Source organism: Triturus cristatus, chromosome 11 (genome assembly GCF_964204655.1).
Source record: "Triturus cristatus chromosome 11, aTriCri1.1, whole genome shotgun sequence".
NCBI lineage: Eukaryota > Metazoa > Chordata > Amphibia > Caudata > Salamandridae > Triturus > Triturus cristatus.
The window spans coordinates 690,610,290-690,754,468 of record NC_140594.1 but is presented as its reverse complement, the minus strand read 5'-3'; positions in this window follow the sequence as shown (position 1 = coordinate 690,754,468).

Below are 144,179 nucleotides of genomic sequence, written 5' to 3'. Positions count from 1 at the left end.
GAACCCAAGGGCTCTTACATCCACTTCCGACCCCGGATAGACCATGGGATAGCATATCACTGGACTTCGTGGTGGGCCTACCGGTAGACCAGGGGATGTCGACAATACTGGTGGTGGTGGATTACTTGACGAAAATGGGGCACTTCATCCCCTGCAAGAGAGTCCCTACGGCCGGGGAATTGGCGTCACTACTCCTAAAGAATGTGGTACGACTGCATGGATTACCTGGGGTGATCGTGTCGGACCGGGGGTCGCAGTTTACTGCGCAATTCTGGAAGACTTGGTGCACTGCGCTGCATGTTAAGACCGCCCTGTCCACCAGCTACCACCCTCAAACGGACGGCCAAACCGAGCGCCTGAACCAAACGCTCAAACAGTATCTGCGATGTTTTGTGGACCAGGGCAGGGAAGAATGGGTCGACTTGCTATGGGTTGCAGAGATAGCCTATAACAACGCCACTCACAGCTCCACACAGTCATCTCCGTTCTATAGCAACTATGGCCAACATCCCAGGTTCTTGCCATTTCTGCATCCGTTCAGAGAGGACAGGATTCCCGCCACAGCGGACAGGGTGGCACACATAAAAGACACGTTGATGCGCTCAAGGGCTGTCCTAATGGAGGCCAAGAGAAGATACAAGGCTGCGGCAGACAGGAAGAGAAGGCCCGGGCCACTGTACCGCACTGGAGACTACGTCTGGATATCCACAAGAAACATGAGGTTTCGAAAGAACAGTGTGTTCCATCCCAAGTACATGGGCCCCTATCGAATTACCAAGTGTATGGGTCCCGTGAACGTGAAGGTGTGCTTGCCCCAGTCATTGCGGATACACCCTGTCTTTCATGTATCATTGCTCAAACCAGCACCCTCCAAGCCGTCTGGGACACCTAGGCGGTATGCGTGGAGTCGGAGGTGGAGTATGAAGTGTCGGGCATACGGGCGTCCAAATGGCGCAGGGGGAAGCTGTGGTACCTGGTTGCGTGGAAAGGCTATGGCCCGGAGGAGCAATCATGGGAACCGGCTGAAGGAGTTCATGCTCCGCGCTTGGTCTCCTTGTTCCATCGGCGTTTTCCTGCCAGCGCTGGACCCGTGGGGAGCCGCTGAGAGGGAGGATGTACTGTCAAGAATTCCTGTCATGCGAGGGGAGGAAAACGGTAACCAGCGAAAACGGACTACATCTCCCAGGATGCTTAGCGGTTGAGAGGTTATGTAAACAGGAGAGCTGTTACATAACTCAAGGAAAACACGCCCTTATGTAAACAGGAGAGCTGTTACATAACTCAAAGAAAACACGCCTTTATGTAAACAGGAGAGCTGTTACATAACTCAAAGAAAACACGCCCTATAAAGGGAGGAACCGGGAGGTACAACGCTGTCGGATATTGTGTTTACACCGACGTACCTGCTTCGTGAAGAGCAGTGTTCCGGAGTGGTGCTCCAGAAAGGCAAGAACGGAGGTAGGTCGAGTCGTTACTCCCTGGGCCGTGTCTTGCCCCATCGTCACCTGTGAAGGACCCGGAAGCTCTACCGGTCAACCATTGAGCTTCGCTTTTTGACTCGGCTGAGTCAAAGCGCAGTGGCGCTTTTGCTGGTTGGAGTCGTAACTCCCAGCCCGACCAGAGATACAGGGACTGCCAGCTGTAACGCACACCAGGAGGTGTTTGCCGCGTTACAGACTCGGAAGTCCACAGGATCGATCGAGCGGCTGCTCTCGGTTCAGTCTTCTTGCTTTTGATTGGGGTATCGGTGACGCATCACCAGGTGGTGACTCCGCGTCCCGGTGCAGTCTGAGGAAGAGGTTGAGCGGCTGCTCCCTTCAGGTAGAGACCCCGGCTGGGTGTTTCCCTGACTCCTCGATTCTCCCCAACACTCTTCGTGCCCCTCACAGCCTACCGATTGGCATTGTTGGCCATTTCATTTCTGCCCTCTGTTGGCATACGCCGGGATCGGCGTATATGCAGAGGACGGTTAGGACCATCCGTGCTGTGGGCTGGTAACGTGCGTCCACTTCACCTTCAAAAGAACGACGACCCACCACCACCAGCAACAGACTGCCCGCAGAAGCTGGAACAAGATCACAGCCGACCAGCTCGCCACCTCCCTGAGCCAGCACCCTCCTGCCAGCTCAGCGAACCCCAGCCAGGCCGCCGACAACCTCACGAAGTGGATCAGCGACTGCGCGGACGAGCTCGCCCCGCTGAGGACCCCGCCCAGCAGACCCGGCAGTAGGAAAGCCCCATGGTTCACCGACGAACTCAAGAGCTCCAAGAAGAACTGCCGAGCCCTCGAGAAAGTCTGGAGAAGGGAACCAACACCAGACAACAGGACCACCCTCAAGCTTGCCACCCGGAAGCACCACCAGCTGATCCGCGCCGCCAAGAAAACTGCATTCAAGGACCGGCTGGACAACAACGCACACAACTGCAAGGAACTCTTCAACATCGTGAAAGAGCTTTCCAACCCCAACGCAGGAAACAACGACATCACCCCATCGCAAGACCTCTGCAACTCCCTCGCATCTTACTTCCACAACAAGATCACGGACATACACAACAGCTTCAACAACCAACCAACGCACACCACGACCGAACAACCACCCCCCACCACCACCCTCCACGCCTGGACTCCGATCAGCACCGAAGACACCATCCGCACGATGAACTCCATCCACTCCGGATCGCCGACCGACCCCTGCCCTCACCACGTCTTCAACAAGGCCGACGCTGTCATCGCACCCCACCTGCGAGACGTCATCAACACATCCTTCGACACCGCCACCTTCCCTGAGAGCTGGAAGCACGCCGAACTCAGCGCTCTTCTCAAGAAACCCACAGCAGACCCCACCGAACTCAAGAATTACCGCCCCATCTCGCTCCTCCCGTTTCCAGCCAAAGTCATCGAGAAGACCGTCAACAAGCAGCTGACCGCCTTCCTTGAGACGAATGGATCCCTCGACCCCTCACAATCTGGCTTCCGAGCCAACCACAGCACCGAGACCGCCCTCATCGCCGCCACCGATGACATCCGAGCCCTGATGGACAAGGGAGAAACAGCGGCCCTCATCCTCCTAGACCTCTCCGCGGCATTCGACACTGTCTGCCACCGCACCCTAATGCATCGCCTCAGCAACGTCGGAATCCAGGAGAAGGCTCTGGAATGGATCATCTCCTTCCTCGACAGAAGAACACAGAGAGTCCGCCTACCACCGTACAAGTCAGAGGCCACCGAAGTCATCTGCGGCGTCCCTCAAGGATCCTCGCTGAGCCCCACCCTCTTCAACGTTTACATGAGCCCCCTCGCGGCCATCGCACGCCAACACAACCTCAGCATAATCTCCTACGCCGACGACACCCAGCTGATCCTCTCCCTGACCGACGACCCCGCCGCCGCCAGAGCCAACCTGCACGAAGGGATGAAAGAGGTAGCCGAATGGATGACGACCAGCCGCCTGAAACTGAACTCAGACAAGACGGAGGTCCTCATCCTGGGCTCCTCACCCTCCGCCTGGGACGACTCCTGGTGGCCTCCCGCCCTGGGCACCGCACCCAAACCGACAGACCACGCACGCAACCTGGGCTTCATCCTGGACTCCTCCCTCTCCATGACCAGGCAAGTCAACAACGTCTCCTCGGCGTGCTTCAACATCCTACGCATGCTACGGAAGATCTTCTGGTGGATCCCCACCGAGACCAGGAAGACCGTCACCCAGGCCCTCGTCACTAGCCGACTGGACTACGGCAACGCCCTCTACGCCGGTACCACCGCCAAGCTCCAAAAGAGACTCCAGCGGATCCAGAACGCCTCAGCCAGACTCATCCTCGACATCCCACGAACCAGCCACATCTCTGGACATCTGAGAGACCTACACTGGCTCCCCGTCAACAAAAGAATCACCTTCCGCCTCCTCACCCACGCACACAAAGCCCTACACGACCAAGGCCCGAGCTACCTCAACAACCGAATCAACTTCTACGCTCCCAAACGCCACCTCCGATCAGCCAACCACGCCCTCGCCGCCGTCCCCCGCATCCGAAGAGCGACTACAGGAGGAAGGTCCTTCTCCTACCTGGCCGCCAAGACCTGGAACTCCCTCCCGACCGACCTACGCCTGACCCAAGACCACCTCTCCTTCAGGAAGAAGCTGAAGACCTGGCTGTTCGAGCAGTAGCGGCACCCCCCTCCCCCCAGCGCCTTGAGACCCTACGGGTGAGTAGTGCGCTCTACAAATGTCTGTGATTGTATTATTTTTGCCTTCATTAAAATAACTAACCCTTCACAAGTGGTTGCGTCCTCATTATCGTGTCTGTTAAACGATCCTGAGACGTTCAGGGCGTTACAAAATGTTTCCTAATGCAATGTGCTCTGACATTTCTGATTGTTTTAATAACTCTGGTAGGCGGAATTATTTTTGGTATTCAATTGATCTTTGCACCTGTTACATCTACAGTATCTCCCCATGTTTCTGTTTCTCCGACTGATGTTTCTTTTCATTCTTTCCATCCTTTTCCTGCACATGAGCAAGCTCGACGCTCAGAGTTTATAAATAACACTTTCATTCAGCTCTTGCACCAACACCAACTAGTGGTAAACACAACGAACTGCTGGGTGTGTGGTTTGATACCACATACCATGGACAAGGGTATCCCTTATCTGGTTCTGCCCTTTAGTTATAATGGATCATTCTGGGCATTTCAGACCATGTTCGTCTATGCTCTAGAGACCTATTCCCCGCGACCTCCGCGTTCCACTAGGTATAACTCCGCTAATAGAGCCTTGGTAAAAGGAATTACTGACATGGTTAGAGATGTCAATAACACTCCGTTTATTCCCAAGGACGAATTGCGAGTTTACATGGGTTGGAATGTTACGGAGTATGGCATTACTTTGGGTGAGAACAAACGTAAGAGCTCGACTCCGATCTGGGTTGTACCCCACCAAGGTCAGGTCTGTTTGCAAGGAAATGGGAGGAATCCGAAAGCTCGACTAGGGAAGAGTGACTGTACCGAAACATACGTTTTCCCGTCACAGTCTTCCCCTGCATTCTTAGCTGCTAAGGGCACCTATTTTGTTTGCAAAGACAGAGCATATACATGGCTGCCTACTGACTTTTCAGGCTCATGTTATATCGCTCAACTGTTGCCTCCGACATACACTGCTGCACCGGATTATCACAAAACTAGAGTTGTGAGAGGTGTTTTCAATAAGGAAGACACTGCTGGCCAAGATGCAGGAGACTTCTTCAAAGGTTTCCTTCCGTTCTGGGGGCCTATGGCCAACAGTAGAAACTTACGTCAACTAACACGGGTAGTTGAATCCACTATTACCGAAACTGCGGTGCCCTTAGTAACCTGACAGCTGAGCTTCAAGCGGATCGCCTCATGACGTTACAAAATCGTATGGTCCTTGATGTATTACTTGCAGATCGAGGTGGGGTATGTAAGATGATCCAATCGAGTTGCTGTGTTTTTATCCCAGATAATGCGCCAACGGTATATAAGGCCATTTCTAAGTTACACAAAATCTCTGACTCTATTCATGTAGAGGAAGGTGACTGGTCACTAATGGGATGGTTCTGGAATCTGTTATCTGCGTGGGGATGGAAGGTTCTGATAGTCACTGGTGTTGCGTTGGTATTTTTATTCTCGTGCTGTCTCATTGTTCAGTGTGGTCCTGCCTTGTGTGGCCTTTGTGTTTCAACATGCGTAAGAAGACCACCTGTTTTTGGAGATACGCCACGAGATAGAATAATGCTCCAGCAACATATCAGTGACCGGATGAACATAGAGATGGACTCTGACATAGAGTAAGTTATTGCCTATGTAAGGGCAAAAGGACGGTCTGAGGTTCTGTAGCGATCCGAACCCGTTTATTCGGTATCGTAGTACCGACGCGATTTTGGTACCAATGAACCGTAAATGATCCATTTTATGCATGACAGTGTTTTCGCTGCGCTACGAGCATGAATTCACTGAGAAATAGGGCATTCTGTTGTAAAGTCATGGCATCCATTTTAGATACGGCACCCATTTTGTTTCTTGCCCTCACATAGTCAATGAACGAGCAATGACCCCGGCAGAATCACCTTGTTAAGGACACGTAAGCTCGAGCCCGAGGAAGCTGACGCTGCGTGACTAGGCAGAATCAAGCTGCCTCCCCTGCCTGAGGCCAGCCCTGCTATACTGGTTCTCGTGTCCATTGTCCTGATTAAGAGGCCGAAGACGGTAGCCATGCCCGTTTATGATCCATAAACACCTCTTATCCTACTTCTCTATCTCTTACACCTGGCTCTGCTCCTCTCCCTCTGGACTTTTACTATGGGGAGGATACGATTTTTATGATGGGGAGGATCGGTCAAAGAATGGAAAACTGACAGAGAGATTTGATCGAATACTGAAAACCTACGACTAATTATTGTTTGGTGTATGTTTATTGTCTGTTTGAGATACCGGGTTGGGCATGAAAGATATTCGTGTAATGTTGCCTGAAGACATATTTTGTGTATTTAAGGAGCAAGCCACTTTTTTCAATTCGAACAGTCTCGTAGATTCTGCCTTTGTGTGGTTCCTATGACTTCTGTATCCCTGCAGTAAATAAATCTTGGTCTCTGACGCCACCATCGAGAAGCCCGCGTCTCTGTTTATTTGTGCACCAAGGCAGGAAGGAACTCAGGGGTCTTTGGGTGTTGTTTCCCTGACACCTCTGGACTCTAAAAAGTCCAGAACCTCAGGACCGTAGCCAGGTTATGGCTCCCCGGCTAAAAGGTTTTAGACCTAGTCAACTGAAGGTCAACTACCAAAACGTATGATTTTGTGAGGTTGACCGTCAGATCCAAACTGTGAATAAAGGAGACAGACCTGTCTATTAAAGGTTGTAAACCCACTGCTGTATGGGCCATAAGCATCACATTGTCTGCATACAGTAAAACTGGCAGTGATTTCGTACCTACTCTATGGCAGTTGGCCTGTACTGATAGAAGAGCATGTTCTAAGCTATTAATGTACAAGGTGAACAGGAAGGTTGCAAGTATGCACCCCTGATGAACGCCCCTGACACATTTAAACTGTTCTGTAAGGCACACCCCATGTGAGTATCTAACCGCTGCTGTGGTGTGAGCATAGATGCTCTACAGTAGAATTACAATATCAGGTCAGCACCCAATGACAGGAGCAAGTCCCAAAACTCCCAATCATCCCTATCAAAAGCGGGCGTAAAGTCCATATATGCTAAAAACAAAGAGCCAAGCTGGACCGCAGTATATTCATTAACTATTAGATAAAGGTTTAGACACTGATCATTCTTTGATTTACCTGGTCGGAAACCTTACTGTGCCTCTGTTAATATTTTGTTAATATCTCCCCATAGCAATAGTCTATCTAATAGAACCCTACCAAGGACCTTAACGACTGCATCAATAGGATATATGGGACAATAACACTGTGGGTTATCATTGTCACCTTTCTTGAAAACCATAACTATAATGGCAGAAGACCAAGCTAACTGAACATCTTCCCTTTCTGCTGCATTTAGAACTAGGATCAAAACTGGACCAGAAACCTCAATGTTGTCTCAAAACATTACGGTGGAATACCATCAGGCCCTGTACCCTTGTTGTGGGGCAGAACCTGGATTCCCCGACCAAGTTACTCAAGGGAAAAAGTAAAATTAGCTCTCCCCAATACCAGGTCTGCCTCCTTCTCCATCCCTTTAGTGAGTCCAAAATTATACACACCCTTAAAATGTTCTATCCATTGCTGCACGGTGATATGGTGACATAAGGCTGGCTCTGAAGGCTCTAAAAAGCAAGGCCTATTTATGACCTGTCAAAAAAGCACGCTATCCCTCGGCTCATTACCTTGGATAAGATTTTCCCAGGCCAGCATCTGTAGAGTGTGCTTCCGTTTCTTAAGTGCCCCCTTAAAATGCGTACAACAACTAGCCACAAGCTCCTTGTCATGAGGAGACAGCTTCAGAGCTGACTTCACAAGGGAAAGGGCAGTTGAGCACTCACTATCAAACCATTTAGGGCTGTGTGAGTGTCCCCTACCCTCGGGGACCGTTAGCAAGGCTGAAACCCTCTGTGAGATTGTTGCAAAACAACTTAGAATCTCTCTCCCCATAACGGAGAGATCCAGGCAGGTAATTATCTCCTGCTGACAAGCTGAAAAAAGTGAATGGTTGAAGGCCTTAGGATCTATCTGCAACCACCTCAACTGCCTCCCCATGTCAGATAGGGTGAGTGGGCCTAGCATTTTATGGGAGGACCCAGGCCCTCACCTCACCCGCTCAACTACAAGGGACCACGAGTTATGGTCATTGATAGGACTGTGGCTAATGTTAAAGGTCACAGTGGACAAATTCAGGAGAGCTGAAACAAAAATAAAATCAATTATAGTCTCACTGCCCCCCCCCCCTTTCAATGTGGGCGGGAAATGCGGGTTTGACAAGTTTTTTCAGCTCATAGACGCTATAAACCAGATTATGGATATGTAAGACTGCACAAGCTGTTCCACTGCCTCCTTCCTGTCCGGGGTCATCGCCTTCTTTTCACGGAGCCCTGGTGGGACAGGAGTCCCAGGGCTTACTTACACCAGCACCGCCAGCACAGTGAGGCGCTCATCTCCGCGAAGGGGACTACCAGTCTCGCATCTTTTGCTCCCACCACAGGTGCCGCGAGTGAGGGGGAGGCGCTGATGATCGGGCTTATAGCGCTGCCTCTCCCCCCGCAGCGCAGGAGACTGCACAAGCTGTTCCACTGCCTCCTTCAAGTCCGGGGTCATTGCCTTCTTTTCACGGAGCCCTGGTGGGACAGGAGTCCCAGGGCTTACTTACACCAGCACCGCCAGCACAGCGAGGTGCTCATCTCCACGCCAGGGGACTACCAGTCCCAGCATCCTTTGCTCCAGCCACAGGTGCCGCAAGTGAGGGGGAGGCACTGGTGATCGCGCTTATAGCGCTGCCTCTACCCCCTTAGCGTGGGACACATGCGGGACATGCCCAGGCAAAGCCCGGGCCAAGGACGGGCTCGTCCTTACCCGGAAGAGGCAGGGCAGGGCCAGACCCCTTTCATCCGACTTTTAGGACAAAATTCTGAAGACACTCAAGGTACTATGTTGATCCAGGGTCGTGTAGTTTATCTGGTCCTGTTGTAATTCATCTGCCCCCGGGAGCTTTGAAGCTGTTTAAACACAGTATACATGTACTAATGTTTTAGGTTCATTCTCCATTTGATATAAGTATTTTATCTTTATTTTTGTTTGTACTCTCCCTTTATGGACCTAAACCTATTAACTTCTGGTTTTATAATGGGCAAAAAAAAAACAATGGAGGGCACTGGGGGGGGGCAAGTGGTTCTACTGGCGGGGCAGGTAAAGGGAAAAAGGTTAGAAAAATAGCAAAGAAAGTAGATGTGACTAACAACTGTGTCATGAACAGAATTGACAATCTCATTACAGAATGTGAGGGGTTATTAGGAGTCGATCTTCCAGCTCCTTCCAATTCTGTTAATCTCTTATCTACAAGAGAACGCTTTCCCTTGCGCCCTACAATCATCCCACCAATGTTCCAGAAAATTCATCGTAATGATACATTGGCCCCCCAAGAGATTACACAACTAGGTCCTGAATCGCATCTGATGATTGACACCTCTTTCCAATTGCCTATTTCTTCTGCTCAGGTTACCACTTGTCACATCGAGCCTTTAATTATTTGCACAAATCGATTTGCAGTACTGGCTGGGGAGCTTGACTCCCACAAGGAGAAGAGTCTAATTGAGATAGATGACACTTGTTCCTCTTCACCACAGACCCTTCTCCAAACTGTTAACTCACTCAGGGAGGAGGTTAGGTCCTTGAAAAGTGATGTTTGAGGAGCTCGTGGCCACTGTTAAACTCCTAGCTTCTAACAACAAATTGCATACATCAGTTACTTGTGTTCCATCTAACTTGCATCACATATCAGCATCAGGACATCCAATAGCCAGTGTCACATCATTAGCCCCTACAGTTCCATCTTGACGAGTCACTAAGGCTCCGCCTGTTAAGCTAGCAGGCCCTCTTCCCCCTAACATCCCACAAAAACAACTCTACTCTAAAGTAACTGCAAACTGTAGAAGGCCAACTGATGTTTTATCTGCTCCACCTTTGGGTAGAAATACATCCTCCCAACAGAGCATAAAACTACCCTGTCCCATTGCACAAGCCCAGACAGTTTTTATGGTCAATGTCCCTAAAATTGGTGCAAGTAATGAGAATGTTGACTCCCTGATGAATAAGTCCATACACTGGCTACGCCATGTCAGGGATTGCCGCTCACTGATAAGGGAAGACATAGTCAGGGCACGGAGATGCGTGTCCACTAACCAGCTAACGGATTGCATCGAACTCACCCTGACTAACTCTGACTTAGCGGAAAACCTCTTGGCACTAGAGTACAGAACCTTCTCTCCTGATTCTTAATCTATACAGGTTAGGCGTTTCCCTACAATTGCCATGGCAAGGGCCCACAATAGTGCAAAGCCACTACACACAATAAGCGGGTCCTCGCTTGAGGCTGTGCATTGACTATGTCAGGTTCACCAGGAATTACAACTCATTCCAACTATTAATACCCAAAGCGCTCCTAGTATTACCCGATCAAGCACCATCTTTGCCAAATTTCCAAAACTTAACAGCCATAGCGGCGACCTAGGTTGCAGCCCAAAGGATCAGGGGGCGGTAGCACACGCTAATATCTTTGTTCCACCTTCTGTCCTACCTCATTCGACAAATCAAATCCCTATTTTTGACGGAATTTTAACATCTCAGCTCAAAATCCTTTCGTGGAATATTGCAGGTCTCCATAGAAAAATGTCATTACCTGACTGGAACGTCTTGATTGAGGAACATCACATCTGCATATTCCAAGAAACATGGAGCTTAACCCCACTATATAAATCTGGTTATACCTGCTTTTTTAAATCTGCTACTTCCATGGGGAGGGGGCGGCCCTCTGGAGGTCCCATTGTTTGGACCAGGATTGATATGGGCTGCCAAATTATTGATAGTGAACTGGTGGTCATGAAAAAATGAGGAAATGAATACAAAGAACAGGTGAAAAATAGAAGAATGCTATAATCAACTATTCTAAGTGTGGTTGATAGAAATAGAACAATGTACTCTTGATACGGATTCCCATCAACTGCCAAGGGAGGCCAGTGTCATCACTTGGTAATCCTTCCTTCCTGTCACTACTCCTTTTAGCCAAGAGGCCGGTGTAGTAGGCAAGATCAGAGCAGAGTACAAGTTCCAAGGAGGAATCGACCAAGAGTGGCCATATGTATTCCTGTTGACAGGTACTATGTGTAGTGAGTGCAGTGCAAGTGAAAAAAACTATTAAAAAGGGAGTTGGACAGGGAAAACTATGTTTATTGAATATCTCTGTTCCAATCCTATTAAAAAGAATTGTAGCGGCAACTTTTAGCAAATAGGTTGCATCATATAGGGGTCAACTAGTTTCAGCCAGTTGGGACTATTTGCCCGGCTTTCTTCAGGACCAATACATAATTGCTACTGCAAGTGAAAAACAAGAAAAAGTGGAAAAAATGGCAAGTTGTTAAGTGATACAACCTGGTACCTATCGACCTCACAGCAAGTAGGGTGTATTTCACTCCTGTTGGAAGAAAATAAAATACAGACGGTAGGTAGTGTTCTATTTCAGTATTCCTCAGTGCATGCAAAGTTAGAGATAGGTTGTCAAGACTGGTAACAACCGAAATATCATATTATGAGACAGAGCACCACAACTCACCTGACTTGTGTGAGCGTCAGACCTCACCTCACCCGGTAACAACTCAGGTAATTGAGACCCCGCCCTGTAAGTGTGAATCAAATTAGGGCGGATTATTCAACATACTAAAAGATAGTGTTGAAAATACAAGAAAAGCGATTAAAGAACAAGTTGCCCAGCACGTGTCCAGTAGGAATAAAACGTCAGAAGACTGCTGTGTATGCTACTAGAGTGTGGAGATGCAGATTCTCAGAATAACAGAGAGCTGCCGAGCACCAGTGAGAATGGCGCCCTTGCATCTTATTCAGCAGAACCCAAGGAGAGTTACAAACAGTTAGTACTGCGGCATTGTGTTACGGTGAAATAACGCCATATTATGGTACCAGAGACAGTATCAAACGAATCAAAGGCTAGCCGGTCATAGTAAAGCTAGACAAAGAGGATTAGTGAGATACTAAGATGTGTCTCTAATAGTGGATAAACAGACAGTTATAACTTATCGCGATGTTTCTCGCGTGAGTTAGTGGAACCCCGTAAGCGTAGCTGAAGGATCGCTAGGGGTGGACAGTTTAGGAGTCACATCTCGAATAGGACATAATCACAGAGGATTCGTGAGATAATAAGATGTGTCTCTTAATGGTGGACAAACAGACTGTTATAACTTATCGCGATGTCTCTCGCGTAAGTTAGTGGAACCCCGTGGGCGTAGCTGAAGGATCGCTAGGGGTGGATAATTTAGCCGTAGTGATTCAGGAGTCACATATCGAATGGGACAAAATCAGAAAAAAGCCAGATATAGACACGCATAAAGACTCACCTCTCCGTCGGTGCCTCGGTCCTTCCTGTGTTTGTGGGAGGTGCCGAGGCAACGTGTGACGGGAGTTTAAGGACGTGAGTAGGTCATGTGACACCACGCTGAGCGCTACAATTAACTCAGGGGAGTGGCGGTGCAGGACTACAGGATGACATCACTATATCCGGAAATAGTAGTTCGTTTAGAGATACATGAATCTGTCGGTGAAAATAAAGGCTGGTCGTTTACGGGACAGATATTATGTGCGAATCGTTAACGGATAAAGTGGATGTAACGATGCGTATTCTTTAAGCCAAGGCAAGAATCTCCAAACTATCTGTATTGTGTAAACATGATAGAGAGTCTAGTTGCTGGATGCAGTGTATAACTAGATATAACTATCGAGGCAGAGTTTTCAGAGTGTGACTCTTTATAAAAGAGTCCATGGAATGGAGTCATTCAGGCCTTTTGTATCACTTTGGAGTTTAAAAACCCAACGTTGCTCTTTAGTGAACAAGAATTTGGCTTTGTCACTCTGGTGGGACTGTATGAATGGTTTTTCCAAGACAGTCCAAGAGAAATCATCTGCCTGGTGGTTCAGTTCCAAGAAATGTCTGGTAAGTCTAGTATTGTCCTTCTTGCACCTGAAGGTACTTTTGTGTTCTAGCATCCTAGTTTTAACCTTACGCGTCGTCATACCAACATATTGCAGATGGCATGGACATTGTATCAGATAGATAAGGTTTTCACTATTGCAGTTAGTGTAGTTCTTCTGTATCCAAGGCCTGGTTAAACCAAGATCTAGAGTTTTGGTATGTTTGGTTTGTGGGCATACTGTGCAGTTACCGCACGGGAAATGACCCTGGACAGGTGGGAGGTTCCAAAGGGTGCCTACTCTCCTAGGTTCTTGTTCCCTGGTGCGTGTATGTACTAGTCTATCCCTCAGGTTGGATCCCCGTTTGAAGGCAAAGAGTGGAAGTGGGATCTTCGTATTCGTGGTGTTTAAAAAGCGCCAGTTTCTCCGGATGCACTTCTGTATACCATTGGACAGAGTACTGAAGGTATTCACAAATGTGAGGCGACCTGATGGTGGTTTTTCTATCTTGTTCTCTAGCAGAGCCTCTCGATGGTTGTTGAGAGCTCGTTTGCGGGCATTCTTTACCAGCCTCTTCGGGTAGAGTCTTGCTGAAAGTTGATCTGTGAGGGCATTGGCATGATGATTGTAAAGATCAATTGATGAACAATTACGTCGCACGCGTAAGAATTGTCCGTATGGCAGATTGTCGCGCAATGCCTTGGGATGCTGACTATCGTAGCGAAGCAGCGAATTACGAGCCATAGGTTTACGGTAAAGCTCGCTGCCCAATCCAGTACATGTTGAAAAAATGGACAGGTCGAGAAAGGCTATCGTAGTAGGATGCATCTCTAGGGTGAACTTCAAAAATGCATTCTGTGTGTTAAGCCACTCTTGAAATTGTTTGACCGATTCTTGATTACCCCGCCAAATCACGAGGATATCATCGATATACCTCTTCCAGAGTCTAATAGACTCATGGAAGGGGTTGGCTTCGTTGAGGACGTGGTTCTGCTCGAATTTGTGCATGTAAAGATTCGCTAGAGATGGAGCAAAAATACTCCCCATGCTCGTACCTGACACTTGTAAGAAGATCTTGTCCTCAAATTTGAAGAAATTCTCCTTCATAGCCAGACGCGCTAGGTCCATGATGAAGTTGACCGGAGTGATAGAATTGAGTTCTGTTTCTCTCAAGATGGAGGCAATTGTATCCAAAGTTTCATCTTGTGGAATCGAGGTGTAGAGTGATTCTACATCGAATGAAACAAGTAGATCTAAACTGGGATTGAAATCTACAGTGGGAAGCAGACGTAGGACGTCTTTGGTGTCCTGGAGGTAAGTAGGCATGAGACGTACCAGTGGTCTCAGGAAGAAATCTACAAAAGTAGAGAGGGGTTCAAGCAGGGAGCCAATGCCCGAAATGATGGGTCTTCCGGGAGGTGGTCGCTGCAACTTGTGGATCTTTGGAAGTATATAAAAGTATGGCATGACCGGATGAGTGGTCTGCAGAAATTCCTTTTCTTTAGATGTGATCCATCCTTCATTGAAGCCTTCCTCTACCTTGTTTGTTATGATCCTACTGATTCTTTCCGTGGGATCTTCCTTCAGTAATCGGTAAAACCTTTTGTCATCAAGTTGTCTCAAGCACTCAGTGCGATAAGCTGTAGTATCTAAAATCACTATGGCACCGCCTTTATCAGCTGGTTTTATAGTGATTTCTCTGTCCTCTGTTAGTGACTGGAGTGCCAGCTGTTCATTTCTTGGTAGGTTGCTGTAGCAACCTCTGTTATTTCGACAGAGGGTATTGATTTCTTCGAGAACTGCTCTTTCAAAAGCAAGGACCTGAGGTGGAATGGCATGTGTCGGTGGATTAAAAGTTGAGCGTTTTTTCAGGCCTGTGTTGATGTTCTCTGTGGAGGGCTCAATAGCTTCTTTATTTTTTGAAAAAATGATGAAGGCGAACCTTCCGGAAAAATTTAGCCAGTTCGCATTGAACCTGGAAGTTGTCGCCTGTGGACGTTGCCACGAAACCAAGCCCTTTATTCAGAACTGTAATTTCAGCCTGTGTGAGAGTCTTGGTACTCAAGTTCTCAATCAAGTCTCCTGTGGATTCTGTTCGGGTGTTGAAAGGTTCTGTTTGGCCCTGCTCCGGGTGTTCATTTGAGGGGCAGTTGGGGTCTTTTGGTCGTTCCAGTGAACTTGAGCTTGTCGGTTTCTCCTCCTGCCTCTTGATCTGCCTGGGCCTACCCCTAAAAAAGACTGGTTGTTAAAGTCTTGGGGGTACATCTGATAGGGCGCATTGGGTGCTTGAAATTGCTGCGGGGGAAAGCCCCAAGGGGTCGGTGGCCACCACTGTTGGAATTGTGGCATCGGGTACCCTCTCCAAGGGCGTCTCATCCCTCTACCTCTGAATTGTTGTTTGTTAGGTAGGGGTGTGTCAGTCTCACTCAAATCATCCTCAGAACTGCTTCCTGAGTAGGTTGACCCATACCTTTTGCCTTTTTTATTAAATTCAACTGGTGTGTAACCCTCACTAGTGTAGGGGTAAACCACTTCCAGTTTGAATTTGGCCAGGTCTTTTTTAAACTTCTCAATCTTTGAAAGAAGGATGCCTTCTTTGAAGTCTTTGTTAGATTTATTAGCTTCGTCCTGTTGTTTCTTAAACAGTGTGCTTGTGATAGTTGTTTTGATTTGTGCCTCATTAATTTGAATTTCAACCAGGATGGCATCCGCTGCACGCTTGGCCGTGCTGATTATAAGAATCAGCCAGTCGCGCGTGCAGCGCCATGCTATCAGTGACCAGTCTTTTAAAAATTTCTTGTCTTGAAGAAATAATCGAGGGGCATTAGTCACGATCAAACCTGGGGGTGCGCAGTTACTGCGTAGATATTCTGCCATAATGGCACCATGGATGACCGTAAGTGAATGGGATTTCTTAAGAATCAGAATCTTGTCCCAATCTTCTATATTAGGTGTGCTTGTAGAGGCAGCAAGGTTACCTAAAATACTAGGTGTGTTATCCAAAATAGACTGATAGTATGAGTCATCATATGTGAGTCCACTAAATTCTGCCATATCGAGGATAGGTCAGAGACATAAAGTGTAGCAACTGTTCTAGTGGAAGAGTTATTCAGACTGGTACACGGCTTGGACAAATAAAAGACCGCTTTATGAGGTTTATCACCGCAAGGTTGATATTTCATTAAAAGAAGACCCGCAGCCAGCAGCTGCTCAAGAACATCAATATAAATCCCCCGAGGGGGAAGAAAGGGTCTAAGGGAAAAGTTTAACGACCAACACAGCAGTTCAAATCCCCTATCCTTACATACAAAACCACCATCAGGTCGCCTCACATTTGTGAATACCTTCAGTACTCTGTCCAATGGTATACAGAAGTGCATCCGGAGAAACTGGCGCTTTTTAAACACCACGAATACGAAGATCCCACTTCCACTCTTTGCCTTCAAACGGGGATCCAACCTGAGGGATAGACTAGTACATACACGCACCAGGGAACAAGAACCTAGGAGAGTAGGCACCCTTTGGAACCTCCCACCTGTCCAGGGTCATTTCCCGTGCGGTAACTGCACAGTATGCCCACAAACCAAACATACCAAAACTCTAGATCTTGGTTTAACCAGGCCTTGGATACAGAAGAACTACACTAACTGCAATAGTGAAAACCTTATCTATCTGATACAATGTCCATGCCATCTGCAATATGTTGGTATGACGACGCGTAAGGTTAAAACTAGGATGCTAGAACACAAAAGTACCTTCAGGTGCAAGAAGGACAATACTAGACTTACCAGACATTTCTTGGAACTGAACCACCAGGCAGATGATTTCTCTTGGACTGTCTTGGAAAAACCATTCATACAGTCCCACCAGAGTGACAAAGCCAAATTCTTGTTCACTAAAGAGCAACGTTGGGTTTTTAAACTCCAAAGTGATACAAAAGGCCTGAATGACTCCATTCCATGGACTCTTTTATAAAGAGTCACACTCTGAAAACTCTGCCTCGATAGTTATATCTAGTTATACACTGCATCCAGCAACTAGACTCTCTATCATGTTTACACAATACAGATAGTTTGGAGATTCTTGCCTTGGCTTAAAGAATACGCATCGTTACATCCACTTTATCCGTTAACGATTCGCACATAATATCTGTCCCGTAAACGACCAGCCTTTATTTTCACCGACAGATTCATGTATCTCTAAACGAACTACTATTTCCGGATATAGTGATGTCATCCTGTAGTCCTGCACCGCCACTCCCCTGAGTTAATTGTAGCGCTCAGCGTGGTGTCACATGACCTACTCACGTCCTTAAACTCCCGTCACACGTTGCCTCGGCACCTCCCACAAACACAGGAAGGACCGAGGCACCGACGGAGAGGTGAGTCTTTATGCGTGTCTATATCTGGCTTTTTTCTGATTTTGTCCCATTCGATATGTGACTCCTGAATCACTACGGCTAAATTATCCACCCCTAGCGATCCTTCAGCTACGCCCACGGGGTTCCACTAACTTACGCGAGAGACATCGCGATAAGTTATAACAGTCTGTTTGTCCACCATTAAGAGACACATCTTATTATCTCACGAATCCTCTGTGATTATGTCCTATTCGAGATGTGACTCCTAAACTGTCCACCCCTAGCGATCCTTCAGCTACGCTTACGGGGTTCCACTAACTCACGCGAGAAACATCGCGATAAGTTATAACTGTCTGTTTATCCACTATTAGAGACACATCTTAGTATCTCACTAATCCTCTTTGTCTAGCTTTACTATGACCGGCTAGCCTTTGATTCGTTTGATACTGTCTCTGGTACCATAATATGGCGTTATTTCACCGTAACACAATGCCGCAGTACTAACTGTTTGTAACTCTCCTTGGGTTCTGCTGAATAAGATGCAAGGGCGCCATTCTCACTGGTGCTCGGCAGCTCTCTGTTATTCTGAGAATCTGCATCTCCACACTCTAGTAGCATACACAGCAGTCTTCTGACGTTTTATTCCTACTGGACACGTGCTGGGCAACTTGTTCTTTAATCGCTTTTCTTGTATTTTCAACACTATCTTTTAGTATGTTGAATAATCCGCCCTAATTTGATTCACACTTACAGGGCGGGGTCTCAATTACCTGAGTTGTTACCGGGTGAGGTGAGGTCTGACGCTCACACAAGTCAGGTGAGTTGTGGTGCTCTGTCTCATAATATGATATTTCGGTTGTTACCAGTCTTGACAACCTATCTCTAACTTTGCATGCACTGAGGAATACTGAAATAGAACACTACCTACCGTCTGTATTTTATTTTCTTCCAACAGGAGTGAAATACACCCTACTTGCTGTGAGGTCGATAGGTACCAGGTTGTATCACTTAACAACTTGCCATTTTTTCCACTTTTTCTTGTTTTTCACTTGCAGTAGCAATTATGTATTGGTCCTGAAGAAAGCCGGGCAAATAGTCCCAACTGGCTGAAACTAGTTGACCCCTATATGATGCAACCTATTTGCTAAAAGTTGCCGCTACAATTCTTTTTAATAGGATTGGAACAGAGATATTCAATAAACATAGTTTTCCCTGTCCAACTCCCTTTTTAATAGTTTTTTTCACTTGCACTGCACTCACTACACATAGTACCTGTCAACAGGAATACATATGGCCACTCTTGGTCGATTCCTCCTTGGAACTTGTACTCTGCTCTGATCTTGCCTACTACACCGGCCTCTTGGCTAAAAGGAGTAGTGACAGGAAGGAAGGATTACCAAGTGATGACACTGGCCTCCCTTGGCAGTTGATGGGAATCCGTATCAAGAGTACATTGTTCTATTTCTATCAACCACACTTAGAATAGTTGATTATAGCATTCTTCTATTTTTCACCTGTTCTTTGTATTCATTTCCTCATTTTTTCATGACCACCAGTTCACTATTTGTATTTTGTATGTAAGGATAGGGGATTTGAACTGCTGTGTTGGTCGTTAAACTTTTCCCTTAGACCCTTTCTTCCCCCTCGGGGGATTTATATTGATGACTGCCAAATTATTGAACATCACTGTGACAGCCCATATATCATGTGGCTCTTGATCAAGGGAAGTAGATGCGGTAAATCCCTGGAGCTGTTTAATGTTGTTATAAGGGGAACACCAGGGGGTAAATTGTCAAACATTGTCCTGTCTTTAGAACAGGGGCTAGCTAATCACCCACCAAACTCATACGTTATGATAGCAGGAGATTTCAACTGTACCTTCGAGCCATTAGACTCTGAGGACTTGATGGGGACAGAGGAAGAAGATGCCAAGTGGGGTGTCCCATTGCTAAACATACCTCCCATTAAGAAATTGTCTCAAATATCAATTCAGATCAGCGCACTCGTCCTAGAAATTGGTCTAAGGGCCGTGAATGGCAGAACCCCCTCTGACGTTATAGGAGCTAATACATTTAACAGAGTTAATTGTCCCTCACACATTGATTATATATTAGCAGACGTGAGACTCTGGAGAATGATAATAGACATGGAAGTGCTCCCTTCTTCTGACAGTGACCATAACACACTAAGTCTGATTATGGCAACCCCTTGGGCCCCTCCCCTCTCTCTAAACCAGATCCTAAGGCCCCTTATGATAACCAAAGAGTTGATACCTTCAAATTGTAGAAGGTCCCTCAAATGGCCTAGAGTCGTTGCCCAAGAATCTTTGATAACTGGCATTAATCATGCCCTGAGTGAAAATACTCTTTTACTAATGGAGGCCCTTGGTGAAACAGATGGCCTGATAAAGATAACAGAATTATACGATGGAATGACACCTCAGATGGGATCATTCTTCCTAGTGAGCAATACAGGTAAACCAAGTGGAGGTGGCAAAAAGCGCCATACCTGGTTCACCGGGGATTGCTGACAGAAAAAAAAGGCTCTGGTCTTAGCAATAAAGAACAGAAATTGCCCCTTAATTAGAGAATCCAGAAAGAACTATAAAACTGCTATCCATCGTTCAAAGTTGGAGTGGAACAAGTCCCACTGGCAGAACTTAAAAGATGCAAGCACAGCGAGAGACCCTAACCTCTTCTGGAATATGCTCGAGCGGTTTGGTAATAAAGACCCAAACATAATTCCTAACCATATTACAAGCCAGGACTGGTTTAATCATTTTGGGAATCTCTACTCTGGGACTAACTTAATTCCCAAGAGGGGTTATATGACCAATCAAGTTCCCATTCCGCTGTGAATTTCACTGACCTCTTCACATTAGAAGAAGTAGAGGTGGCCATAAAGAAAATAGTCCAGGCAAAAGCCCCGGGACCCGATGGCCTCCCATGAGATCTCTTTCTTGCAGACTCCCATAATGGGGCAAATTATTTTATGCTTTTAATTAACTCAATCGCAAGGGGCAGTGCAGTACCAGAGTCATGGAACGGTGCAGAGGTGGTACCCATTTTTAAAAAAGGAGCAAGGGATGACCCTGCCAACTATCGCCCAATCAGTTTGATTGATGCCATGCAGAAAGTAGTTGGCAGGGTGTTACTACAGAGAATCCATCATTGGGTGGATGAAGAGAATATCCTTTCCCAATATCAAGCAGGATTCAGCGCCCGCACAGGGACGGTGGATCAAGCTTTAAGGCTGCTCTTAATTTATTGGAAGGTGGTTCTAATTGGCAAGGGCAGTCTTTATTTGGCATTCATTGACCTAAGGACTGCTTTTGACCTGGTCCCTCGTGACCGGTTGTGGCATCTATTGGGTGAAATGGGGATACCACCGCTGATATTGAACCTCTTGATTCGCTTACACGAGGGCGATTACGCCCAAGTGAGGTGGGGGTCCCAAGGCCAGAAAACAGGTAGGATCCCAGCAAATAGAGGAGTATGCCAGGGCGCGTCCTGGCGACCACCCTGTTCTCCTTATACATGAACGGGGTGGTCAGTTATCTTCAAGGGTTTCCATCTGACGCCCATGCCCTGGCAGGTGATAGGGTCCCTGCTCTTCTCTTCGCTGACGACACACTGCTTATCTCTAAGAAGCCGGCAGGGCTACAAAAGCTCCTGGCCAGATTCCACCTCTTTTGAAAGTCTAGGGGATTGATTGTGAATACCTCCAAGACCAAACTTATGGTGTTTAACCATACATACAGAGGCAATTTCACTTTAGACGGAACCCGCTTGGAAAAAGTTACAACGTTTGATTACCTAGGAATAAGGCTATCCGAGAAACTGCAGTGGAAATACCACCTTGACAAAATGCTTTTAAACCACAAACGTGTAACAGGAACACTAGCCAGAGAACATCGCACCTCGCAGAGCAGACCTGTGGCCCCTGCCCTCACAATCCATGCAGCCAAAGCACTTAGTTCAGTCCTTTATGGTGCTGAATCATGGGGTTTTGAGAACGTGGATAGTATTAGCAGATCAGAACACAAGTTTTTAAGAGATCTAGTGATGGTCCCCTGCAATGTGCCACTGAAACCACTGATGATCGACATGGGTAGGCGTTCTTTTAAAGATGTAGCCAGGTTACGGCCATTGTTATTCTGGGCCCGCTTGTGCCGGACTCCTGAGCTCACCAACTACGCCTCCGCGCTTACAGACGTTATGACCTTAGGTGGTAATCAAAGAATCAGTTGGGTGCTTAACCTTAAAAGAACGCTTTTTGCACTCGGTTTTAAGGAGTCGTGGGATTCGCAAACCCCACCCAGCAAGTTTGAGCTCAAAAGGCGTTACTGGGCCTGGGTTAATGACCAGGAGCTTGGTAATCAAAAACTTGGAAGGCTTACAGAAGAGTTTTATCATCACAAGCAGCATTCCCTTTTAGAACCATACCTAGATTTCATCCAGACACCACGAGATAGAGCACTCTATATACAGTTTAGGGTAGGCTCACTCCCGGTAGGAGAGCTAACTGCAAAATTGAGCACCCCATATCAGACACCAGCAGGGTTCCCCTGTTGCAAGACACCGACTGAGAGTGTAGCCCATCTTATGTTTGCCTGCCCTGTCTCTAAAAGTGCTAGAACGAGATGGCTTAAGCCTATCTGCAGACAATTGGGCACATACGAGCATTGCACTGCTTTACGTATTTTAAAGTCAGATGCACGGACCCTCTTTGCCTGTGCTGTAGCCAAGTACCTAGGCTGTGCTTGGATAGTAAGGTACAACATTTTGCGTGGAGTAGCCCAATGAATTATTATGTTTTTAAAAATATATTTTTAGTCTAATGGTTTGCACAGAACATATTGCACTGTCACTTTATACCATAGCCCTCTCCTTCTATAAAACAAAACAAAAAAAACAAATGCTTTTATTATGTGAAGAAGGGCAGGAATCGAATCTATTTTAACGATGTTTTAAGTTTCTATTTGCTTTTGCTAGCTCCCGTAACCTCACGGGTAATGAGAATTTAAAGAATTTAATGAATCAATGGATTTTTGTACTCTTAATCTATGCTTTATGATAACTTGTACTGTTTTTATAAATTGATGATTGTAAGATTGCTAATGCTTTTAAGATACCTGTTATCGAAATAATGCTATTTTGACTTGACTTGGATAAGTAAGAAACTGTTTAATTCAGAATCTTCAAGAGTGTGTTCCATGTGAAGACCATCCATAATCTTGAATCTTGATTTAATAAGAGTAGATGTTAGAGGGTTTAAACACAGATGGCAGTTAAAGTCCCCTACTAAAAGAAGCTTCTTCTGTTCAAGGCCACCCCCAACAATGAGTCAATAGCTCTATGTAAAGCTATGAGATTAGAGATGCCTCACGTTCCCCATTTTGCATTGTGATAGTTGATCAAGACAAAAGAGATTGATCTCACAACATGCATCTTAAGGCAATGAAAACCATGAGAGTCACACTTAAGATCTTTAATGGAGCCACAAAGCTCTAAAGCAACAAAGATAATTAACCCCCTCTTAGCCCTTCCCGAAGTTGACTCTACTGTGGTTCAGAAAAAGGTTTTCTACCTCTCCGAGAAAAAATGATTCGTAACTTCCCAGGTTTCCTGCACACAGATAATGTTATAGGACTTAAAAAACAAGATCCACCTCTCATCTAAAAATGTTGTGGATAAACATGAGACATTCCAAGACACTAGCTTTAAATCCGTCCATGTGCCAGATACTAACCCCGGAGTAATGAGGGTAGCGGGGCTACGTGGAGGTCCACGGAGTTGAAAACAAACTCTACTCCGCTACGCCACCCGCCTCCACCCCATTATAAAAAGTAAATAAACATTATTAAAAAATATATTTAAAACCACTTACCTGGCATGCGGCGTCCCCCGGCTGCCCTCCTCCTTTTCTGCACCGTCTCGCTAATCCTTGTAAGAACTGCGCATGCGCGCGAGCCCGCTCATGCGCATTTCTTGCGAGAAAATATCTGTTAGCTTCTGTAAAACGGGAGCCAAAAAGTCCTCAGTTTCCTCAGTGCGATTGCAAATGCTTGACCCCAATCGACCCCTCGGTACAACCAGAGATTCGTCAGACCTTTTAGCTTTTCATTTCCGTTTGGGAGTCGGGGAATGTACTATGTTGGTAGTAGGCAAAGAAACCCAATACACCCTACCAGTGGAAGCACCAAAGAGAGATACCACACGAGCGGAGATAGGCACAGTGCCATCTGGAATTGTCAAAGGAATTCCATGTTCAGTTGGGGCAACCGCCTGCAGATCCTCCGAAGCCGATGGAAGAGATGGGCCACAAAGTCCTAAGGATAAGAGCCTCTCAGCCAGATAATTTTTTTTCAAGATGGCCCCCACCGCTTAAGCCAAGAAGAAATCAATGGTAGAGTGACTAGGATCCACAGACTGTGTAGCTGTTGCAGCTTTCCTTTTCCCCATTATATCCAGCAGTACTAAGGGTAGCAACCATTTCTCTTGAGTGAAAACAGTAAAGGTAAGTAAAATAGGAGGCAGCCTCTCACTTCATAAGCTGTCTCCACTGTAAGGATCACACTGCCACCACGAATTACACTAAATTATTTCGAGCTGAAGAACCAAGAGTGGGGGCCAGCCCAGCCACATCCAGCTGTGGACAGGTGCAGGCGGGCCTGGTCTTAGCCCAGACATGACCAGCGCTCGTCGCACACTGCTGGATGCATCTGATCCTTTTCCAGCGCTCTGGCGCCTTCCGCTCCCATCAGGGCATAAGGGGAATGCTGGGGATGTAGTATCCTGTCTCAGCCGTGGTGTGTGCAGCAAGTCCTCGGCGAAAGAGGCTATTTGAAGCAGTCATTAGTGCAACCTTGGAATAGACTGATGCAGAACTAGGGGTGAGGGTAATTTGCTTTTGCTTAACTATGCGAAATATCAAGAAAACAGCCATAATTAAGCAAAACGCAAATATGTTATGTGCTATATTTTAGCGCGAAACTATGCTTGTCGCAATTTTTGAATAAAAAATAGCAAAAAAAAACACTCTTGCCTCCATTCTGGTTGTTCATGATGTTCTCGTAATATTCTTGCAATATTACCATGTCATAATGGGATAGTTTCAAGGATTTCACGTAGCAAGTGTAACGTGAAATTCCTGAAATTGCACCGGTATAATTTATTTAAATCTCGTGTACACTTAGTTATAACACTACTTTTAATACAATAGCATGCAACAATACAACTAAGTTATCTAGCCAAATATGGACACTACTTGTTCACTGGTTCATTACCCTTTTACCTTGTTCCTCCTATTTCAAGGTCAACTGATAGATGCATTTTTATAATAAAAGAAATCAGTGGAGGTCAATGCCACTTTTAATTCTTAACTCCTACCTACATCTGTACCAAGACAACCTTGAAGTGACAGCCTGGTGTGGTAATTTGTATGGTTTATTTTCTGGACTGACACAACAGTTGCAGAGGGTGATCCTGGCTATCCCCCTTGCATATCTTATACATTATTACACCACTGATAGAGCCTAAGGCAAATTTCAGAGTGACGGGTGAGTGTAATGAGAAGTATAAGATATGGAAGCATGAATCAGCGTTAACTATCTGTAATGTGGCATACAGGTGCATGAAGTTATTTATTTTCAATGGTGCTGTTATTTGGGAGAATCCATTTGAAGTGGGAATCTTCACAGTACAGCTAGGTCCACATTGGTGTGTCAATAGATAACATTCTACCCGATTGCTAAAACGAACATCAATAATTCCAAGGATGGATGATTGGCATGAAGTCACTAAATTCAAGAAGCGAAGGACGGCACAGTATATTGAATGTTTTCAATGAGTGTAATACAATCTAAACAATAGAAATCTGTGCAAATGGCAGATGAATACTAAAAGACTGTTTAGCAATCATGAGGAGCAGCTAAAGCAATAAAGTTAGGGTCAGTCAGTAGATCTTTATATACCATAAAAGTATAAAATAAAATTAATTGTAGTAAAATTATGCAATAAATACATCTAAATACAATTAAAAGCCATGAGCAGCATTAGACATGTAGGATATTCTGCCGATAATCCAATTCTAAATACGCAAAGAGCAGCAACCAGTAGCAACATTGAACAACCAAGTCATTAGATCACAAAGTGATTTGTGTTGAACATTGACATAAAACTACACATAAAATAAATAAAAAGGCCCTAAAGTAAAATATATACCACGATATAGCCCATAATTGGATCTCAACAAATCATGTAAATAGTTTATATATTTAAAGCATTGCTTTCAATCAGATTGTACAGATTTTAGGGGAGCTTTAGCTCCTTCCAATTTAAAAAATGATTTTAACAAACCAAGGACCTGATTACCATCTTGGCTGATGAGATACTCCATCACTAACGTGACAGATATCCTCCGTATTATAAGTTCCATAGACTATAATGGAATTGTAATTTTGAGGATGGGATATCCTTCATGTTTGTGAAGGAGTAACCCTGTCCACCAAGATCATAATTAGTAACCCTGGGCGTAGTTCGCGAAGTAGCGCTACGCTTAGCTACGCAAAGTGCACTGCACACTACGCGAGCTACGCGTAGCACTTCGCGAACTGCATAGTACCCTGTTCACACTGTGCAAGATGCCGTTTTCAATGATTGCACAGTGCGGAAAAGCATCCGGCACTGTGCAATCATTGAAAACGGCATCTTGCAAAGGGCGAGATGTAGTTTTCTGCTGCTCGAGTAGATTTTTACTCGAGCGGCAGCTTTCTCAACGTGGACTGGTAGTTTCTCATCGCGAGCGGTCGTGAGCATACGCGACCACTCGCAGTGAGAAACCTGACCTCCCCGCGTTGAGAATGTCGCCGGGAAGTTTATTTTCCACGCTCGCGATCGGCAACTTGATGTTGCTGATCGCGAACGAGGAAAAAGTCTCGCCAGGATGTCATTTTGCTTGCTCGCGGTCGCCAACTTGACGTTGAGGACCGCGAGCAAGCAAAAAATGACCGCTGCACTACGCTACACTACGCGTGTTTGCACTGTGCTACGTGCAATTCGCGTAGTGCGAAGTAGCGCAAACTTCGCAAACTACGCGAGCGTAGCGTAGTGCTTTGTCCAGGGTTAATAATTAGGCCCAAAGTTACTTGCCCACCAGGTTACGCCAACCCATGCAATCAATCAATCAATCAGGGGTTTATATAGCTCGCTACTCACCCGTGAGGGTGTCAAGCCACGGCGTAGATTTCTACGGTGGACGGAGCGCACGTGGAGAAGGATGCAAGTAAGGGTTTCTGTGTTGCGTGGATCAGGCAGGCTTACAGTGGTCGTGGGAGCTTTGTTGATGGTGAAGGATCTGCTGCAGGGTCTGCACAAGAACTACCCATGGATGGTGTTCATTGAGGATCTTGCGCAGTCGGCATGTCTTCCGGGATTGAGTGCGTGGAGGGCTGTGGAGTGGTAGCAGAGGGGTCTGGGAGAGCCCGGGTTCCTGGCGCTGGTTGCGGTCGGGTCGCGAACGGGCGCAGACGGGCTTGCCTTAGGCGTGCCAGTGGTGTGCGTCTGCAGCGCGACTGCGCAGTGACCGCCATTAATAAGGGGGTGGGACCGCAGGTGTGGAGGCGGGAGCGGGGGCTGTGACGGTGGCAGGGGCCCCGGACAACAGTGGCGGGAACAAAGGCCGAAAACAAATGCTAGAGGATGCTAAGGGCGCTAAGAAAAACAGAAACACAATACAGGAATAAATGCTGACAATAATTATGAGCCTCGGACCGCAGAGGAGGTCACGTGACACAATGATCGGAATACCGGAGCAGCAAGGGCAGAGGCTGCCAGGCATGAACCCTGGAGTCAGGAGGACCATTGGTCTGGAGGTGGTAAGTTGTGGAGAACTTGTAGGTAACTCCACATGACTTCAACATGGCCTTCATGTACAAAGACATGAAACTGGAACTGCGGTCAGATACCACCTCCTTGGGGAAACCCACTCGGTTAAAGATCTTCATCAGAGCCCTGGGCATGGTGAGCATAGTCACCATCCTCAGAGGGATAGCTTCTGGGTACCAGGTGGCATGGTCCACCAAGACCAGGACAAACCTGCTCCCCATGGCTGTCAAGGGAGCCAGAGGCCCGACAATGTCAATGCCCGCCCTCTCAAAAATGGCGCTCATGACAGGAAATGGTTGAAGGGGAGCCTTGTCTATCCCCCCAGTCTTGACACTCGCCTGGCTGGTAGGACAGGAGCTGCAGAATGCATCTGAGGCATTCCTCACTTGGGGCCAATAAAAGTGGGTGACAAGCCTGTCAAAGGTCTTGTCATGCCCCAAATTACCTGTCAGAGGCGCATCATGAGCCAGACCCAGTAGTAAGCGCTGTGGTACCACCAGCACATGGGCTGCCCCAGCTCAGCAACCTTAGGCTCACTATACAAGAGACAATTCTCCCAATAAATCAGGTGAGTTCAACAGGTGTCACCAGCTGCTTAAGCATTTGCCTGCTTCCGAAGACACACAAGAGTAGGGCACTTCTTCTGCACTGCACAGAACTCCTCCCTAGAGGGAACTCCATCAGGCTGCCACTTGGACAGCTCAGGCAGGATCCCCACTTCAGCCACATATTCCCCTGTAGGTTCCGGGCTGTCCCGCTCAGGTTCAGCCTCCTTCCGGACCTTTGGAAATTCAGGGGGGGGGGGGTTGCTGTCCCCCTTCCCCTTTCTATTCCCGGCAGAGACCTGGGTCACGTGTTGCCATGGACTATGTGGTCAGGCACACCCTCTCAGGAAATCCTAACATCTCCAACTGCAACCTGAGCTCCACCTCCTTCCAGGCAGTATGCTCTAGGTTCTTGCCCAACAGACAATCCACAGGCATGAATGGACTCACAGCTATCCTCAAAGAACCTGAGACCCTCCATTCAAAAGGAACCTGAACCACCAAACATTGGCGCTCACTGTTTTCTACAGCAACTACCTGGTGGACTACCTGCTCTGAAGGCATCAGATGAAACTGGACGGTTGTCATGCTGGCTCTTAGGTCTCTCAGAGCCTCCACTCTCCCCCCATTGATGTCACCCACTGCCCGAACTTCCTAGTGTTGTCAGGCATGAGAGTTCTCTGGACCATCTCGCTGTCACCAAGGGAAACTAGAGTCATCTCGGCTGGCTCCCACCACTAGCTGAGACCAACTCCTTACCAAGCGCTACACTTACCATTCCCAGTGACTGCCCAATGGTGGGGACTGTACACACTTGGCAAACCCCTCTTAAAGTGCCCTTCCTGACTATAGGCAATGTACTTCAGGGGTCCCTTCTATGCCAGCTTCCCTGAAGGGAATCAACTCTTCTTCTCACAGGGGGGTGGAAATCCTTACCCCGAGAAGTAGTTTGTGGCCCTTTACAGAACTCCTTACTTTTATTTTTGTCCCCCAACCTGCTTCTTTGGGGGACCCTGCCCACCCTTGGCAGAGTCTCCCACATACAACTTATTTTGGACTCTGGTGTTGAGCCAGACTTTGGCCTTCTTAGCAAGCATCCTGGTGTCAGTCAGCTTACTATCAACCAAGTGCTGGTACAGCTCTGGAAAACAAAGACTAAGCATGTGCTCCAATGCAATCACATTATACAGCCCCTGATAGTCTGTCACCTCACTGCCCTTCATCCAACCATCCAGTGCTCTGCAGAAAGAATTAACACATTCTACCCAAGTCTGAGGACCAAGTTTTACACTTTCCCTAAACATTTTCTTGTGGTTCTCTGAAGTCAGACCATATTTACTGACCAGAGCTTTCTTCATGGCAGGCTACCTTGTCTGGTCCTCAACTGCTAGGGCCAATAAGGTGTCCCTCCCCTCCCCTGTGAAATAGTTCTATAAACCTGCACCCCAATCCCTCTCTGGAATCCTGTGCATCTGCAAACCAATCTCAAAGGCGTGAAAGCACCGATCTAAGTTGCCTCCCATAATCAGGCACTAGAGTTTTGGATATGTGCACATTTCACTCTGAGTGTACTGAAGAAATGCTGCCACCATCTGTCCTGGACTTCGCTTTCAAATCAAGTTCCTTCAAGTTCAGCTCTTGAGCTGAAAGCATCTTCCTTTCCTCCACAGCCAATTTCTGCTTTTCTCGTCCACATTGAGTCTTGCCAGCTCCAACTGGATCTTCCTTTCTTCCCGCCTGTCTCTCAACTCTGCTGCAGAAAGGCTTTTATATGAAACACTACTGCTAGCTATGAAGGTAGCTCTTCCACCAATCAGGTTGGCTCCCCACCCCACAGGCAATGCTGGTTCCTCAAGCCATTCCAGATGCAAGCTCAGTTCCACTTCCTCCACAACAGCATTCTCATCCTCTGGGCCCTCAGCACCTTTTGCAGCTCCTTCTTTTTAGTGAGGCCTTTAAAAGAACACGTGAAATCCCTGCAGAACTTTTTGAGCTGAGACACCATATGCGTTTCCAACCTACCGTGCTCAAACTCCAAATCTGCAGGTAAAGCTTATGGCTCTCCAGTCTGAGAGATAATTGCAAAAACTCAAAAGGTTGTCAAAAGAGGAAAAAGAAAAATTGTATGTTTGTATGTAATGGTCTGCGATATGGAAGTAGTGTACAGCAATCACTGTATGTAATTCACTAATACAAGTCAGTTCGGGCTGGACTGTTCCCACGAGCAACAGGGTCAAGGCTGATTTTCATATGGCTGGGTTTCAACTGGAATGGCATGGGGAGCAAAAAAAAAACAATGGATTTAGGCCTAGATCTCTGTACTGGGGTGAATGTTTGACATTGTTCAACATTGTGTCTATCAATTGTTCTTTTTGCATTTGTCACCCCCGAGAGGGACGGGTATGCCCAGATGTGGGTCCTGTGCTCTCCATGCCACTGGAGTCAAGCCAGCCTGGCTGATGAGGGGTGAAACCCAGAAACTGGTCCCAGGATGCTTGTTTCCAGTCCAGGGAGGACCTGGCATGGCAGTTTGGGCTGGTCAAGACTGATTTGTGAATGGCTCGGTTTAAAAGGGAATGGCATGGGGAGCAAAAAAATGATTAATTTAGGCCCAGATATCTGTACTAGGGTGAATGTTTGACATTGTCCAACATTCTGTCTATCAATTGTCTTTTTGCAGTTGTCACTCTCGAGTGGGACAGGTATGTTCAGATGTGAGTCCCGTGCTCTCCATGCCACTGGAGTCAAGCTAGCCTGGCTCATGAGGGGTGAAACCCCAAAACCGTTCCCAGGATGTTTGTTTCCAGTCGAGAGGGGACATGGCCTGGCAGTTTGAGCTGGACTAACAGGGTAAAGACCGATTTCCATATGGCTGGGTTTAAACTGAAATGGCATGGGGAGCAAAACAAATGATGGATTTAGGCCCAGACCTCTGTACTGGGTTGAATGTTTGACATTGTTCAACATTCAGTCCATCAATTGTTCTTTTTGCAAATACAAGTCCTATCCTCACCGCTGATCACGAATGTTACAAACAGGGTGTCTAGTTGGCAGTGGTTTGCACCCTGTCCACCCTGACCCACACTCTAGTCAGGGTAAGTGTAGTAGGTTTACCTGTGCTCACCCTTGGGTTGCTTCGCACTGAGCAGTCAGGCTAACCTAAAGAGGCAATGTGTAAAGTATTTATGCACACACTCACAGTAACATAGTGAAAACACCACAAAAGTAGTCCACACCTGTTTAGAACAATAGCCAGTATTTATCTGAGTAAACCAAGATCCGAACGACAAAAACCCCTATACAAAAGTCAAGATATGAATCATTCAATATTAAATGCAGGTATAGTGTTTAGAAAACATTGGCTCCAACTGGGGCTACTTGGTCGGGCGTAACCAAAACAAATCCACAAGTTCAGTCAGACAGCAATGGAGCGCGGGATGGCTACAGCTGTTGCATGGACCCCAGTACAGTACCTTGAAAGTATCACAAAGTCAAAGACGGTGCGAGGTGCAGAGACTTTGAGGCATCACAAAGGCAGGTGATGGGTCCGTTTTCTACCGCTATTCAGGTTGTTGGCATGTTGGCGCTCGGGGACTATGCATTGAGCAAAGGAGGTGAGTCGTCACTGTAGCAAAGTGATGCTTCGGTGCCTGGAGGCAGTGCAGGATCATAGAGCAGCTAACACCCGGCGACAGTGCGGGGTGCAGGGAAGGTGGTGCATCGGTTGCAGGAGAGAGACCTCAGGTCCTGAAGGCAACACGGTGTCAATGGTGCAATGATGTAATTGCATGATGCATCGATTCCACTGTGGTGATTTTGAACTACCAGGCCACAGGCGCTGCATCGGAGTTGGAGCGATGTGTCTCGGACTTCAGTGAAGCGATGCTCGAGACTCACGCAGCGGTGGTACTTTGGAGGTGCTGCATCACCATCGGGCTTGTGTTGTAAGTTGTGGTTGTTGCATTGCGCACTCACCGAGCGGGGACCACAGCTTAAGTGCAGGCTGTGGCGAATGTGTCAATTTCACAGGGATGCACCGGTTTTGAAGTGACTCTTGGAGTCGATGCATCGATTTTTTGGTTGTAGCCCCAGAATCACCTCCAAGGGTCCAGGACTGGGTTTTGCACCACTTGGCAGGTCAGGATGCACAGCAGAGGAGCCCAGGTGCTGGTAGCAAGATGCAGGTGAAGTCTTTGATGGCCCTGAGACTACCAACAGGAAGCACGCTCCTCTCGAGCCCTTGTAGAAACTTTAGAAAGCAAGATGCAGTCCTCTCACTCCCAGATAAGAAGCAGCAGGCCAACTCAGCTAAGCAAGCAGCAAAGTGCAGTACCTCCTGCCAGTCCAGCCGCTCTTCTTCCTGGCAGAATGTCCTCAGTCCAGAAGTGTTTCTACTGTTATGGTCTCAAAGGTCCTGTACATATACCCATTTTGGCCTTTGAAGTAAGTAGACTTCAAAGAAAGGTCTTTGTTGCGCACAAAACCCTTCCCTTCTGAGCCCTGGCTCTGGACACACTACAGGGGGTGTGCAGTTCCTTATGTGGGGACAGACACAGCCCCACTCAGGTGTGAATGTCAACTTCTCCCACAACTCTCGCTCAGTAAGACCAATCAGCCCAATGATGGTCCATCAGGATTTGCAGGGCGTACTTCAGCCCCTGTTGTGTGTAACTGTCTAGAGTGAATTCACAAAGCCCAACTGTCATTCAACCCAGACGTGTATTCTAGGGACATGCAGAGGCATTTAATGGTTAAAGTAAAAAAATACCAACTTTCTAAAAGTGACATTTCAAACCTGCAATTTAAAAAACAACTTCACAAAAAGATGTGTTTTTAAATGGTAAGTCCGGAGACAAAAAACTCTAATTTTCTACCATTTCCCAATTGGAAGATACTTGTGTAAAATGCTACTGGGCAGCTCCAATGCTAATCTAGGGGAGAGATAGGCCATGTTGTGGTGAAAAAGCAATTTTAGCGGCTTCTCACTACCAGGACATGTAAAACTTAAAAGCACATATCCCACCATTAGAAACACAGCACACAGCCCTTGAGGCTACCTAGGACCTACCTTAGGGGTGCCTTACATGTAGTAAAAGTAATGTTTTGGGCCCGGCAGTAGGAGGACTTGCCAGGTTGACATGGCAGTAAAAACTGCTCACAAAGTCTCTGCAGTGGCAGGCCTGAGACAAGTTTGGAGGGCTACTTATGTGGGTGACACAATCAGTGCTTCAGGCCCAACAGTAGTATTTGGTTTACAGGCCCTGGGCACATGTAGTGCACTGTACGAGGGATGTACAAGTAAATTACATGTGCCAATCATGGAGAAACCAAATGTCATTACAATTTAGACATAGAGAGAGCACATGCACTTTAGCACAGGTAAGCAATAGTAAAGCACCCAGAGTCCAAACACCAGCAAAAACTAAGTCCAGCCCGCACTCAAAAATCGGGTGGCCAGAAGGAAAAAGATTGGGGAAACCACGCTAAAAGATGCCAGGTCTCGCACAATTACTCCAACAATTAAAATTATTGTGATAAAAATTAATCAGACCAGTAAACGAGGATACAGCAAAAGAAGGTGTCATAATGGAATAAAACCCATTAACATGAAGGTTGCTACATGACCATTTCTCCTGTAAACAGACATTATGAAGATCCTTGATCAGATTGGTCCAATTAGCATCATCCAAATTACTTGCGATAGCAGCAATATTCCATAAAAGCAAGTTAAAATCTGACACAGAGGACATGATACATGTGTTGTGGCTTGGAGTATCTCCAATATATTTTATGTGAGCAGGGATTTGCAAGTCAAATGAAGTTATATTTTTAGAAAACCTTGCGTCAACATTGTCGACATTGGCCATATTACACCTGTGGGGGCTGATTGATCACATTGTTCTACAGATCCTGGAGGTTCACTTAGTTCCATCGAAGAGCCTGGTCTTGAGGTCCTTTAGGAACTTAGGGAGCAATGCAATCTGTCGGAGGTGGAGGGGGAGGGAGTTACATGCCTTTGCCACGAGGTCGGAGAAGCAGCACCATCCTGTTCTGTTTTTCTTGATCCGAGGTATCATTTTGAGGGAGAGCTTGGCTGAGCAGAGAGAGCGTTGGGGTGAGTGGAACATGAGACGATGGTTCAGGTTGGTGGGTCCAGTGTCATGGAGGGCCTTGTGCCCGTGGGTGAGAGGCTTGAAGGTGATTCTCTTCTCGAAGTGGAGCCAGTGTAGGGTCCGTAGGTGTAGGCTGATGTGGCACTGGTGCAGTAGGTTAAAGACTAGTCTAGCGGCGGCGTTCTGGAGTTTGCGGGAGAGGTTCTTGTTGATCCCGGCGTAGAGTGCGTTGCCCTAGTCCAGTCTGCTCCTGGAGGGTGTGGTAGCAGGAGGAGGTGATTGTGTTGACCTTGCGGGCCATTTTGAGTTCGGAGTATAGAATGATTTCCGACGTTGCGTGCGTCGTGCGAGGGGGCAGTGGCCACCAGGTGTCATTCCAGGCGTCGGGTTGTGGGCCTATGATGAGTATCTCGGTTTTGTCCGTGTTGAGTTGAAGGCAGCTGTTCTTCATCCATCTGGCAAGAGCTTCTATTCTGTCTTGGAAGTTGTGTTTGGTGACGTTAGGCTCGTTGGACAGGGAGAGGATGATTTGGGTGTAATCTGCGTACAATGTGACGTTGAGTCCGTGTGCTCTGACGATGGATGCGAGCGGGGCCATGTAGATGATAAACAGCGTGGGGCGATGGTGGATCCTTGAGGGACTCCACAGGTGGTTGGAGTTGGTCCTGAGAGAAATGGAAGGAGTCTGACTCATTGCGTTCTGCCAGAGAGGAAAGAGAGGATCCAGTTGAGGGCCTTGTTCCGGATTCCCGCATCATGGAGTCCGCGGGCTAGGGTGCGGTGAGAGACAGTGACGAAGGTCACAGAGAGGTCTAGGAGGATGAGGGCCACTGTCTCTCCTCTGTCCAGGAAGGCACACATGTCGTCTGTTGCTGTGAGGAGTGTGGTTTTTGTGCTATGGTTCTTCCTGAAGCCTGATTGGGAGGAGTTGAGGATGTTGTTTTCCTTGATGAAGGCGGCGAGTTGGCTGTTGACAGCTTTTTCCATGACTTTGGCCAGATAAGGGAAAAGGGAGATCGGTCTGAAATTCTTGAGGTGGGTGGGGTCCGCTGAAGGTTTTTTCAGGATAGGGTTAATCTCTGCATGTTTACAGTCGTCGGGAAGGAGGCGGTCTCGAAGGAGTGGTTGATGATGTTGAAGCTCGTGGCGATGATGTCTTTTGATTTGCGTTAAATGTGGTGGGGGAGGGGTCCATAGAGGCCTCGGAGTGGGTGGTCTTCATTATCCTTAGAGCGTCTTCTATGCTGAGGGCGGTCCAGCTGTCAAGTGTTCGCTGCGTGCTGCTGGGAGTGGTGGGAGGGGGTTTTTGTCATCAAAGTTGTCATAGATGGTCTTGATTTTGTTTGGAAGAAAGCACTGAGTCTGTCGCAGAGGTCCAGGGAGAGAGTGATGTCTGTGAACTCACTGTTGGGTTGCGTGAACGCTTTGAAGATGCCGAAGAAACCTTGCTGTTATGTGCGGCGTTAGTGGAGATTCTGTCCTGGAGTGCTTTCTTCCTGGAGAGTCTGATGAGCTTGTGGTGGGCTGCAGTGGCTGCTTTGAAGTTACCGACGTCAGGCGGGGTTTTGGAGTTCCTCCACAGTTTTTCGAGTCATCTGCAGGTGCGTCTGGAGTCTCGGAGTTCGGTGGAAAACCTGCTGGCTTTCTTGGCGTGGGGCTTGAAGGTTTTCTTGAGGGGGCGATGGTGTTGGTGCAGACAGTGATCCACTTGTGTAGGGTGCGGGCGGCGGTGGTGGGGTCATCGTCGTTTGTGGTGGTGGGAGCTGAGTTGCTGAGGGCGGCGGCGAGTTGGTCATCGGAGAGCTTGTTCTAATTCCTGCATTGGAGCTGATGTGGGCGTCTGCGGGTGATGCCGGATTTGAAGATGAAGTGAACACAGCGGTGGTCCTTCCATGGGAGTTCGGAGGTGTGGCTGAAGGTGATGGAGTTTCCTGCTGTGAAAACGGGATCGAGGATGTGCCCAGCTGAGTACATTGGTTCCGGTATGACCTCCTTGACTCCTATGGTGTGGAGGTTGTCCAGGAGGGAGGCAGTGTTGGGTTCCTGTCGTTTGGCGAGGAGGAAATTGAGGTCTCCTATTGTGGTTTTAAGGTACTGATGCAGATGATTGGAAATCTTTTGGGGGGTGGGCGCTGAGGCACAGTTAAAATAGTAGACTATCTCTTACCCATTCTCTTTTAGAGATCATTGACATCCTTTGAGGCAGTGTTGGCACTTTAATGGACTTTTATGTAATTGTAAACAATAGCACCAGGAGTTGTGGCCCAACACAGCCTTGTTCGGCTGTGGATGGGCGCATACGGGCCTGCTCTTGACCTGGTCTTAGCCCGGGCACGTCCTACACTGCAGGGAATGTAGGGACGCCATAAGCACATTCAGCGGACCCTCCTCCTCCTCCTTGGGGACAATTAGGAGCAGGGCATCCTGGGCGATGTAGTCCCCAACACCAGTAGCAGCATGTCCAGCCTTGTTCTGCTGTGGATGGGCGCATACGGGCCTGCTCTTGACCTGGTCTTAGCCTGCGCACATCCTACACTACAGGGAATGTAGGGACACCATAAGCACATTTAGCGCCCCCTCCTCCTCCTTGGGGACATTAGGAGCTGGGCATCCTGGGCGATGTAGTCCCCAACACCAGTAGCAGCACGTCCAGAATCATCCTTGGTCATAGATATATCTAAGTCACCATCCATTTATTTTATGCGCTTTATAACTGGCCTTCAAATGTTGCTTTCTATTGTGGTTTTGTGGTTTGTTTTGTGCTCCACAATTTTCCTGTCAATGCAGTCTTTTACATTGTTTGTATGTCACTCTATTTAGATTAGCAATCTCAAGTCAGAATCAGATGGTATTCACTGTATCATTCTTAACTCCGCCTACATTCACCTCATGAGGTATATATATGTGGAGTTTCGAACAGTAACTATATACTAATATTGCACTGGATTCTTCGGTGTAATGGATGTAGTATTACCATCCTGTGATATAGTGACCCACACCGGTATGTTAGATGCCTGGTTTGAGCGAATGTGCTAGAGTGCTGTCTCGGCACATTCACACAAACAAGTGCTTACCATAATTTTACTGTGAATTTCACTAGATTTGAACATCACATGCACAAAATGCATGTGATAGGTTACATGTGTATGATGGTGTTGTGCGTGTCTGTGTGCACACCACAGATGTTCACTGTGCATTCAATTTCAATTTATGTTTTGTGGTTCACTGTGGTAATGTGATTGAGCTGGTTATCGTAAAGTGATCTATGTCCATATATGTTTGGGTTTCACTTCATGCACTCTTTATGTGCACTTTACCTGTTTTGGATAATGTCTTCAATGTTAACACAGGAGCTGCAGTGTTAGATGGGAGGGATCAATCCACAGAGATCATACAGCATATATCTTGAGAAGTACAGAACAGAATGTGCCACTTTTTTGAAGGAAAGATACTTTGTTGTTAGCTTGATGGGACAGCTGCAGATGAGAGGTAGTAATAGCTGTAACGGGAGGTGATACACTGGATAACTAGTATTACTTGGGCGTATTTTTGGTGGTGATCACCCCACACAAAGCAGAAACATAGCAAAACAAGCATTTGCAATGCAATAGGTCTCGCATTTGTGAGAGTTTGAGCTTTTGCCATTGTAAATGACAGTGACTTTTATTTCTGTGTTTTGAAAACCTGCAAGCGGAGCACAAAAATAAAAGGCATTGTCATTTAAAATGCCAATAGCTCAAACTCTCGCAAATGTGAGACCTATTGCATTGCAAATGCTTGTTTGCCTTCCTATCAATATCCCCGAACTGTCCAACATGTGTTAGGCTCAGGGGAAAGGCAAAAGAGTGATAGAGGTCCCATATGAATAGTGTCTACCTTTGGGGAGACCTGTACAACTAAGGCCATGCAGTGCTAGAGCGTAGCTAAATATTGTTTTCACCACTTTGTGCTGGAGAGGAATGGAAAAAGTTCATTACAGAAGACTTCCCTCTTAAATTTTATGTTGACATATTCTATGCTATATCTATATGTCCTTAGAGCAGATGTGGGTTTATGTTGATAAGTGAGGTCGCTATCTTTGAGTGACATAGCAATAACTCTTAAATAAAAGTGCTGTAGCAGGAAGGGATTAGGCCCATTCTCAGCAAAGTGCTCACATAACCAGCTTGGCCTGCCACAAAACTTCATATCGTAAGAACACTTTGTCTTTGAGCTCACGATGCATCCCCAAACCCATCGGTCCCTCACCTGCTCTGGACATGGCGCTTCGGGTGACTGCTCTGCCTGCTGAGGGCGGGGCGCAAAGAGCACCTCGCCCGTGCCTCCTGCCTCTGTTGCTTCTTTCCATGGCCACAGCGCCAGTGCAGGGGGGAGCAGATGAACGTGGAGCAGAAGCTACGGGCTTTGCCGGGCCCTTGATTACATGCTGTGCTGCCCGACCTGCTGGGTGGCACCGGAGGCACAGGAAATGGGAGGAGTCACGACACAGCAGACTTCCACGATTAACCCACTGTATCCCTCTGCATTGTAACCAACCAGCCGGCTCCAAACACCCGACCGTAATTGTGATATTACCGGGCGCATTCATCTGCAGCAGCCTCCAGCATCACTTTCTATGATCTTGACCCCGAGAGTTTTGACGAAATGGGACAGTAATTAAATAATAATTATGAAAGCGGGCGCCGTGCTCAAATGTAAAGCGTGGCACCTGTGCATATGTAACTTATGTGCATGGCGGCCCATAAAACAGGAGCCATGGTTATTATTTTTTTTAAATGATCAAAGCAGATGCCGCACTAAAATATAAAGTGCTGCGCCTCTGCATGTGTAACTTATGTGAATGGCGGCCCGTGAAGCAGGTGCCATGGTGAAAAAGAAAGATGAAACCAGGCACCCTGGTGACATAACATCAATGGAAAATAAAACAAGTAGTCCTTAAACATAACATATGAACAGTTGCAGCGTAATAAAACTGTAGTTGGTCAGTGCTCCTTCCGAAAAAACTGAAGTGATGTATCGGGAGTACAAGTCAATAAGAACTCTGGAAATCAGAGCAATGCATAAATTAACCAATCAGAAGCAGCAGGCAGGATTACACTTGCTATAATACCTACAGCAGGTGTTGCAGACAGTGGCTAAGCACTGCCTCGGCTCGACCAAAAAAGGCTCTAAAAACATTGAGTGGCTGAAAGACGACCCTGATGTAAATTTTTGGGTTAAGAGGGCATAGAACATCAAGGTGATCCTGAGACGTCAACCTGAAATGAGTCTTCTAAGGAGATTCGAATTTACTAACCAAACTCCATTGCCAGGAAAAAGGTTCCCAGATTAGATAGCTAAAATGTCTTCTTTACAGGACACATGGTTGTGGATTTCCTAAAGTTCACATAGCACCATGGATCTTTTATTTAACAAGAGGGTGTATGTGGAGACTCAATCTGCTCCTTTAGTGAGAATGTAGACTCCGTGATATAAATGTGAATAGGATCTAATCAAGGCAATGGAAACTTTGGTCCAAGTAAAAAAACATTTATGACCCGATAATATTGCATTTAAAGAAAACATTTATGATTCTTGAATACAGCATTTAAGAGGAGGGAGAATGCAAAATAGTCTTTTAGCCTGCTGACAAGATCTATAAAGGCTGTTAAAGGATCTTGTTGCAGGGATTCTGCTCATGCACAGAACTATGCGCAGGAAACTAGGACCTCAGTGAATTGTGGTGTACCAAAAAACTCACCTCAGTACTTTGAACCCCTATCCGACTTGCATCAGTGTCTCATTTGTTCTACGTATCATCTCGAAGCTACCAATGATTAGACAACCCAGAACAAGCGACTTAGAGTACTCTCAGGAATGATGGGAATCAGAAACACCTTTTCGTTATTATTCTCATATCGGTCCACAACAAGAGTAATCAGAGACACGGAAAAGTTTAAAATGTTCATTTTTAACTACGTGCTGTACTTTGACCAGCAAAAGCAGACAAATGATTAAAAACAAAACCATCAGGATTGTTACAATACCATAGAAAATGAAGGGAGAAATCATATTACACATGACAGTGGAAAACAACTACCCTCCCTTCGCTAGTAAGCTAGTTTTATGAAACTAATAGAAGGTCTCTAGGCTTGAATGGGGAACCCCATACCGTAAATATCAGCTTAGGTGAATCAGATCACAGGATCAGCTCTGCTCTCTGTGTCTGGAAAGGTTTTCTCCAAGTGCCTGAATCATGCATGCAAATGCAATATTACAGGCACCCGAGTTTCAGATATTTTAGGCTGTGTGCGTGTTATGGCTAGATCGTGGGCCGATCAACCTGAATTCAAAAGCATACATTGTTATTTGACCTTGACAGCTTCTGCACACAGTGTTCAGACTAAGGTCGCGGTGCATGTCTAGGGATGTGAACAACAGACTGTTCTCATGTGAAGAAAAAGCAAGCAAGCAGTTTTTCTATTAATAACAGCTACCTGCAGTGTCGTGTGCAAAAGCACCAAAAGTGGCAAGATGGCGTTGTACATCTAAAGCGCTTATGCTAACATAGCAATGTGTGCACATAGAACCCTGTCTCCACTACACCCTCCCTTGATCGGACCACGAACAAAATAGGGAAGCAATGTAGGAACGCAGAGTTCAACTTCGATTGAGACAGAGCCAAGTTCATGTATTGCCAATCCATATAATTGGTGGTGACAGTTCGAAAAACTTGTTGGAAAAAGTAAAAAATTAAAACATCTCGCAGGGGCGTGACACAGCCTAATGTGGAGTAAAAAGAAAAAATTTAAAAATCTGGGTTTGGACGTGCGGAAGATGGACAACTTCCAAGTTAATCCATCAACGTGTAGGCACAATAAGTAGCAACTGCCTCCAAGAGGAAGTTATTATAATGTTCAGTAAAAGAGTCTGCCATCCAGTCAAGTAAACTAACTGGGCATACATGTTCTTCAATAACCGGAGCCTCTAGCACAATCAGAGGAAAACTTGTGTGTTCTTCAAGATAACTTCTCGCCAAAAAGTCATATGCTGCTGCATATATATCCCAATTCCCTAGGACTCCATTTGCCGCTCCACAGGCCATAATCCCGATGCCAGAACAGTCCAACTCATGAGCCACCAAGGGACTCATTAGTCGATCATAATCCGGGGCAGGAAACACCGTGTTCGAGAGGCACAAATCCAGAGCCCATTCGAATGGACAATCTAGGCAATGGAAAACAGGTTGCACGCAAGTAAAGTAAGAGAACCGAAAGGATAATCCATAGGCTACGCTTAAAGTGGCCAGTGGTAATGTTCCATAGTGTTCAAGCATCCGGTTGCGCATTTGATGCAGCCGGGGCAGGTTGTCTTGTGATACAGGTCGTGCAGCCATTGCGAATCAAGCAAACCAACAGGAGCACACCAGCAGTCAGGACGAGAAACAATGGTAGCCCGCCGAAGACGCTGGAAAAAATAGAATGAAAAAATGCCGGTATCACACCATAAATTGTTTGGAAGGAGGTTACAAGGCCGGAGCCCCCAACTTTGAAAAAATGCACCAAGCCAGTTGTTGACGAGGCATTGAATATAGTATGAATCAGAGCACCGAAATGAAGGGGGAGATCAGTATTCAAAAGCACATGCACCTCGGTGTGGGTATTTGCCACGTGAAAGACGAATGTTTCACGGGAGGAAGTCAGAGCGACTTTTTTTTGAGACAATAGACCCCTTATTCTGCTCATCTTGTTGAACTCCGCTTTCAAGGTTGGGATGGAATGCCAGATGGATACATCCAGTCTCCCATGCGGGGGCGGGAAAAGGACATTTTTACAACAGACTACACATTGTGAGACAGTTACAATGTATAGAATCCTCACTAGCATCCGGCAGCATGCCTCATAATTTAAAAGTAAATAACTACCGTTAGCTAATAATGTAGAAGTGGGTGTAATTGCTGGCACAGGATTTCCTTTCAGAATGCAAGCTAAATACGGTGCCTGAACGTTGCAGGCGCCATGCAATTGGATGTTCCTACAGACTACTGAGTGATCAGGTGTGGAAGTGCATTCCTCTCCTTTTAAATAAACTTCTTTACCCTCTCTCAGGCATCTGTATGTAAATGGGAGTGACCAAACTTCATGCAGCAAAGCAGTACCCAATGGTTCGTATCTGCCTCGGGTATAATGTTTCATACATGAACTGAACTTAAACAATGGAAATGGTAAGGTGATTAAACCGTGGATAAGCCACACAGCTGAGTTCGATTTGGCCACAGAGAAAGGTAAAGGTTCCAACTTTTCAATATGCAATAATGAGTATGTCGCATCTTTCATGGACATGAACTGTTGTTTTGCAGTCAGATTAAACGGCAGGAATAAATATGATTTGTTCAAGTAGTCCCAGGGAACTTGCCCAGCCTTCAATGTTTGTAAAGTCCATGCAAACTGCATTATAGAACGTAATTGATTTTGACCATGGTATAAAACAGACATATCATCCTGAACAATATCCACAACAGATGAAACAATATTATTTAATGTGTAAATTATAAGGGTGTTAATGCTATTATCGATGACAGCTAGTACCTTTCCTAAATTGGCTTGATAAACAGCCCTTAATCTGGAAGCAGCTTCAATTTGAGATAATTTCCAAACTTCGTTGTAAACCACATACACCCATCTATTGGACCTGCCACCCACAGGACCCTTAACAAAATCATTCAAATCTACTTTGTCATTTAATTTAGATAAATGAAGTTTAACAGATGCCAAGGTGGAATGTTGCAGCCAGGTCTGACATAACTTCCCTACAGAATAAGTAGTAACAGAATGGGAAGATTCAAATCGGGGGTCCACCCTAACCTGTGTATAGCCGGGGTACAGACCCAGAAAACGATGTTGACAGGAATCTGAGCTCTTCTGCCATATTAACCATCCTTCAGGATCTAAGTTGGAAATGTTGAAGGATGTATTAGTAATAAATGACTGCAAAAGCATCAAGGGACAGATCCGTGTGATTATCCCATTTTGGATAAGCGCCCAGATCAGGAATAGTAGGGGAATTCATCATTTTAGAAGAAGCCAATCCAAAACAGGTGGTTTGAATAATGGTAGAATTCAAAAACAGCATGTGGTTTGGGATAAGACAAGTACGATGCAGTGCCTCGTTGCCTTGTACCTGCCAAGCTTTAGAACCCCAAACAGATTTAAGATCAATGGTATCTTTACACAGCCCATAGCCCCCTATAGCTAACTCATCCATAAAGGATTTCGAATACAATAATTTAGTGTGGGTCAGTCTGACTTTGGAAGTTGACTCGGCAGCCATTTTAAAATAAAAGGCTTCAGGTTTGGATACGCTGAAGTCAGTAAAATATGTAAATTTGCTCAATAGAGCTTTGGAGCTGCCTTCAATTGGTACTGGACAATGTTCCCATTGTGTATAATTGACAAAATGTCTGAATGTATTCGCTTTATGCAGGAAATGATTGCCATAGTGTTGGTAACAAAACATGTCCCCGAAGTTTGCTGTGTCTAAATATAAATCTTCAGCATCAAAAGCAGCATAATATTTCAAATCAGAAAAAAGAGCCTCTACGGCTTGTACATCCCAATCATCAGAGCGAATGTTTTGTTTCACAACATCCCCCATAGAAAAACGAAGTACATTGGGAACATTAATCACCTCTGTGGGACCATGAATCTGAAATTTAATAGCATCCCATACAATCCCATCTAACACAGGCCAGGCAGTAATATTCACAAAAGTCTGGTCCCTCTTCATGATGTGTGATGAGGAGTGGGGTGCCAAAGTTCCATCAATTAATCTAATTGTAGATCTTTCGGTTATATAGTGTCCATCTTCTAGATGAAAAAATACATCCACAAATCCAATGGACATAAACAAAAAATTTGTTCTGAGCACCAGCCAAATGTAAGTCCAAGGAGGAATTAAAAAATGTCTTTTAAACCAAGCCTGCAAAAATAGAAATTTTCGATGGGCGATTGGAAGTCATAGAGTTAGTGTCAAATGAAAAACGTGACTGGTCAACTGCACTTGATTGTAAACCAGGCATCGACACATCTGTGGGATAAGTATACTCAGTATCTTCAACTGGACCACCAGCCGGTGGAGGTAATAAAGGATTAGTAACTGTATGCATCTCGATGGCAATGTCAGGCCTGTTGGTAAACGCTGGAGCCAAAACAGAATTTCTCAGCATTGCTGGAAAAGAGACGGCTGGAGTCATACTAAGAAGAATCGGCCACTCGTTGTAGTTTGACATTGTCAATGGAGATGTACCTGTTATCCTTGCGACCAGGAAGTGGAGGTAAAATGACTGTTCTTGTACCCTGCACGCCAAGCACTGGTACTGGAGCACGATAAGAGGGGCCGAACTCCTTCCTGTTCTCCACCTTCTCACGGACCAGGTCACCAACTCGAGGTAGCCAGCCAACTAACGGAATCTGAAGCGCAGCATCAGTTGTGGAGGGCAAGCGTTCCTTTGCAAGACTGTCTCTGGTCTCTTGTAGATTCTGTAATGCAGCAGAGTGATCATCTACATCAAAGGATGCGTCCGCCGCCGCCATGTCTAGACCATCAAGGTCCGGGACAAACATCTTTATGCCAAAGAGCATTTCGTATGAGTCCGCCCACCCAGAGACCTTCTAGGGAGATTATTAAGTGCACGTTGAACGCTATACAAATGGGCCAACCAGTTCCTGCCTGTACCAAAAACCCTAGCTGTCAGGGATTGCTTTAAGTCACGGTTCATTCGCTCCACAACCCTATTGCCCTCAGGCCGGTATGGAGATGAAAATTTGACTTGTACCCCCAAAGATCTTATGGCATCTTTGTACGCCTTAGAGGCGAACGCAGGACCTTGGTCAGAACGAAGGGTACCACATGCAAAAATTTCCACAAAGACACGCAAATCCCTGATGACAGTTCGAGCATCAACACTCCATTGTGGCCAGACCCAGAGAAAACATGTGCACTAATCCACTGCAACTAAGATGTACTTATACGCAGTATCAGAGGAGAAAGGACCGCAGTGATCTTAATAAACACACCCAAGTGGTTTATTAGATATATACAACTGTTTGAGGTGGGCGCGCAGCAGTCGAAGGCTTTATCTGCTGGCAGATGTCACAATTAAGAACATAAGCACGCGTCTGTTTATACAATCCGCGCCACCATTAACGTTGTTGTAAGAGAGTAACAGTCGACGAAACACCGGCATGGGCAGAAGCCATACCTTTGTGAGCTGCTGTTATCAAGGAAAGTCTGCAGTCCGCGTTGGAAATCAATCTGTCACCAACGTTGTTAATTCTCATAGGTAGCTTTATCAGGACTTAAATGATAAGAGTATTTAGAAGGGAAACCACGAGGGTAATTATCACCCTTCTCTGTCGCAGCAATAGCTGCCAAGATGTCATCATCAATTTTACTTTTGGATCTTGTAACTGCTGCTACTAGATATGTTGCCACTGCTGTTTTCGCTGCTTCGTCAGCTAAGCTGTTTCCAACAGCGTGGACACCTACTCGCTGTGCCCAAGAGAATGAATTACATTCACGAGCGGCAGACGTTGTTTAAGGTCTGCTACTTGAACCCAAAGCATTTTATGCGTAATTGTGCTACCTTTGGAATCATGATACTCATTTTGAGACCAAAAGAATAAATTGTCATTGAAAGACTGAACACAGTAAAAAGAGTCACTCACTATAAGAGTAGTAACTCGAGGGTCAGAAAACTCCAGTGCAAGCACCAGAGCACGTAGCTCTGCCAACTGGGCGGTACAATGACCCAATGTTTGCGTGTGCATGACATCAGATTTGAATTCACCATTCACGAAAGTACCAGCCACTATCGCACAGGACGCTGAATAAGCATTCTTAGATAACCTCGCCGGTTGCACCGAGCCGTCAGTATAGATGACACAATGGTAATCCTCAAGTGGGTGCTATGACAGAGGAGCTGGATGAACAAATTCATACTGCAAGTACTCCTGAGTCTGCAATGAGGCATCAAAGATGTAAGTGACATCCGGCGATGTCAAAGAAGTGGCCCATTGTATCAAACGTGGATGCAAAGCTTTAGAATTAGGTACACTGGCTTTCGTCACTGCCTCTAGGGCTGGATATGGTGTAACAACCAACATGCATTTCCCTTGTGACCGTGCTCTCTCCTTCAGAATCGCCATCTGCACTGCAGTCAAAACTTTTTCGACAGTGGAAAAGCGCATTTCAGCCGATGTGTACAAGTGCAATTTGTAAGCAATGGGGACTGTGTCGCCCTCATTGAACGTTAAGTACGTGAAACCCACCGCTCAGGCACAAATCTTATTACCAGGTTAGTGTGGTTATCACGCGTCAGTAAGTATTAAGAAGCAAGAAGATCAGCCTGCAAAGTTTGCAGGATAGCTGAATGTTCTGGCAGCCAGCTCGATTTGGATAAAGTAGGTTATACCAAGGCATATAGCGGCTTGATACGCTGGGCATAATCGGGAATATAAGTACGCCCGAAATTCAAAAAACCCAGTAAAGATTGTAGTTTTTTCAGAGTGGTTGGAGCACGCAAACATGCGCACTTCTCCAGGAAGCAAGGTGCTAAGCCTCGTCCTTCATTGTTGAGTTCATAGCCCAAAAACAACACGGTATACTCTGCAATGTGCGACTTTGCAAAGTTGAATTTGTAACCGAAGTCCGCAAACATGACAATGATGCGGTCAACACGACACAGATGCGGCCATAATTCGTCGTCTGTGTGATAGATATTATCAAGATATGAGTACGTATCAGGGTCAATGCTCTCTAACAGAGAGACTACACGAGCGGCAAAGACACCTGGACTATTTTTATAGCCCATGGCTAATCTTATAAACTGTTTTTGTTTGCCGCCAGTAGTAAAGGCTGTCCATTGACTACTAATAGAGGACAGATTATGGCTATAAAAGCCATTGGAAATGTCAAGTGTGGTTTTAAACCTTTTCCTCACCAGAGTAACAACGAGGGCAGAACTGTGGGTATTCTGTACGGCACAGGTCCGACAATGAGAGTTCAAATGCCGGTAATCCAATTCTAGGCGGTACGACCCATCAGGTTTGGTTACAGTGAATAGAGGATTATTCATGGGTGACACACATTTTTCAATAACACCTTGATATTCCAATTGTTCAAGGATTTCTGCGACGTGAGATCTAGCTTTGCGGCGCATGGGATATTGGGGCTGTGGCTGAGGCATAGACCGTAATGGAATCTCAAGGCTTGGCGACAACTTATCCCACCCAACCTGAGTAAGGTACAATGCCGGAGCAAGCACCTGAGCCCACTCTTCTGCAAAGTTCTGAGCCTGATCCTTTGGCACAATGTGGGCGAAAGAGGGGAGGATTACCTCCTCCCCTCTAGGAGTGGCCAAAACGAAAGCTGGGGGCCAGTCTGCCTCTGCTTACAGAATTTCATATGTAGAGGTCAGATTTTCCCAAAAAATCCATTTTATGGTACCTTGTATGTCACCTTCAATTAAAAGGACTATGTCATATAGTCTATCAGGGGGAGCCACTCTAGTATCAGAAGCTTCTACAGTAATGAATGTGTCAGTTGCTGTCGCCTTCAGATATGAACGCAGTGCTTGCCGCACTACTGTAACCTCCGCTGCGCTGTCTAGCAGTGTTAGTGCCCATGTCAGGTTCCGAAGCTGCATTCTCACTATCTGTGGCATACCTCGCTATTAGTGCAGCAACTTTCTTCTTTTGAAACGGGGGTAGGTGTTGTGCAAATTCGTCCTGCTTGCCTTTACCGTCAGCCTGGCGGGGTTGCTCACGTCCTTGCAGGGCACCCTGACCTTTGCCACGTTCTCCTCCAACGGACTGTGAGACCAATGTTTCCTGTGAAGTACGAGGAGAACGTTGTTCAGGAACCTGAAATCTATCAGGAGACCTAATCCTAGTGCGATCGCGTAAATCATATGTGCATTCAGTAGTCGCTTGAACTGGCGATGCGGGACGAGACCCCTGTTTCTGCTGCTGCTTCCCCTGTTTTTTAGCTTTACAATTTTGTTTAGGAAAAGCTGGACGGTCGTCTTTAGAAGACGTCCCCGTCTTTGTTTGCGGTTGCGTCGTTGTGGTTTGAACAAAACGCTTAGGAAAGGATCTTGACACAAGCCCTGAAAGAGAAATCGATAACATCCAACACCCTCAACTCGTTTTCTTTCCAAATTAGATCAGACGTTTCCCATATTACGGCAGTCAGGCAATGGGAACTGGGAAAGAGGTTGGAGGTGCTTAATGCTTTAGGGGCAACTGCAAAATTTAAGTTCCCTGCACAGCTCCGGGTTATGTGGAATAACCGCATGTATCAGATCAAGTCAGTGGAAGAGGCAGATTCCTTGGTAGTTAAGATAAAGGGAGACCAGAGAGATAAACGGTAGTAGTAACTTCTATTCTAGAAGAGGTAGGAGTAAGAGTAGTTTCTTTTTCTTTTCTTTTTTTTTTTTTTTTTCAGTTAAAAAACAAGGGGAGATGAAGGATGAAAAAAAAAAAGCTTTTCTAGGGGATTTTTAATAAAGCCTGGCATATACCAGGAGGGGGAGCCAAAAGGCTCTGCCTATTGGTAAGGAGGGTTTCTCATGGGTTAGGGGGTTAGGTATTTTCTTTTTTATTGTTGTTTTTTGGGCATTGGGTTTTAAGGGTGGGAGGTACATTGGGGCACTGTGGTGGGGAGCATATGGGCAAAAATTTTAAAAAAATCCTCATCTCACCGATATTGGATAAAAGTGTTGTCTTAGTCGAGAATCTCTTAGTGTCTGTTAGTGGTATTAGTGGTTCGGTGAGATGGTGGGGGGCATAGGGGTAGAGAGAGGAGGCACCGTGTTTTTATCTTGGAACGTAAATGGTATGCGCTGCCCCAGGAGACAGAGATTGATTTTTAAGTATTTGGAATTATCCTGAGCCCAGGTCTTCTTATTACAGGAGACTCATCTGTCCCTCGAGGAAAGTAACTCTATATTTTCAAAGATTAGTTGGATAAAATGCTTTAGCGCTTCCCATCAGTCGTCTCACATAAGAGGAGTTGCAATTCTAATAAAACAAGGTACATTATGTACAATGGGGAGAATTCAATCCGACTCCTCGGGCAGGTGGATTGTTGCTAAAGTATTTCTTAATAATGTAGAGACAATCTGTGTCTCTTTTTATGGTCCAAATGTGGACGATCCCTCTTATTTACTTAAACTTCAATCAATCCTGATGCTGGAGGAACCTCCTTTAATTCTAGGTGGGGACTTTAATGTGCTGTTAAACCCCAAAATAGATAGATCTAATTTAAGCCATTATGTAGGAGCCCCTAAGGTTTGTCGGGCACTTCTGAATTTAATCCACGACCTCCAACTAGTTGATTCGTGGAGGGTTAGGGAGGGTCAACGTAGAGGGTACACGTTTCAGAATAAGAAACTGGGTCATTCCTCGAGGATAGACTATCTATTTGTAGATAGTCTGTCGCAAAGGGATATTGAGCAGATTACTATCTTACCTAGCCACATATCAGATCACGCCCCTCTAGTTTTAATACTCTCTAGCGGTAAAGAACAAAGGCAGACAAGGTGGACACTAAAGAGGGTAATGCTCAACAACCCTGATGTAATACTAGCTATTAAGACCCTTTCCGTCAACTTTTTCCCCAGAAACTTCGGTAGTGCCTCGTTTGATGTGGTGTGGGATGCGTATAAGGCCACTCTAAGAGGGTCCCTCCACGGATTAATTTCAGGAATTAATAGAGAGGAGACTAAAGTCTTAAAAGATCTAGAAGGGAGAATCGGCCAGCTTGAGTCTGCCTGGTTATCCCTCTCCTGTGATCCTGAGCAAGCCCGACTGATTTTATCAGACCTTGATAATGCGAGACAGGATTGTAGGGTGAAGCTGGACAATAAATGCAAGGCACAGTGGGAAGCATCTTGTATGAAGAATTTTGAATATGGGGAGAAAGCCGGGGTTTGTTGGCCTGGAAGGCTAGACTTGATAGATCTAAAAATTATATTAAAGAACTGGTAGTAAATAATGAAGGAGAGATCTCAAATAGAGTTGAGGACATGCAAACTTGTCTGCTATCTCTGTTTTCTGATTTATATAGGGAGGGGTCTGTTCCAACCCTTGAAGCAATAAGAGCTTGGCTAGGGGATAAACAGCTCCCAGCGTTATCGTCGGAGGATAAATTATGGTTAGATGCTCCCATCTCCGAAGAAGAAATTCAGGAACAGATTAGGAGATCAAAGAATAAAAAAGCGGCTGGTTCCGATGCAATACCAAGTGAGATTTATAAACTCTTAGCGGACGAACTAGTTCCGGTCTTAAAGGTAATCTTTAACTCTATTTTTTCGATAGGAGGCAGGGTCCCTGCATCATGGAAGGAAGCCATTCTGGTTCTGATTTTGAAGCCAGGTAAAGACCCCACTAAGGCAGATTCATATCGACCGATCTCCCTGCTGAATGCCGATTATAAGATCTTTGTCGGCATTCTAGCGGGGAGATTGGCAAAACTGGCTCCGAAGTTGATCCATCAGGACCAGAAGGGTTTTATGGCCGGAAGACACTTAGATGATCTGACTCATATACTGCTAGGAAATATAGATCTTGCGGTACAAAGACAAGTTCCCATGGCCTTGGTCGCGCTGGACGCGGCCAAGGCCTTTGATAAAGTTTGTTGGATCTACTTGTGGGTTGTTCTTGAGGCGATGGGATTTGGCCCGATCTTTATTGAGACCCTTCAGAGATGTTATCAGGGGGCCTCGGCCCGGATACTCCTGAATGGTGTGCTTACCTCTGTTTTTTACATCCAACGAGGGACTAGGCAGGGCTGTCCACTTTCCCCATTGTTGTTTAATATTTATATTGAACCGTTGGCCCAAGCGATCAGGCTAAATAATCTAATAGTTCCCTTTCAATCTGGCCCTTATAGCTCGAAATTAGCCCTCTATGCGGACGACCTAGTAGTATATACTGGCAATCCGGAAATCACGATTCCGGTTATAGAGAATCTAGTGGCCTCATTTGGTGCTGTGTCCGGGTATGAAGTAAATAGCTCCAAAACGGAGGTCATGTGCTGGAACATAGACAATTGGAGTGGGAAGATCTCTACTGAGTTTAGATACTTGGGAATTACAGTGGTCGCAGATTTGGATAGAATCCCGCAAATCAATCTAGATAGAGTTTCCAAGGAAATAGTCCGTCTGTTAAACAAATGGGGCAATCTTCCTTTGACGATTTTTGGCAAGGTTAACCTTGTAAAGATGATCATTCTTCCTAAACTCTCTTTTTTATTCTCCACCATTCCGTTGTCATTTTCATTGAAGGGTATTAATAAAATACAGGGTAGGATCGGGAGTTTTATATGGGGCGATAAGGGAGTAAGGCTCTCTTGGAAAAAGCTCAGGCGTAGACTCCTTAAAGGCGGATTGGCTCTCCCAGATTTAAGCCTTTATGCAGCAGCCTTTCATTTCAGGAGCATACGAATGTTGTTGGGGAAGTTGAATGAGTCAAGCTGGGGCAAACTTTTAGCTGACATGGTGAGAACTGAGGGAGGGGATGTAGGAGAGGCTTTTCTCTACAAATTTGGTTCCCCTAGATTTTTCAAGCGGGTTAGACTAAAGATATTGAGGGCTGCTCTAGAGTTATGGTATAAGGTAAGATCGAGTTTAGGGATTGGTTATTTCTCAGACCTGGCTCCTATTTGGGATTCTCCTGACACTCCTCTCTGGCTTAAGGATGCCCTAGCCATCCCAATAAAATGTGCTGGTATCTCTGTCTTGTCAGATCTGCTGGATGGTGAAGGTGTTTTACCCTGGGAATACCTAAGAATCAAGATAGGTCCAGGTTTGTCTAGATTCAAATATCTTCAGATAACCTCTTGGTTTGGGGTGGAAAGGAGAAGGACGAGATAAAAGGAAATGGGGAAATCGAGAGATTGTGTCAGCAAGGGCCCCTAAAGAAGGAGATTTCGGTCTGGTACAATCTTCTTCTAGCGGCAGATGACATCAAAATACCCAAGGCGATTGAGGTATGGTTTTCCTCCAACATGGGCCCCCAAGTCAACGCCCTCTTTGAGCCTTCCTTAAAAACTCTTTATAAATTTATAAAGCCAGCCTGCTTAAAGAAAAATCATTTTTTTGTTATAAATCGACTCTACTACACTCCCTATAAGATCGCTAAGTTTGCCCCCCTCCGAAATGTCCAAGGTGTCATACCCCGTTAGCCAATGATGAGCATATTTTTTTCCAATGTCACAATCTGGAGGCTTTTTGGAATGAAGTGGGGTTATCCCTCCGGTACATTTTTAAATTCAAGGTGGAAGTAAATCTCTCTTTGGTTTTTTTTGGAGCCGATGGGCATTTCACTAGCTCTGCCACCGAGCAGGATAAAGGGTTATTAATGTACTTGATATTATTGGCACGGAGAGAGATCTGCAAGAGATGGAAGGATCCACTCCCCCCGAAAAGAGAGGATTGGCTGAATGCGGCATTCAGTATGGCTAGGCTGGAGTATGAGCGCTCTGTGGACAAGGTCTTAAATATCTGGCACCCGTTAATGTGTTGGGGTCGCATGTTGAGCTTGTTACCATCAGTCCTATGATTACACCATATCCCTGAGAAACATCAGAAGGGATGGGTCTGGTGATCCCAAGCAAGCGCGGTAAGCCACTGGGCCTCCCCCCGCTCCATCCTTATTTGTTGGCTATTAAACCCGCTGCCGCTTGATCAGGTGAGATGAGGACAAAAAAAAAAAAAAACGCTTAACCCCTAAACTATTGCGGCCAATGGTCTTATAAGCCTCCGCAATAATCTTCGGTAACTGCTGGAGTTTATCGACGTTGGCGACTAGTCGCAGCTCATTCGACACTTGAAAGTTAACCACATCTCCCTTGACGTTAGCAAGGATGAGCGTGGCCACTACGTTGAACACGCCGACAAGCCTCATCCCTAACTCAACCGCCGCCTTCGGACCGTGTTGATCCTGAACACGCTTGATCACGGAGGGCAGTACAGCCATAGACGGTGTGCCGAAGCCCTTCGAGTAGACTGCCGCAAACACTTTACCCCAGTTATTACAATCAGCTACCTCCGGGACCAAGTCTTTCTGCAAACTAATGGTGAGGATCCTGCGTTTTTCCACAGGAGTAGAATTCGGAAATACTGCTTCCAGCTGGTCACATTTCTCAGCAAGCCAATAAGGCATATTGTCCTTATTCTGGGGGCGCTTGCCCATTACCGAATTAACCATGACGGGACTAATAGTAATCCCGGCCGGGCCAGCTGGTTGCGCCGCAACCCCAGGTGCCTCCACCTGGACATTGCGTGAGACGTATTGCACTAAAGCCGTATGTACTGTAATTAAGGCGGTGTGGAGCTGACGTAAGTCATCCACCGGGGCTTGCAAATAACGTGGCTGTGGTGTAAACCCGGCCAAGACTGGCCAAGTGGCCCCTGGAATGGACAAGGGACCCAAACGAACCGGTGTAACCGTGTGGGGGACGGCTCCATTGAACCAAACACGATGCTGCCAAGCAGAAATTGGAATTTCCTGCGTCCTATATGGCGTGTAATTAGCCGGGACTGCCGTAGGAGTGTAAGTGTGAAACGTATCATCATCCGCATTCACTGCCGGCAACGTAACCCAAGAGTAAAATAGCTCATAGGGATGCGATGCATCGGCACTCACTACAAAGATAATAGACATCCCATCGCCAGGCACCCCGAACTGCGTCAAATGACGCCGGAGAGGTGCGAGACTATGCGCTGCAATAGCGACTTCAGCCATAAGGACCCAGAGAAGAAATCAATCTATATAAACAGTAGCACAAAACGGGTATAAGATAAAATGAAACCTTTTAAATTGTCAAGCTGGAGAGAACCTATACATCAACTATTTAGGTAGGTTTAAACCGTCACTCCCATCAACCGGAAACCAGAGTGAGGGTATTGTGGACTAATATAAGCACTACTAAGGTGTCTCAATCATAAGACCAAAGCGTTAGGTGCGTCATGTTGCAGGGATTCTGCTCATGCACAGAACTATGCGCAGGAAACCAGGACCTCAGTGAATTGTGGTGTACCAAAATACTCACCTCAGTACCCAGAACCCCTATCCAACTAGCATCAGTGTCTTATTCGTTCTCCGTATCATCTCGAAGCTACCAATGATTAGACAACCCAGCACAAGCGACTTAGAGTACTCTCAGGAACGGTGGGAATCAGAAACACCTTTTCGTTATTATTCTCATATCAGTCCACAACAAGAGTAATCAGAGACACAGAAAAGTTTAAAATGTTTATTTTTAAATACGTGCTCTAAGGTGCAGTACTTTGGCCAACATAAGCAGACAAATGATTAAAAACAAAACCATCAGCATTGTTACAATACCATAGAAAATGAAGGGAGAAATCATATTACAAATGATAGTGGAAAACAACCACCCTTCCTTCGCTAGTAAGCTTGTTTTATGAAACTAATAGAAGGTCTCTAGGCTTGAATGGGGAACCCCATAGCTTAGGTGAATAACATCACAGGATCTGCTCTGCTCTCTGTGTCTGGAAAGGTTTTCTCCAAGTCCCTGAATCATGCATGCAAATGCAATATTAAAGGCACCCGAGTTTCAGATATTTGCAGCTGTGTGCGTGTTATGACTAGAGCGTGGGCCGATCAACCTGAATTCAAAAGCATACATTGTTATTTGACCTTGACGGCTTCTGCACACAGTGTTCAGACTAGGGTTGCGGTGCACGTCTAGGGATGTGAACAACAGACCGTTCTCATGTGAAGAAAATGCAAGCAAGCAGTTTTTCTTGTAATAACAGCTACCTGCAGTGTCGTGTGCAAAAGCAGCAAAAGTGGCAAGATGGCTTTGTACATCTAAAGCGCTTATGCTAACATAGCAATGTGTGCACATAGAACCCCGTCTCCACTACAATCTCAATTTGAGTTATAGGCCTGAGCCACAGGCCAGGGTATTTAATGACTGAGAGAACAAATAATAATAGCTACAGCCTGAGGTAGTGGGTGCATACGGCCATTAGAACATTCCACTACTGAGGGTAGAATGTTTGAAATTAAAAATGGAGAAGCAGAAAGACAAGGATTGACATGTTGGAGCAGAACGCTTACACCTGCCATTATAATCCCTGAGTGACTCCATTGTCTTCAATGGGGCTCCCAACATTCTAGTTTTTTCATTCGATGTTCTAGCCTAACAAACATGTTACTTACCTTCTGAAACTCCTTTTTTTGGTAAAAACTTTAACTCCCTACAGATTCTCCACTTATTGTATAGCCGCAGGTGTCAGACTGGATCCAGAAACGTTTGCATAGCAATTCCCTTGTGCGCTGACAGATGACATCATGCTGCCTTGTTTTACATCATGCCACGTCATCTCACACAGTTGTGACATCGGAACCAGTATATACCCGCCACCTTCTTGAACTGGCGTAATTTTCTTCCTAAGCATCCTTGCCAACAGATGTGGAGCCAATAAAAACTAATATGAAGGAATGTGAGGAACTTTTTAAGATGGAATCTTATTAACATTGGACAGAATGAGAGCATTCCACAGAACAGGGAGGAGATTGGGCTAGTTAGGAATCGACGCTTGGATACGGTCTCTACTCTCTACCAGCTAAGGCAATACCAAAGGTATATAATTTGTTCTTCTGATAGAGACTTTTAACCACAGATTCCTCACCATTCAAATAGATATCAAAGCAGTATCTCTCAGGTGGTGTGTCTGTGAATGCCTCAGACCAGGAAGTCCTGCAGGACCGATTGGGCAAAATGCCTCAAACCCCAAATCTGGCTGTCTAGTCTGTAATGCTTAGTGAACGTATAGAGAGATGCTCATGTAGGGGCTTGGCAGATGTTCAAGAATGGCGCATCACATGCTAGCATTGTGGTATCAGCTTTAGCTCTGGTGGATTAGGCATGGAAACATTCAGGGGCTGCTTTTTGGCTAGCCTATATCAAATCTTAATACATAAGAATCCATCTAGAGATGGTTCTTATCAGTACTGCTTTGACCTTCTTTGCCAGAGAAAAACCGACAAACAGTTGGCCCTATCAAAATTCCCTGGTCTTCTCAATTTAAAAGCTGTTCTTCTTTCTTCCATGGATGAGTCGGTACATGAAATATTGACAAGGTGATCGATTCGCCTATCTGAAAAGGGTGTGACTACTTTAGGCAGCACTGCTGATTTGGTGCGAGGAATAATTTTTCTGAAAAAAAAAGACTCAAATGATGGAACTGAAAACCAGGCCTGTTGTTCACTCGCTCGCCTGGCAGATGTTATGGTGATGAGGAACACTGTTTTAGGTAAGTAGATGTAAAGGACATCTGTACATAGGCACAAAAGACAAGAACATCAGGTAGGTCAAGGCTAGATTTAAATCGCATTGCAGCATTATAAAAGGAGTAGGTGGGACGAATTGTTCAGCCCTTTTGAAAAAACACATCACAACAGGTGATCTGAAGAGGGATAGCTCATCTTGTAAATGTAAAAAGGATGAAAGTGCCAATACGTAACCTTTAACTGTGGCCTCAACAAGACGTTGCTTGGCTGATGATAAACAAAATATCAGAAAAAGAAACTTGTTAAGGTTGAAAGTGACACACAAAACCTCTCCCAGCATTCTGTATAGACAGACTTCTGGCTTCCAGAATAATACTAACCAGTTTGGGAGGAAGGTTGAATGTCATCAACTGTCACCTGTCAATCTCCATCCAGGCTCAGTTGCAAGAACTGGCCCTGCTGCTGTGACTAGAGATCTTCCCTAAAGGGCAAGCGGATCGGAGGACATTGGCTCATTGCTAGAACTTCCGGGTACCATACTCTCCTCACCCAGTACAGAGCCAATAATATTAGTTAGGCCTGGTCCCTCTTCATTTTCCTGAGCACTTTGGCCAGGAAAGGTAGGGGCTGAAAGGCGTATAGGAATCCTGAGATCCGATGTAGGGGAAAGACGTGTCCTAAATAAGACTGCCTTGGGAACTACAATAAACAAAATTTGCGACACATTCTCTGTGGTGGCCAATAAATTGAGCCAGGGTTCTCCCCATTACTGGAATACATCCTGTGTCACCTCTGACTGTAACTTCCATTCCTGATCTGCTCGCCACCATTTGAATCTGCCCTGGTGTTAAAAGATCTTGCCTGATATGGGCAATCAGGGAAGTGTACTGAGCATTCAGCCTCTTCCAAAGGTGTGCATCATCCAGGCACAAGACTCACAACCTTACTCCACCCTGTTTTTTGCAGTACCACATAGCAGTTGTGTTGTCTGTGAGAACCTGTACCCATTCCCCCTTAATCAATAGAAAGAGCGCTTTCAGTGACGAGTGAATCACTCATAACTCTAACACATTGATGTGGAGATGAGCCTCTGGCAGAGACCAGAGTCCTCTGATCGCCACGTCACCTGGACAACTTACCCAGCCCAGCAAAAATGCATCCATCACAACTTTCTTTTGTAGGGAGGACCTGGTTGGAATCAATTAGTTTCCTTTTGGCTAAGCCCACTAGAATTTCAGCTCCCACTGCAGAAGCCACCTGGAGTGGTTCACAAGGGAGATGAAGGAGGTCAGTAGGCAAAAGGTCAAGAAATCTCAGAGCTGACCTCACTGTAACTCAGGTTGTAGTTTGAAATATCTGGATCATAACCTGAATAGCCTCGACTTGTTGAGGCAAAGGGGAATTGATATGCGAAAGTTTCCGAATCTAGTCTGGCAGCTGGGGACATTCAAGAGGTGGGGAATCTGCATTCAGAAGTCTCTATCAGCCCAAAGGCGAATCAGATTCCTGAATGTTAGGCTGGTGCAGTCTAATAATGTATATTCTTTCCAGTTCCTAGGGCAGTGTTGGCCTACCAATGACCTTCTGTCTAACAGCCCAGATCAACTTCACTAGGGAATTTTTTATTAGGCCTAGGTAAAATTATGTGTACGCTGACGTGATCATGATTATCCAGTATTTTGTGTTACACAAAATACCCCAGAGTACACCATAACGCTAGGCTGCATAATTAATATTTTCTAAGGGTAAAAATCCTATTGCAGGAGCACAGAAAAAATGTGAAAGGGAGCGACCGTTTGCATCAAGTTTGTGTTGTTTTAGCGCAAGATGCAACAAAAGTGGACAGAAAGATTAATTTAATGCTAAATTAATAGTGCAAAAGGCTGGACCAGCATTACGCCTGATAATGTGTAGTTTTGTTTGTTTGGCCATTTCTAATCATTTCCACAAAGGAAATTAGTCAAAATTTGCTCCCAAGTTTTTCAGTATGAGAAAGAAATCCTATGGTAATTGTATGGAGACATTTACTGTGATCCAGCTAGTAAATATGGGGTATGTAAGCCCTTGGCAGGCTGTACTCCCTTCAGCCAGGCCAGTTGAGGGGCTTCCACCTTTGTCCTGGCAGACCACAACCCACCATATATAGCGATATTTGCCTGCGTGGTACTGAAGCGATCAACATTTTCAGTGCACCCTCACAGCAAAGATTTTTTGTTTCTCAAAATTAATCTCCCAAAGTGGGAGTTTATTTTTGAAAATCAATAAAAAATTCCCCTGACCTGCTGGGAGTTTTCTTCCAGCTTGTGCTAGCCACTTATTTCTTCCAGTTTCGGACCAAATCCTGACGGTCTCAAACAGGGAAAAAAATATACCAGAATGCATGCACTAAATAGGGTGGATGATCTGAGGTGAGTTGGCTGTCATTTCAAGGCTGTAAACCCCAGAGTCAGCACAGGGTCCACAGGTGGAACAACTGCAAATAGAGTGGGCAAACTTGGAATTAGGTGGACAAGGTAATCTTCACACTTAGGGTTCAATACAATTTTTACACTTGCTAAAGAAAAAGCTTCTCAGGACGGGGAGACATGGGTTAGCTGCTGTCGCCTCCAAAGCATCATGCAATTTTACAGACCAGTATTTCCAGCTGGCAAAATCTGGTCCGATGTTACTGCCACTTGAAATCTAGGTCTGGCGCACTGGGCCATTTATGAGCAGGTGGAGTGGTACATTTCCTAAAGTGCAGACTGAAGTACATGAGCATTGAGATGTTAATGCAGACATGAAAGAATAGGATTCAAAATGTTTGTGGAGATGTGTTTTTTTTAGTAGTTTGAGACACAATATCTTTTAAAGGGCTAAAAATAGTTAGAGAGTTGTCCGCACAAGCATAGCATCCCCTTTTTAAATCTGAGTACTCAGCCTGAGCCTTCCCATCATCATAGTTGAATGACAACTACTTAATTTTAAAATAGTAATATTTTGGAACATAAAAATATGTTCGAGTGTGTGCACATGTATATGTATGTGTGTGTGTGTATATATATATATATATATATATATATAAAACCATTGTTTTTTTCTGTGAATTTCTAAGCTTTTTTAATGCATAGTAAGCTATCATTACCATACCTAACTATAACGTCACTTTCACCTTTGATTTTTACAGTTCATTTTTACGTTTTTTAGCATAATATTTTATAACCATAGGTAACGCCAATCCCATGCCACGCAGGCCTTTGGCTGTGTAAGGCCATACCCTCACAACCATCCAACACCACGCTGTGCAAGGCTTGCAGCCAGGACCTGCTCCTAACGCCTCGCTGGAAAGCAACCCCAAAGACTGTGTGTGGCGTGGGGCTGGCTGTATGGACTAGCATTCAACCAGATCCTGCTTTGAACCCCTCGTGAGCAGCCAACCACATGCAGTGCACGACAGCCTGACAGCAGCTATGCCCTATGTCCAAAACCCCACAGGGAGGCAAATTTAAGCTGCTGCATGGTCTTCTAGCATGTGTAGTGTTCAGTTGGCCTCCAGGTCCTGGCCAAACTCAAGCAGAATTACTGACTTTGTCAAAGACTCACAAAACCAAAATATAAAAATTGGGTCTATTGGATTAATGAATCAATGGGTGGGCCAATAATATTTATAAAGCATATCTATCATCGTTTTCCAAAAATCTGCAATATTATACATAAATTGTATATTTTAGTAATTCACACAATGCAATGTTTAATAATAGCGATTAGTATAAAAATGTTTAAGAAAGTTTTGATTAAAAAAATAAAACCAACATGTCATTGAGTCTTTCTTTTATCATTTTTCATCCCACAAAATGCAATCATACAAAAAACCATAATAGAGCTCTAAAAAGCATAGAGCTCCAGAGTATGGTAAGTTCTCCTAGGGTCATGGATGTAATGACAGCAGAAACGTACTGCTTTTTTTAATGTTGCTTGGGAGCTGCTGCAGTCGATGCAGCCATGCCAACAATGTTTGGTGGTGCCCCTGCCCCTTCTAGGGGCATCACTAAGCTCCAAAGAAAAAAGTTTAGAGAACCCTCGCGGGGCATAATGGGGCACTTCTCCAAGGAACAGTGAATAATAAATGAGCGACTCCTGCTGCTCATGTATTATTCATATTTTCTTTATTTTTAATTTGTTTAATTATCCGAGAGGAGGGGTCTGGTTTAATATCGCTCTCAGAATTAAGACTGGCCTCATGAACCACATCACCTTATTTTAAAGGAGAGTGGGCCTTGTGGCCCCCTTCCAGATCCACTACAGGCCCAGGGGACCCTTTCCCCAGGGCCATATTCTCTTTTAAGTGGAATGGGCACACAGCCTGCTTTCCCAAGTCAATACTGGCTCCAGAGACCCCATACCTTAGGGCTGTTTTCCTTGACTGAGCCAGTACTGGTACTGGGGACCTCATCTCCTGGGGCCTTAGGAGAGTGCCATGTTGCCCAGCCAGGACACCCATAACACACAACATTGGTGGGCCATGAGGGAAAATCCAGGACCCACATAACCCGACTGCTCCCCTGCACACACCCAACCTGGGTGCAGTGGGTGTCGGAAATGCTCCCGTCTGGTGGGAGCAGGTTCTTTTCTCTGCTCTTGCCGGGGTGGAGCAATCTCAGTCTCTCTGCCTGCCCGAACGGTGGCAGGGATAAAAATTATGCTCTCACCTAGCAGTGGCCAGTTTTGAAGCTCTTGCTAGGTGAGAGCATTAAAGTTTTCCATGTCTGTGGTCTTGTGGCCAGGGAAACAGTGTCACAGGGGTAGCCTCCCTGTGACACAGGTGAGCAGGGCCCATGCGCCTTTGGTGACTCATGGAGGTGGGCTGCATGGCCCCATTTACTTTTAAAATACGACACTAGGGAATGGGATTCCTGGACCTTCTAGGCTCAGGGAGGGCGGCCACTGCCCCAGCCTCTTTCATAATTATGCCGGCCTCATGAGATGGGGCCCCCAGGGCCTTAATCGACTCAGACAAGGGGGAGGGCAAGCATGCGCCTACCCCAAATTTGTAGTTTGTTTAACTCCCGGGCCCTGCCCAATGCTCTGGGTCATTTTCATTAAAAAATGAATGGCGGTTGCGATTTAATTAATTTTTACCTCTAAAAGACGTCTTTCTGATACCCTTACACAAGGCTAGAGCGGCAGGGTATACCCCTACCCTGTCCCTTTTACTTAAAAAAATGCTTACTTAGACTGTGAATGGTTTAAGATCTGCGAACAAAAGGCATAACATAAAAGCAGAGTTATAGCCCATTGCCTACAAAATTATATGCCTTCAGGGAACACGCCTCCCGAAGAACGATTCTGAAAAAATAATCACAACTTAGCTTTAAAATTATTGTTGTGTCCATTCAGATAGGTCCTAGAAGGGGAGTTGCTCTGTTGCTGAAAGGTAATACTTGGCTATGGTGCAAATTGAAAAATGATGATCAAGATAGATACGTTATAGCTAGACTTAGGAACCAAACATGTACCCTAATGGTTTGCAAAATTTCAGCCCCAAATAAGGATGATCCCTCAATTTTCCAGTGGCTTTTGTTGAACTTTCTCTTTTAAGGGTGCTTTCAAGCCCCAAAAAATTCCAAATCCAGAAATTGTTTCTTCATGTAGCACTGTAACTTATCATAACTTCCTATGGGCTTATAAATGTTTGATGTGGCCATAATCTGAATAGACTAGGCTTTACCTTTTATTATTTTACAAATAATGCGTACTCTTGAATCAACATTTTTTAATTTTAATTAATATATGCTCACGCTCACAGGCCACTATTTGGATGTCCCCTTGGGTAATATTTGATCACAACTCTTCAGCACTAATCATACTTTTCAATTCCTTTCAAATGCCAAATACTTTACGCAAATAGATTTTCGATAGAAAAAAACTGTCACATTTATATCCCTAAAAGAATTGTAAATTATTGAGAAAGTAATTTGAACTTGTCTAGGATTAATTTGGCCTTTGACTGATGAAAAGCAGCTATAGGAGGAGCCACATTATCACTTACCTTGGCAATTAAGAACAACACTTTGAAATTTAGAACTTAAACATGCTCTAGCAGTTGAAATGCTGTATCAGCTCTGACTTAGCAGAATATTCATGATAAAGTTATTATACCTAAAATTCTTTTAAAGAAAAGATTTAGGATACAATGACAAATGATGCTTAAAACACGTACTGAAAGATTTGGAAATAAAAATATGGAGAAGTTTCTGCCTCTCGATAATAAAGAATAAGTTAATAAGTACACTGTTGGGTCAATATAGACTCACGGGGTCAACTCAACTGTCAAAATGTTATTGTTGATACTTGTAGAGATTATTTTATAGAGTTCAGATCTTGTCTACATAGCTCATCACAATCTCCCTAAATTTACTTAGACTCAACACAAGCTGTTATATACTTCCATCTGTATTCAGGAAGTGGAAAGAGCTATAAATAGTCCTCCTAAAGGCAGAGTTGGTGGTTCAGATTCTCTTATACTTTTGTTCAAAATTCTAGCACCTTTCAGCTGTTAATGTTTCATTCTTTTAGAATGGGGACCTTACCTCCTCCCTCTTTGAAATAAACTAATACTGACATGTTTTTGAAAAGGGGTACAGACACCACATTTTTTGGCTCAAATAGGCTAGTCTTTCTTATAAATTAGAATTGCAAAATCTTTTCGAGAATATTGCTTACCAAAATTTCATTTTGGATTGATGGATAGGTTAACTATATGTAACATGGATTTGTTTCATTACGAGATATGACTAACTGAATAAATTTTGTCATATGAACTTTTAACATGCCTGGTTACGAAAAACTCAACTGCAATGATCATGAAAGGTCTTTGATAGGGTTTTCTCGTCCATCCTGTGGAAAGTTCTGTGTTATTTTAGATTTTGTCACTGTTTATTAACATAATTAAATTCCTTTATGAAGAATTAACAGCTAGTATTAGATGTATGGCTAGCCTGTTAGATAAATTTGCCATTTATATGGAACACGTCAAGGATTCCCTTTGTCCCCATATCTATTTGCCTTCTTCCTTGAAACATCCTTGAGACACCTAGAGATGAATACAGATATTCCAGCCTTGAGAGTTGACAAAGTTGATAACAAGTTAGGTGATTACGCAGATGATACTGCCTTATTTAGTATTAGCCCAGCTTCAGCTCTTCCTGACATTAGATACAAGATAAGCAGATTCAGGGATGTTTCAGGATATTTTTTTAATGAAAATATGACTCAAATTTTGCATAATGGCAAATGTCCAATCTTGGACCTTTGATATGTTACGTTATTTAGGAGTGGAATTGTAATTTCAAATACTTCCTACAACTGCAGCCTCTTTTAGAATAGGCTTTCAATAGGAATAATTGGAAGATCGAATGTCATTAAAATTGCAATACTGCCTACATTTCTTTTTTATTCAGACCATTACAATTGATTGTACCCTAGTTCTTTAAAGAAAATGGACTCAGCCCATTTTGCCTTTTTATATGGCAATATAAAAAAAGCTTGCCGGGCTATCCAAAATCTTCGGTTTACTCTTTCTTGAGGTGGACTGAGACTCCTTTGTTTTAAATTCTATTATTCTTCTAGATGCTCTCAGTCACTTGGCATTATTAACAATTGATCCCCCCTAATGACCTTTTATGATGACATCTCATTTTTCATAGGTTGTTTTGACCCTTCATGTCTCAAACAAACATGATACAAGTCCATCGCCATTTATGCTCATATATAGTCCCAAATTACACAATATCTATAGATTGTTAAAGTCACTAAATATACGTCTTCCTGCCATAAACCTTTATATCCAAATTTTCCACACAATTCTTCTGTTTTTTCATGATCTTGCTCTACACTGCAACATATGGGTCAGCTATTTGATGCATCAAACCTTATTTTTTATAGTGTGCACATTGTTCAACTCTCATGGCTATCAATATGCTTTATTAAAGTATTAAAAATCTGTCAGATCATTTGTACAAACAATTCAGAGTTTAGTATAAACCTTGTATCCTTCACATATATCAATCTCCTTGGCCTAAGGAAGTGTAAACAGCGTATTAATTAAACATATAAAATATAACATTTTGTTAGAGAAATTACCAGATAATATACTACACCTAGCAAAAAGAAGGTCAGATAAATTGGGGAGGTTATTAGAGAAGATGACATCACTAAAAGCTAGATATTAGGACATAAAGTGGTCCATGTGTCAGGTTTGCCATCACAGCACTATAAGCTGTGACAAGACATCTATTATACACCTAAAAAGGGTTATTCTGAGGACGTTTGGTATGACTGTCAGTGCTTCTGGTGTGGGAAAGCAGGCGTAGATATTATCCATTTTTTATTGCTGCAAAAATAGGGATTATTGCACACATATATTTCAAGAACTGAACAGATTATTTAACTTCCCACTTTAAATGCCTACAGAGCTTCCATTGCTTGGATTCACTCCACTCTTTCCTATGAAACATGAAGGAATTATATTTGCAGCAACTGTCTCAGCAAGAATTTGTATTGTGAGATCATGGCTTGATAGCAATCCACATAGAGTGAGCTAGCGATGCTTTCAATATCTAGATCTCCGCAACTTAGTATCAAAAAGAATGGTAAATGGAATTTGTTGTGTAGGATTTGGGATCCTGTCATTCTATGGATGCATACACATTTGTGTCCAATGCACTTTTGAATCATTAAAATGTTGTTAATCAGGGGATTGCTCTGTTTTTGTTATTTATTTCATATACTGTAATTAAATATCTTAAGAGTAAATTGTGCTTTTGGTGCAATGACTTGCAATTACTTAGTTATAATAATATTAATATGTATCATCATTGCAAAATAAACAATAAATAAAATTGGGTAGCAGTAAATGTTGTGAATTTCATGAAACAAAATCCAGGAACTTCACAAAGCTCACCTTCATTATTTGAATTTCACCCAGGCCTAATATTTAGGTCTGCGCCTTCCTCTGAGAAGGTGTGCTGGTACACACTAGGGGTGGGCGGAATCTGCGTAATCGCGTTACGCAAATCTCCGCGAAACGGTAAAAAATCTCCGCGAACACGCAGAAATTCCGCGAACACGCGGAATTGCTTGTTCGCGATGCTTTTTTTCTGTTCACAATCGCTGTTTGCGTGCTCGGGGAGAAATATCTCGTGAACACGCATTTTGAGAACGCGAACAAGCAAAAATTTCGCGAAGTCGCGGAAAGCGGAATTTTGGGCAATTTCGCGTTCTCCGCAGAATGCAAAATTACCCAAATTCCGCAAATTCCGCGAACGGAACGGAATTTACCGCCCAGGCCTAGTACACACACATGATTAATGCACTAATAATAATAAATATAATAATATTTTTAATGTTATTTTATTTCACATGTGTGATTAATTTAAATTATTACTTGCAACAGCAATTCATGCAGTTATTATCAAATTAAAAACAGTTATAATAAAAAGTCAAAGACGATATGACTAGGATGGGCAGGTCGGAGTCACTTTTGACCTAGCTAATCCAATGTTTAACTTCCCTCTCCAGGCCTCTATTGCATTGCAGGAAAAGTGGCTTGAACAGGGAAACATGGGTTAACGGTGTGTCCCTTCAGGATGTAGCCAGCAGCGGCTGATATCAGACGGGGTGGTAGGGCGGGGGAGAGTAGAGAAATAACATTATAAAAAGGTCTTACCTTTAAAGGCCGGCCGGCCGGCCGGCCCGCTGCCACCTCCCCTCCGTCCTCTGTCTTTGTCCTATTCCTCTTGCTGTCCCGGCTGGCAGCAGGCAGCACCTGGGCAGAGAGGCTCCCCTGAGCCAATAACAACGCTGCAATGCATCATTGTGATTGGTCTGAGCTACGTGGATCAGTGCTCAAACTGAAACAGGGAGCCTGTGCATGTTCCTGACCAGGCTGTAGAATGCATGTTCCTGGTAGGAACATGCTAAGTGTGCATGAACTGTTTGGTCGGCCCAAGAGGACCAGCCAAACGGTTTATGCGCACTTTGGGAGTGCACAGCACTCCTCACCTACTCTGGCCAGCCCTGCCCCACCTCGCCACTTACTGCAATTGAGAAAATAAAATGATAATAACGATACGTTATTATCATTTCAGTTTTTCTTTTCAGCAGTGGGGCGACGCTCCTCCGCCTTAGCGGAGGGGCCCCACTGGATGTAGATAGTCATTGAGAGGCTGGGGCCCCTTGTACAGTTGGCTATGCAAGGTCCCGGCATATATGTGTCCAAAATTCTAAAAATATATGCTTGTGTTTACCACATGTTCTCTTGCTCATGGCCCGTTGTCAGTTTGGGGCTGGACACGTTGAGTTTTTTTGCCACTATGCCCATAAATTTAACTCATTGGCAGTTCAAAGCCATGTTCTTGAGGTGCAAAGCCTCAATGACAGAAAGCCTGCAAGAGCAAATTCCCAGGCTCTTAAACTGGCGGCTTAATATGGCCATTCTATCCCTCAGTAGAACTGGGCCCCCTATCTAACGGCTCTATTTAACGCAGTCCAGAGAGGTATGGCGATACCCAGTACATGGCTGGGAGCTGAGATAGTCCCAATCTTTAAGAAGGGCTCACCTCTCCTCCCAGCCAATTACAGGCCCATCAGCCTTATTGATGTACCTCAAAAAAAATTTGCAAGGCTGATCTTAGATCGCCTTAGGGACTGGATAGAAGAGTCCTCCATTCTAAGCCCTTACCAGGCTGGGTTCAGGAAGAACGTGTCTACTACGGACCAGATTTTCCGCCTGACCCTGCTATTTTGGAAAACTGTTAAAGCTGAGGGTGGCTCGTTATATACTGTTTTTGTGGACCTTCGTGCGGCGTTTGACCTGGTTCCCAGGGCCAAACTATGGTCTGTCCAATTACAACTGGGCATTCCTGTTCCCCTATTGAATATGATTATCCGACTGCACAGGGGAAATTTCGCACAGGTTAGGTTTGGAAAAAATGGTGCTTTAACATCTAGATTTCCCATTGACAGGGGAGTCAGACAGGGGTGTGTCTTGGCTCCCACCCTGTTCTGCCTCTATGTCAACAGAGTATTTACACATCTGAAAGAGGTCGTAAATAGTGATGCCCCTAAGCTTGCTAGATGTCGGGTTCCTGCGATTATGTTCACAGATGATACCCTACTACTCTCGAAGTCTCCGATGGGCATTCAACGAGTGCTGGATGGTTTTGAGACATTTTGCCTCGAGCGGGGCTTAGAAATAAATACTCTCAAAACAAAATACATGATTTTTAATCCACCAGTAACGACACGCCCTAACCCGAGCATAGGGAGAGTTAGGCTAGAAAGGGTTCAGACATTTGAGTACTTGGGGCTCACTTTAAATGAAACATTGACATGGGTTCCACACCAAATTAAAGCCCAACTTAAACTAGCCCAAGCAGCGGGGGGGATTATAAGACTCTTAAACAAATCATGTGCCAAACCAATTGTCCCACCCCTAGAAATTTACAAACTACAGGCAAGAGGGGGAGTAATCTATGGCGGTGAACTCTGGGGCTTTTATTGCCGTCCGGAGATCACAGTCACAGAAAATAAATTTCTTAGGCAGTTGTTGGCCCTTCCCCCCAGTACTCCCTTATTACCACTGAGACTCGATCTGGGCCTCAGATCTATTGATGAAGAATTGGGTCTCAAACCTCTAACATTTTGGCGAAGGATTTGGATTACCCCAGAGCTTCAGGACTACAGGAACAAACTTTTGGAAGTCCTAGGGCTCCCTAATGCAGGGAAACATCCTTGGCTGAGGTATGTGAAAGAGGAATTGGGGAGAATAGGCCTTCCGCTGCTGTGGTCTGACCCGGCGACAGCATGTACCAGTGTTTCACGCAAGCATTTGGCTAACTTGTACTACGAAACCAAATTTACTGCTTCTATACAGAAATCCCAATCTTCTATTCTAACACAAACCTTTCTAATGTTTAAAGATCTTTATTGTTTTGAGGGTGTTTTAAATGATATTAGACCATATTTTGCAAGAAAATTGTATTTGCAATGGAGATACGGCACCTTACCTATAAGAGCCTTTTCGAGTAAATGGTCTCCGCTCTCTCCAAAAAATTGCCCTGGCTGTGATGTCGATCAGGAAAACGAACTGCACATATTATTTTTCTGCCCTGCTTACAAAAACATTAGAAGGTGCTGGATTGTTCCCGTTTGTAAAAATTTGGGGCTCACGCACTGTGTGCACGCTTATCGAATTTTTAAAACAGATTCAACTACTGTAATAGTTTTTGCTGTGTCATCATTTCTGGCAGCAATGTGGAGGAAAAGAAGGATCTGTGATAACCTTGCTTGAAATCATATCCTCCTATTATAGTGTCATGGTTGTCAGGAGGAAGTTCCCTAAAGTCTAGACTGTATCGAGGTACACTGTATTGACTATTAATACTGGCATGTCCCATGGGCGTTGCTATTTATTTATTTTTTTTCTGCAATAATTGGTTTATGTATATTTGTATTACATTTTAACCATTGTATAATGCTGCATGGTTTTGTATATTTGCACTAATTTCATCGTTTTTTTAATGCTAATTGTATGGATACTTTTATGACTAATGTCGAAATAAAGATGATGAAAAAAAAACATGCAAACAATGTGAATAACTAACTCCCTTTGGCTCCACCAGCGTCTTTAGGTTGTTCCTTCATGATTTCTTTGTTATTTAGGGAGGCTTTCCAGTAATGGAAAAGTTCTGAACTCAATGACATGTACTTGTTTTTTATGTGGATTGAAAAGGTGCCTGATATGTAACCTTGGGAGTTTTGATTGATGAAGAAGTTTATGACCATTCAGGTGTGAGATTGCCTTGCCAATGCAGCTTTATTTACCCTCCCCCATACACCCAGCTATCTTGATCATTTAATAAGAGGCTGGCAAAATACTTTGCCCCATTATTGACTAATGCAAAAACAACAATGTGATCTATAGAATTCTTGAATTACTCTCGACCACTGGCAATCACTCAGGGCTGAATCCCAATCCATCATTTTTCCCACACCTTGACACCGCAGTTTGGACCCAGCCATATGCAAATTAGTCTTTACCCTGTTCCTCATGGGAACAGTCTAGCCCGAACATCTAGGCCAGGTCCTCCCTGAACTGGAACACAAGCAACCTAGGACCTGCGTTGCTCATTATTAAAGCAATGAAGTGGTAGATACTTCGCAGTGAATTATTACTGCATTTGTATATTGGGTGGATGGTTTATTCCTGCCAGGACTCCAGGATTGTCTCAGTTTGTAGAATATTGTATTGTATTGTATTGTATTGTGGGCTTATATAGCGCTAGAATCGACTCCCGGAGGAGTATCTCCGCGCTTCGATCGCTGGGGAACCCGTCCTGGCTTTCCCTGAGAGATGGTCCCTGACGGGAATCTCCAAGGTGAGACCAGGCATCCCTGGCGGTCTGGGGGGGCCATTTGTGAAGATGAGGCAAGCTAATGCCCAGAGTTGCCGAGTGCGATCCCTGATTAGTGTAGGCACCGAGGCGAGAATTATCGAGTCCGCTGACCCTGGTCCAAGACCCTGCCGCGTCGGGAATTGAACCCTGGTCCCGGGCCGTCCTCTGCCTTCGGGTCTGCCGCCTCTAACCAGTGAGCCACACTACTTCTATGGTGGTACAATGATAAACGCATATCAGACCAAAACTCTGTGCTTGCTATGACTAATGTTTGTGGGAGCTTTTTGGGTCTGGGGAGCAATCTCAATTGATTAGTTTCAGTTGCTCCTTTGTATAACTTAGTCAAAGTTCACTTGGTATGTCGCAAGGATATGGTGAGTAGAGGTCATTTTTCCCTTGCCGACCTTGCTGGCTATTGCTGGTCTGGAGACGTTTGCCTCAGGAGCACCATTTTCATCCTCAATTATCTCATAGTGAGCTTGTAGAAACTGGCCTACACAGTTTTCTAGATGTTGGCATTGTTGGCCTTTCTGTTTCAATTGTAGGCCCAGTTTAATATTTGCCAGAACACTCTTAAGGACTTGTTTTTTTTCTCATGTATGGGGACAACCCAAGATTTAGTATTTTTCTCTCGTTTAACTTCACAAATTTACATTTTATGTTTCTTCCGAGTCTGCTTAACCCAACCTTTGTTTTCTTTTTCTTTCAAGTATTTGTGCAAAGCCCTAATCTCCTTCTTTAGAACCTTCATTAGCATCTTGATTTCTTTAGTGACCAGTCCGGGGTTCGTCACCTTCAAAATGGTAAGCCTTATAGGCTGAGGTACTTGGATATTGCTGTAAGTGAGATGATATGAAGTTTTTCCAAATCTCGATGTTACAACCTTCACTGTTCATGTTTGAATTCAAAAGACAGATGCCAAATTCAGATATTGCTGTTATGGATGATTCCCTCCATTTTTTTTTTTTTACATTGTCCATTATAGGCCCCACTTGTAGGATGTAGGCTGATTCATGGTGCTACACATTTGTCTGCAAATTGATCACCTCGGGACAATGGTTGCTCTCCGATTGACATTCCATTTTATAAAGCAATATGAGTTTCAGCAATCCGTGCTAACTAGGGAGCAGTCTTGGTAGCAAGTGGTTATATTTGAGATTCGTGTCCATGAGAGAGGGTTATCGTCTGGAAATCTTCCATTTAGCACAAGTAAACCGATGGTATGACATTGCCCTACTAGGCTTCAGTCTAGCTTGTCTCACCTCAGATCAGTAGGCACTATTTGGTCTGGAAGGTCCAGATCAGGATTGTACTCTAGCACCTTGTCATCTTGGGTTAAGCCATGAAAAAGGTTTGTATTAAAGTCTCCAGTTAAAATGATACTTGGAGCCCGGTGTGCTACTTTTAGGTTCATTGAGGTATCAATCAGCTTGTCCATTGTTATTTTTTTGCCATATGAACTGCGGTTGACTTAAATATTCACCAATGACTCGTGTCTTTAACTGGGAGCTGATATAAACCAATAGCATACACTGAGCTTCAAATGTATTTTAAAGGGTTTGGCAGACAAGAAATGTTCAATTGCACACTGCAAACACGCATTGGCACAGTCAGTAATTCTGGCTTTGGCAGGCTTGTGCAATTGCTCGGTTTTTTTCATTTATTTTATTAAAAGCATATGCCACAAAAAGGAAATATGGAAAAGGTATGCCACATGGCTGTCACATGTTTACAATAAAAATTTGATTATAAAAAACCTTCAGTGATGTGACTGTTTAGTATTGATGTTTTTAGTTTTTTAGTATGTGATTGAGTCAAGAATAAATTACAATCTAACAAAGCGCTCAAATCACAGGCATATACAACTCAAGGCCACTTAAGCACTATATAACTGCAAAAAAGCAGGAAAAAAATGAAACCCATCTATCTAAGCTTATGAAGTCCAGACACAACAAATCCCTAGTATTTAATATGAAAGTGTGCACAGGTTTTGTACGGTCAGTCAAAGTGAAGGTAGCCATTGCATAAAGTGGGTGGGACTGTGCCCCAATCAATTTGCTGTTGTGAGAGCAAACACAATAAGAACGACCATTTAACTGACCAATGAATGAAGCCTGATAACCAAAAGCCCTTACATGCAAGCACTATAAATAAATGTTTGTAAAAACAATACTAAAGTTACTTGAAAGCGCAGAGCTAAAAAAACTGCTATGTAAAGTCCAATCCAGAGCATTCATAGCTTTATTTGTAATTAATACTCTGGGATGAGTCGGGCATAATTTAAATCTTTCTTCAGTAATCCCCCCTATATCACTGATGGCTTGCTTCTGGCGCACAGCATTCAGGATTTAACATAATATCGATGGTGCAACTTTCCATTTGCAACTGACCTTTTCGAAACATTAGTGCGGGATAATCGTATTGGTAATGTCAGTGCCTGGATCACAACTGCAAAAGCGAAACCAACTCCATCTTACTTTTGTAATGTGAACACATTGTTTCAGCACTAATACACACTTAAGCTACAGTGACTAATAATTAAGGCTATTTGCAGGGCTCAGCTCCCGACAGCCTGGAAGACTGGCAAGTGAGATATGGTGCTCTTGTTCTAGCATTTGCAAGTGTTTTTCAAGGTTGCATCTGCAGTGGGAAGAATGAACTGTTTGACAAAAGGTGTCTATGTATCAGGAAGTACATAGGTACCAGGTTGGTACGTGTATAATGAATGTACATCTGTTTGTCCTGCTGACAGGGACCACAACAGGGACCCCGTTGGGTAAATTTCCATTGACATGTGACATCTACCTCTTCTATCAGAGATTTTGTTTTAGCTTCAGGAGCTCCCATTCAATTCAGCTGAATTAAACCTCCCTCTCGAAGAACAATCCTGCTCATTAAGTTTTTTAAATATTCGGGCGTTGACAGTTCTACCACACATAGTTACTATTTCAGCAGGATAGAATAATTACTACGAATGGTATTAAATCTCGATCAGACATTTTATCTAGAATAGTTCATAAATGCTGGAAACAGTGTTTCTATGGATTTCTGCATGTTTTTTTCATTCAACCGGCTTGTCACCGGTTTCTCCGCAGTTATACACTTTTCCTGTTTTTTCTAGGCGACACAGTGCCAGACTGGCCGTAGCAGGCATCGGACATTAATATTTGCCTTGGCTGCGGAAGAGACGGTGGGACGTGGAACAGTTCCGCACAGAGTTTGCCAGTGCTGAGAGTTTCCAAGTGCTTGGAACCGCGGCTGGTTAGGAGTCGCCAACACTCCCTTTTCGTGACTGGCCGGAGACCGGTGAGACCGGCGAGACCGACAACCGGAGTAGGAGCCAGAGCTGGAGCTTGAGCCAGACCGGGACTCGCCATTGCAGGCAAACATTCGCTCGGACATCGCCGGCTCGTTTTTCGCTTCCCTGGGGAAGGTGCTGGGGAAGAAGTTCTCACACAGAGGAGCCTGGTGCTGGGGAAGCAGCTCTTGCACAGAGGAGCCTGGTGCCGAGCCGTGACCGTACAGGTGGCCGGCGACTGGAGACCGGTGAGACCGGAACTGGTGTAGGAGCTAGAGCTAGAGCGGGACTCGCCATTGCAGGCAACACCTGCTCGCTCGCACACATTTTGCTCACATCTTGCTTACCCCTGCTTGCTCGTTTGCTCGTTTGTTCCCTCCCGCTCCCTCCTGCCCGCATCAGCTGCCTCAGCGGCCTGCCTCAGCCGCATGCGACCGTGTGCTGACCCGCGGATGACTCGCGCTCCATGCGGCGCCGTGTAGGTCTCACGGCCCTGGCATCACCTTCATAGCACCCTCATAGGTGCTGGAGAAGTGGAGGTCGTGAGGGGGTGGGGAGCGGCAGCGAGTGGCGGCTGTTGACAGCGGCTAACTGCACAACACAGTACAATATAGGACTCCCCATTGGCGTGGTGGGAAGGAGCTCACACGTCCATCCATCCATGCATTAGCCATCAGCGGCAGGCCAAAACGGCAGGCCAAGGGCCCAACGCAACAAGCATCAAAATCTTTACTCTACCTGCATGCACGCATGTGCTTTGAGCATGGGACTTTGAGACATTTGGATCATTTGGAAAATCGTGATTGACTAACTGTGTGATTAGTTGTTGAAGTGGCAATTGGTCTGGAAGGCGCAGGCTTATGTGAGCAGATCTGCAAAGAGCCGCAAGAAAAGGAAGAAAAGCCCCCAATAGTAGTGGCAATAGTAGCAGCAACTGACAGCAACTGACAGAGACTGACAGCGAACAGCCGGTCAACAGGGGGCTGCTATTTAGCAGGCGGCAGACAGCAAAAGAAGAGAAAGAAAAGAGTGAACGGTCACCCTTAAGGGCCCTGTGAGCGCCGGGCGCGGCTGGTTAATCAGCAGCGAACCCTGCTCTCATCCTTATCCCTCCCGCACTCCAGTGCGCTTGGTCCACTCGCAACTCCTACGCTGCCTACATGGACACCTCAAAGGCCCAAGACGGGGGCACCTTGGCTTTCTGTAATAAAACCTGGCAAAGCAAAGGATGCGATCAGGGAAGCAGAGGAGTGCAGCCCCACAAAAGAAAAAGAAACAGAGAGAAAAGCTAGAGACATCTACTGTCAACACAGATCGGATACTCGACCTGTCGCCAAGCGAATCTGGAAGCACTACAGTTAGTACTTCCCATCTGCACTCGCAGGAAGCTGGCTCTGCTGGTTACAAATCATCTGGTACGCAACCAAAAATAATGTCACTATTTGCCTTTCTGAAAGACGCAGGGTCGGCTGTCTTCTCGAGCAATACGAAAATCAAGGGACTACCTATTCCCTTGAGCCCCACAGTGACCATTCGCAAAGGCAGCTCAGGCGGCAACATTGAGATAGGCAAGCCACAAACCAATAAAGCTACAGACACCAGCAAGTTTGACTAGCCAGAACCATCACAGGGGGGAGGAGACCCTAAAATAACCGCGCTGAGTAGTCTAGGGGTACCACCGCCAGTCTTGGCTGCAGGGAGCATTCAAATTATGACCGCATTAACACACCTAGAGATAACGAGCGACTTTGCAGCCAATACTGCAGTCTTCCCCCATGTCAGCTCAGACCTTATGTCCAAGCACACTGATCCACCAACAAAGCCCGGCACAAAGGGCAGCACAACCGATACGACGGATGGAGGAGCGGACACTTTTGCTATCACACCATCCATATCACAAGAGCATCCAACACATTGGGGGGATGGCGGAAGAGATCTTGCCCAGCGCTCACACCATGAGCAGAGATGGACTATGCCTTTGCCATGCGAGGAGGATGCTCGTGCTGTGGAGGGAGACCTCTCCTTTTTATAATGAAAAGAATGGGAAAACATGCTTTCATCATATGGCAAAGATGCTCCCGACCATCACAGGCCATCACCGGTCCCAAATGAGAGGAAGAAGGAGGATTTCAAACAGGAGACGGCATGGGCCACAGCTCTGGACATTTTACAAAGGTCAGCTGATGCTATGACTTACCAAGCCAATAAAATGGACATACAAATAAGCCTTTTTGAACACACTGGCGGTGTGCATTGCCAACATAGACGACAAAATCACACATCTAAATAACTTGATTAGAAGGGCCCAAGCGGATGCCGGCCTCCTGCGACAAGGATGTGACTGTTCACCAATAATTGAGAAACTAAGCACACTCCCAGAGATGATGGCAAAATTGATGGTGGACCTAAAAGAAATTACAAATGCAAAGCCTCACCCCCCAAGCAAAAGAGATGGTGTCACATGTCCTGCAAACAAAGTCAAGGTGGCGGCAAACTCAGGGGCAAGACGGTCCGAAGCCAGGGCCACGTCATAATCCCCGGAAACATCGGCCACCGGTAGTACAATGATCGAACAACAAAAATCCTCAGCCTCGGGCAAAGGAGAGCCCATCTCACCATCTCAGTTTGATCAGGACATGGAAGATCTCAATGGTAAGGGGAAAAGACAAAGAAAGCGAAAAGGCGGCAATTAGATTCGCCGGACTAAGCAAGATCTGAGTCTCTACCCACTGTTCAACACTTATAGACGAGCAGCCTCAATCGGGCACAAAGACCCAATAAGAACAGACGAGGCAACTAGCTCATAGAGCTGCCTGGCAGCACCAAATCACCCAAACGTGCACCTGGGCAATTTTACTACACCTGTGCAGGGCAAGAGAGGTGAAGAGCTAATCGGCAGGGGTGCAACTCAAAAGAGCCCTAGAGCTTTGAAAAGGTCGACTCCCATTCCTGTGCACAAAGCAACGAAGGAGGAAACCCTTGGACCTTCGACAGGAACTGTCCTAATGCACCATCTGGGCCTCCTGAGGTCCTCCCTCATGGAGTTACAACTTTCACGCTTTTTTATCCAGAGTATAAGTCCAAACGGCAGTTGCGACATAATAAACCGTGGGAACATCATGAAATTGATAGAAGCCATAGGCCTGTCTAATATTGTAACTTCACAAGACATCACTTTGATAGAATTTATTGCACCAGGCCAAGGTCAAACAAATGAAGCCACGAAGGTCACCTGATGCTCAACAGAGGCAATGAACAAGATCTTAAGGCACACAGAAACCTTTAAGCAGTGAAGCATACCCATACTCCCCGGCAGGGAACCAGGCTACCCACATGTTCTGCAGAAAACCAGAGCCACTGAGTGCCCATGCGCAGGACAAAGTATGGTCTACTCGGTCCTGAGGGGTGCCCGGGACAAAACTCCCACCTCCGATTCAAAAGAAAAAAAGCGAGAGAGGGCCAGCACACACCAAACACGGGACTGGAACAGGCATGCACATGGCCATGGCTGGCGGGATCATTAAACTCAACCCGGCTGCTACGCTGACAAAACAGCTAAAAGGTTCAAGCAGCCTGCCCACTAAGGATCTGTTCTTGGAACAAAAAATGGGCTATCAAACAAACTGCGGGACGATGCCACAATCTCCTACTTACGGTCATTTGAGATCATATTGTTACAAGAGACATGGCTCGTGGAGCCGCAGCATTTGGAAGGGTTTAAAACTCACCATACTCCAGCTTTCAAAATAAAATCCTCGGGATGAGGCAGCGGAGGTCTATCCATCTACATATAAACAAATAATGCAATTACCTCATGCGACCTCGCAAGCCCTTCCCATTCTCTCGTCTGTGGGAATCTCTTTCAGCACCCACAAAGGCTAGCCCAGGTACATAATCCTACTGAACGTGTACATTCGCCCAAACTCTGCATCTAGGCAAACCCTCTCAGACAAGGTGATAGCGACAGTGCTAAGAACGAGATCTGGATTTTTGAACCCAAACATCATACTATCTGGATACTTTAACATGTGGCTAATGTCCGACCTACAAAAAAATGAGGTAACTAAATCACAGGAAAGCGTTTGGGCCATACCACCGCAGGATCATCCCGGATGGTGCAAGGAGGACCCGAAGGGCTGTACTCTACAAGGAAACCTGGAACATCTTGGCCTTAGAGCCCTCAACGGGCGTTTCTCTTCTGACAAGCCACCTGGTCTCTCATTCTTATCGAAAACTGGCACAAACTTAATCGACTACACTTTCGTCAGCCTTACCCTCTTGAATCAAGCATTCGGCTTCGGGTTTGGCAATAGACTAGAAAGTGACCACAGCCGTCAAGAAATACTGCTTAACACCAGACTGGCGCAACATGCTGAGGCCGGGGCGCAAGCTTTCAAAAGCTTTACGATCAATTTAAAACGCATTAAGTGCTCGGTCAATAACCTACAGCATTTAGCAATGGAGGCAAAACATATGATTGAGAACACCAGCAGGACAACTGAAGATTAAATTGCAAACTGGACGAGTTTTGCAAGGAAGCTGACAGCCAGACACGCAAAACCAAAAATGCATGCAAAAGCGATTGGGACCCAACAGTCAATCTCCTGGGATCCTGTGATACGATCGTCGAAAAGCCGCATGAACCAGTTATGGCGGGAACTAAAAATAAAGCCAATGGACCCATCAACAATAACCAAACTGAGAGAAGCCCAAAGCCATCAAAAGACTGTAAAAAGAGGACATAGAAGGGCTCACTGGAACTCCTTTTGGGCCAAATATACCAAGACATAAGGTCAAACAACTCCGCGAGGTACTGGCGCACCATAAATAGCCTTGGGGGCTGCATCCCGAAAGTTGCCTTGTCAAACATACTGGAGTCTGAGTGGCATTTCTTTCTGTACAGCCACTTTAACGATCAACAAGACCATACCCTTAATCAGGTTATTGGCATAGAGGGCAGCAACACTTCGACAGAGGCGAATTCGCCTCCAGAGTGCTCTCGCAAAGCGCTAACCATGGAAGAGCTTTTCCACAGAGGTCCAATAATGGAAAAGCAAACAGAGAGACAAAATCATGTTAACAGCATTGAGCACAGCACAGACCCGGAAGACCAAATTGAAAAGCAGATCAAAAAGGGTCTGAAAGATGGGGCCCCCGGAGCAGGAGGCATTCCTCCAGGCTTGTTTAAGGAGGATCAGGCCTTCAGGGCTTCTAAGCTAGCTCCACTTTTTACTTCCATCTTAGAAAAGAACACCATTCCACCCTCTTGGCAAGGATCGATTCTCGTTCCAATCTTTGAAGGAGGGGACAAAAAATCTCCAGGAAATTATCGGTTAGTGCCCTAATCGATAATGAAGTGAAGTACTTTGCAGGGATATTGCTCAATTCACTTCGGGCATGGGCCAAGGAATGCTCAGCAATCCCTCCAAACCAAACTGGATTCACAAGTGACACTGGCACTACGGTTAATCTTATGACTCTATCTTGTTTGATAGACCAGGCGGAGACTAGCACCAGACCGTTCTACATGGGATTTATAGACTATAAATCGGCGTTCGATAAGGTCAACAGGGCCAAGCTATGGCCGAAGCTCTCCACATTGAACATCCCAAACGGATTATTATATAAGAGCCATACAGCTACTGCACCAGGACACGTGGGTCAGGATCAAGATTGGTGACGGCTCCAGACTGTCACTACCAATTTTAACAACACGAGGACTCAAACAAGGATGCGTCTTGGCCCCTACACTTTTTAATTTATTTTTATCGAATCTCCCGGAAGCCCTAAACTTAGTCAACTCTCATGCTCCCAAACTAGGCAGCCTACAGCTGTCAAATATACTATACGCCGACGACGTGGTCCTCCTAAGTAACACAAATATAGGTCTATAAAGGCTTATGAATGCATCTGCCGCATACTCAAACAAGAACAAGCTCCAGAAAATCAATAAGAAATCCAAAATATTGGCGGTTCATCCGGGAAGGCCGAAGAAGCTGGCATGGGTATTACATTCGGAAATCATTATAGAAACCAATTGCCACAAGTACTTAGGAGTCCTCTTCAACAACAATGGAAGATATAAAAGTCATTTGGGAGAGCAAAAAACAAAGGAACAGCGCTAGCATTTGCACTCAGCTCTATCCATAAGAAATTATTCTGCCCAACATTTGCTCCAACACTTCAGGTGGCACAGGCAAAAGTCATCCCAACTTTAACATACGGAAGTGATGTGCTAAAAGGACTGGATAGTGGCCAATTAGACAAAATCATTGTAAAAATCTTTAGAACAGTCTTCCAGCTACCATCGCACACGTCACCGGCACAAATCAGGCTGGAATTGGGCATCTGCAAACAATCGCTGGGCAGAATGATGACTTTTCTAATTAGCTGCCACAAGCTGAGGACGTCAAAGGAAGGCAGCCTAGCACAACATCTATGGTCCAACCTGAACACAAAAAGATGGCTGGCGGGGCATGGCTATTTGTCAAGTGGGCTAAAAACTCTAGGCCTGAGCGAAGTTTGGGACCTACACGTTAGCCAAGATGAGTTCAAAAGGCTAGCAAAAATAAGTGCAAAAAAGCTCTCTTCTATGAAAGACAAGGCAAGTCTTGCAAGAAGAAGCCACGGCTGGATGACCCTCATATCATATGACCAGCTGACATCTCAGAGTTATTTAATTTTTCCATTCAGCGCATGCACCAAACTCAGCTTTTTAAAACTAAGAATGGGGGTGTTCAATTTGTCTTGCCATCTTCCCAAATGGAAAAGAGATCATGCCCCGGAACCATGTCATGTTTGTGGCCACCATAGGGAAGACATAATCCATGTTCTGTGCCTGTGCCCAAGCCTCTTGAAGGAAAGGAGGACCCTTCTACGGAGGGGCTGGAATAACAAGGAGGTCAGATCATATAGAGCTGCTGTATTGGCCTGTTTTGATCCACGGAATACAAATTTAAACTGTGCACTGGTGAGGTTCATGGACTGCACAGCAAAAAATTAGGGGAGGGGGTATGTTGACCGTCACCTCAGCCTGAGGCACGGACTCCTGGATCTTCACAATAGCTGGACAACTTTCCTTGCGGGCATCCAGACGCACGAAAAACTGTCGGACACATCAAAACAAAACTGCTACCAAAAGGGGATTGGCGTATAGGCTGGTTATTTCTGGGACTCAAAATACAACCTCGGTCATGACCACAAATGCCCCTAAGGGATCATCATCACAGGTATTTGTGGGCAGTGCACCTACAAGAGAGGTCTGACATGTGGGGGGCCGGGCGCTTTTTTACAGGAACCGGGGTTCTATTTATTAGATTCAATAAGTGTCATATATTCATCTTTTGTACTTTGCAAAGGTTTTTTTTTTAAAATCATGCAATAAAGTTATAGTTCCCTGGAGGCTAGATGGGTGGGGGCAGTTTTGGAGTAGTGGGGGCAGGTTTTGAGCGATGCTGCAATATCGGCCCCCAGTAACAAAAGCAGCAGTGCTAGAGGCCAGTTTTGTTAAAATAGTTTTGTGGTAGAAAAACGTGGGAACCACAAAACTATTGTAATGCATGCACACGTATGTTGAATGCTCTACCTAATACTTAATATGGGTTTCTGCATTGTTTTAGAGATTAATATAACAGACGGTTTGAAGGTTGATATTCTAAAAATAATTTCTATTAAGTGCAGAACTGAAAAAGTATTTTGTAACTTCAGCCAACAAAGAAAGTATTTTAAATAATGTCTAAAAACTCACTTTATCAGAATTATCTACTGGTCGCCCAATTGCCAACCCCAGTACATAATAAAACTTTCTACCGATTCAAATGATAGCCCCCTCTTTTTTCTTTTTCATTTGTACAGAAAAGATTACTGACTTCATAGGAAAATGTTTTGTTAACATTACACAAGTTAACAAGATATGTTCGTGGCATTGAAATAATTGTAATGGATTTTGAATGATAATAGTCTATGTCAAGTTAGAAAATGTTATAAGTGTGTTTTTCTTTTTTTAAACTTTTTTGTGTCCACATTTGTTTTTTCAGTTAGTACAATAGTTTTGTATACAAAATCGGATGTAATGTGTAAAATGATTACATGAAAATACATTAGCTCTTTCCTTAGCCATGAGATGACTACATTAATACTAGTATTATTAATGACTAATCCTTCCTTTTCTGAAATCCCGAACAACAAAGGCCATTGGATGGAGTCAAATCCCCTTCAGGTTTGTATTAGTTGAGTCTGTTTGGTGGATTGTGGTGAAAAGTAATTTCAGATAATGTTTCTTCACTAGAAAAACTCATCTTCCTTTTCAAAAGGTATTAACCGCTCTGCACTTGCAAATATTAGTCAGATTCTCCGAAATATGTAGAATACAATTGTATACTTACCTTCAGAGTTGGTGCACGTAAAAAGGAGAGCCTGTTCAAGGCTTCATCCTTCCTTTCTTCACTTTGCACCCCCACCACACCCCTTGTAAGCAATTCCATCACACTTTAGCTGTAACCTTCATAGTGTCTCTATAATCACATATGATATATACCAGCTGTTTTAGTGAAGGGAAACAGCAGAACCCCTTGCTTATGAATGCAGGGCCTAATTTACGGGGTTTTTGCGGTAGGGCAGCGCAGCATCCCTTGCTGCTGTGCTGCCCTATGACAAAAGAAAAGGACAGGGATGTGCAATGGCTAATAGATATAGCCGGAGCACAATGGGCTGCAGTGCGCCAACGCAGGCACCTCTACACCATGGTGCAAGGGTGCCTGCGTTGCGGGGATGAGTTTGTTTGTGCAGGAAGGGACACCTTCCTGCACAAAAATAATCACAAGAGTCTTTTTTCTCTTTCTATGTGTGCTGCAGAATGCAGCACACATAGAAATCAATCTATCAATCAATCAATACATTTGTAGAGCGCACTACTCACCCATGAGGGTCTCAAGGTGCTAAAGGTGGAGGGGCTGCCACTGCTCGAACAGCCAGGTCTTGAGAAGTCTTCTGAATGTCAGTAGGTCCTGGGTCTGTTGCATAACAATGGGGAGGGTGTTCCATGTCTTGGCAGTGAGGTGGGGGAATGATCTGCCGCCGGTGGTCGTTCGTTGAATACGTGGGACGGTGGTGAGGGCGAGGTTAGTGGAGCAAAGCTGGTGATTCGGGGTGTGGAAAGTGTTTTGTTTGTTGAGGTATGCTGGTCTGGAGTTGTGGAGTGCTTTGTGAGCGTGGGTGAGGAGATTGAGGGTGATCTTCTTGCTGACGGGGAGCCAGTGCATGTCTCTCAGGTGGGCAGTGATGTGGCTGTGGCGGGGGATGTCGAGGATGAGGCGTGCGGAGGCGTTCTGTATGCGTTGGAGTCTTTTCTGGAGTTTGGCAGTGGTTCCCGCATAGTTACCATAGTTCAGCCTGCTGCTGACCAGGGCCTGGGTGACCTTCCATCTGGTTCCAGTGGGGATCCATCCATAGATCGTGCGCAGCATAAGGAGGGTGTTGAAGCAGGAGGAGGAGATGGCGTTGACTTGCTGGGCCATTGATAGCGATGAGTCCAGGATAAACCCCAGGTTGCGTGAATGGTCTGTGGGTGGCGGTGCAGCTCCCAGCACGGCCGGCCACCAGGAGTCGTCCCAGGCGGATGGGGTGGAGCCGAGGATGAGGACCTCCGTCTTGTCTGAGTTCAGTTTCAGGCGGCTTTTCTTCATCCATTCGGCGACGGCCTTCATTCCTTTATGGAGGTTAGTTTTGGCGGTGGCAGGGTCCTTGGTGAGGGAAAGGATCAGCTGGGTGTCATTGGCATATGAGATGATGTTGAGGTCGTGTGATCGGATGATGTTGGCGAGCACTGCCATGTAGACGTTAAAAAGGGTCGGGCTGAGGGATGATCCTTGGGGTACACCGCAGGTGATCTTGGTGGCTTCGGATCGGAATGGGGGAGGCAGACTCTCTGGGTTCTGCCGGTGAGGAAGGAGGTGATCCAGCCCAGGGCTTTGTTGCGGATCCCTGCATTGTGGAGGCGTGTGTGTAGGGTGTGGTGGCAGATGGTGTCGAAGGTGGCCAAGAGGTCCAGGAGGATGATGGCCAAGGTTTTGCCTTTGTTCAGCAGGGCTCTGATGTCGGCGGTGGCGGCGATGAGGGCGGTTTTGGTGCTGTGGTTGCTGCGGAATCTGGATTGGGATGTGTCCAGGGTGTTGTTCTCCTCAAGGAAGTGGGTCAGTTGCCTGTTGACGATCTTCTCAATGACTTTTGTCGGGAATGGGAGCAGGGAGATGTGCCGGAAGTTCTTGAGGTCCTTTGGGTCTGCCTTGGGTTTCTTTAATAGGGCGTTGATCTTGGCGTGTTTCCAGCTCTCCGGGAAGCTGGCGGTCTCAAAGGAGCTGTTGAGGATCTTCCAGAGATGAGGTGCAATGATGGAGCTTGCTTTGTTGAAGATGTGGTGCGGGCAGGGGTCGGATGGTGAGCCGGAGCAGATGGTGTTCATGATTTTGATGGTGTCGTCGTCGTTGACATGGTTCCATGAGAGCAGGAGGCAAGGGTGGCTGGGGGGTGGTGAGTCTGAGGTGTCGGCAGCTGTCGGGGGGTCTGGGTGTTGAAGCTGTTGTGGATGTCTGCGATCTTGCGGTGAAAGAAGTTGGCTAGGAAGTCGCAGAGGTCTTGTGACGGCGGAATGTCATCGGAGCTGGAGCTGGGGTTGGCAAGTTCCTTCACGATGTTGAAGAGCTCTTTGCTGTTGTGTGCGTTGTTGTGGATGCGTTCCTTGAAGGAGGTCCTTTTGGCAGTTTGAATGAGTTGGTGGTGCTTGCGGCTGGTGTTCTTGAGGGCAGCGTGGCTGTCCGGTGTCTGTTAGTGGCGCCAGAAAGAGGAAAAACAGGGAGAAATAAAGATATTTCTCCTCGTTGTGCCTCCCTTACCCCCTTACACCTCCCCTGTGGAGGCATAAGCTTTTGGCGCTGCCTCAGGCTTACGGTTTCTCTTAAATCTGGGACAGTGTCAAAAATCCATGTATGTTGCTGGAAACTCCCGTTTCACACAGTTTTCTGCGTGAACGGGGCACATATTTTTACGGCCATTAAAAGCCACATAACGTGGTTGTACGTGGCCTTATAAATATGCAGGTGGCACATTGTGCCATTGGAACATCAAAAAAGTGACGTTCCGGCAGCACGAAAGTGCCGGTAGTGACTCAAAAATTAGGCCCGCAGTTTCTATGCATTGGTAAAAGACAATTTTTTGATTAGGAGTTTCACAGCTCTGAAAAAATTACATCTTGGTTTGAACCACAAGCAGGTTATTTCACACAATCTAACACATCCTACAGTGGGTCATTAAGGTACAAATAGAGACAATACCCCCTGGCTTCACATAAAGCAATTCAATATTTTTTTCTTTCTATCTGTTTCTCGCAAGTAGTTTACTTAGAGAACAAACATTGGTAAACCCAATAGGCCTGCCCGTGTCTGTGTCTTTTGTATGGCAATATTAAATGCATTATAAATATAACAAGCGAATCAGAATTGATGTAAGTTTTAGGTCTCTTGTGTAATGGTGCTTGCACCAGTGTTACCTATGTCATATAATGGTGCTCGCTAGGCCTGGGCGGTAAATTCCGTTTCGCTTGCGGAATTTGAAGGAATTTGGGTAATTTCGCGTTCCATGGAGAGCACGGAATTGCCCCAAAACTTTGCGTTCTGCGGCTTCGCAGAATTTTTTGCTTGTTCGCATTCTCAAAATGCGTCTTCGTGAGATATTTCCCCCCGAGCACGCAAACAGCGTTCGCGAACAGGAAAAAAACATTGCGAACAAGCAATTCCGCATGTTCGTGGAATTTCTGTGTGCTCGCAGTGATTTTTTACCGTTTCGCGGAGCTTTGTGTAGCGTGACTACGCAAATACCGCCCACCCCTAGACTTCTCGCACCATTTTAGCAAACATATTCTATTCTATTCATACTCTGTACATATAAAATGGGACTTCAGGTCTTCCTTCTTCTACTATTGGCTAACTATTTTTAAACACATAATGGTTCGTTCCACAATCATATTTTTTCTTCTCACATCTTTCTATTCGCTGAGATATGTGCTTTGCTTTTTGTGAAATGCATGAGGAACTATTTTTTATCTGATAAGGAGACTCTGTCATCGTACATTGAATTCTTTCTCTCATTCATGGATTGTATATTCAAAGCAATTTTTGGTTTTGCAAGGTAGAAGGATTTTTTTTATTTGCTTTTGTCATTGTGTTTTATCCATAGTTCACCATGTGTGTCAAGCAAGCAAGGAAAGAAAAGATACAGTTTTACTATGCAGCTGACAGCTGTCATCTACGGAGGATACAATAGTCTGCATTTGCACTATGTAGACACCAGTACGGTCACCCGCCCATTATGATGAGGCACTATCCGTGGCTGTGGAAACAGGCTGTAGTAGGGCCTTTACCTAAGAAGCCAAATTTGGATCTTAGTGATCATAAGAATTTTCGGCCTATCTCCCTGCTTCTGGTCCCAGGAAAGATTCTGGAGAGACACCTTAAGCAAACCCTGATGAAATATGCGGAGGAGCAGGGTCTGTTGGATGAGTCACAACATGGCTTCCGCAAGAACGATGGAATGGAAACTTCTCTGATAGTTGCCATGGACAGCATCAGACATCTTGTTGATGCACGGTAGGTTGCTGCACTGATCCTGTTGGATCTTTCCACAGCATTTGATACCATTTCTCCTACTCTGCTGATAAGGTGCCTGCAGGAATTGGGTATTAACAACAGAGCTCTAAATCTGCTGTTTTCTTTTCTTACTGAGAGATCTCAAAGGGTGACAATGAACCGGTTCCACTCTTAGCCTTTGTCGTTGCCATGTAGGGTTCCTCACGGCTCTTCTCTGAGACCCATGTTATTTAGCCTCTATGTGTCCCCACTGGCTAAGCCTATTAGCCCCTTAGTACTAAAGGCAGTGTCATATGCCGATGATACTCAGATTATCGTATCTATTTCTAAAGAAACTAAGGACACAGCAGATAAGTTCAATCTCTGCATGAAGTCTGTAGCATCTTGGATGGCAAAGAGCTACTTGAAGCTGAATAAAGAGAGAAGACAGAAGCACTGCTTTTTGGTGGTCTTACTTCAATTTGGAAGAGTAACTGGTGGCTTGACATCTTAGGCACACTTCCTATTGCAGTAGACACTGCTAAAAATCTTGGCATCCTTGTGGACAGTGAGTTATCACTAGACTCAAGTTAATCGTACAGTTTCAACTTGTTTATGAACAATCAGAATGCTGAGGAAGGTATTTCCATTTATAGCCCTTCCAGATGGAAAGCACATTGCTCTTGCTCTTGTCTCCACACGAATAAACTATTGTAATGCGATCTACCTTGAGACCAACAAGTCAACCCTATCAAAGCTGAAACTTGTGCGAATGCACAGGCACGACTTACGTTGGAAATATCTGAGCAGCATTCTGTGTCTAAAGGACTCAGAAAACTGGACTGGCGTCCAGTAGAGAAACTTGTATGGTTTAAGACCTTATGCTCAGTAAATAAAGCTCTCTATGTGGCAAGTCCAGCTGATATCAAAGCCATGTTTAAATGGTATGTGCCCACTAGAAATCTCCGCTCAGCACACAAAAATTGGGTAATGATACCCAGAGTCCTGAAAAGGCACCCCCTCTTTATAAAAGCCTTAAACACTTGACTGTTCCCTTTATAGACAGGCACAGTTTTATCTGTATTTTAACAGCTCACGGCATCGTTTGGCAATGCTATAGCACCTAGATGCCTATTGGCCTTTGTGCGCTTTAATGATCATGGTCATTCATTCATTTATTCACAAGATGTCCTCATAGAAAAGTCCAATAGAGATGAAAAGCTGCCGTTGTGCTATACTACCAATAGAGGTCCTCACTGAAGAGTACAATTTAGATGGAAAACTGCATTTCTGTTATACTACCAATAGTTTCCTCCCAGAAGTGTACAATGGTGATGGAAGGCTACATTACTCTTGTCTACTAAAAGAGATCTTCACACATGAGTGCAATGAAGATGGAAAGCTTGATGCACTATACTATCAACAGAGGTTCTCACAAAACAGCACAATGGTGCCATAGCCTTTTTGGGTGTCTATTTAAACTTTAGAAGAACAAGTTATGCAAACAGCACATAACATTGACATCTTGAGAAAATTAATATAGTCCTGCGTCGCACCTTTGAATTTTTTTGTACTTTTCATATTGTATTGTTGTTGGAGGGATTGCAGTGGTCAGCCCTCTCTTTCTCTTGAAATGGTTATGTGGCTCACTCTCCTAAACCATTATTGAAATCTGAGCCAATCACTTTCTGACTAGCAAATACCACTTTAAAAAGCCCTAAATAGTGCAATTATCGAACATGTAGTCTAACATAAGAAAAATGGATTGTTAATTAAAGCACCCACTAAGTACTGCTTTCCCACAGTGAGGTATTTATCACATCTGGTAAATACCTTCTATTCTGACTTTTGGCTCCATAAATGTACAAGGAATGCTGAGTCAACATTTATTGCACTGAGAATTCTGCATGGTTTGCAATACTACCTTGTCTTACTCTTTCCTTTAAGCTCCACCTTTTTTCATTACTGATCTAGGCTTCCTCATTAAACTTTCATTCTTACTTCTCATCACCTAACTAAGGCTTATTTTATTAACTTTTCTAAATCCATCCATCTTAGGCCCTGGTTCTAGGGGGGCATTAATCTGAATGGAGCCAGCAACTCAAGCTACTAGCCCGTCTGTGTTACATGTCCTGCAGGAATGCAACAGGTCTAGAGAGTATCACCTGGACACTCTAGCTGCCGAAAGCAAGTTACATGTCAGGGCAAAATGTGCTGTTCACAGTTCCCCAATCTGTATTTCTCAGGGGCACCTTAGGGTCAAGCACAAAATGACATGCAATTGTTGATCAGTCCCCATCCCCAATTTAGTACTGATTCCAACTGTATCTATACCAATGGGGATTGGGGGGAATACTGGATTGTTCTCCAGCCAAGTTGTAGTGGAGCCCCAGGCATAGTTCCACTGTATTTACTGACACTATTTTGACCTTATTTGTTTCTGGCTTTCTCATCTCCCTCGCCTCATTTTATGTCCCCTTGCAATTCCTACCCTCATTTCTTCCCACCAACAGGGCGGGACTGGGAACCACAAGTAGCCCTGGCAAAGATGCTCAAATCAGCCCTGTTTCCTTTCTCTATCTCCATTCGCATTCTCTCTCCTCCTCTCCCCTCTCTGACCTCCATGTCTCGTTCCTTCCCTTTCACCCTCTCTTTTTAAGCCCTTTTTGCCTGCTGTAGTTAATCTCAGGGAGCTGGGGAAAGTGACAGAGGCACTAGGAGCAGCCCCAGGCATTTAAGAAGCATTGACAAAGCCAAAGAGCTATTGGCTTTGTCTGTGTAGTTTAACCATCATGTACAGCAACGTAGCTGCTGTGCAACATGGCTGAAAGTTATGAAAAAATAGTGCTGTGCCGCATTCTACCATTATTAGAAAGGGCTATGACGTGGCAGTACTGGGCCCGTTAGATACTGCTTTTTTGCTTCCAGCTGTGGTGAACAGCAGCCTTACTACATGAAAATAATACATCAACAAAGTCAATAGCTCTCACGTAGGTAAGACCTATTGGCTTTACCAATGCTTATTTTTATTGCTGGCTAGGCGGGAAGGAGAGGAGAGGAATATGGAGGGAGGGGAAGCATTTGGGGGGCAAGAAGAGCAACAAAGGGGATGGAAATGTGAAATTAAGGTTAGTGGGTAGACAATGGAAAGTATTGTGTTGCTGGTCCTGAATATCCTGTGTTTCCACGCAATATCTGAACATTATTAATCCTTAAAAGAAAACAAGTCAGTTGACCATAAATTGCAATTGTGCAAAAACATTTTTATGGGTCTGGTACTTTGATCTCATTACTCAACCCAAGTGGCTAGTAAATTAATTTGCCAGTCAGAGTCCCTTTGATCTTGTGGAAATTGCACTGGGCTGGAGCGTTTGACAGCCGTTTGTCATTTATGTACATATGACTTTTTTAGTTTACTTTTTGTATGTGCTTAGAAGGATTCACATCGCATCTTGGATCAAATCAAAGCTTGGAAATGCCAAGCTCGTGCTTACATTGAGCGTAATTGCAGTAATTTTTGTCTCAATTGACTTGCAACTAAAATAAATTGAACTATATCACATGTATGACCCTCACCCTCTGAACTGTTTTTTGGGCTGGTGAGAAATCAGCCACAGATCGACTTAATAGGCCATGTCTGGTGCTAAACTTGCAGACAGTTCTTCCTTCGCAGCAAAGAGCACTACACATGCTGAGATATTGGAATCTAGTAGATATAAGTCAGGAAATAAATGGTGGCCGTGTCATAGCGCTTTTTGGTTTTTTTTAGAAGCTTTTGGATCAGCCTTCAACACCAAGGGAGAGAGGGTGAGGGGCAGAGGGACAAGGGCAACAGAAGATGGGTGGGGAAGTAGGGCCTGGGGACAGCACAGGCAATGAAGGTAGTAGGGGGGGGGGGGCTGGTGTAAGCAACAACAAGAACATCAGTGTAGGGTGGATGGGAGCAAGCAACATGGGGGAGGGAGGGACACTGAGGGAGCCTGCTGAAAAGTTGCACTCTGGTACAGTGCTTAAGCCCAGATTTGATTTTGCATCATCATTTACCAGCAAACATCCACAACTGATGGAAATTATGCAGTTTTAGAGCTGCCGTGCAGAGCTGGGGTTGGATGTTTGCTACTGGCAGGCCTGGTGCTGCCCTCTGCTTTTGATCTCAAATTTACAGCTACTGATTGACTTCTCAAGCCCCAGAGAGTGTTGTAAAGGCACCAAGGCCAGCAATGCCTGAATAATAAAACACTCCCACGAAGTGATTGGGCTGTTAACCCAAGTGGATAAAAGTCAATGAATAAAAAGCACTATGATGTGGCAAGTCATAGCTCTTTTAAAAAAATGTATTTTGGAGGGAGGGCGGCTCAGTAGGCAACACCAAGGGAGGGAGGGGGCAACTCGCACAACGCAGGATGGGAGGGAGGGCATGGGGTAAACACAACAAGGAAATCAATGGAGGGTGGGTGGGGAAGAGCAAGCAACAGGAGGGAGGGGCATGGAGGGGATAAACAGTACACATGGTGGCCAGCTGAAAACGCTGTACTCTGGTTGAGTGCCTAAACCCAAATAAAAAAGTAGCACTTAACAAAATGGACCGTGGAAGCACTCAAGTAATGCAGCCATGCTCCAGAAGAGGCACAAAAAACGAAGAGGGTAGAAGATTATGCCAGCTGACCTATAAGAAGTAAATAAATAAATAAAAGTGACAATGAAGTCAATTAATTGTAAGTAGTGGCCAGTCCTTAAGCCCACTGATCCCAGAAGCGGTCCACAACAGGGGTTGCGCTGATTCCAAAGACGGCCGCCCGTGAGGGGAGAAAAGAGAAAAATACCACCGTGCACGATCGGACCGAGGTATAAGAATTAGGACTGTCCCACCACACAGGACATACGTGGATGAGATGCGTTCACATTGGATGGTTCTCCCCATTATTTGTCGTGACCAGTAGATACACAATTTTTTGCGGGTGGACACTTGGTGCGCTAGCTTGCCAAAACCTTTGGCTAAGTTTTGTACCATATAATAGGAACTATGTTCATCTTCTTCCCATGTCCCAAGAGGCCCAAATACAAGGGCTGAACGCATTGGCCTCTTTTTTGACTAGAGGAGTCTAGGCACTATGGAGCAAGCTCTCAATCTTAGTATTTTAATAGGGAAATATACCCAGGCTAAAACAGGGAGATTTTATCTAGCATTAATTGACCTCACAGACGCATTTTACTGTGTTATACACAGTAAACTATGGGACATTTTAACTGACATGAGGGTGGATCCCCCGCTGGTTCAGTTTTTAAGACAGCTGCAAAGCGGGCGACTGCTAAGGTACGATATGGAACCAAGGAGGAATGTGCTGCATCATTCAAAGTGGAAATGGGGGTTAGACAGAGCTGTGTCCTGGCACCGTTCTTGTTCGCACTATATACGAACGCCCTGGAACAAGTGATGGTGGAAAAAGGTAAAGGACTCACCATATATCAACAAACGCCCGGTAGCTACCCTTCGCTATCCAGATGATGCAGTATTGATGGCCCACACTCAGATAGCCCTACAAAAAGCACTTTCCACCTATACTGCATTTATGGATAATCTAGGCCTAAAACTAAATGCCAAGAAAACATACATAATGACGTGTGGGAAGGGAAGTCAGAAATGTGGGAGCCTGTCCATAGTGGGCAGCAGGGTAGAATCTACCAAGACATTTTCATATCTAGGTGTATTGTTTGATTCTCTTGGTTCCTGGAGACAGGCCGTTAAAAGTAGGAGTCTTCTTTTTATGAAATCGACGGCAGCAGTGGCCAATTTTGCAAAACAATTGGGTAGAAGGCCTCCAGCACTGCTCCTTCAGATTTATTAGGTGAAATGTGTGAATATGGCTACCTATGGTGCGGGCGTGTAGGGTTTTCAAGATGTCTAACCCATCCACAATGTTTAAAACGCCTTTTTTAAGTTTCTCCTAGTGGTCCCAGCTAGCATTTCAGTTCATAATTGCCATGGTGAGCTGGGCATCCCATATATTGCAGACATTATTAAAGCTCAGCCTGTACTACTATGGCACAGAATCTGGACATCTACTAGAACTGGTCTTAATCAAGATATTATTAAGGACTCCATGACGCTGGATCATGCTACTAAGATCGCCTGGTTGAAATATATCAACAATTTCATGTAAGACCTTGGGCACCCTGATTATTACAATTCCCCTTACTCTATTAATACTGTCTCCAAGAAGGAGTTTAAAAGAATCTATATGACCCAACTGGAGGCAAATAGATTCACTTTGGAAGCAAACAAGCCGAAAGTACCAATTGGTTTTAACAACTCATGACATCCAGTCGTACTTACTGTTTAAACTAAGAGGGTATGATAGATATGTTTTAACCCGACTCAGACTTGGGACATTTTATCGTTTGATTAGTTTCCCTGAAATAAACAACTGGTCTAAAGAGCTATGCCGCTGCCCTTGCGATGATCTATCTGTACAATCGTCAATGCATGCGGTTCTATTTTGCAAATATTATAAAAAAACAGAAAATGAGGTGGATCCTGACAATTTTAAAGCTAGGTGGCTGGACCTAATGTCGACCGGCATTTTTATATTTACAAGTTTTAGACAATTAATGTTTTACTGTAGCCATTGCCTGTTTTTTAAAAAGTATACTGAGAATCAGAAAGACTATTGTCATTTAAATCTCACCAGGTTCTGGGCATTTGACATCTACTGTGGTTTTAATTCTGTGAGATACATGTTTTAAAATGGATCTTATGCAATTCTGTGTATAAGATGAATTGTTTTTATTTATTGTGTTTGCTTTTATGATTTTACATGCATAAGATCGAATAAAGTTTGTTTTGATTCTGACTAGAGAAGTCTGATTAAAAAACAAAGCTGTTACATTTTACATGGGACATCCCCCCCCCCCAAAAAAATATATATAATATAATTTTTGAGGACAGTACATTACCTCATGGGTGTCACCACAAAGGACTACCTCTAATATGGAATGCCTATTATGTTTAGAAGTTGCAGCTATATATTTGTGAAAAGTTTGGAAGAGATGGGGTTCCTATTTTTGTTGGGACATTGAATATATATTACAATGTATTTGTTTGTTGTTTTCAAGGAGTTATGTATATTTTGTGAAAATATGCCTCACTTCGTGTTGTGAATATGTACTTTGAATAGATCTTTGTTTTGTCATTGTTATATGTATACACACTGTTTTCTGCACCCCTACCTAGGAGTTTGGGGACTAGCTCTGTAAAAAGGATAATAAATATTACTTTGTAAGTTTCTACCAGACCAGTGAATCGATTAGTAAGCTTACTGTCTTAGTTAGGCAACTATCTATTCCCACAGGTGACCAATTGTTGTTGTTTCATTTATCTTTTGCCCAAGTCCAAGTGGGATTAGTAGGGCAAACCCCTTTTGTTTTACACATAGCTGACCTATAAGAAGGAAATAAATAACTAAATAAATGAAAGGGACAATGAAGCCAACTAATTGTAAGTAGTGGCCGTCTCTGTAAGCCCACTGATAGAAAACAGCATGTTTCAATGAAACAGTGCACGTGCTTTTTAAGCGAGACCTAAAAAATTGGCATTCCAGGGAAATGCCCGATGGAATAAAAATGAAGTCCATCCATGCACATCCCTTCAAATTCCTTCTTATGTCTCTTACCTCACTTCCCCTTGCTTTCTGAGTTCCCCCATTTATTTTCCTTTCTCCTACCTCTACCACCATACTCTCTCTCATCACCTTATAGTTGTCACTTGCTACTTTCTAGCACTCTCCTTTTTAGGTCGAGCCTAGGCACTGCTTGAGCTGCCTCTTCGAGAAATGTTATATTCACTTTGTGAGCCCATTGCCTTTTTATTTGTTACTGAGATTGTACCTTAAAATGGCTCGATTGTTAGTTGATAATCTTTCCTCTTTGTCCCTCCTTGTTGTCAGTAGTTTCCTCCGATGAAGAAGCACCTAACTACTGGTATCGTTCTACTTTAATACATATCTGTTTGTTTTGGGGCACTATTTCTTTCTTAGTTTCCTGCTCGTGTTTGGCAAAGCTTCCCTTTTCAATTGTAGAGCACTCTTGCTCCGAGCTCCATTCCTTTTTTGTAAACAAGCCTGTAAATCTTGTTCTTATCTTGTCACATTTGCAGAGCATTCAAAGACCGAGAACAAATGTCAGATACTGTTTTTAGAGGGCGCCTGTTCTATGCCCCCTGGAAACCAACTCTTTGCTGATAGAACACTGCTGGTGGGAAAATGTGCCATGTACCAACAGGCCACTTAGTGACTTCTTTGCATTTTGAAACCACCCCGCCCTCCTCCCACCTGCGCCCCAAAAAAGTGAATTACACGCTGGCGCTTGACAGAATGCAATGGAGAGGCACAGCTGTAGGAGTTGTAGGACAATACGAACTCAATGCAGTGCTTACATTTTCAAACTGTTCCCCTGTTGTGCATCCTCCCCCTGCGCTCCATGTTGCTCTGGGTGCTGCAGACTCTTGTGTGTTTCTCCCCCCCCACCACAATCCTCCATGTATTTTCACCCTCCTGTGCATCATCGCACCTTTTTTTAATTTTTTTTAATCATACCCATTTGTGTGCCAGAGGTGGTTGGTCTTTTAGTTAACAGTATGCTAACAATCTTTTTTTTTTTTTTCTTATGTACCCAGAATGACCCTGGCATTGTGTTTGCTGTTTGATTATGTCCTTTGTAAAGTTTTGCCAGTGCCTCTGATGAGATTCACTGTGCCAATAATCAGTGAAGTTACCAAAATTATTCAACTAAGTGTTGACAGCAAACCCTGCCACATTTTAGACATACAAAGTAAAGCATAGCTTTCCCTTTCAATTTGCAGAACATTCTCACTTCTCATGTTTGTAAACGGACCTGTAAATCTTGTTCTTATCTCATCACATTTACATAGAATTTAAAGACTGAGAACAAATGTCAGACACTGTTTTCAGAGGCCGCCTGTTCCATGCCCCTACCCACTCCCTTATACCTGCTTGTTTTTTTAGTTCTCGCGCCTAGCGTTGCAGTGCGTAGCACTGCCAGACCAGCGTGAGACATTTAGTAGGTGAAAAATGGGGTTTCAGCACTGACCTAGGAATTGCACATGCTCCTGCGTGTGCTTTTCCTTTTGTGGCCCGCTATTAGCCTTTGCGTGCCTCTTGTAATGAAAGTCAGCACGCAATAGGCCAAAGGCGGGCGCATTGCTTCGCCCACGGCCTATTGATGTCTCTTACGTGCACAGGCCGTCATGTGGTTTCAATTATCGTGCCCAGATACGGGCACGATAATTGAAGCCACATGGCTCGCAGTGGCGCACGTGCACCAATCGCGGGCTTTGTTTTTTTGGATCCATTTCACAGGGAGCGTGGTGCAGTAGTGCGAGCCATATTAAAAGACTGCAGAGCTCTGTACAAGTTTGAAGGTAGTGATAGTAAATGTAAGTGGGGTGACTTCTGAGAGGGAGTGTGGGCTATTTAGTATGTCATGCATAACTCGACGCCTCGCCACAGGTAGTAAGTGCTATGTAAATGCAATTAAAACTGAGTGCAGCTGGAAGTGTGCGACGCACCGGTTCCTATTGTTTACTCTTTTTGGAGATGCGTTGCCTTCAGTGTTTCTTTGCCTTCTATTCCATTGGTCTCTGACACTTCTTAGCCTGAATGTGCCTCATCTACTTTCTTACTGGCGCGCTTTCTGTTCTCAATGAGAATAGCACTGATGATAACAATGGGACTAGTGCCCATGACAACAATGAAATAGCACTGATGATAACAATGGGACTAGTGCCGTGGAGAAGTGTGGCTCAATGGTTAGAGCGGCAGACCCTGATGCAGAGGTCTGGCCCGGGACCAGGGTTCAATTCCCCGCCTCGGCGGGTCTTGGGCTCAAAATTCCACGGACCTGATAATTCTCGCCTCGGTGCCATTCCAATCATGGAGTCCCACTCTGCAACTCTGGGCAATAGCTTGCTTAATCTCCACAACGGCCCCCACAACGCTAAAGGATGCCTGGCCTCCACCTTGGGGGTGCCCAGGAGTGGACGCCTCACAGGGAAAGCCAGGATGGGTTCCACAGCGGTATTCGTACAAGCGCCTTGAGACCCTCGCGGGTGAGTAGTGCGCTATACAAGTATCAATTTACATTTACATTACATTTACATGACAATAATGAGAATAGCACTGATGATAACAATGACAACAATGAGAATAGCACTGATAATCATGGGACTAGTGCCCATGACAACATTGAGAATAGCGCTGATGATAACAATGGGACTAGTGCCCATGACAACAATGAGAATAGCACTGATGATAACAATGGGACTAGTGCCCATGACAATGAGAACAGCACTGATGATAACAATGAGACTAGTGCCATGACAACATTGAGAATAGCACCTATCATAACAATGGGACTAGTGCCATGAAAACAATGAGAATAACACTGATAATCATGGGACTAGTCCCCATGACAACAATGAAAATAGCGCTGATGACAACAATGGGACTAGTGCCCATGACAACAATGAGAATAGCGCTGATGATACCAATGGGACTAGTGCTGATGACAACAATGAGAACAGCGCTGATGATACCAATGGGACTAGTGCCGATGCCAACAATGAGAACAGCGCTGATGACACCAATGGGACTAGTGCCGATGCCAACAATGAGAATAGCGCTGATGATACCAATGAGACTAGTGCCGATGTCAACAATGAGAATAGCACTCACGATACCAATGGGACTAGTGCCGATGCCAACAATGAGAATAGCACTGATGATACCAATGGGACTAGTGTTGATGATAACAATGAAAATAGCTCTGATGATAACAATGGGACTAGTGCTCATGACAACAATGAGAATAGCACTGATGATAACAATGACTATAGCGCTGATGATAACAGTGGGACTAGTGCTAACGAGAACAGTAAGAATAGGTGATGACAACAATGAGACTAGTGCTGATGACAACACTAATGACAACGAAAATAGCGCTGATGATAACAATGAGACTAGTGCCGATGACAACAAGACTAGTGCCGATGACAACGAGACTAGTACCGATGACAACTATAAGAATAGCGCTGATGATAACAGGACTAGTGCAGATGGCAAAACTGCATGATTAAGAGACTGTTACTCAGGGTCCGCACTGCTCATTCATAGGAGACACTGTCCTGGACTCACATGCCTCTCATCAGTGTGCACACTGGTCTTTAACCATATTCCTCCAACAGATTCAAGCACATTATTACAGGTTAATATGTTCCTTGTGAGGCCTCCTGACTCCTGCCATTGGGATTTAAGTTCTGCCACTATGTTGATTATAATTCCAGTGCTGGAGCATTGTGCTTTTGGTAACATGAAGCCATCTCGTGCTTCACCTGTACTTGTTTGTTTTTGTGAATAACGTTAAAAGAGCCAGTATACGCTGTGGAAACGGCTTTTCGGTAACAACAAGCATTTACAATGCAATAGGTCTCGAATTTACGCAAGTTTGACCTATTGACATTGTAAATGACAGTGGCTTTTATTTATGTTTCAAAAACCAAAACATAAATAAAAGGCAATGCCAATTACAATAAAAATAGCTCAAACTCTCGCAAATGCGAGACCTATTGCATTGCAAATGCTTGTTTTTTAAGAGCATTTCACACGAGCACAGCATCCTTGCTACATGGCTGACCAGGTTAACATTTTAAGTGCTGTAGCAAAACATCCAAAAAAGTGAATTGCATGCTAGTCCTTGACAGACCGCAATGCAGAGGCACAACCATGGGGGTCGCTGAAGGTCACACAAACTCAAAGAAGGGCTCATCTTTGCCCCCGCCTTTACCCATCTTTCGTGTGGTTAGCGAGTTTCAGGTCACATATTTTAACCACACTTTAAACTACAAAGCACTACTAGGAACTTTTATTTAGAAAATGATTACTACATTAGTGGGTGGGATAAAGGCTATAGATTGACCAGTACTTGATGACTACACTAACCAGTTCTTGTAATGGTATCAATTAACATGGGCAGATACTGAGCACTGGCACTTTTTTTTTGCTACTGTGGGCACAAGCACATCTCAGAAGGGATGCTGTACTTCCATGAACTGGAAAGTACGAGCAGCAGGTACTCTGGAATACTGAGTACCTGCACATCTATGCATCTTTGTAAAGGGTCTGAGAAGAAGTGTAAGACTTTTGGTGGCACAAGACCAACATTCTCCCTGAACGAGGCCATCTCTTCACATCAGAGCTGCAGTATTTTTAATGTACAGATGCCAGCAAGTCTCTGCTGTGTCTGGCAACAGTGCTGTATCTGGAATCCTGCTGCAGACACTTCTATGTTTAACTGTTGCCTCTATGCGCGACCTGTAAGGAACTAATGAGGCCAAAACAGGCCCTTTCGGATGGGCTGCAGCACTGTAATGAATTAGGAATCTTCTGCAGAGCTGCAGTAGTTTAAAGGGGGCTGTGCCCACACCTCTCGGCTGCTGGATCCCCTGTACTTCATGGAGTATTACTGAAGCTTCCACATTAGTCAAGTGTTGTGCTGGTACAAACTTTAAAAATCTGTCCCTATTTGTTTTTAATGCTGCCACAGATCGGCGGCTTCGTAGCACTTGCTGAAACAAAGGGTGCTGGCTCAAACCCGTCCAAGGAACCATAGATGCCAAGCTGTCACATGGGCCAACCCAGTCAGTATTTATAGCTAACACTCAGCATACTGGGATTTAAGGGGGAGCATGCCTAGGACGAGCAAACCAGAACTAAAATTCCCAGAATCCAAGTGTTCCTTTGGGTAAAAAGCCAGGCCTCCTCAAAGGTGTTACATAAGCCTGTCGCAGGAGTGTGAATACTTACAATATGCTACCCAAACTCATTCTCAACCTGGGGGCATGGCTAGCTATTGGAAAATATTACAAAATCAATTGACACCCTATCACAAGGTAGATTAAAAGGAATCACTCGAGCCAGTTATGCTGTATCTTCTTTAGTTCTCGTATCCACCCACGACATGGAGTGACCTCCAGGCTCAACGTTCAAACAACAACTTATGATTCCATTGGAACCCTCAGCCAGTGCCCGCTCCATTCACGGACTGAGCTTGAACAATTACATTCCATGCAGTGAGCGCAATCCCGTGGCAGAGTGGGCTAAAGAACGGTGATGGATCAAACCCAGATCTGTTGACTGGGTGTGAGTGTTTGATTAGTTCTGATGCTCCGTCCATCACCACCCCCTTTTGTACCGCTTTGTTCGCCATAAGTTGACAGGGTATGCTCAGACGTGAGTCCCTTGCTCACTTTGCCACTGGAATCAAGCAAGCCTGGCTGAAGACGGCTGAAATGCCAGAAACCGGTCCTAGGAAGCTTGTTTCCGGTCCAGGGAAGGCATGGCTTGGCAGTTCGGGCTGGACTGTTCCCATGAGGCACAAGGTCAGACTGATTTGCATATGGCCATGTCTGAACTGGGGTGGCAGAGTGGGCTAAAGAACGGTGATGGATGAAACCCAGATCTGTTGACTGGGTGTGAGTGTTTGATTGGTTCTGATGCTCCGTCCATCACCACCCCCTTTTGTACCAGCATGACAAGAGTAGCACACCATAACAAGAGTAGCACCAGGGCCGGACTGGCCGTAGTGGGCACCGGGCATTTCCCTGGTGGGCTGCTAGGGTGGGGGCCGGTTTTGGGCCCTTGGGGGGAGGGGGGCTGTTTAGGTTACCAGTGGCCTGCAATATCGGCCCCCGTAACAAAATCGGCCGAAACCGGACCTTGCAAACAGCTCAGCCACACCCCCTCAGCCCCCCAGGGGGGCCGGCCGAGCAGTTTGCCAGGGCCAGTTTCAGTTCCCAGTCTGGCCCTGAGTAGCACACTACACACCCCGGCCAAAGTACAAGTTAAAAACACTGTATAGTAATAGTATTGCTCTTCAATCCCTGGAGGCACAGCACTCATGATAATATGCTGCATGGCTACACACTTATAAGGTCCAAAAGGCCAGACCTATTGGCTATGACAATGCTTGTTCTCAGCACTCCTGTACTCGGCATATCATACCCTTGTCTCTTCAAAGGCCGAATATCAAGTGGTTCTTTTTGGTCGGACTTCCTCATCCGATCCCCTGATACATTTCGCTGGGTTTTACCTTGTGAAGCCGGTCAGATGAAAACAATTGATCTCACAATTCAGAATCCTGATCCGTGCTGATCACAATTTTGACCCAGACTACAGAGTTCTCTTTGATGTCATCTTTCTCACTTTCTCTTTCTTTTATATCTCTCTTCTCTCCCTTGAAAAAATGCGTCACTCTGCCTCCTTCATCCTCGCGCCATCTTCTTTACTTCCCTTGCGTATCCCACCTTCACAACTCTGTCCCGGCACGCGGGCCCTTGCGCACCTTCATTCTTGATTTCCAGTTTCATTCTTGCTCTTTCCTTTTTATTCTGCTCTTGAGCTTTGTCACTCGACCCTGGAGGTCTCGGCATAATCAGGCGTCATTAGCCCCATTGCCCCCTTTTCTTGTACTCTTTAATTACTTGCTTTGTATCACTGGCGCTCGTGCCCTCCTGGACATCACCTCGACGCTTGCACACCTGCGTGTATCCCTGAGAGTGCTCGAGACACGCAGCAGCCACGAGGAAACGAGCTCTCCTGCATCTGCTCTCAAGACGTGACAAGGCCAAGGTCATATTAGGAAAGAAGGACACATTCATTCAAAGAAAATCCCCGTGAGTTTCATATCGCCATAGCAACATCATCCGCTAGAATTCTCAACAGAGAGAAAGAACACGAACACAATGAGTGAGATAGAGGCGCGCGGTGCCGTGATGGGGAGAAATACACTAATATGAGAGTAAATGTGGGGACAAGTTTGCTAACCGGAGCGAGAGGCAGAGAAGAAATCTACGATTTCACTGGAGTCTAAAATACCTGTGGTAAATATTGGAGGTGGGCGAGCCAACAGATGTATGGCCCGGGACAGTGCGGTCATTCGGAGTCGAGCCACGGCTGTAGCTCGGATCCTAGAGCCGGTGCAGGAGTCGAGCCCAGAAAATGTTTACTATGTAAATTACACAACAAACATAAAATAAAGTATAATAAAGTCGCTTTAGAGTTCAAAAAATGTATTTGTTTGCATAAAGCTTAGACATTTATAGGTCACATTACAGCAGTGTACTGAGAAGTAAGTACCTGTTAAAAATGCAGTGCACTCATGGTTTATGTTTTGAAAACTGGGGCAAGACAATTCTCATGTAAACTCAGTAGGTGTCCTACAGCCTACACCATAGGCTTCTGTAAAATTGGTATTCTGAACTCACATATTTGAAAGTGCCCTCATACACTATAATGAAGAAAAAAGTGTTTTGGTGAAATAAAATATTGCTGTCAGACAGTGCTTGGGAGCCCACTAGGTAAGTTAAAAGACCCCTCACACACCAACCTAGTTGGTGTCATGCTTCATCACTGGGGTCGGGTGGCCGAATGCCCCCCGGTTGTGCTACAACGCCTGACTACAGCGGAGATGGTGTGGTGCAAGAGTGTGATGTTGTGAAGGGTTAAAAATATCTCTGAGAGTCCTTGCCGTGGGAAGTTTATTGCTGGCGGCTCAGGATATACTAAAAACAAGATATGTGATGCAACTACGAAAGAAATTATTTTCTAATAGTGTCGACCTACAACACTAACAACTATTAGAAAATAATTTCTTTCGTAGTTGCATCACATATCTTGTTTTTAGTATATCCTGAGTCGCCAGCAATAAACTTCCTACGGCAAGGACTCTCAGAGTTATTTTTAAACCTTCACGACATCACACTCTTGCACCACACCAGCTCCGCTGTAGTCAGGCGTTGTAGCACAACCGGGGGGCATTCGGCCACCCGACCCCAGTGATGAAGCATGACACCAACTAGGTTGGTGTGTGAGGGGTCTTTTAACTTACCTAGTGGGTTCCCAAGCATGTCTGACAGTGATCGTATCAAACATCTTTGGGTTCGTCCAACATTGATAAAACTGACATATATACAGGGGATACGGACGCACCCCACGCTTCCCTAGCTCCCTCGTTGTTCTCTACAGAAATAAAATATTGGCCTAAGATCACACAATTTAAGCAGGGAAGCCACGATTTATCCAAGTTTTCTGTATTACTTTGAACAAGTGGGTATCTATTTGTCTTTCCTTATGTCAAGGCTTTCTTTCTTTACGGGTGAGTAGTCCCGCTTAACAAATGCCTGATTGATTGATTTGTGCATTTTTAAATAGCTTGAACTCGACCCAAGATATTAGAGTGCATAGCCTGAGCACCAGTTACATTATACAAGGTCCGATTCATTGCTTACAGGCATGGTAGGTTTAAGTGATTTGCCCACAGTACACACACTCAGGTGTTTTTCACACACATAATAATAAATTGCTGCTTCCTGTAGGTGCAGACCAGAACAGAGACAAAGAGGGAACAACAAGGGTCATTCTGGCTTATAAACCTCCTGTCTCCCTGCCAAAGACCATACCCCTGGTTGCACGAAGGCGGTCCAGGCTACTCCTCTCTCCTTTCGGAGAGTCCCTTTCTCTCAGACAATCAACAGTCAACCCAACCTGAGGAAGAATGTAGCCCCTGGATAGGGTGACCAGTCATCCTGGTTTTGCCCGGAAAGTCCCGGGTTTTCACCAGCTGTATCGTCAGATTTCTGCAATTTTGGCTCATGTCCCAGTTTTTAGAAGGGGTCGACTGAAACCAGTGAGAAGCACTTATTGGGTGTTCTAAAGCTGTTCTAGTCAGCAGCTGTTTAATGGAAGTAATTTAATTAACAGGGTTATGCTTGTTTTAGAAATTACAATGTATTTATTTTCTTAGTGCTTCTGTGTTTCTATGTTGATAAGAGTTGTCATTCTGCGCAGCACTGTTGATGTAAAATGGTAGTCCTTCTTCTATTTTTGCTAAATGTCCCGTTTTTGGTTCTCAAGATCTGGTCATCCTACCCCTGGGGGCGGGGGAACAGGACCCTGCAGGGGGAAACCTCAGCCAATCCCCTGCTGGGTGCCATGAAAACTATGGGCCAGTGTGTTCAAACTGAGCTCGCTATTTGCTGCTACGGGTTGCAGAATCACAGGATGTTCAGCGGACCCCGAGACTCGAATCTAGGGGCATATTATCAAGCCAGGTCGATAAAATTATCGCCGCTTTAGCGGCAGTTTTCGGGGATAATGGGCTTGATAATATGCTCTCTGGAATTCCAATTGAAGCCCATGTTAGATGTGGAGGACATCTGTTAGAAAAGTTAGACGGACCGGGAGGGTCGGCCGGGGTCAGGAGGAGAGGTCTCCGGGGAGAGCCGTCTCCAGTGATCGTACAGACAAGTAACTTCCCCCCCACAGACAGATATCACACACGGATAAGGTTCAGTGTTCTTTATAAGCACTTATTTAAGGTACGGTTGAATGGTACAAGGAGGTCTGGACTCAGGGGTCCCCTCGATTATAGTCTCGCAAGGTAGGGAAGGGGGTAGCGGGACAGTCTATTTACCAATCAGGTAGTTCGGATGAGATGATGATGAGCTCACAATCCTCGAGCTTGGTGGTACGGGCCGCGGCAGCGCCAGCAGGTCCCGGTGTGGATGGTCGATACAACGGGCCGCGGCAGCGCCAGCAGGTCCCCGGAGGATATACGGTCCGCGGCAGCGCCAGCAGGTCCCGGTGAGGATGGTCGTTACAACGGGCCGCGGCAGCGCCAGCAGGTCCCAGGAAGATGACTGTTGCAGAAGGCCGCGGCAGCGCCAGCAAGGTCCCGGTGAGGATGGTCGTTACAACGGGCCGCGGCAGCGCCAGCAGGTCCCAGGAAGATGAAGGTTGCAGAAGGCCGCGGCAGCGCCAGCAGGCAGGACGATGGTTCACAAGAGCGGGCTATGGCAGCGCCAGTAGACCGTCACGGATGAGTTCACTCGGTGTCTCTCGACTCCAGGATACAACTGCCTTCCTGCTCCGGAGCTGCCTCAGTTATAGGGCTGGTGCCCTTTGATGTCCGGGCCCTCGCACTTGGAGGTCGGAGGGTCCGGGATGAAGGTGTCCAGACACCCAGCAGGGGGTGGAGCCAGTGCCTGGGGGAGCTGGGGCGATCGGCACCTGGCGGGGGAGAGCCCTTGACACTTCGTTCTCCCATTGACCTGCCAAGTGGTCCGCTCACCTCCTGGGTGGATGGTGGTGCCGGGATGTCGGGGCCGGCCAGGCCCGGGGTTAGGGTCGAGGGGAGGCCAGGCGGCCGCGTGGTGCAGGGCCCAAGATGGCGGCTTGACCCGGCCGGGGAAGCCGGTGGGGCTGGACCCCGTGATGAGTAAGGGTCCGAGGGCAAAGGGTCCGTCGGGAGACGGAGTACAGGTGCTTGTCGCGGGGTTATGCCAGGTGGGCCGGAGTCCGGGCCCTGTCGAGCGGGGAGGGAGCAAGCCGTCTGTGAGGCCTGTCCAACATGCGTCCCCCCCAGCTGAAGGCGGGGAGAGTCACCCATCTCCTTGGGGACTCTCTTCGTCGAGGCGGAAAAAGCGGGACAGGCCATCCGCGTTGGCGTGGTCTTGGCCTGGTCGGTGCTCCACGGTGAAGTCCATTCCCTGCAGGGAAATGGACCAGCGCAAGAGTTTTGGGTTCTCCCCCCGCATCTGCATCAGCCATTGCAGGGGTCGATGGTCGGTTTGTACCCGGAAGTGGGTACCGAAGAGATAGGGTCGGAGCTTTTTGAGGGCCCACACTACTGCAAATGCCTCCCTCTCGATGGTGCTCCAACGCTGTTCTCGGGCCAGGAGACGTCGACTGATGAAGGCCACCGGCTGGTCATGACCTTCGGGGTTCAACTGAGAGAGGACGGCTCCGATGCCGTGGGCGGAGGCGTCGGTCTGCACCACAAATTCCCGACTGTAATCGGGGGCCTGGAGCACCGGGGCGGTGCACAGGGCGGCCTTCAGCTCCTCGAAGGCCGCTTGACAATCAGGAGTCCAGTTGACCCGCTTCGGTTGATTCTTGGATGTGAGACCCGTGAGGGGCCCCACGATGCTGCCGTAGTCCTTCACGAACCGCCGGTAGTAGCCGGTGAGCCCCAAGAAGGCTCGGACCTCGGTCTGGGTGACGGGGGGCTGCCAGGACTGGATGGCAGCAATCTTAAGTTGTAGTGGGGCCACCAGCCCGCTCCCCACTTGGTGCCCAAGGTAGGTCACAGACCCTTGGCCAATCTGGCACTTGCCGGCCTTAATGGTGAGGCCGGCCCGCTGGAGGGCTTGTAGGACCTCTTGGAGGTGACGGAGGTGGTCGGACCAGTGGCGGCTGTATACAGCGATATCGTCCAGGTAGGCAGCGCTGAATTCTTCAAGCCCCGCCAAGACCTGGTTCACAAGGCGTTGGAACGTGGCGGGGGCATTCTTCATGCCAAAGGGCATGACCTTAAATTGATAGTGGCCATCGGGGGTAGAGAAGGCTGACCGTTCCTGAGCCCTGGGTGTGAGGCCGATCTGCCAGTAGCCCGCCGTTAGGTCGAAGATACTAAGGTAGCGGGCGGCCCCCAGCCGGTCGATCAGCTCGTCTGCCCGGGGGATGGGATGAGCGTCGGTCCGGGTGACAGCGTTCAAGCCCCGGTAGTCGACGCAGAATCTCAGTTCAGGTGCGGTGCCGGGGGCAGCGGCTTTGGGAACCAATACAACCGGACTGGCCCAGGGACTGTCCGAGGGCTCGATGACCCCGATCGTGAGCATCTTGGCCACTTCCTCCTGTATGCAGGCCCGTACCCGATCTGGTACGCGGTAGGCCCGGTGCCGGACAGGGGGACTGTCCCCGGTGTCTACGTCGTGCAAACACCAGGGGGTGACCCCGGGGGTGAGGGAGAACAGGGCAGCGAACTGCAGCAGGAGGTCCCGGCAGTCCTGGTGTTGCTCCGAAGTGAGGGCGTCAGAGAGCCGGACCCCGTCCACGGAGCCGTCCTTCTCCTGAGTCTTCAGGAGATCCGGGAGGGGCTCGGAGTCTTCTTCTGTGCCACTGTCTGTAGCCATCAAGAGGCTCAGTTCGGAGCGCACAAAGTGTGGTTTGAGCCGGTTGGTGTGGAGGACCCGAAGGGGGTTCCGGGAGGACCCCATGTCGATGAGGTAAGTGACGGGGCTTTTGCGCTCGACCACTTTGAAGGGCCCCGTCCACTTATCTTGCAGGGCACATGGTTCGGTGGGGGACATCACCCATACTTGCTGCCCAGGCTCGAATTCAACGGAGGAGGCATTGTGATCATACCACCTCTTCATGTCCTCCTGGCTGGCCTCGAGGTTCGCCTTGGCCATCTCCCTGAAGCGCCGGGTCTGGTTTCGTAAGGCCAGGATGTATTTGAATACGTCTGGAGGGGTCGTTAGGGGGGCCATCTCCCAACCTTCCTTGACTAGGCTGAGGGGCCCTCGCACAGGGTGCCCGTATAGGAGTTCGAAGGGGCTAAAACCGAGGGACTTCTGGGGAACTTCCCGGTAGGCGAAGAGGAGGCACGGGAGCAGTACATCCCACTGGCGACGGAGAGGCTCTTCCAATCCCCCAATCATCCCTTTGAGAGTGCGGTTAAAACGCTCCACTAGTCCGTTCCCTTGGGGGTGATAGGGGGTCGTGAATCTGTAGGTGACCCCGCATTGTTGCCAGAGGGACTTCATGTATTTGGATATGAAATTCGTACCCCGGTCGCTGACGACTTCTCGGGGGAAGCCTACCCGGGAGAAGATCCCCATCAGGGCCCGGCCAACCACCGGAGCGGTCACTGTCCGTAGGGGCACCGCCTCGGGGTAGCGGGTGGCATGGTCCACTAGTACCAAGATGAACCTGTGTCCTTGTGCTGTGCGGGGGTCCAGAGGTCCCACAATGTCTATCCCCACCCTCTCGAACGGGGTGGTGACCACCGGGAAGGGTTGTAGAGGGGCCTTCAGCTTCCGGCCACTCTTCCCGCTGGCTTGTTATGTGGGGCAAGATCGGCAGTGGTTCAGGACGTCATTCCTCATTTTCGGCCAAAAAAAGTGGGTCACCAGGCGACTGTACGTTTTGTCCTGGCCCAGGTGTCCAGCCAGGGGGACATCGTGGGCCAGGTTGAGCAGAAAGTCTCGGAAGCGGAGCGGTACCACCAGAACTCGACCGGCCCCCAGCTCGGCGATTCTTTGCTCGCTGTAGAGCAGGCCGTTATCCCAGTAGACCCAGTGGGTTCCGGTGGTGTCCCCGGCGTTTTGGGTGCTGGCTTGTTGGCGGAGTCCCTCGAGGGAGGGACAGGTCTTTTGTTCCTGGCGGAACTGTTCTTGGGTGGGCCCCCCTTCTTGCCGCCACTGAGCCAGATCCGGAAGGTCCTGGTGTGGCGCGTCTTCTTCGGTAGTCGGGTCCGGTAGGTCGGACTCGCTGTTGTCCTCTACAGGGGCAACCGGGGGCGGAGGTGCTGGCCATTCGGTTTCTTCTGATCGGGGGGCGGCACGAACGGCCATGGATCGGGTGGTTATGCAGGCCCAGTCCGGGAGGCCCAGCATCCCCAAGTGCTCTCTTCTCTCGACGGTGGCCCACGGGGAACTCTCGAGGTCATTCCCCAGGAGGCAGTCCACGGGGGCATCGTCCCGGACCGTCACCTTCAGTAGGCCGGAGACCCCTCCCCATTCAAACGGGACGCAGGCCATCTTACACATGCTCTCAGAGTTGTCTGCCGAGCGGACGGGGCAGAGAATGTTCGGTAGGATCTGCTCGGGCTTCACCAGGTGACAGCGGACGGCCGTCACGCTGGCGCCGGTGTCACGCAAGGCCTCGGCTCTCTGTCCATTAATGGTCACCCACTGACCGTATTTTCTGGTGTTGGCGGGTAGGGGGGCCCGCGGAACCATGTCTCTTCCCCCTAAGCATGCCAGGACCATGGCGGCCGGTTCCCACCCTTGCTGGGCCGGCTCATACTCTTCGGGTCCCTCCGATGATTGCTCTTCCCCTAGGGCAGCGGCAGCTACCTGGCGGGGCTTGGGTGTTTGGTTTAGCGGGCAGTTCGGATCATTGGCGTAGTGGCCTAGTCGCTGGCACCGGTGGCACGTGACGTTGGCTCGGTACCCAGGCCGCAACGGGGGGTTGCCCCGGCCGGCCGGAGCCGGGGTGCTGGCCACGGGTGTTGCGGGCAAGGCGTCTCTCCCTCGCCCCTGGCCCCCTCCTCCTCCCCGAGGACGGTGCTGGCCTTGGTTGTTTCTGTTCTGTTCGTGCGGCCCCCTCCGGCCCACTCGGGTGCTTTCCCATCGGTCAGCTTCGGCGGCGAGCTGCCGGGGGTCAGTCAGCTTACTGTCGAGTAGGTGCTGCCTGAGCTCGACGAAACAGTTGTTTGACAGGTGCTCCCATACCATAAGGTTGAAGAGTTGTTCGTAGGTGGTGACCTGACTTCCCTTGATCCAACCCTCGAAGGCCCGGCTGAAATAGTTCACGTACTCTACCCAAGTTGTACCTGGGATCCGGGTGCAATCTCTGAACCTCTGGCGGTACATCTCGGGCGTGAGGCCGTAGCGGGTGAGGAGGGCAGCCTTCATGTGGTCGTAGGATGACATTTGGTGATCGGGGAGTTGCAGCAGGGCATCGCGACCCTCGTTGATAAATCTCCCCCAAAGTCCGGCTCCCCAATCACTCCGGTCGATCCGGTGGGAGGTCATTGCGATCTCATAGGCTTTAAACCACTGTTGTATGTCGTCTTCTCGGACATACTCGCGGACCACATCCTTGGGGATGTGAACTTTTTTCTCAATTGGCCCCGGGGTGTGTGGTCGCTCAGGCACCCCCAGTTCCTTATTCTGTTTGCGCAGTTCTATTTCCGCCAGTCGGCGCTCGTGCTCGAGCGTTATTTTTTTCTCTTCCAGCTCTCTCTGTCTCTGCTTTTCCTCTCGTTCCTCTCGAAGCCGCATATGCTCGAGGTTGAGTTTCTGTTCAGCTAACTTGAGTTCCCCATCCATCTTGAGTCGTGCCATCTCTAATTCGTGTAATCTGACTCTGTCTCTTTCTCGTATCTCCTCCTGCGAGAGGCCCGTTCCCCGCTCCTCGGGAGCCGTGGCGTTCCCCTCTGGTGTGATGCTGTTTTGGTCGGAGGGTCCTGCGACCCCAGTTTCTGTCCATGACTCAAGAGCGCGCTTTAGATCATCCTTGGTACTCAGGCCGGTGGTAACAATGCCAAGTTCTATGCAAAATTGTCTCAGTTCGCGGTGGTTGTATTCTTCTAATTTCTCCATTTGGAACTTCTCGGTGGAGCTGCTATCTTTGGTCGACATCGTGCTTTGTCGTGGGGTGAGCTACTCTCTGTACGATTACGCGTTGATTCGGATCGCGCCGCTGGCCACCAATGTTAGAAAAGGTAGACGGACCGGGAGGGTCGGCCGGGGTCAGGAGGAGAGGTCTCCGGGGAGAGCCGTCTCCAGTGATCATACAGACAAGTAACTTCCCCCCCACAGACAGATATCACACACGGATAAGGTTCAGTGTTCTTTATAAGCACTTATTTAAGGTACGGTTGAATGGTACAAGGAGGTCTGGACTCAGGGGTCCCCTCGATTATAGTCTCGCAAGGTAGGGAAGGGGGTAGCGGGACAGTCTATTTACCAATCAGGTAGTTCGGATGAGATGATGATGAGCTCACAATCCTCGAGCTTGGTGGTACGGGCCGCGGCAGCGCCAGCAGGTCCCGGTGTGGATGGTCGATACAACGGGCCGCGGCAGCGCCAGCAGGTCCCCGGAGGAAATACGGTCCACGGCAGCGCCAGCAGGTCCCGGTGAGGATGGTCGTTACAACGGGCCGCGGCAGCGCCAGCAGGTCCCAGGAAGATGACTGTTGCAGAAGGCCGCGGCAGCGCCAGCAGGTCCCGGTGAGGATGGTCGTTACAACGGGCCGCGGCAGCGCCAGCAGGTCCCAGGAAGATGAAGGTTGCAGAAGGCCGCGGCAGCGCCAGCAGGCAGGACGATGGTTCACAAGAGCGGGCTATGGCAGCGCCAGTAGACCGTCACGGATGAGTTCACTCGGTGTCTCTCGACTCCAGGATACAACTGCCTTCCTGCTGCGGAGCTGCCTCAGTTATAGGGCTGGTGCCCTTTGATGTCCGGGCCCTCGCACTTGGAGGTCGGAGGGTCCGGGATGAAGGTGTCCAGACACCCAGCAGGGGGTGGAGCCAGTGCCTGGGGGAGCTGGGGCGATCGGCACCTGGCGGGGGAGAGCCCTTGACACTTCGTTCTCCCATTGACCTGCCAAGTGGTCCGCTCACCTCCTGGGTGGATGGTGGTGCCGGGATGTCGGGGCCGGCCAGGCCCGGGGTTAGGGTCGAGGGGAGGCCAGGCGGCCGCGTGGTGCAGGGCCCAAGATGGCGGCTTGACCCGGCCGGGGAAGCCGGTGGGGCTGGACCCCGTGATGAGTAAGGGTCCGAGGGCAAAGGGTCCGTCGGGAGACGGAGTACAGGTGCTTGTCGCGGGGTTATGCCAGGTGGGCCGGAGTCCGGGCCCTGTCGAGCGGGGAGGGAGCAAGCCGTCTGTGAGGCCTGTCCAACAACATCTAATTTGAGCTTCATTTGGAATTCCATAGAGCAGATTATCAAGCCCATTATCGCTGTTTTAACAGCAGTTTTCTGCCGCTAAAGCGGCAATAATTTTGTCGCGTGGCTTGATAATATGCCCCTTAGTTTCAAAGTCGGCAGCTCTGTCCATAACGCCTCATCCATCGGTACGAGAAAGGAGGCAGGTAGCTTGGCTTGGTTGCTTATGGGAGCCTGGCTCGAGCTTTCAGTTGCTCACCCATCACTATAAAAAGTGCTGCGTTTCCTTCTGGTAGGCTGCTTGTGACATCAGATGTCATTTGTGAAAGAAACAAAGAAAAATGATGTCACTGTTCTACTGTAATGTTATGTAATACAAGGGTTGTGGGGTAACAACGAACCAGCATGTCGCCTGAAAAACAGCCCTTGTGCAACAAGTACTACTGATGGCCAGCTTCAGCAATCTGAGCCTTCTCTTTCACTGTGCACAGTGTGCTGCTGATAAGGAAACATTTGTGGCAGGCTGTTTATTTAACACACTAATGGAATTCTGCACAGGAGGGCAGTCTACTGGTTATAACTCTTTTTAAATGGGACTGCTTCATACATTTGTTTCCAACTAATCAGCAACCGCATAATTGTTTATTTCCAAGCCACCGTTTGCCTGCTTTTTTTTCGCCTCTAAGAGAGTTCGACTCATGGCATCAGAGAGAGCAATACATTACGTATTGACAGGGGCTGGTAAGGAAGGTTTACCATTTATTTTAAGAAAACATGCACAGCTGTGCACATAAAGCTCCCCCCTAGATTTCCTGTCCTCATCAAGGACCTATATCTTCTGCTTTGGTCCTTTTTTTCCTCTACATCTTTATAACGTACAATAGAGTGATTTATCATACACCTACATGGTGGTTGCTGGTGGGCCCAATGCCAGGTATGTTTGGGGACTCATACTTCTTTTATCTCCTCAGACATTGACCCACAGCAAGACCGAGAAACACATACAAGGGGAAGAATGACTATAAAACTGTGGCAAAGGGAGAAAGCAAGTACGAAAAAGAACCTGAACATGTAAGATAAAGGAGCAGGGAGTGTCAAGTGGAGGTGGATGAAAGAGTCTTAAGGTGGAAGCACGGAAGCCCCGTTATTTGGCACCCCGGCATTTGATAGCACCGGTCGCGGGCTTCTAAGCACAGCATTGGGCCCGACAACTATTTTTTTGTTTTTTTAAAATGTAAGCACTGCATATATATTTTTACCTAATGCTACATTACAACTGTCAGTGTTTTGAAACACCTGTTATCAGGGCCCCTGGAATTGTGCAGTTCTAATTTTGCAATGTTTTCCACATGGTTATGGATTTACCACCATTGTCACATAATCCTGCATCTGCTGCATGTTTCCATATGTTAACATGGACAATGTTTTGGCTCAAACGGATCATCCTTCATTAAGGAGAAACAAGTACCATTGTGAGTGGTGCTTGGTGGCAACAAGGTGAACTGAGCAAACACAAGGTGATGATGGTCGGAGCGCTGAAAATGTTCAGACACTCACCCTCAGTCACAGATCTGGGTTGAATCCATCATCATTCTTTAGCTCACTTCGCCACCTCAGTTCAGAACCAGCTATATGCAAATCAGTGTTGGACCGGAACCAAGCATCCTTGTGTTTGCTTCGTTCGCCCTAAGTTGGCAGGGTATGCCCATACGTGGGTCCCTTGCTCATTTTGACACTTAAATCAAGCTAGCCTGGCTGATGAGGGCTGTTAGCCCGAAAGTGGTCCCAGGATGCTTGTTTCCGGTCCAGGGAAGACATGGCTTGGCAGTTCGGGTTGGACTGTTCCCATGAGGCACAGGGTCAAGCCTGATTTTCATATAGCTGTGTCTGAACTGGGGTGGCGAAGTGAGCTAAAGAACGGTGATAGATTCAACCCAGATCTGTGACTGGGGGTGAGTGTCTGAAAAGTTTCATCGCTCCGTCCATCATCTCCTTGTGTTTGCCTAATAAGGTGAACTGGTCACCTTTCTGTTGCCAATTGTTATATCCTGCTGCTAAACTGACAGTAATGAGGTGAAACATTTGTCCAGGCAGTTTTCATGTGTTAATATACTAATATAGTCAAATAGTGTTGCCACTTTATGAATTATCCTCTCTTCACCTTTACTTGATGCTTAATTTAGTCAACAATTGGCCTGATTTAAAGTTTGGTGGATGGCTTCTTTATTTCAAATGTGACAGATAACCTGATCACTAAATGCATTATAATCTATGGCACTATGAATAAGACAGAATTCGATATTCGTCACATTTGCTACGGAGTAACACTCCCTCGAACTCAAAATATGGCCCTGTATCACACAATGTTGTCTTCTCTTGACACATAAATAGCTCTATTTAAAATGAATGTGAATATCAAATCGTTGCAGTAGTTTTTAAAGGCAACCCAGATTAGCACTTTCCTCCAAGGAGTTCTCACCAGCAGTCAGCATTTAAGCTTTGTATTACAGCACGTGGCCACTCATTCTTTCATCCTTCCAATACGCTCTCATTCAATTAGGATTGCCAATTCATTCATTCATTCACCTTTTTCTCAGTGATAGAGTTGAAAGAGTGAACATAGGCTGAAAGAAAATGGATAAAGGCTAAATACAGTACAGTGAAGTTTGTTTATCTTGGCTGATCTGTGGTACATTACACATCTCGACATTTTATTTGTGAGTATCTCGCATCGTGTATTTGTGCAGCCAATTTCCATATTTCTGTTATCATCAAGTTACATTTATTAACCAGCTAAAACATATACGGCGCTCACCTTCGCAGTAAAACGTATCTGAGTGCACCAGTGTGCAAGATGTTTGGAAAAATATCTTCAAAATTTGATGTAAACGGGAATTTTGTGTTAATCTTTTCTTGTGCCGTATTCGGCTTGCAGGGTCATGTTATGGTGTCCTACCAAGAAAATATTTTTTATCTTTTTTTCTGTCGTTTTTTTGTGTGTGTTGACTATACATCTGTTTATTTGAGTATTCGTGCATATTTTCTAGTTATGTTATTGTGCATGTTTACGTGTATGTCAATTTCTATGAGTGTCGACCTTTTTAATGCATTTGTCAAAACAATCCCTGATAGTTCGTTTCTCCATGTTGTTTGCTATATTTGTGCATGTGTTTTTCTGGTCATGCTTTCCTCTGCTTGTTTAGCAGTATTTTCTTTGTGCCTTTCTTTCATTCATTGTATCTGCCTTTGTCTGCCTATTTGTTATTGTGCTTAGATAATTTAGTCTTGCTGACGGCCAGTTCCCATCCAGATGTCTGTTTACCTAGGTGTTTTCCGCCTTGATTTTCTGTTTCTGTATATCGTCTTTCGGTGTTTGTCTTTCCTTGTCTCTCATTGACATCTTAGTCTGCTTGTGTTTGTGGTTGTACCGCTGTTTGATTGTCAGATGTTATATTTAAGTGTGTATGGCAATCCATAAGTATAAGTTAATATATTTGACACTTCTTGTGCTTTTCATGTTTTCCTGCTTTTATTTGGAGCTTGTGTTTGTCTCAATCTGAGCTTCAGTCCATTCTCGTGATTATGTTTGTAGTAGTTGATCTATTTCTTTCTTGTTGGAGGTTTTGCCCATCTCTAATTGTTAGTATCGGTGTCTCTCAGGTATTTTGTTTGTGCCTGTGTGGGTCTCTAACTGTATTTATAGTTGTTTTTCAGTGTTGTGTTTGTATATTTATGCATGTCTTAATAAGCTTGTTTTAAAGTATTTTTCAGTGCCTGTGTTTGGTTATTTATGCATGTCTGAATGTGCTTGTTTTTACATGTTTGTAGTGATGTTTTGCTTCTGTGTAGTTTTCTTTGTACTTGTCTCCCTTTTGTTTCTGCTTCCTCCCTTGTATCTGTCTCAATATATGTCTGCCCTGTCTGTGTCTGGGTTTCTTTCCTCAAATTTCTGCCTATATATCTTCATGTCTGCCATTTGTATCAGTTTATCTGAATCTTTGACATATTTTTGTGCCGATTGTTTTGGTAGGCTGTTATATGCTACTGTTTGATACTCAGCAAAGATCAAATTTAATTCACCCCTATCAACTGTCTCCACAAGACAAAATTGAATTTCTTTCTCAGAGTCATGGAAAACTAGAGTCAGAATAATTGGTTGTGGGCGGCATGACATGGAGGGGAAGCTGACCCCTTTCTCTGCCATAGAAAAGGCTTCTGAGAAATAAAGTGACTTTCCTCCCTTCTCATGACCTCATTGTCACTTAGTTCCGCACCCTACTTTCCCTTCTAATCAAATATCGAGGTGTGATGGTTTCCATGCTGCTAGAGTCTCCTGTTCCACACACCTCTGTTGGAAGTCAGGGACCTTGGCTGTCAATGTCAGGGCCCTCTGCCCTCTGTGCCAGAAGAATCACTCTGTCTAGGAAAAGGCAAGATAAAGGAGTCTGAAGACTAGTGGGTGAGAGAGATGGAAATGGCAACCAAGGCAGGTGCATAGCAAATACATTTACACAGGGCGTTAAGTGGGATGAAAAAACTGGGGGTCTCTCAAAGGGGCGGGGTCAAAGTAATTAAGGGCGTGGTTTGAAACAGGTAAGCTAAAAATGTGTGTTTAGCATAGTGTGCTGCCCGAGTTGTATTTTGCTGTTTCTGTCATTGCATCCAGATGTATGCTAAAAGTAGTCACATCATACCTACAAGTCAGGACTATTGGCTTTGTCAATGGTTATTACTTGCATAAGATAAATAAGCAGCAACTATGGCTTGTATATAATATTGAAAAAGCTTCCACTGAAAGCCCTGGTGAGACCATGACAATGTTGCTGCTCCTGAGTTTCAAACAAAGAAGGGAAATCCCGAGAGAAAATGACTCATGAAAGGATTTCCCTTCCCCTACAACGCTTACCTGGCATGACGTCATGCCGTGACTTCTCCACTAGTGAGAAGTGAGCAGTGTGACCACGTGCACATCGATGTGCCTGCTGTCACTGCAGTCCGGAGAAAAACAGACTGCCTGTGCCAGGGCACAAAACAGAGCCTGATTGAGACCCGTTTCGAGGCCCCCTTCAAAAAACTACCGGTGCTCAGCACCGGTGAGACCCGGCCCACTTAAAGCCCTGCATTTACACAATAAATAAATGTACTGTGTGCCAGAAAAATAAAAGAACCAGATGAAAATAGGAGATGTAGCCATGAGCACGTGTACGACTAGAGTCAAAAGCATTATCTAAGAGGAATCTTCTTTACAGTTATAGCCATATTTCCTATAGAATGTTTGCACAACGGTGCTGTAGTGCACGACGCATGATAAAATGCTATGTGGGAAAAAATAACTGTATATATGCATTTTTGTTCAAGATAGAAACTTTTGGTGAAATAAACAGCATGTTCCCCTGTAAGTAAAACATGTTCTATGGCATGCATAGCTATGAAAGTGAAGCTTTTTCTTTGCTTGATTGGTTGGTGGATCTTACTCACTGGCTATGGAGGAAAGGTCTGCTCTGATTGGTCACAATGCTGAACAACTTGAATGAGTAGAGAGTCTGAAATCCAGGTGAACAAAGCCATCATAGAGGAAGAAAGACTGCATGAAGAAAGACTGCATGAATATTCCGGGATAGCTGTTAAACTAAATCTGCCAACACGCCAACTTGAAGTCTAAAAATCTGTACTAACAAAATATATACACATGTATCTGGAAATCACAGAGACTGCTGAGGAGAGAACCCACAGTCACCCTCACACACTAAAAGGATAAACACAGACAAGAAACACATTTACAGGTTTTCGTAAACAGATCAGCAATGGGCATGATGTGATCAGACCGAAAGAAAAGTTGTTAACAGGTGCAGGATTCTGAAGTCATGATGAAGGGTGAACGACTTTGAATTAGATACAGAAAAGAAAACTCTAGCCACTGAGCAAGCTAATCAGAAATATCTCACCTCCAGCACCAAACCTGACAACGAGGCTTTCAAAAATTATACACAACACAATTTCACAGCATAATTAATACTGAACTGAACTGAACAGTTCCATTGAGCAATAGAGTTACTTAAGGCTATAGCTTTTAAATTATAACAATCCCTCGCTTTTGCATGCTTTTGGGAGAAACCCTTAAGACAAATTAATGTTCAATAATCAATTCTCCTTGTGGGACATTTTATCACTAACTCACTCAAGTGATACATAGTCATATTTCTCATCAAGCCTCAGTCAGTCTCATGGATCTTAAGGAAGAAGGAGGGAGAGGAGTCTTTATTTCTGGTGGGATGAATAATGGAACACATACAGACTATCCCAAGGATAAATAGCAATATTAGGCCGTCAAATACCATCAAAAAGATATCTAATATCTTCTTCCCAACCCTACAAATATGCTTTCAAACCAAGATCTAATACTCCACCCTCTTACGTTAAAACAGTCATTAATTCTATGTAGCTCCTTGACACTTTCTAGAATATGATCAGTTTTCTTGTGCATAGTCAAAGAAGCATTTTGAATAAACGATCAGCAACATTCTGATCATACAATCACGCATGCATCACCCTTGGCAGCCAGGACAAGAGAAAGAGCCATTCAGTTTTACAAAATGACAGTTCTTTCTCAACCTAATTGTATTTCAACTCCCACACGATAGGGTTGGAATTTATGACCTTTTCTTAAACTTAAGATACAATTCAAATCTCCGGTATTGATAGTCCAATTCCATACATGGGAAAAAATAGCAAAGGAGCATGCAGTTTTGGCTATTACTCCAAGAAACCTATTTTGATAAAGAGATCCCGCATGGGTGTTTTGTACTGCTGGGACAATTTAAGCAGCTTTACAGGATCCAGAGCCATTCATTGGGCAATCAGGTGTATGCCTGGTTGCCACAAACAAAGTAAGTGCTAAGTTGTCCACAGGAGTAGCTGCATTAATAGGAAGCAGGAGGGTAAAACAATAGGAAAAGTAGGTGTTACACCAGCACCAATAGCACAAAATATTGTATCTTTACTTGGAGATTTAGTTGGCAAAGTGGGAGTTTTACATACACTCAGGACCCCTTGGTTCATCAACGCACTAATAACATGTTGAGTTCCTGCTTCCGCCTCACAGCCCAGTGGATACTGATGGATGCCAGCGCATATCTTTATTGGATTAACCTTTATTCTCACCAATTCAGCATTTAAGCTACAACCTACATCATTTGCAAGTTCAGAACAGAGGGTAGAAGGCACTTGTGTGAGACTTCAGAACTGCATTTTTACAATCAATATCAGTATGCTCTTGAGCTTCACATAGTACTGCTTGAACTTCATTTTAATTGTTTTTCTGTACATTCATGTAGACACTATCACTGGTAGAATACATAGACGAGTACTGTTTCTATAACGGATTGCACCCTAAAAGACTTGCAAAAGAGGTGAGGCTTACCAGAAACGCATATAATGGACTGGAATAAGACCCAGGTTTATGACTATGTGATTAGTGATAATGTGAGGGATGCAGGGGTTGGAAATGCTGACTGCATCTATGAGCATGTCCAAGAGAGTTATGCAAAGAGTATATATAGATCTTTTAAGCAGTACCGCTAACACCAGTGTCAATAGGTCGGCCATGTTTGTAAACACATCATATGTACAGCCCATTTTGATCTACAGGAATATTAGCACTATAGATCAAACCAAAAGGTCTTCAAAAGTTTCCTTCCTGAAGGCAAGGTGCTTGGAAGCGGATCAAAGCATAAAAGGAGTAGAAGTCAAAGTTGTTGAATCTTGAACTAGCCTGACCACCTTGATTAGCTTTCTTACTTCTGGTTAACAAAAGGTGGTGAGCCAAAGTACATGCCAAGGAATGAATAGATTTACTGAAGGAGAACAAATTATGAATGATTCTGGGTTGTGACTATGGTTGACATTATGGCATATATAGAGACTCTTGAGCATTACTTGCTTGGTAATAGAAAGCAAGTGAAGTTGACTTAGATGATGCACTTTTGTGATAGGGAAATCCCATTCATGTAACCCTGCCCAGAGTGTCTACTCTTTCAGTTCAAGATCAAACACACTGACCTATTGATTGGCTGAAGTGGTGGTCACTTGATAAAGTCGCTCTAGTGGAAGTCATCACCTATGACCTGTAATCCCTGCTGGAAAATACAGATGTAGGGGGCATCAAAGGTAAACTGAACAGGGCATTAAAGGTTGTGTGATACATAGTATCCATAGATTGGATCATCAAATCCTGTACTGAACACTAATGCGTGTGTGTAGTATTGTGTTTTGTTGCAACATTAAATTACTCTTTGATTAGTCACCCTTGCCACCCAGAGAGTGGAGTGCAGAAGGTGTATACTTGGCCAAGTTTGGAGAGCCACAGTAGAATGAACCCTACCACACCAGAGGAAAATGACTCCAACTCTCACTGTTGTGATTTAGTAGCACTCATCTGCCAGGTGGCACTTGAAATGGGGTCTGACTATTAACTAATGGTCAGACCACGTTTGTAGCGTCACAGGGCAGATAACTCCTAATAAATCACAAGAGTGATTCCATTTCTACCTGTCATGAGCAAAATAGTAATTTAAGCTTGAGCTCAGCATAACTTGCACATTGAAATGACAGATACAATGTTTTTGTTCGTAGACCCTGTCCATAGCTCAATCAAAGGATCTGTGTTTAGAGAGAGGGATTCCAGAAACAAGTACATGGAAAGCCTTGTGGCAGTGGCGTAGCCTATGGGGGGTAGTGGCCTACAGCCGTCGCAGCCGCATGAATCACCATTACCGCCCCCACGCGCTCTTCCATCAAGCCACCGCAGGCGGCAAACGCATGGTCCGCCCTGGGCAGCCTAAGGCCTAGCTACGCCACTGCCGTTTGACATCTGTTAAGGATCAGTAAGGAAACTGGGTGTGAGGTAAGGAACTGTGATATACTTTGGGGAGGGTATAATGGTTAGAAACAGGGAGGGAGTGCTGTAGTGGCACTTATTGCCTTAGCACAGGTTTTCCCACAGACACACGCTAGGTGTGGCCCAAACATTTTTTCCTGTTGTTTACCCAAAACATTCCCCCGAAATTCATGATTACACTGTCACCAACTCCAGTAGTTATTCCTGTGATTTGATTAAATATAACTGAGACCCTTAAGAAGGCTAAGGCTGAGGATGGAGAGAATACCAGAGAGATTTAAAGGAACAAGTTGTGAATAGTTTGCCAGGAACTAAAGAAAAGGAAGCAGGAGTGAAGGGAGGAATGGCCCCACAAAGACAGAAAATGGGAGAAAGACGAGAGGGAAAGTGAAAACGAAAGACAAGAAAAAAGAAAGAGAATTGGAAAAACAGGACATGCTTAGCTGAAAGGAAACTCAGGATAGCATCGGAGACAGCTATGTCTGGGATGGATAAGTCCCCTTCCATCTCTGCAGGACTTCAGGAAAAGGTAGCAAAATGTGTGTTTGCAGAGTTTTTTTTAACAGACTGGTTCCAACCGGAGATTAAGGAGCAGGGCAGGTATCAAGAATGGGCACACCTAGAAGGCAAGTGGGTGCCTAGTCAGGGACAGAAAGACAAAATGGGAAAAACGGTTCCTCCATGCATTACAAAAGGTACTGTCAGGTGAAAGACCCTGTACCAACTGAACCTTTACAACAAGTGTGTCGGCTGGTTTGTGAGGGAACAGAACAGGGCCAGTTGTCCTCATAGTGTTGGATATGGACATGTGGGAAATGAACTGTATGCCCTAAAGTACATCCATCCAAATATCATGCCGTTTGTGTTGGAAGAAGTTATCAATGGGAGGACGGTTCCTGCTCTGATAGATACAAGTGCCCACAGGACTAAGATTATTCCAAGTGCCAATGGAGCATACTTGGTAGCTAGTATGGATGACATGGATCAGCTGATTGAAATAGTGCAGGAACTCGTCACAAGCAAGCAGCTGTAGCTGATGTAGGGTAAGCCGTGTTGTTTCAGGATGAGACTGGGACCATCCCAGATTTGCAAAGACCAGAGAAGGTAATGGAGCAGATCATATCAGGTTCTGAGAAGACACACACCATTCTTAGTGTGGGTCACTGCCAGTGCTCCAGGGTTTGTTATCTGCTCACAGATGTACCTGAGAGACATTCTACTAAGCACAATTTGAGTGTCTTATACTTTTGGGGGCTTCAAAAAGAAGTCCAGTGGTAGAGCTAGCAAGAGACTAGTTGTTCCACTAATGCACAAAGACCTTCTATTGTCACTAGACAATACACTGAACTAAGTACGTCAAAAGAGCATTTCAATATTTTAAAGACCCATTATAGGTTAGAATTTGTTTGTTTTATAACCCGCCCTGGATACTCTGAGTCACAGAGAGGTTATAGAGAACCTGTCTTATATGCCAATTGAGAGGTAAGTCAGGAGGTAAAACCAAAGCACCGTTAGAGGCATTGCCATTAGTAGTTGTGCAGTTTGCGCTGGTGGACATAAACATTGTTGGTTCCTTTGACTTTTACCTCAACATCAAGTAACAAGTACATCTTGGTTATAGTGGATCAGGCTACTAGACTACAGACTACACATTACTCGGAGACCTAAACTTCCACCTGGAAAACCACAACGACGCCAACACCACCGCCCACCTAGAGAAACTCACCAACAAAGGACTGAAGTAACTTCTCACCACCCCCACTCACACAGCAGGACACACGGTCAACCCTGTCTTCTCAGGAGGAAACAGCGTTTTTGTCAGCCACACAATAGAAATGCTCTGGACGGACCACTACTGCATCCATTTCTCCTCTGGAAAACCCACCGCACACAAGCATATGCACCACCTCCCACGCAGAAGCTGGAACAAAGTCACCGAAGAACACCTCACCTCTGCCCTCATCAGTACTCTACCCCTAACGACACCAGACGCCAACACCACAGCAAGTAACATCCACTGATGGATCACCAACTATGCTGACACACTCTCCCCCCTCCAGAAGGCTATAGGACAACACAAGAAAGTAAGCTGGTTCACCATGGCACTCCAAGAATCCAAGCACTATGCCGACGATTTGAAAAGACATGGAGAAACAGCAAAACCTCTGAAGAATGCCCCACCTACAAAACAGCCACCACAGCACACCACCAACTCATCAAATCCACAAAAAAGAACTTCCTCCAAGACAGAATCCTCTCCAATGCCCACAACTCCAAGGAACTCTTCTCCATCATACAGGAATTTGTCAAACCTGACAGCGAAACGACAGACGTCCCACCTTCCCAAAACCTCTGCAACAGACTCAGCTCCTTATTTCACCTCAAGATCAAAAGAAGCTTTACGACAATTTTGATGACCAAGTCCTCTGCACTGCCTCGACTCCCACCTTCAGCGACGCCACCCAACAGACCCTACTCACGTGGGCCCCGCTCCCGACAGAAGACACCTTAAAGACCATGAAGAGCATCCACTACAGAGCACCCTCAGACCCCTGTCTGCCCCACAGCTTCCACAGAGCCACCACAGCTGTCGCACCCGAGCTACGTCGAATGATCAACTGCTCCCTCGAGTTCGCCACATTTCCCGATGACTGGAAGCATGCCGAAGTCAACCCCCTCCTGAAGAAACCCTCTGCAGACCCAATGGACCTCCAGAACTTCAGGCCCATCTCGATGCTTCCATTCTAGCCAAGGTCATCGAAAAAGCCATTGACACCCAACTAGCAAATTTCATCGAAGCCAACAATGTCCAAGACATCTCCCAATCCCGATTCAGCAGCAACCATAGCAACGAGACCACCCTCCTCGCCACCACTGATGACATCTGCGCCCTCTTCAACCTGGGCCAAACAGCAGCCCTCATTCTCCTGGACCTATCGGCAGCCTTTGACACTGTCTTCCACCACCCACTAGCCACCAGACTCCATGACGCTGGCATCTGAGGAAAGGCCCTAGACTGGATGCGCTCATTCCTCACAGGCAGAACACAGAGAGTCAGACTCCCACCCTACCTCTCAGAACCGATAGAGACCAGATGCGGAGTACACCAGGGATCATCCCTCAGCCCCACCCTCTTTAACATCTACAGGGCCCCCTCGCCACCATCTTCAGAAACCACGGGTGCAACATAGTCTTCTACACCAATGACACCCAGCTCATCCTCTCCCTCACCAAGGAGCCCAATATAACCAGGCACTACTTTCAAGAAGGAATGAAATCCGTCACATCCTGGATGAAGGACAGCTGCCTGAAACTCAACTCCAAGAAAACAGAAGTCATCATCCTCGGTGCCACCCTTTCAGCTTGGGACGACACCTGGTGGTCGCCTGCCCTCGGAAATCCACTCACCCCGAAAGACTATGCATGTAACCTCGTTATCATATTGGACTCCTCGCTCACTATGAACCTCCAGATCAATGCCGTGTCCTCTGCCTGCTTCAACACCCTTTGCATACTCCATAAAACATTCAGATGGATCACCTCCGAAACCAGAAAAATGGTGACGCACGCCAACATCACCAGCAGACTGGACTACAGCAACGTCATCTATGTCGGAATAAAAAAAACTCTTCCGAAAGCTCCAGACCGACCAGAATGCCACATCCACATCCAGACTAATTCTCAACATCCCCCTGGCACAACCACATCACCCAACACCTTCACAATCTCCACTAGCTCTCCATCGAAAGAAAAATAACTTTCAAGCTGCTCATGCACGCATACAGGGCCCTCCACAACATCGGATCACAATGCCTCAACAACCATCTCTCCTTTCACACCCCCAATAAATACCTCCATTCAGCCGACCTCTCCCTGGCCACCACCCCTCGCATCTACAGGAACAGAGTGGGTGGAAAGTCCTTCTCCTACTTCACAGCCAAGACATGGAACGACCTCCTCCTTACCTCCGGCAAAGACACACTTCTCCGGTTCAGGAAAGTCCTCAAGACCTGGCTCTTCAGGTGACCCCCAACGGAGCTGCACATTTCCCCCATAGCACCTTGAACACTAACAGGCGAGTAATGCGCTGTACAAACCCCTGATTGATTGATTGATTGATTGATTGATTGGTTGGGTATTCAGAGATGGTATGTTTGAGAAGAACAACTGCTCAGATAGTAACTAGGGCTGTCCTGGGAGTATTTTTAATGGGTGTATTTCCCATGACTGTGATCTCTGACTGGGGAACAAACGTTTTCTCCTCATATATGAGAGAGCAAGCGGGGGTGTGAACTGCCATTTTTACAAGATATGTCACTTGTAATGGGGTTACTTGACATACTTTATATCGTGGGTGAGGGATATATTTGATTTGTTGCTGCCCTCCTATATTTTGTGCCTTTTCTTCTGACATCAGTCGATGTGTGGTGTGTTAACCCCTTCAGCGCGGCGCGGATTTCCGCGCCACGCTGAAGGTTCCGTGCACGGGCGGGGCCATGACGGAACGGTTCCGTCATAAGCACAGCCCAACCGACGTGCATGACGGAACCGTTCCGTCATAAGCGTCGAACGGGTTAATGAACCAGCCGTTATGGTGAAACAAAAAGCATTGCAATGCAAAAATATACAACCCACAGGCCAGTGGGTTGGTGGAACGGTTTAACATATGCCTTAAGAGCATGATGGAAACTCTGGCAGAGAACCTCGTGAAAAAACTAATCTTCTCCTCCTAATCACCTACTGAGAAATTCTATGTAAAGGAGTTGGTTCAGTCCTTTTAATCTGGCCTTTGGCCACTCAGTACATGGCCCACTCACCTTAGTTAGAGAAAGTTGGAAAGAAACGTCATAGTCCACCCACAAGAATGAGGTGGACTATATAACTGGTCTAAGGAAACTAGTGGTGCAGTACCAGAGTTGGGGAAAGAAAAACTCATCAGGGAAGCCAAGAGCTGATAAAAGAGTGGCATAACAAAGAGGGGACACTCACTGGGTACCAGGAGGGTCAGAAGTTGTTGTTGCAAGCTGTAGGAAGTTGTCTCTGTATATACTATACCAAAGTAAGGTATAGCGTGCACAGAGTCCAGTGGATCCCCAAAGGAAGGCAGAGGCTTAAGTAGATAATACTTTACTCTCTATTTGTGGTAGTGTGGGCGAGCAGGAAGGCTTTATCAGAGGGTACTGCTAAGCATTTATTGTACACACTCAGGCAAGAAATGATGTCACACACTAAAGACTGAACTCAAACCAATTGGTTTGTATAAAAAATATTATTTTAGTAATCTTTTATTACTATAACCAAATCAAAGGCAGAATCGTACTTTCCAAGACAATACACATTTGTCATTAACTTGATTTTGTTATCGGTTTATAAACTTTGGCAAATGGACTTTGTTACTTTTCTTACACAGCGATGTATCGCTAGCTATCATGCTGGTACATTTCATAAGAGAAAGGAATAGTCGGTAATGCATTTTGCAGTATAATTACAGTTTTTCAGTATTACTCACACAAAAAACAAGCATTTGCAATGCAATCTGTCTCACCTTTGGGACCTTATATGTATTTAACTATGCAGCACATTAGCCTGGGTGCTGAAACATCTACTGTTCTTTAACATGGAGGGAAAGTAAGCACCAAACTGCATGACATGCCAAGTATGGGAACACATGGAGAGAAATATTGCCTTTCAGCAGGAAACTGTATAGTCCAAAGCTGTTTTTATTATAAAATCAGGGCCTGCATGGTCATATTACTGAAAATACAAGATTTGAAAAAAATATTGTCTACCGGTGCTCGTGGAAGACAATTTTTGTGGACTGGAACATAGAAAAGCTAGCGTGATTCTGGTATCTTACTGAACTCTGCTGGTCGTTTTCTATCAAGAAAGTTAAATAGAGGCAGTTGCCAGAAAATTAAAAAAAGAAAGTCCCTCAGCAGAAAGCACATCTGGTAGTTTACTGACCTCTACTGGTCGTTTTCTATCAAGACAGTTAAATAGAGGCAGTTGAACAATCAGCTAGCAATTCTGGTATTTTACTGATCTCTACTGGTCGTTTTCTATCAAGACAGTTAAATAGAGGCAGTTGAACAGAAAAAAAGTCCCTAAGTGGAAACATACAAGTCCTAGGGCTCATCTCCAGAGCCCACAATGTACATACACATATAAATATATCCTAAAGTATATACAAGAGGTCTCAAATGCTCGTCCTAATGAGGTTACCTGTCCATGAGTAAGGCTTGGTCAGATGGGCACTCAAATCGCACCAGCAGCGGCACAAAGTTGACCGGGTGCAGAGTGCAGGGACCGTACGTTCGCCAACGGGCTAAGTAAGGGCATGGGTTTGTGACTGCGGACAATAAGGTCACCAGGTTAATCAAACAAAAAGCTCTGGGGTTGAGATCAGCACTGTAGGGCCAATGGCCAACACAAGAACTACATCGCCAGCGGCAGAGAGGCGGCCGGGTGTAGGATGCAGTTGTCGGGGTACCCAAGAAGACCGTCGGTCTTGGTCTGTGCTGCAGCTTCGGTCGGGGATTCCTGGGAGTCGGTCTGCAGCTGAAGGCAAATGGGATCTTTGGGAGTTGACATCTTGTGACCGCAGCATTCCCAGACGTAGTCAGTCAAACTGATGCGGTTGGCCTTCTTGGACAGCTTCGGCTAGAGAGTTGGTCAGGGTGTCGCCTTCGTTCATGGTTGAAGGGGACCTCCCGGATAATGGCTGCAGGCTCAGGTTAGACGCTTGTGGATGTTCAGGGGTCCCTGGAACCCATCCTGGGATCGCCAGGGGTACCTCCTTAGGGTATTGGGCCACTCGGGCTCGGGGCACCGGGAGCTGAGTGGTGGGGACTCACTGAGTCGTCCGGAGTTAGTCGGTTAGTTTTGAGCAAGTCCGGTGCTCACAGGAGACAAAGTCTTTTTGGTTGTGAAGGCAGGGCAGGTTTTCTGTGTTTTAGAGGGCTGCTAGCTACAGGATACACCAAGGTTTTGCTGGTGGAGTCTGAGGTTGGGACAGGCCGGCAGGGCTGGGGCCAAGTCAGATGATGTCCTCCTTTTCTTCTATCAGCGCTGCTGTTCGGTCCTTCTTCTTTTTGTTTCTTCTTGTTGGCTCTGGTCTGAGGAGCCGAGGTTCGGGGTGCCACTGAATACTAAATTTAGGGGTGTTTCCGGTAGGTACAGGTCGGGACCAATGGTCCCTTCTTTGGGGTGGGTACACCCCCTATTATGCCACCCTCAAGTGGGATGGGAGCATAAGCCTCACTCTGGTTGGCAGGGTCCAGCCATCTTCAAGATGGTGGGAACTGTGAGGTGGGGTTCGCAAAGGTGGGCACACCTCTACTCCTAACTTGGTTTTCCCACCGATTCTCATACCCAAGGTGGGGGTCAGAACTGGTGGGGGCCAGTTAATGGGAGCAGCAAACGGCTAGAGGTAGCTCACAAAGGTCCCAGGCTGTGCTTTGTTTCAGGACCCCAAGAGCGGCAGGCTCTCGACCCAGGGGTCCAGAAACTGGTCTGGTGGTGGCAACTGGAGAGCAGCCACTCAGCCAGGACTCTAGAGGTAGGTCATTTTTCAGGGGGCATCTCCAAGATGCCCTCTGAGTGCATTTTACATTAAATCCCCCACCAACATCAGTGTGGGTTTAATGTGCTGAGAAATTTGGTACCAAACTTCCCAGTTTTCAATAAAGCCATTATAGTGCTGTGGAGTTCGCAATGACAAACTCCCATACCATTGTATCTTTAAGGCAGTACTGCACTTACAATGTCTAAGAATTGACTTAGACACTGTAGAGAAACAGGCCTCATGCACCTGTGCACTCACCACTGGTATAGTGCCCTCAGCTAGAGAGGTAGCTTACCTATGCCAAGGCAGTGGGCTGCAGGCATGGCAAACAGGGATGTGTGACATGTTGACTCTTCACTTTGTTCTGCACCAAAACACGCAGCCTGCAATGGCATTGTGTGTGTGTGTAAAGGTACAGAGCCTCTAAGGATGGCATAATAAGTGTTGCAGCCCTTAGAGGCCTTCCCAGGTCACAGTGCCCTTGGTACCTATGGTGCCTTTTACAAGGGACATACGTGTGGCCAGAGAGTTGCCAATTGGGTCTTGCAACAGTACAGTTTAGGGAAATAAAATAGGCCCTTGGTACCTGGTTGGCAGGAACCCAGAGCACACTGAATCAAAGTACATAAGCATTAGGCAAAAAGTGGGGTGCAACCATGCAAAAAGGTGCACTTTCCTACGCAAGCGGCCACTTGTCCCCATACTTTGCAAGATAATTGTGTGGGCGATATAAGTTAATCGCAGAAGATTTGTGAAGTTAACTACTTCATGGACACAGGTGCCACAGAGTAACCAAAGGGGGTGTTCCATGTGAATGGGCAGAATCCATACCTTTGGAGAGATGTTTCTGTAAATATTCTGACTGACCCCAGGTTTGACACCTGTCTGTGTGCACCACGTAGACACAGGGGTAACTTGCCAGTGGGGAGCAAGGTTTATAGGATTTCTGATGGGGTCCAAGAGTGCATAAAGGCAGAAGTTTCTAAGATGCTGCCCCTGAAAGTGATTGGGCATTCCTATAGTCCTTTGGCCAATTCAATAGTGTTGGTGGTCAATGAGGAATGCACAGACCTTCCCTTTTGTGTGGACTACCTTCAATGAGATGACAAAGACTGATCCACATTGGAATCTCCAAGCGAATAAATTGGTCGACCAGCTTGAGGCTGTCACCTCTTGAGTAACTTCTATTTGATCAGTTTCTGTTGGCCAATCGCATTAACACTATGTGCCAACAAGAAGACCATATTCTCAGTGTCGGAGGGCTTGTGCCAGTTTAGAATCATGTCTGTTCGGCTCAAGAATGCTACTGTGGGCTTCTGTGATGACACTGCCATCTTTATCAGTTTGAAGGGTGTTGATCAGGATACAGGGAGAAAAAATGACCATCAAGACATCCCTGTGCTAGGTGGGTCAGTCCTCTGTAACTTCACGTGAGCATCAGAGGGATAATGGGAAGTTACACCAACTGGATGTCACGATCCTGAATGTGTTGGAATAGGATGTCTCCAACACAGAGACTCAGGTAAGTACTTTTTTAGGACTCATAAGTAAAATGGAACTCTGCGCCCAGCTATGTATAGGCAAAATAAAAAAATCTTCCTCCCGTTCAGCTGTGTGTGTGTGTGTGTGTATCAGACACGAGCACTGCATCATGGGGGAGGAGCCTCAATCAAAGCAGCCATCAGCGGTAAGACGTTTATATATATGAATATACATTAATGCCATTAACAGCCCTACCATCCATGAAACAGCATTTTAAAGTGATTTAAACTGCAAAATGTCAGAAGGCCTTCTAGGAACTGAAGGCAGAACTATGCAATGTGTCTGCATGTAAGGCACTTGACTAGCAGCATCCCTTCATTGTGCAGACTGTTGCTTAAGATAAAGGAGTTGTAGCTCAATTTGAAGAGAAGGGTAGAAGGCACCTAGTGGCATTCATTAGTTGCAGAGCTGGACTGTTGTTGAAAGGAAATGCTTTGTGATTGTGTTGTCCCTGAGGAGACTCTGAGCTTGCTTGTTTGGTACAAAGTTTGTGGTCAGATATATCACAAACAGCTCAAGTGGTTAATGGCAATGAAGCATAAGAATTCCAAGTTGTTGAGAGGGTCTTTTGCAAAACAAGCATTGGATTTCACTGTAGAAAACAACACTAGAATGTACCGGTAAGGTGTGCTTACCCCACAACTGGACTTCTTCAGTGGAGTAAGGTTCTGAGTAGTCTGATCTGTTAGGAGTGTCTGTTGAGACCCAAATGTCTCCAGTATGGTATATAAAGATGTGCACCTCTGCCATGGGTGATTGACTACATATGAAATTGGTATCCTGACTTTTAGTTGGCCTTGTTAACACACTAATCATGAGCGCTTAGGTCTTGACTCATCCATAGTAAAGCCAAGGACTGAAACCTGTTCTGTGAGAGTTGCATCAAGTGTGGCCTCTTTATTGATGTGTGACTGCTTTCCATGTCCCGAACTGTTGACATAAAGTGGCAGTGGTACTGATTTGTGCGGGTTAGTAGTCCTGAGCAGACTTTTGTTCTGTTCCAATGGGAGATTAGCCTAACAGCCCGACTCTTGAGAGGTCTGGCTAAGATAAACACCCAAATCCTTGTGCACACATTCCATAGCGGATGTGTGGCACATGTATGACAGTGAGACCCCATGTGTGATGAGAGTCTAAGCTCTGGAACAGTGTGATCCATTTTGGACAGCTCCTGTTTTAGCATGGTACAAGATAGAGAATGGGCTATACCATAGTTAGACGTTAGAAATACACTTCCCTCAGTCCTTAATCATGAGACTGGAGACTGAGATGCTGAAGCAAGGTTGGATGGAGACAGGGATTCCTTTAGAGGGTCTTTCACAAACATTTATAAGGGGATTGCTGACAGGTTATTCCTGAGCACTCCCTTTTGATAAATGGTGGGGTATAGGGGGTGAATCGGCAGATTCTGTTGTTAACTGTGAGTACGTTTTTAGGAAGGCCCTGCCCATTTTGTCTGTTCGCAATTGATACTTTAGAAAAGCAGATAACAGTCAGGTGCGGAGATTTCATATTTCATTGTGCTCCTGTTTTACATGTTTCTACTTGGAGCCAGCTTCATCACTACCACCTACAAGAGCTTGCGGAAGGGCTGTTTGCATTACAGACATAAAATGGCATTTCGAAAAAACCTTCCAAACTGGTTCCAGGACCTAAGACAATGGACCAACATACAGGGAAGCTGTCTGCATGGAAGTAGTCTCCCAGAGGCTGGGGAAGCTATGTGGAGCACCAAGAAGAAGCTGACCCATCTTCGGAGTGCAACCAGAATTGACTCAAGATGTAGGATGTTACCTAGTCTCCCTTCATAGTTTATGGATGAACTGTTAGAAGAAAACTGCGAACCAGACTAGAAGCTTGCTGTCCAGCACTATGATAGCCTATCCAAAGGGACTTATGATTCCACCATCTGAAGTGCAGTAAACCAGGCTAAGATCACCATTGCCGACAAGGAGGACCACCATCCGCATGGCCTGTAGGGGCCAACTGCCAAAAACATGCACCTGACAACCAGGCCTGCCACATTGTTTAGGTAGCCTGAGAGAGAAGCGAAGCGTCAGCCCTGCGGTACTCATGAAAGCGGCATCGGCTTGAATCCAACAAGCACATGATCCGGCATCATCCCAAGCTGCATCTCCTGCAAACAGGTAACATAGGGTCTGGAAGCAAAAGTCTGAGAGAGTGTGTCGAAGTATGAGTATAAGCCTACCATGAAAGAAATAGAATTGCTAGTATGAATTCTTCTTACACAAGATACAACGTAATGACATACGAGTTTCTTGGAATGGTGGGTGCTTAGTGAACTTGCACCTGTGACTGTTGTCCCTTACCCTATTTTTGCCATCAGACACCCCAGATATTGGAGGCTCATAGGAACTGACAGTAGGACATTAGAGGCAGAGAGACACTTAGCTAGAACCCATAATCTGCACTGAAACCCCATCAGTGTGTGTACTATTACTTTTGTTGTGATATTAACAGTACTTCTCTTTGTAGTAAGACCAGCACTGGGCTGAACAATGAGTTACTCTATCTGCTGTTTGAATGTTGAGTTCTGAGTCTTTGCTCCTCACACTACTTACGCGAGAGGCCTTTGACTGCTCACCCTCACTACCCTGATAGTCAACTGCAGTAGTGGTGCTCTTGGCCTGGTTTGAAGGGCCATAGTTGGACGGACCTCAGGACACCAAGATAAACAACCCTAACCCAGCCGCGGTCGGTAGTAGGAGTAACTGCAGGGCGGTGACGTGGGGAGGGGGAGGGGCAGGGTGGGGGTAGTAAACTATGGATTACGGAGGTTTACAGGTAAGTTAACAGATACATTAATAAAACGAATTTCGTTGCGTGCACCGCATCGCATTTGGGGATGCAGTGCCCGCAACGAAATTCATTTTATTAATTTATAAGTTAACTTACCTGTAAACCTCCGTAATCCATAGTTTACTACCCCCCCCCCACCCTGCCCCTCCCCCTCCCCACGTCACCGCCCTGCAGTTTCTCCTACTACCGACCGCGGCTGCCCTAACCCCCAGCGTTGTTGCTCAGTAGTCACCTTTTTGCCTTGTGGCCCTCAGAACAGGGTCTGAGAGGTCCCACTGGGATTAGTTGAGGAGCCACGGTTTGCATCGCTCATTTGGCGGAGACCGTAACTCAGCTAGTGACCGCTGGACAAAACGCGAAAGTGCTAGAATTGGCACAAACAGGGACCAGTATCTTTAGGGATGTGCGCTGATTCAGGATTGCAATATCTACGCTGACCTGACTTACATACATACTCGTGCAAAGTCATGTTAATACTCGTTGGATATAGCGCCTATGCTATGAGTAACACAGGTATACACCAGCATTTCAATGCTTCTGAATGAAAGGGAAACTAGCTCAGACGCGTGACCTTGACAAGGCCCAGTGGACAATCGTGCAGAAAGAGAGAAACCTTCCAGGAGGGTAACAGGAGCAGAGACAGCCCCACACCCACCATTACATGAGAAACGCATCCCAATGCGCATCACCAGAGCATGAAAACTTCAACCCTGTTTGTGGACATAATTTGAAGGGAGTTTCGAAATATTTCTGCAGTATTGCAACATTTATTTAGCATTTTGTAAAACACGTTAATAGGCAATGCAGAAAGATGGCGCAATGTGTAATTTACCTGTCAGAGCTTTAATTTGGTCGTTGATCATCGAGGAGTGTTTAATGAGAGGGAAGGGGATGCGGGCTCGAGGAGACGTTTTTGAAGAAAGGCGGTGGCTTGGGCGGGAAAAGGATGACAGCACCAATTCTACCATGTGTGAGATTTGTCATTACCATCCGAAGGTGTGAGCCCTGAAAAGAACTTCAGAGCTTCCATCAGTCAGTGCCCAACCCCGAAAAAAGCACAACTTTTTATCTGGTAAGGAGGGCAGATACTTAGGCTGGCAACCTGCTCAGTTTGTGGGATCACAGCAGACGTATTCGAATGTAGAGTGTACTTGCTAAATCAATGTGACACTTTTTTTTTAACTAACGTGTTTTAATACCTTAATCACAGAAACACACGAAATTAAACAATTTTCCAAACTCTACAACGAAAATGGTAGACAAAACAAAGTACAAAGACAACACAATACAGGCTAGGGGCAGAACAGGAGGAGGGACGTTCTCATTAGGCAGAGTTAGCTAACCTCCCTATAGTCACATCAGTTTATCCGATTTTTTTAAAATGAGACCTGAATGAATTTAACTCAGAATGTGTACCTCTTGTCCTTAAAGAAACTCTCCTCTTTGCATCCTTCTTGTATATTCCGCCCAAGTCCAATCAAAAGATACCACATTTGACTTGTTTGAGATTAAAGTTTTCTTATCAAAATCCAGCAGATATATTTTTGATTCCTCTTTGGATAATGCCAGAGCACAATGAGGCTGCTTCCGGATGACATATTTCTGACCTCCAGTGGCAGATTTTCAGTTGCTTTACAAAATGTTATCACATATTACAGAACTAACGTTTTCTCTGGGGTTCAGATCAATGTCAGGCAGTTTGTTTACTTTGAAAAATATTTATAAAAATAAAGTGATGGACATAAGTGGTATCTACATAGAATAGGGCGTCTTGTCTGTTTATTGTGGCCAGTATGCCTGGTTAAGAGGGCGTGAATAGGGTCAAATGAAACTTGGAATCCGCAAGTCCTGAAGCTGATTGGAAGTACACGGTGGAGAACATTTTTCAGATTTTACCTTTAACTATAAATCATCCGGAGAATTGGTTGAAACTTGGTATAAAATGGTTCTTTCCCTTCAATAATATTTCACTATTAATGAACAGTTTCTACAGACTGCAGAGGTACAGTTAATGGAACAGAGGGGTAGATTTACAAGCCCCTTGCGTCACTTATGCGCCACTGTTGTGTCACTTTTTGTGATGCAGCAGCGGCGTGAACAATGCGCCACGTTGCGGTCTATTTACAACGTGGCGCATCTAGGGAGATGCGTCGCGTTGTAAAGCCCTGTGCCACATTATAACTGCGTCAGGTATAATGTATGCAGGGTGGGCATACTCACGTAGGAAAGCCTTGTAGAACTGACGCCGAGAAATCTACAAGATTTCACTGCTCCACTTCTAGGACGCCACTGAGTCAAAACCTTACTCCTGCTTGGAGCAGGCGTAAGCAGTGATGCAGCACAATAAGTATCGGCCACCCCAAGCATTGCTGGAATTGCACCATGCTTGCGACACAACTCCAGCAATGCGTGACTTTTGCGCCAACAACAGATGCGCCAGAATGTCTGACGCATCTGTCAATCCGTGCGCCATGGTGCGCAGTATTGTAAATGCAACACATCCATGGTGGCGCGAGGGTCTGCACGCAGGCGCAGGGAAAGTGACGCATCTCTTCGTTAGTCAGTTTCTTGTAAATCTGCCACATAGTTTATTGAGGGCAAAGAATTTTGGTATAAATAGAACTGGTAGGAGACTTAGTAACAGGTCACCCTGCTCCTAAAAAAAATCAGGTGCTAACCCCAAAGAGCTAAATAATTTCTGACCAGTAACTAATCTCCCTTTCTTTACATAACTCCTCCACAGCTGTGCAACTACTCACTCAGGTAGTGTATGTCTGATCATGATCTATTCAATTATGTTCAGTCAGGATTGAAGGTGGACTGCAGCACCTTAACTCCTATTCTGCATATAGTTAAGGATGAGTAATGTGTTCTCAGCTACAAAGACTCATTTCTTACCCTCCTTTTCAAAGCCAATCGCCTTTGACATAGTCAGCCAGCACACACTACCAAACACCCGGAGAGAAAGAATAGGATTAAAACCAGTTGCCCTGAGTTGGTTTAAATCTGATCTGGAAAACCGCTGCCAAAAAGCAAAACTATGGGAGAACTTCTCAGACCCCGGATGCCTATGACAGGGCATGCCTCAAGGTCCAATTCGTTCACCACATCTCTTTAATTCGTATACTGAACCTCTGGGCATGCTGTTAAACCGAATTCTATTCTATTCTGATGACACACAATGCACAACTATCCCTAAAGCTTATCAACACTAAAACTAGAAACCTTTTATGTCTGCTTTTCACAAACATGACTTGACTCTGACATATTAAATTGTAAATTGAAGATCATCTGATAATCTAAATCTTTTTTTCAAAGTGGATACAAAGGTTGACTCCTCAAAACAAAATTATAATATTTCCTAGTGAAGAAAAACATCAAGCCCCCGATAGGAAACCACTCCCCTTTCTCATTAAAATATTGTGTATTTGTTCATTATGGACAGTTGCTGTGCCGAACAACCACTGTACTACTATAAATCCTCTAAATACACACCGCCCGACAATGGGTATTGTCGACTGGGCACCACCCACAATAGCCAGTCTAGGATTGACTGAGTTGTACGTAAAACATTGTTTATGGCTTTAAAATGATTACTTTGATTAACTTAATTTAGAAAATTGTATTTGTTTATTACCAATATTAAAATGCATTTACACCTAGAACAGTTGATTTGTCAAATGTTTGTGTTATTTAAAGAATCCAACATCCCCAAAACATTTCAAAGTTTTCAATAACTCTTTTTTAGGGGGGCACATTACTCAGTATAATACCTGTGGAATCATAAGGAGGCATTTATAGACACAACTATTACTTCATTAACACCTTGATGGAACTTATTTATAGAAAGCATACTCCTAACTCAAGCAGTAGTTCCAAACACCATTATCCTGTGGTCACTAAACTATCTCCACATTCTCTTGGACATAGATATTTTACACCATTAAGAACAATAAATGATCATCTCTGGCACAAATGAATGACCCATTATTTTATTAATATCAAAATGAAATTCATTCTCTCCCACAAGTCTCTGGAAACATCCTATATACGTCTACAATGCTGAGACCTTATGGAAAGACCTGCTGACACCTATTACTAGATGACCTTATTATTTGATGACCATTAGTCACCATCTTGTAATGGACAGATATTATATACCCAAGGTAAAATATGGTTCAACACGTCTGTCCTCTCATTTGAAAAACTGTGGCGGATGGTACTGGCGCCTTTTATAATACCTACTCTAGCATGCCCATATCTTAAGCTAAATAAATGAATGATCTATGCATAATGCAACAATAATGGAAAACCTGGACAACAATATTAGTTAATAATACTGAATTCTAAAAGAAAGATCAAGTGGCACCCAACACTTATTTTTGACAAATCTGCTCCAGTTTTACTAGACTGTTTTTTGCCATGACTGTGGTACAACAGACAACACACTTGCCCTTTCGCATGTGTTCATTGCACTATCCATACGAATAATAAATCACTGTATGCTTCCTTTTTAATTAGAAGGCAGCATTTGATGGTTTAGTCAGGCAGGGCCCTATTATAAAGGAAGTTGACACCCTGGAGAATTTCTTCAACTCCCTTCATGCATTTAAATCACTGTACTATAAAACATGGATCAGTAAAAAGCTATCCCACAATCCTGTGGTGTCAAAATAAATCCTACATAATTAGTGCTTGAAGCTGGGGTGTGTTTTAGCACCGTTGCTTTTTCGTCTATGGACAGAAGATCATTGTAGAGAGCTTTCTATAGACAGATAATTTCCTGCAACATTGGATTGGTGTTATCTCCTGAAGGGGAAATACCTCCACAAGACTACAAGGACCTTTAGCAAAGTTAAACATATATAATATGGTGAATACACCTAATTTTAACATAATGAAAACAAAGAGTGCTCTCTCTAGATGCAGATTTTGTAAGGTGGGAAAATGGGCTTTCAGTGATAAGAAGGTGGCATATAAAGACATCTTTGATTATCTTACCTTGACCTATCTTTTGATTAAGTCACATATGACAAAATAAGGTAATAGTCAGCAGTTGCCTAGCTAGCACAAGTTGGTATTGGTCCAACATAGCGTGAGTTTATTGCATCACTTGTAGTGTTAATAGGACAATAAAACATATAGGGGCAGATTTACAAGCCCCTTTGCAGCACTCTTGCACCATGCAACGCGGTGCAAGAGCGACGCAAATTAAAAATGAGGTTTGTGAAGCCAGGTAAGGCCACCTTGTGTGGCTCTGAGTGGCTTCATAAATCTCGAGTAATGCAACGCTGTGTAAATCACTGCGTTGCATTACTCTGCACCAGGGAGGCATTACCGTGGTGCTTTTTGGTTAGTCCTACGCAACATCCATGGATTTTGACGCATTCCCAGATTTACCAGAGATGGCAGATTTGGGAATGTGCCAAAAACCCATGCCTCCACAGGAGAGGTGTAACAAGGAGAAATATGATTATTTCTCCTTGTTGTTTCCTCTTCTATGTGTGTAGAGTGCAGCACACATGAAAACAGAAAAAGCCTCAGGGGATAGTTTTAGTGCAGAAAAGTGCCCCCTTCCTGCACAAAAACAATCCTCTTTACAACAAAGACACCCTTTCACTATGCTGATAGGGAGCCTGCATTGGCACTAGGCAGCCAATAGGACGCCAGCACAAGGGAGCAGGTAGAAAAGGCAGGAACCGCCGGTTTGCCTTAAAAACTGCACATTCCTCCACTTTCCCTGTCACACAGTGCAGTGCAGCACAGTGACTTGGCTGTGCTGTGTGACTTGGCCAGAAATATGACCCTTATTCTTCCGCTTAACAACATGGGTAAAGTTTAACAGTGAGCCAACACATGTTTTATGAGTAATAGGTTTCCACATTTTCAAGGCTTTCTTTGATCTTTCTTCAAATCCCCTCATGCATTTAAATCACTGTACTATAAAACATGGATCAGGAAAAAGCTATCCCACAATCCTGTGGTGTCAAAATAAATCCTACATAATTAGTGCTTGAAGCTGGGGTGTGTTTTAGCACCGTTGCTTTTTCGTCTATGGACAGAAGATCATTGTAGAGAGCTTTCTATAGACAGATAATTTCCTGCAACATTGGATTGGTGTTATCTCCTGAAGGGGAAATACCTCCACAAGACTACAAGGACCTTTAGCAAAGTTAAACATATATAATATGGTGAATACACCTAATTTTAACATAATGAAAACAAAGAGTGCTCTCTCTAGATGCAGATTTTGTAAGGTGGGAAAATGGGCTTTCAGTGATAAGAAGGTGGCATATAAAGACATCTTTGATTATCTTACCTTGACCTATCTTTTGATTAAGTCACATATGACAAAATAAGGTAATAGTCAGCAGTTGCCTAGCTAGCACTTGTTGGTATTGGTCCAACATAGCGTGAGCTTATTGCATCACTTGTAGTGTTAATAGGACAATAAAACATATAGGGGCAGATTTACAAGCCCCTTTGCAGCACTCTTGCACCATGCAACGCGGTGCAAGAGCGACGCAAATTAAAAATGAGGTTTGTGAAGCCAGGTAAGGCCACCTTGTGTGGCTCTGAGTGGCTTCATAAATCTCGAGTAATGCAACGCTGTGTAAATCACTGCGTTGCATTACTCTGCACCAGGGAGGCATTACCGTGGTGCTTTTTGGTTAGTCCTACACAACATCCATGGATTTTGACGCATTCCCAGATTTACCAGAGATGGCAGATTTGGGAATGTGCCAAAAACCCATGCCTCCACAGGAGAGGTGTAACAAGGAGAAATATGATTATTTCTCCTTGTTGTTTCCTCTTCTATGTGTGTAGAGTGCAGCACACATGAAAACAGAAAAAGCCTCAGGGGATTGTTTTAGTGCAGAAAAGTGCCCCTTCCTGCACAAAAACAATCCTCTTTACAACAAAGACACCCTTTCACTATGCTGATAGGGAGCCTGCATTGGCACTAGGCAGCCAATAGGACGCCAGCACAAGGGAGCAGGTAGAAAAGGCAGGAACCGCCGGTTTGCCTTAAAAACTGCACATTCCTCCACTTTCCCTGTCACACAGTGCAGTGCAGCACAGTGACTTGGCTGTGCTGCGTGACTTGGCCAGAAATATGACACTTATTCTTCCGCTAAACATCAAGGGTAAAGTTTAACAGTGAGCCAACACATGTTTTATGAGTAATAGGTTTCCACATTTTCAAGGCTTACTTTGATCTTTCAGTTTCACATTACATAGTTATGGGCATTTCTTATGAAAAAAAACAATCTACCAAAGCAGACATTACTCCCAGATTTCATAAAGGCCTGTTTCAGCACATAAGGCTTGGATGCATGCTGCGCCAAACAGTTTCTTTGTAGATGGAAGTTAAGCCAACAAACTAGCTTATCAAAAATGTATGGACCACCTGCAGAACATAGCTGTGCTGAATTTGAATTGTATTATATTGTATTCTAGCATTTTTATACAGCTTCCTAATCAGTCAGTCAGTCAAAAAGCTTTATTTCGATAAAAGTTATCATAAAAGCATATACAGAAGGATCATTGTAAAAATAGAAGTTCATTAGGAAACAAATTTTACAGGAGATCGTGATGGTAGCTTAATGGCCGAATTTAAAAAGCATTATAAAAATGTGATTTTATAATAAAGTTAAAAATGCAGTTTAAAAAGACATATATAAACACAATTCATTGGCTCAACTTGTACAACTATTAAGTTTATTTCTAATGGTCCAGGACCAGGCCAAAAATTTGGCCACGGCACAGACTAGCACCAAACTTGTGTCAGTACGAAGGATACGTAGAGTGACACGGTAGTTTGAAATGCCCAGAAGACGGCAAGCAGGAGCTAGCCATCTTTTTCTCGGATTACTATGCGCTGGGCATTCGAACATAATATGGGCTATGCTTTCTACTTTATCGGGGCATGTCAGACAAGTGGCAGGGGTCTGGTATGGAGGCTTCCATTTACTGGTGAATTCACGGGTGGGGAGGATCTCGAGTCTGAATTGAAAATACAGTGATCTGTCTCTGGGTTTTTGGATAAACTCGAGAAACGGCTCAAAATTAACTGTCTGCTTAAAAGTGAAAAAATCTTCGGTTAATCTTCCATGTCTTGAGCTACCAAGATCCCGATTATCAATCCAGTCCCAATATGCTTTTTTGAGCTCCGTCTTACTGATCGAAGCTCCATGCTCCCAAAGATCGGTTAGACCAAGTTGGCTGAAAGATTTTTTAATGTTACGAAGCCAACTTATTTTTTGGGAGCCGGCTGTGTTCATGATTTCTCTCAAGCCCTCAGTGAATTTGGCTAGCTCGGGGGTGCGCCAGAGGCGAACCCAAAATAGCAGGGGGCGTAGCCTAACAATATCTTTAAATGAGCGCCTACCCAAGTCGCTAAGGAGGGGTTTCAAGGGAGTACCTCTTGGCATTGTAACTAATTCTCTTAAAAATGTATTCTCGGACAGGGTGAGCTCTTCTGTGTTTTCGAAGCCCCAAAGTTCGGCTCCGTAGGTGGCCGAACCTACTGCTTTGGCCTGATAAATCATTAGTGCGGGGGTAATTGGCTTGCTCGTCGAGGAGCGGTGTTCTTTGGCTATTACCCCCGTGGCTCGTTTGTGATTAAGCAGCATTTTTTGAATGTGGGGCTTCCAGGTCAGAGTGTCGGAGATCCTAATACCTAGGTAGTCAAATAGTTTGACGTATTCTAAAGGAACACCGTCAGACATGATGGGTACACTAGGTGATTTCCGAGATTTAAAAGAGAGGAGCTTGGTTTTTGAAGTATTGATAACCAGTCCTCTCGTTGAGCAGAACAGGTGGAATCTATCTATCAGCTTCTGAAGCCCTGCTGGTGTCTTGGAAATCAGCAGAGTATCGTCCGCGAATAGAAGAGTGGGAACTTTTTCCCCCGCCAAAACAGGGGCGCAGCCGGGACCTCTAACAAAAATTTCACCACTCCATTAACAAAAAGGGAAAAAAGAGTGGGCGCAAGTACGCAGCCCTGGCGGACTCCTCTGTTGACTGGGATCTTGTCAGTTCTCTGGGCCTGACTGCCCCATCTCACCCTGGCAAAGTTCCCCTCATGGAGGCGTACCAATAAATCAAGGATATAAGGCGGAAGACCTAGGTCATGGAGGACAGACCATAAGCGATCACGAGGGACCAGGTCAAAGGCTGATTTTAGATCGATGAAGGCTAGATGGAGATTGCCCCTACCAATCAGTACGGTTTTCCAATGGAGCAATAAGAGCCTAAAGACCTGGTCGATCGTGCTCGTGAATGGCCTGAACCCAGCTTGATAATGTGACAGAATATCATTGTCAGTAACCCAAAGTAGAATACGCTCTAACAGGACCCTGCCAACCACCTTCTGACTGACGTCAATAAGGCTTATAGGTCAGTAGTTAGCAGGGTCCTCCCTATGGCCCTTCTTGAATATTGGTATAACCTCCGCCCCCCTCCATGACTCGGGGATAGGAAACCCTTTAAGGAAGGCATTGAGTAGGATGGTAAAATACTCTGCCCAAAGTTTGGGGTCATAGCGGAACAGGTCTCCCGGTAGGCCGTCTGGGCCTGCAGCCTTAGCTGGGACCAGTCTATTAATAGCCGCTATAACTTCCGTTTCAGTAAAGGGATCAGTGTTAGGCGAGGTTGGATCTATGGGGATGAGAGGAGAAGGAGCACTAGTACATTGCGTGCTGTCATCCAAGTAGAGTTTCGAGAAATGGCTAAACCATTCGTGGTTGGTAATATGATTGGGAATTATATCAGGATCTTGGCCTTGGGAGTATCTACAAAGGTTCCAAAATGTAGTCCCGTCCCTTGCTAGGCTAGCGTATTTTAAGGCCAACCAATGGGATTCTTCCCATGTACGTTTAGCGTTAGCTACAGCTCTATTGTAGGCAGACCTAGCATTTTTGATTAAAGTGCAATCCTTGGATTTAATAGCGATTGCAAGCATTTTCCTGCTGGACCTGCACTCAGAATTAAACCAGGAACCGAGTGTTTTCTGTTTGTGAGGATTGTTAGCAGAGAGGGATATAAAGAAAGACCCAATCGACTCAATGGTGTCTGCATGGATAGACACGGCCCTTGATTTCGCATTAGCATCTACACATGCTTGCCTAAGTTCACCAGTTTTTATTAGCAGTATTTCTTTAATGGAGGACAGTTTTTGATTGTCTACTTCAATTTTAGGCCATTTGAGATGTCTTTTGCAGTTAGATGGAATGACATCCCTTGTAAGCATTGTCGGGCAATAGTCAGGAGTGGGTTGGTCTGAAGTCCAGATGCTCTTTGTAGTCAAACACAAAGGGTTGTGATCACTATCGAGAGTTGGAAGAATAACCATATCCTCAGCATAATGCCAGAGTCTACGGTCAATTAAAATATAGTCGATACGTGATGGGCTGGAGATTCTATTAAAGGTGGATGCTGCGTGGAGGTCAGAGGGAAGTCGACCATTAGCAGCTCGTAGCCCAAATTCCGTGACCAGAGCATTAAGTTGGATTATCACTGGAGACCACCTTGTTACTGGGGAGACAGTAAGAGATGGTATACCCCATCTATTATCTTCATCTGCAACTTCCAGGATATCATCAGAAGCAAGAGGTTCGAAGGTGCAATTCAGATCTCCGGCGACCAGTATGGGTGAGTTTGGGGGACAGGAGGAAAGTTCCTCTTCTAGGATGGTAACAATGGGGGACTTAGAACCTCCTTGGGTGCCCCTAACATAGACATTAAAAAGTTCGAGAGTAGGTCCCCTATTTAACCCGCTCAAGGTTAAATGCAGCACGTCCGGAGATGGACTTCGTACATGTCTAACTTTGCAGGGAAGGGCGACATTGATCCATATTATAAGGCCCCCGAGGGGCGGCCGCGGCCAGTAGTGACTGCGGGGATACAATGGCATGTGAAACCAGATTTGAATAAGGGTGTAGTGCTCCAGGTCTCTTGGAATATACAAAGATCGAAGGTGGCAATAAAATTATTCCAATCTGGGAGTGAAAGTTTAGATTTCAGACCCGCAATGTTCCATGAAATAATTTTATGAGTCGTGTTTGGTATTGAGGTGGAGGGAATAACTGGATCCAGGGTGTCTAGCAACGGGGCAACCCGTAGCGGAACACCATCCCCCCTAGCCCCGTAAAAAGTAATGGAGGGCGATGTTTGAGGAGTCAGTGTACCGTTCGAAAAGGGAACGGCTTGGGTTCCTTCGGAAAAAATTGATGATATGTAAGGGGCTGATGTTAGTCAGTCAATTTGTCCCAGTGTTGATTTGCCCTCAAGCCCTTGATAAAGTGACCCACCTCTACACCCCTCTGGAACATGTATCGGTATGGGCGGATGTCTAAACTTCCTAATCTGTTTTGGGCTGCCTAAGCACATTTTTGGAGGAAAGCAAGCTACACCGTAGAGGAGCATACGGTTGTGAGAACATTGCACTTGTTGTGATCCTATTTGAAAAGCATTTTGGTGTCCTGCCTAAGTGGCCATAAAGATCCTCTTTTTGCTTTAGAGTGCAGCACCTAATAGTGTAATGTAGGAGAAGGTGTGAGAGATGGACAGATAAAATATGTTGCAGTTAGTTGGTGGTTATAATCTTCTTTTCTGGTCCAAAGTTTTGTGCTTTTTTGAAGTATTTCTTTTGATATTTGTATCTCATACAAAAAGAGATCGGTGTAATAACTTAGAACATTTATATTTTGTGCATTATCCACTTACAATTGCTTAAAATCTTTCAATAGCACTTAGTCCATCCAAGCATTTAAGGGTACATTGCATCCAAAGTAGTCCACAATGATTTGCTAATGAATTGTTAGCCACATTATTATAAGAAAAGATAAATACAAGGCCAGGTATTAACCACTGGAAAAAACTCACCTTGTTCAGTGGTGCGGGGTGGGGGGAGATACTATGGTAACTACACTTTGAGGAGGGACAGAAGGGGGTGAGAGGAGTGGCTCCTTCGAGTCAGCTTGAGTTTGAAGATCATAGTAAAATATTCCCACGTGGTGGTTTCTGTCTCTTCAGGCATTTGTGCGTCTACTTGAGCTGTGTTCCATATGGAAATCTTGGCCCTCTTGTTAATGGTTGGTGTCACTGTTGCAGTAATTGGATAAAGGTCTCCAAGTGTGTTTAAAAATTGCCATTTGCACTCTTAGTTGAGATATACTATGTGCTGCTAATCATAGAGTTCTGTTTTTCATTCTGATATAGAGGTTTTGTTATCATTTTTCAATGTTTGAGAGTACAGATTTTATCTCTGGGTAGCAATGGCGGCTGCTCCATTCGAGCGGAGGAGCGCCACCTCCCCCTGCACCACCAGCAAATAAAATGATAATAAAACGGGTTTTAGACCCGTTTTATTATTGTTTTATTTTAATCCCCTGGACCCGCCCCAGGACTCTGACGAGTCTTGGGGGCGGGTCCAGGGGATGACACTGCTGGTGGGGGAGTGGTGGGCACTCCCTTCACTGTGAATGGGGGCTGGGCCTGCCAAACCCTCATGTGCAGTGCCGCTCTCTCCAGCCCCGGCTGCATTGCTGTGGCTGGAGAGAGCAGTCACGGGCTCCCAGTCTTCCTGGGAGCGCAAGTGGTCGGCGCTCAGGCCAATCCCAATGCTGCTTTCATGCAGTGTCAGGATTGACTGCAGTGCATGAGATGGCGGTGTTAAAGTATGTTTAGTTTTTATTTAAATTTTTTTTTTTTTATCCCTGAACCCTTCCCCCCTCTCCACCTCCCACCTCCGGTGTGGTTCGCCCCTTCCCCACTTTGGCAGGGACAGACCGCTACTGGTGGATAGGGGAGTAGCCATCCAGCAGCACCAGCGAGAGGTTGTCTATCTCAGTGGTGTCACGTCAGGGAGCCAGTTTTGCTGACGGGTGGAAAGGGATCGTTCCTGTGGTTAGTAACATTTGCCATACCACTCTCAACTTTGTTTCTATAGTAGGGTACAGCCATAAAATATGTAACATAGGAGTCTTGTCTGTTGCATCTCCAACAGCGGTCATTCAGGTTCCGGCCAGCCTCAAATAATCTGTTCCCGTATCATTCATGCAAGATTTTAAACTATGAAAACTTGAGGGGTCCTTCTCCAATTTCTTTGTC